The sequence below is a fragment of the Lycorma delicatula genome, chromosome 2 (assembly GCF_047948215.1).
Source record: "Lycorma delicatula isolate Av1 chromosome 2, ASM4794821v1, whole genome shotgun sequence".
In the NCBI taxonomy this organism is placed as follows: domain Eukaryota; kingdom Metazoa; phylum Arthropoda; class Insecta; order Hemiptera; family Fulgoridae; genus Lycorma; species Lycorma delicatula.
Window position 1 is genome coordinate 197,742,670 of NC_134456.1, and position 109,673 is coordinate 197,852,342.

Genomic DNA, 109,673 nt, shown 5'->3' on the forward strand with positions numbered 1-109,673 from the left:
CTTGAATACTCATTCAAGAATATTTTTTTGTATAGATTTTTTGTACATCTATAACAGGTATAAAATAATGAATTACAAACTACTGTAGCAGTTTAATTTACTAATCTACAAAAAGATTATTAAAATGAAGTATTAATTTTTCTTGCAATATCAACATTGCAATATTATTTTTCTCAGAAATAAAAATAAGAAATGGGAGAACAATAAGATAATGAAGAAAGATAAAAACAAGATTTATTTTAATAAAAATAACTTTATTTTATTTTTTTGTAGATTATAATAAACATTTTCTTTAGAGGTCAATTCCTTGCTTATGTATTTGTACTTTAAACCAATAAATTTATGTTTATTTAAACATTTTTTGAGCTTTTGTCTCCATCCTCACTTCAATTAAATTAACATCAAGTCATATTAAACCATAGTCATCAATAATCATCACATCTTATTAATGGGTGGCTTGTTATTTAAAAGAACTGAGTTAGACACAAGACCTCTAAAACTATATTTTTTGTACAAGTAAAAAAAGAGGTAAATTGCATATATACATACCACTTAAGTATATTTATCTTTTTATAATTAATTAATACAATCAAGATAACTAAACAGTAATAAATATAAATTTTTTGAAAAAATCATATATAAATATATATATATAAAGTAATAATACTCCTCAGCGTTTATTTTTATTATAACACTATCTGATATAACTAATATAACACATAAAAGCTTTATAAGAAAAATAATACTTAACAAATAATAACTTTTCTTATATGTAACAAGTAACTTATTTGTAATAACAAAAAAATCATTACATTAACAAAATAAGAACAATAAATAAAAAAGGTACTTAGGTGGGAGATATAAAGTGATGCAGCAAAGTGATAACTGAAGATACTTATCTAATGAGGCAGGTGACACAAAGTTTTGAAGGTCCAATGCAGTCATCATGACAAAATGCGCCACACTTCTTGCATACTATCATGGCCTTCAAACTACAGGCACAGTCATTATTTGTAGAACGGAGGGAGTGTTTATTAGGATAACAGCCAGGGGTTGGTGAAGGGTCACGAGGAGTAGCAGCACCTCCTTGCAGACCAACAGATGCTGGTCTCCCTCTACCTATTCCTCCACCACCGACCTCTGGGTTTGATGGAGGAGCACTACTTGATCTTCGTACCTGCTGTCCACTGGCTCGTTGGACCAAAATATACTGATTTTCTCCAACCTGTAAAAAATTTACATCAATAAATGAAAAATAACCTTTAAACATATATTTTTATTCATAGTGGCATGTAATAGGGTGATATTTAATTTTGGTGACAGCTTTATACTGCATATTCGAGAGGTATTTAAAGGTAAAAAGAAATGGGGTTTTACATAGTTAAAAATTATCTCATTATGGTGAATTTTTAAATTTTGTTTGTCATACTGAATCAATCTTAATTTGTTAAATACAGAGGTGTACATATGATACATGATTTCGATTAAAAATTTTACAAGAAAAACAATGGTAAAAAACCTGTTCTTTTATTAATGCCTTCGTTATAAAGTTATAATCATTCAAAGTTGCCATGATGGAAAAATCATGTTAACAATAAAACAAGGCAAAACGTGCTGAACGAACAATTTTATTGGATTTTATGTCTTTAGTGCAAACAATAACAAACTTTAAAAGAGTACTATAATATTGATGATAATAATAAACAACACATGAACAAATTAAACAGCTTTATCAACTGATATTATTTTCTAAATAAAAGTTAACTTCAAGTGTTAATATCAGCTGATATTAAGCTTATATTTCATTTACTTATTGTAAATGAAACAAATCAGCTGGAAATACTTATTTAGAAAATGAATTACAAATTTAGTATTAACTCCTCAGTTTGTTTACCTTTTTACTTCAACAAACTTGTAATGGTAAAATTTGCTAGTGCTAGTAAAAATTAAGTTGTAGGCCTAGAGGTTCAAATTTGTTATTTGGTGAAAGTTTTATTATTAGTTTCCTCATTCATTTATTTAATTTTACTGAATATTAAATCTTCAAATAACAATGTCTTCTTTAAGTGAAATCTCTGTTGATGATGTACAGGTGTGGTGACCGAGTTTGGCTTTTACACAAGGTATGTGATTTATTTAATAATAAATTTCCAAACAGAGAACCAATAAGTAAATTGACTGTGATCAAGACAGTACAGTGATTTGAAGAAACCGGTATTGTAAAAAATCATCCTCGACCAGAAGACCAAAAACTGTCACACCTGATGCAAAGTCATTAGAGTATTGCAGAACTTAGCTGAAGACCCTCATTCATTGATTCGGAAAGTTGTCCAACATGACATCAGTTATTTTTCAGTTCTAAAATTGCTTAAAACAAATAAATTTCACCCTTATAAGCTACAACTGGTGCAAGAACTTTCAGAAGATGATGTTGACCACTGAGTTGAATATTGTGATTTTATAATACAAAAATTAAACACAGATGCAAATTTTTATAATTCAATAATATTTACTAATGAAGCAACTTACTTTTATGTTAAATGGCCATGTGAATAAGCAAAACTGTCAATACTGGAGTGACAATAATCCCAGATAGATGGATGTTGGAAGCTTATACACAGCACCTTCAGAAAGTGAATGTTTGGGTGGGAATCAAACTTATCGAACAGCCTTTTTACTTTAGATGACATTTTTATACGAGATGTTTACTGCAACTTGTTAGTTGATAGATTATACAAATTGCTAGCTGATAGGTCAAATCACTGGATAGGTCATACAGAAGCCATAGAATGGCCTGCCAGGACCTCAGACCTGCCTCCTTTGGATTACTTTTTTTGGGGATACATAAAACATAATGTTCACAAAACAAAACCTTCACACTGATGAACTGAAAAGAATAATTGACGAATCTGCTCTGATACCACCAGACACGACACAAGTTATAAACAGATATTACTTGAGATTAGCACACTGCCATGCTGTAGAGGGGAAGCATTTTGAACATTTATTGTAGAATAGTATGGTTTCAAAATTTATTTCATTAGTAACATACGATCAAAAACAAATTTAACATTTTAAAATAAATATTGTAATGTGCAAATAAATAATATCAGTTAATAAAGACGTTTTATTTTTTGTGTTGTTAATTACTAGTTATTGTTTATTATCATCAATATTGTAGCACTGTTTAAAGTTCATTACTGTAAACCATTTTGAATGTAAAACACAATACAATTGTTCATGGGAGTGCATTTTACCTTGTTTTTATTGTTAACATGAGTTTTTGTCATTACAACTTTGAATGCTTATAACTCTAAAGTCATCAACAGAAAAATGGGTTTTATCATTGTTTTTCTTGTAAAAATTTAAATCGAAATCATATGTCATATGTTCACTTTCCTATTAAAAGAAATTAAGTTTGAGTCAATAAGGCAGAAAAAAATTTAAAATCCACAATAATGCAAATTTTTTTAACTATAAAGAATCCAATTTCTTTGTACCTCCAAATATGTCTGATATGCAGCAAAAAGCTGTTTCCATACTTAAACATCACTTGGTGTATATATTTCTTATTCATTGTTCTATTTGAAAGAATGCCTTAATTTGGGAAGCGCATGCTTGCTCACTCACTCCATTCCCACTCTCTTACAAGTATGAGATTCTTTTTTAAGTTTGATTTCCAATCTCCACAACAACAATAAAACAACTACTAAGATTGTACAGTTAACATTTATTAACAAATGTTACTCATTTTAAATAATTCATAACATTCTGTATATTACTGTATGAAATATAGGCATGTGACTATGAAAGTAACTTTTGATCCAACATGTGGATACAATATTTTTTTAAATCTTACCCTTTCCTAAATAATGGAAAAATGTGCATAAAATTTTTATAATAACACTTAAGGAAACAATCTTAAGCTGGTACATAAATTTTTCAATAGCTTTTTTTTAATATTATTAATTCAAACTTTTGCACTTTCTCTTAATAGCTAAACTATTTTACAGATTGATCAAAATGACTTATTAACTCCACTGAAGAAAAAAGGAATTGGTTTGTATAATAATAACTGTAAGAGCATATGACGACCACTTAATGTAAAACAGCAGAACAATGTACCCCTTTCTGTAGTAAAAAATGCATTGTACAGGTTACTTAAACTCAAAAAAATCACAAAATCAAAATGGCTTTAATAACATGATATAACTCTAAAACATAAATAAAATAAAAATTTCCTTATGTTATTTTAAAAAACCAAAAATAAATAAATAAAATTCTAAATATATTACTTTAAAAATTATTAATTTAATATAAGTAATGAAAACTGTAAGGACTAAATTTATAACAAATTCTTCTCTTAAAAAATACAGTAATAATATAAAAGTGGTTTTACTTGACTAAGTGTAAAATTCAATTTATTAAACATTCATATAAAATAATTTTTTAGTTACTAGTAAGTACTGAAAGCAGTATTTTGTCCTTAATGGAAAAATTTACAAAATAGCATTAGTGAATGAAATCCAGTAACTGTAAAGTAATGTAATAAAACACAATTATAAATAACACTAGTTGTAAAAAAAAAGAAGAGTATATCAATGAAGGAACCATAATGTGTTATAACACATTATGGTTATATATATATATATATATATATGTATACATGAGGTGTGTGAGAAAAGTAATGAGAAACACTGTGAGCAATCTGGCAACGCTGTGTCTACTGGTCTGTGCTAGACCAGTTTGTTCATACCTTCCTCATGCTCAGTACGAGTTTCAACTCCTTTTAGCCAACACATTATTTTTGACAGTGCCATCAGTGAAGTTGTGTTACGAAAATGGAGCATCGTAATTTAGAGCAACGTTGTGCAATCAAATCAAGTTTTGTATTAAACTTGGGGAATCTGTGAGTGTGACCTTTGAAAAGTTGAAACAGGCCTATGGGGAACATTGCTTATCAATAGCACAAGTTTTCCGCTGGGACAAATCATTTTTGGAAGGCCAAGAACACATTGAAGATCAACCTACCTCAGGGAGACCTTCAACTTCAAAATCTGATGAAAACGTTGAGCGTGTGAAGGTTTTGTGAGATCAGACCGTCGTTTAACAATAAGGATGATGAGTGAAAAGTTAAATTTAAACACTTTCACCAGATTTTGACAGACAATTTGGACATGCGAAAGGTTTGTGCGAAATTGGTGCCTACAAACCTCACAACGGAACAGAAGGGCAATCGAAGAAATGTGTGTGTTCATCTTCTTAAGAGGATTGACAATGATCAAGAATTCTTCAATCGTGTGATTACAGGTGATGAATCCTGGATATTTGAGTACGATCCTGAAACAAAGCGGCAAAGCAAAGAGTGGCACACTCCATCATTTCCTCAACCGAAAAAATGTCAAATGAGCAAATCAAAGATCAAAATCAGGCTGATTAGCTTTTTTGACAGTAGGGGTATCGTGCATAAAGAATTTGTTCCTCCAGGATAAACTGTCAACCAAGTGTTTTACAAAGGTGTCCTTGAAAGACTCAGGAAAAGAGTGATTCGCGAGACCAGCCATTGCAGACGTGGACGCTTCATCATAACAATGCCCTGTGTCACATGGCCATTTCCATGAGGGAATTTTTGACCTCATAACACATTCCTGCGGTTCCTCAACTCCCCTACTCACCTGATTTGAATTTTTGTGAGTTTTTCCTTTTCCTGAAATTGAAACATGTCTTAAAAGGACGTCATTTTGGAACTCTGGATAACATTCGAAAGACTCTGACCAACCAGTTAAAAGCCCTTCCAGCGCTGCTACCAGGAGTGGGAACAATGATTCAGCCGGTGTATAGCTGCCCAAGAGAACTACTTTGAAGGGGATGATATTGTTGTTTGAAAAAAATAAAAATTTTGGTAAGTAAAAAGTCAGTCTCATTACTTTTCTCACACACCTCGTGTGTATATAATATATACATATATAATATGTATATGTTATATATATATATAACTATTCTAACAGAGAACAAGTTATTTCATTTTAATTTTTTACATCATGCAGTGTAATCCTAATATTTTCATTGGAATAGTAACATATATTACCAAGCTTTGTGTTAATCTTAAAAGTATTAAACACAGAAGAGTTAGTATTTTAGCTAGATAAAATTGTAAATAAATGTTATCAATTTTCATCAAACTGACAGACTGATTTTCATCAAGAAAAAGGAAATTTTAATTCAAATCAAAACTATATCATCACTGAATGTACTGTTCTGTAGCTACAGCTCCTATGAAGAAGTAAAAATTTTACATACCTCAGAATTTGAAGTTGGTGGCAACACAGCCATTGTAACTGGGATGCCTTGGGAAGACGTGAATACATGTTTAACTAGTACAGGACTTTGATGTCTCTGCTGATATCCTCTTGCTGTTTTATTTACTGGAGTTTTTCCACCACGAGATGATGTAACTACACTATACTGAGTCTTATCAGATTTATTACTGGTGTTATTGTTTGCTGGAAAAAAAAATATATATATACATAAATATAACTTTCTGAAAATTTAAATAATTCATTAACATACTGACCACTTTGTAGTCAGTATGTTCATGGAAAAAAATTAATTTTTAATTCTTTTAAAAATAAATTTATTGACCAAATTAATTTTTTGGTCAGTATATTGATGAATTATTTGAATTTCCAGAAAGGTATTACAAATGCTAACCAGGCAAAAACTATATTCAAATTCTATAAATTGCATCTGAAGCTTTTAATACACAAAATTAAATTTAATAAGACGTGTTTGGAATGCAAAATAATATCTAATACACAATTATTAATACAAAAGTCGCAAAAACTATTTACATAATAAAATGACAAAAGAATTGTGCGAAAAATTTAGAACACGATATTAAACATGCTTATAAGGACAAGATCTTTGTTAATAATACATTATATTCATTACATTAACAAATACATTGTTAAAAAGAATAAAAAGAGTTGGAATTTTCAGTTTACATGAACATAAAAAATTTAATTGATTTGGAAAATGAGAAATATAAAGAGAAATTAAATAAAACTTTTGACAAAAAATAAATCAATTAAGTAATTATTACAAAAATAAGCGTCATAATGCAGTACAAAGTTTATACAATAGACTTTAAAATAAACCTACTTTTCATAACAGTAATTTTAATAGATTTCAAAAACAAGATACAGTTTTAAGAACTTTATTAATATATTTTTTGATGATAAAGAAAATTTTATAAATTCACACGTTTTCAAATTTAATTTAAATGATTGTAACATAAATAATATAATTAAAAATATCACAACTGATATGAAGTATAATATTGAAAGATTGGATTTTTTGAATAAGAATCAAATAAGAAATGTAATTTGCCTTAATACAAAAAAACATAATATAGTTAAGAAACAAATGAAAACAAAATTTGAGGTTATCAGACTAAAAAATAAGGTTATGAAAATGATCTAATATTATTAAAATTGGATAAAATACACACCAATCATTATGTATAAAAAATAAGCACAAATAACCAGGTTATCATTCAAGATTATATTCATAATCACTCCCAAAACTTACTGGATTACCAAAGTTACAAAAAAAAAATTATTCCTACAATACCATTACTAAATTTTAAAACAACTCCAGCATAGTTTATATTTATAGTTAAAATTCTTAGAATAAAAATGAATCTTGAATATAAGTATGGTGTTAAGAATGGTTATGAAGTCGTAAATAAGTTAAATTGTATTAAAGCTAATTCTAACATTAAAATAGTAAGTTATAATATCACCAACATGTACCCTAGTATACCAGTTGATACAGAAATAGAAATAATAAAAAAACAATTTGAAGGAAACCAGAGAGTATACAAGGGCTTTGATCGTTATTGCAAGAAATATTTGTCTCCAAAATTATTTCCAATATGAGAACAACTATTATTCACAAACAAAAGGTTTACCTATGGGTTCACCTATTTCTGCGATTGTCTGAGATTTTGTAAGTATTATAGTTCATGGTATATTGAGTACAAACAAAGTGCTATTATGGAGAAGATATGTAGATGATATTTTGGTCATATATAACCCAGTTATAAATAATGAACATTTGATCATTTTGAATAAACTTAATAATTATAATAATTTAAAATTTGTATGCAAAATGGAAAATTTTGCAAAAAAACAGAAAAATACATTTTTTTGATATTGGGATTGAAGTAAACAAAAGCAATGTTACAGAAACATCCATTTATATAGAACCTACAATGAGCAGCATTTACAATACATGTAAAGTCTAATCATCCATGGTTACAAAAAAAACTGAGACTTATAAAAACCTGATTTTTAGGCTTCACATTATACAAAGAACAATAACAAACAAACTTAGAAAGAAATAGACGTAATAAAACAAATAGCAGTGTTTAATGGTATTGATGTTGGAATTATAGAAAAGATAAATACAAAGCAGAAAATAAAGTGCCATGTAGTTTTACACAAATGTAACAAGAAAATAACACTGAGATTAATAGTTTTTTCTATTTATGGAAAATTTCAATTCTTACAGAAACAGAGAGATGTCTAATATGGACAACCATTTGTTGTTATGTAAGCATAATATTACGGATTATAAAAATAATTTATAAATTTTGGAAATTTGTAACAATAAAAGAATGGGTATACTTGAAAAATATTATATTTATAAATTTAAACAAAAGTATGAAATGATTATTTAAAATGATTTGTTGCTATGTAAGCATAGTATTACTGATTATAAAAATAATTTAGAAATTTTGGATGTTTGTAACAATAAAAGAATGGGTATACTTGAAAAATATATTTATAAACTTAAACAAAAGTATGAAATGATTAATCAACAGATCGTTTTTGAAGATGTTCTTTAATTACAGACATAGTGGGTTGTAGCAGTTGGCAGTTGTGTGACATTTTAAATTTATATCAGTCCAGTTGACAGTGAGCTGTGCTGTTCAAGTTTTGTGGTTGTTAGGGTTTATTTTTTCTAAATTTTTAAGTTTTTATTTCTTCTTTATTGTTTTTGTTCAATTTAATAATTGTGCAACTTTGTACATGCAGGATCCCACAAAAATCGACTTTTGGCATTAGTTTTTAAATTTTTTGTTACTGTGTTGGTAATTAATTTGTTGTTTTATATATATATATATATATATATATGGAGAATGCAATGCTAGCAGCTCAGATGTCAGCAAGAGTACAGTATACACAAACGCCTGCACAAGTATTACTCCCAAGCAGCTAACTGTTCTGCTTTCCCACCAGAGCGGTGCTGTGGCCCCACACTCACAAGCTCCAATACAATACCAAATACCAGAGGAGTTCGTATTCGATCACCGCCTAGCGAAGAAGAATTCCCTGGCTAGCTCAACATGGGATCTCTCGGCGGATGCCAACATCCCTGCCAGAGCAGCAGGCCTGGCTGGCCCACCAAAGGAGCCACTGGGCGTGGATGTTACCTTCCTTCCCTACCTCGCCAGGCATTTATCACCCTGGCTGGCAGGCCCAGCAGCAGGATCTGGCCCAGTTGGGTTCACTCAGGGAAAACCACCTCGGCCAAGCCGGTGGAAGATGACCAATGCCAACCCGACACTGCAGGACTCTGGGGGCCACCACTGCCACTGAGGGGAAGCTTGGTCTGATTCCAATGGACAGGCTGCAACTCCTTGACTACAGTCAAGCTGAAATCGCTGGAGACAGCTTCCAAACCCAACAGCCCTTCTCAGAGCTTCCTCAAAAAATACACAAATATTACTTTGCAGAGCCATCACTTCAAAAACCATAAACAGCCCTTTTCAGAGCTATCACAAAATTTTAAACTGCCACGAGCCACCGAAGTCATTCAGTGAAAAAAGAGCGCTTTTCAGGGCTACCACAAAGTTTTGAAATGCCATGTGCTGCCGAAGCCATTTGGCAACAATACACACATGCACGTGCGCGCGCACACACAAAGTGAACTTAATGCAAACTGATAATACAACAGAAAAGTTTAATTATGAGAGGTTATCTCTAAAGACAATTTCATTGTAAAAAAAATTATTCTGAAAACTGTATAAATATTTTTATTTGTCTTTAACTACATACCTTATACTACTTCTCTATATAATCGCTACATAAGATATTTATCGTAGAGATACAACCAGCTTCAATATACCCTTGTTGTATTCTTCTGATTTAGCCACTGATTAACAGCATTTTTAAGTTCATCATCACCAGCAAATTGCTTACCAGTCAAAAATTCTTTCAATTTCCCAAACAAATGGTACTCAGAAGGACCAGAAAAGTCCTATAAGTCTAGACTATATGGTGGGTGATTGTAAATTTCCCATCTAAATGTTGATGTACACTATCATGCAGCAGGACGATGCCATCGGTCAGCTGCCCACGTCACCGATTTTGAATGGCATGCCATAACTTACATAGAGTTTTGCAGTAGGCTTCTGCATTTATAATTATTCCGCATGGCATGAAATCAATCAGCAGTAAGCCAAACCGATCCCAAAAGACTATGGCTATCAGTCTGCGTCCAAATGCAGTGGCTTGAACTTTGTCGATCTGGTTGGTGATTGAAGATGATGCCATTCACTTGACTGCTGTTTTTATCTCTAGCATGAAATTCATGTTTCATCATTAGTAAGAATTGATTTAAGGGCCTCATCACCTTTTTCTGTGTAGCATATCAGAAATTCAAAAGCAGATCCCATTCGGATTTTAATGTGACATACTGTTAAGAAGTGTGGCAGCCAACATGCACAAACCTTTCTGAAGCCTAAATGTTCATGAACAATGCGACCAATAATCGTTCTTGAAACATTAGGAAAGAAAAGCCACGTCGGAAATTTCATCATAGACGCGTTTAAACAAGTCTTCGGTGATTATCGAGGTTCCCCAGAATGTTCTTCATCATGCACATTAATTCTGTTATTTCTAAACCTTTCACACCATTTTTGGATGTTTCTTTCATTTATTACATTATCACCTTACACAGTAACCAACTGCCAATGAATTTCAACCAGCTTAATGTTTTGATGGTTTAAAAAGATACGACTTCATGTATTTCACAGTTGGCAGCAACATCGATTTTCCTATCCATTTTATAACATAATAATCACACGTAGTCAAAGATACTACAATGCGACAACTTACAGACAACAATGCAGTGTGTAAATTACACTAGCATGGCCATGAACGACACAGATTCGCCATCCTTAAGGAGAGGAGAAATTTCCCAGCCGGTTTTACTTTAGAGATATTCCTAGCAAATATTAATAATAACGCTACTTGATTATTTAAAATGCAGTAGCCTCCTAAAAGTATTAAGTTAATAGCAGTGCTACTAGATTAGATCAGATCAGATACAACATAGTATAAAGTAAAACGTTTTCAATTAATTTTTTGGGTGGGGGCATTGACTCTAAAATTTTACTTTTGTTATTTAGTATTATTACTGTAATTAAGAGTATTTCTTCACAAGATTTACAAATCCATTCATTATCTACCATACTTTCCTTTTTAAACCATTAAATTAATTAAATTCAGTTTAATAAATAAGCAATAATAATAAAAGAAAACTTGAGCCTTCCACCTGTTGTTAAAAAATTTTTATTAATATACAGGATATAATTAAACACAGATATATTTAAACAGTAATGATCATTAAAAAACCAATACCAAATTGATAGCTAAATACTCAAAGTGTAATAAGCTACAGCAAAAACTATACGAAAGCAATTTGATTAATATGATACACGTGCATTACCTGCATGTTTTTACACAAAACATCTAACAAAAAAAAAAAAAAGAAAGAAATGATCACAACAAAAAGGAACTATCTTGAATTCTAAGAAATGGTGATATGCTGATATTATGTAGACACATTTTCAAAGTCAAACAAATATAACATTATCAGTTAAGTAAACAAAACAAAATTTTCATCTTCAATTCTCTTTATGTGAAGAACTAAGTATCAGATATTCTGTCAGAGAAAGCTTATTGTGAAACTGCTGCAAATATCTCCAAAAATACAGTCAACTTTCATAACGTGTAGTTTCAACGATTATTTATATATAAGAATGTCTTTCCCTACACAGCACTATTATCATTTAAAAAAATTATGTTACCACTTGTAACATGTTAATAATGTCTGTATTTATTCTACAGTAATTTGTTTTGTGGTTAAAGGTGATTTTCTTTATTAGATTTATTTTTCAGATTATATTTCATAGTTAATTTCTTCAAGAGTACCATACCTTTTCAAACAAATATCACCACGAATAGACTAGTTAGTTACATAGTATGTATATTGGTTACAAAAAAAATTTAATTTATAAACTACTGACTAGTTAAGATTTCTTAAAGGATCTACAAGTGCATAAATAGTAATATATTAACTTAAACATATTTATATACACTGAAACCCCAAATAAACAACTTTCAAGCGTATCATAAAAGAAATCTTTGTAGCAAGTAGTCTTTGATAATAAAAATACATTCTGGTACATCAAATATTTTTAATTACTTGTAATTTCTTTTATGGATTTCTTTTACAAAACAGTAAACTACTACTTTTTCTTTTATATGCATCATAATCTGCTTCATGGGTGGTGTGAGTAACAGGTAATAACTTTACAACTGGCTTCATCCCCTATCTCTCGAACAGAGGCAGAGGTGTGAGAAGAGAGCACAGCCAGGGCTATGTATAATTAATTTTAATTTATTTATATAATCTCCATATACAATTTTCAATTTTACAAATGGGGATAATTTTATTGGAATATAACATACACATATATATAAATATATTTTACTGAATTTAATCTTTTTAACATTCATATTATCCCTCTGCATCATCAATTATATTTAAATTTTATTAAATAAACCACCTAGTACAGAAAGAGATAAGACATACTTACCTTAACTTTTCATGAAAGTACTTTCTTGGGATCCCACAACCTTAGTCATGATTGAAATAATTCCATTATTTCATAAAAATATAAAAAAAAATTTCATAAATATTTTTAAATAAAAATAATGAGAATTGTGTATTAATTTATATGAGTAGTGCTCTCTGCTGTAGTTTTTTATAAGACTATCTCTCTCAAACACTGATGGTTTACTAAACTGAAATTTTGTTTGTATTTATAAATGTAATATTTATTTAATGGTTTTATTTTTATGCCATTTTTATTAATTTCTAAATATGTGTTAATATCAGAAATAGAATGATTATTGTTTATTAGAGGAACTGTCATATTAGATAAACCTTAAAATTTGTTTGCAAGATAAAGCCTACCCTATACCAATCAAAGGACACGGAAGTTATTCTAGTTAGATCAGGAGGTGTTTCCACATGTACCTTACTGTCCTGATCTTGCACCATCAGACGTTTTTGTTTGGTCCCCTCAATAAATTTTTATGCAGTAACAAGTTTGGAAACAGTGAGCAGGTCCAAAATTCAGCACAAGAATGATTCAGAAGTCAACAATTCTCTCAACAAGTGCCTAAATGTAGCCATGGATCATGTTAAAAAGTAGCATTAGTTTCACCATTGAATAAATAATCATTTTTCTATAGTAATTTGTCCCTTTAAATATTGAACTGCCATAGTGCAAAGAGTGTCCTTCTGGGTAATAAATAAATAAGACACTGGTAATTATAGATTAAGTAATTCTGCTTTTAGGTAATAAAAAGAAAAATTATTATTTTCTAACACTGATTTATTATAGAACTATTTTGTGCTTTGTATATAAAAACATGATGTCTAGGAATAAATTCAATACCAGACAACATTTTATACGTATACAGAAAGGTTTTGTTCCATAACATCCTAAATAAAATAATGATGCATAATGGTATAGTATAATTAGATCAACAAATGTTTAATTTTAGTAAAGATTCACTCCCTAACCACTTTCAAAAGCCTACAAAATACTCAAAATATTAAATATTTTATTCTTAGATACTAAATCTTATACCAGATATTTATAAAAAGAAAAAGGTTTTTAAATGGACTGAAATAACGCTTATGTTATTTGATTTATATTATATTAAGCATACTTGATTGTTAATAAAATTTTTTTACAAACAAATTAATAATTGGAATTTTTTAATGGTATATACCTTGTGCAAGCAATGATGGTGGTGGCTTCAGCTGACATCTGAGCTGATCCCGATTTGGACTGTTCTGTATCACAGCTTGACATATTTGATAACTGCGTTCTAAATTCACAGCTCCAGGTGGTGGCTTATTAGAAACATTCCTTGAACTCCTACCCCCAGTAGATGACCCTGTTGTTACCTTTAAACAGTACAATATAATTATGATCAATTTACATAATTATTAATTAATTATGATCAATTGACATTTACATAAAACAGAGTGAAGAATATAAAAATTGTTTATGCTAAAACTTGATAAAAATCTAGTTTACAATGTATCGCCCTAGCACTGTTTATTAATATTGAAGTTTTCATAGGTTATAATTGTATTTAGTTGTTTTAGATGTTACAGATTCATTGACATTTTCTTATAATTAGCATATGAACAAATAACCAAATTTAAAAACTGGAATTCTACAAAGTTTAATCACTCAAAGATACTAAATTATTATGGGTCAATCCATTCCAAGTGATTCAGCACTGGTTGCCACACCATCTTGGGAAAAATTCATATTTTGTAGGTGCATTCCCTTATGTTTTCATAGTCCAAAACTAATTTTTTTTTTAATGTTTATTCTATCCGGTTCAAAAATGGTGGCCATTTATGTTTTAAGCCTCAAGCTGTTTTTCGTGTTTGCAGACATCTATGATTTTCTCAATTACTCAACACTGTGTTGGCCTAAGTTTTTCAAATAAGCCACCAGGTTGGTCTACTGATGAACTCATCATCGCAAATCAGTTGATTTCAAAGTCGAGAATTCTAAGGTTCAAATTACAGTTAAATTACAAAGCACTGATAGTTCTTGTCTTTGAACCTTAGTATCACCACTTCTTTTCAATGAAATACAATCCTTTTTCCCAGGCATCAAACAACTATTTTCATCATATTCATAAAAACTTCTTTTTTTTATATTGTGTCTTTACTTATTACATTTGATGCTCTCCCTTTTTTGTAATTCAGATAAAATGCACTGTTCTTTTACTAGGGTTAAATTCATTGCTAACTTTTGCTCGACTACAAGAATACAAAAGTAAACTGAAAATTTTAATTTTATTCACTTTATTAGAAATATGACATTTAGTTTTTCTATCAGATCATCATATTCAGTTTGTATATTTTGAGATAGTCAACTGAATCAGAAGTAGGAATTAAATTTTTTCTGGTAATGGTAGACATTTTTTCCATTTTTTTTCCAAGGCTATAGGTCTTTTATCACTGAATTTTCTACTTTTACAAGCAAGCGATAAACCTAGAATAGAAGAAGCTGAAACTACCTTTATTGTAATTTCTAATTAGTCGTAAAATTCTTTATCTGAACTCTCACCACCCCTTTTGTTCATCCACAACAAATACTTTAGAATAACATGTTGGGCACAATGATTTTCCAGGTATAAGATTAACAGAAACACATATTTTTTACATAATGATCCAAAGATATTTCTCTTAAGAGTTTGGTTATAGGCTTTTTATGCTTTTTTTAAACCAAGCCAGTTGAATACTTAATGGATAATGAAACTTTTTCAAGTAATTTCTTTCATAATATTTACAAGTTGAAGTGAACTCTGAGTTCATTCTAAAAGAAGACAACACTTTTTCTTCTTCACCATAATCTTTAATTAATTTAATGTCTTTAGGAAAAATTCCATAGTTTTATGGCAAGCTTCAATAGTAAAAAAACCTATAGAATACTAACACTACATTTTGATAAAAGGTCACAACTGTACACTTTAGGATCACAGAGTAAAGCAATAAAAGTATTGGTGGATGGGAAAGACAACAGAGACTGCACACAGAGACTTGTACTACTTGACTACTTGATGCTTGAGTGAGCCTGTACAATCCTAAAAATCTATCCTCAGAGAATTGTGACTCATTAGCACAATTAACTAACAAATAACAGTGTAAATTGTGGATAAATATATATATATATTTTTTTTAAATTTAATCATTTCCATAATAACTGCCTTTCAAAATAATATTTATTCTCTTTTATAATTTATTTGGTTTTCAATTTATTTACAAATATAGAATAACTTAATAAGGACTAAATTAATTTAAGTTTCTTTTTAAAAATGAATTAATATATTATCTTTTATAAACATTTTTAACATTTAGCTGGAATAAGTCCAAATTTCAGGAAAATATTATTTTGATGAAGAGAAACTTTGTATTTAAAATAATTCAGAATTATATATTTGGCAGTCTAAATGCTTATTTATAAGGTACATAAGGTACCTCATTTATTTTTAAGAAATGTGGTTTTCTTAGTTTAAAATGCCTTACAAATAACAGAATAACTCCTCATGCTCACTTATCATAAATGTAGGAATCAAGCATTTCTTGCTTGAATTCACAATTTTTTTATACTTTAAGTTGGGAGCTAACCCTGAAGAAGATCCTGTTCTCATGGAGGGAATAGATCAAAGTCTCCCAAGTCACTAAAACAAGAGACCACGCTGAGACTGGCTGTGACAGGATACTACGGCGGCCTCGGCCAATGGATAGAGGCCCTTAGGTAGTGGCCAGTCCACTGATCAGGGAATGCCTGGCGCCATTATGACTGCTGCTTCCGGAGAGCCGTCTGTTAAACGTAGGCAGATACTTGGAAAAAAGTGGTGGTCCTCTGACCATAGCGTGCTACACGCAAGAGTTAGGTTCGCTAGAGCCTAAGCCCTGTTAGGAAGCAACCAGTGTTGCCCCCCCCATAATCATTGATGACATGCACACTGAGCATCTACAGATCTATCGGTGCACCCATAATAAGTATGTTCATGCCATCAAGGAAGCCACTCAAGTTATAGCAAGACTCCATGCGTGAGTTGCAACGCAGTCCCTGGTAGCTTACAAAATCATGTTACTGGCCAAAGTCATTGCACATCATGCTGTCCAGTGTTCAATGCGGGTTTGGTGGTTGTGACCACATTTTAACATTTGTGACGACTTATCAGGCATTCCTGGTGGCTCTGTTTCCAGATGATCCAAAAGGAGAAACAGAGGTTGTCATTAGGACGGGGGGCTACACCCTTCCCTGGCTGTGGATCCAGCAGATATAGACAGAGTGGTCTCTCATGGCACTGAAAAAGGCACCGGGGATTGACCAACTTGACCCGGATATATTCTACCATCTGCTGCCTGTCTAAGACAGTCACTTGGCTGTTCCAGCCTCTTACCTCTTATCTTCTAAGCCAAGTCTTAGGACTTGGGTGCCTCAGCTGGGGCTGCTTCCTGACTTGTTGGAAAGTGGCTTTGGTGAGGGTGCTCTTAAAACCAGTAAAGGATCCTAGTAGTGAGGTCGGCAGTTGTCAGCCCATCAGCCTCTTACCGGTAATTGGCAAGTTGCTTGAAAGGCTGGTTGTGGAACGGCTCTGGGAAAGTATTGAGGTGAACTGTTTTCTAAATCTTAGAGGTCAAGGAGAAAATTGGCCACCCACAACCAGCAAGAATGTGGTGAGAGCTGCATTCTCAGACCATGTGGAAGTTCCTTGATGCGGGTGATTTGTTCAACCGAAATCAGTAGTTTACTTAAGAGAAAGACTCCTACCGCACTGTTGTGGGAAGCTAACCTAGAGATATATGGCTAACCACCAGCCAATTAAGGCTCCAAGTGCTTTAATATGGTGGACAGGTACTTGCTGGCATTCAGTGACCTAGGCGTGGCAGGGAATTGCTGTCTAGACAAAGTAAATTTCAATTTATGGATGTCATATTTATTCTTATTAGTTGACGGGGTGCACCTACCCATTTTAGTAAATATATGACAAGTGAGCAGTTGGGAGACGTAAGACAGTTGTGTATGGTACCACGCTTAGTCCACTCCTCATGCTGTTAGGTAAGCTCTAGAGCTATTTAGGACACTGGTCGCTAAACTGTTTTGAGGCTCAATAGCCATTTGTGGCACAGACATTTGGTCTTATGCTTTAAAGTGACCAAATGGGGTGGTGGCAGAAGAAATGCCAAGCAAACCAATACTTTGAGTTGCATCTCAAATTTGAAATTTATACTGAATGTTTTTGATACCATAGAGAATTTTTGTGTGTACAATTTTCACATTTTTATCTGGTCCCCAAGAGATATAACAGCTGAAAAACAGAAAAAAAATTGAATTTTAAAAAGGGTATAAACTTTAAGCGTGGTAATTTTTAAACTTGGTGAGTAGCTTAAATTTTTTATTTAAGCAGTTTATTTTTGTGATTGTTAACGGTTTACAGAAAAAAATCATAAACTAAAAAAACTATTGGTCCTGGAAGGATGAAACAAAAAGAAATTTAATCGTATCTTCTCAAGGTAAAATATTGGTCCAATGGTTTATTTATCTATCTCTCTTCTCTCTATGAGAGAATCTTATATATTGTTACCACATATGTGCCTAATTTAATATTGGTGGGCGAACATGGTAGCAACGATGTGAGCTGGCGCACAGTATACGTATGTGGTGACACAAGCATCACTCCCACTGCGCTGTTATCCCACCATAGCGGCACTGCAGCCCCACCACTCTCAGGCTCGAATAAAAGAGTGTGCACAAGAGTGAATTTTCAATTTATCGTTGACCACCACCTGGATAAGACCAAGAAGAAGATGGAAGAAGGCAGAAGTCCCATGGCTGCCTCAACGTGGGACCTCGATGTTTGCCAACATCCCCACCAGAGCAGCAGGCCTGGCCAGTCTGCCGAGGGAGCCACTGGACATGGACTCAGCACCAGGGGCAGGCCCAGCATGGGATCGCTCAGGGAGAACCGCCTCTGTCACGCCGGCAAAGGATAATCGACACTGCGGGGGTCTGGAGGCCAAAACTACCACACTGTAGTGGGGACCCAACTGCCGCTGAGGGGAAGCCCAGTCAGATTTCAATGGATGTGCCGCAAATCCCAGACTTTGCCGGAGACCAGCTTCCAGACCCAACAGCTCTTCTCAGAGCTAACGCAAAACATGGCCCTTTTCAAGGCCACCAGAAGGTTATAAATTACGAGCCGTCGAAGCCATTCAATGACAACTGTGAACAACAATGAAAACTTCTGGACCGACTTGTGCGTGAGAAAAGGGGAAAAGGAAAACAGGGGAGAAGAAATAGGGAAAGGGAAATAGGGGAAAATAAGAAGAGTAAGAAGGGAAATAGGGAAAAAAGTAAAAAAAAAAATGGTAATAGGGAAAATGAGATAAAGTGAAAGGTTAAATTTTGTGAAGTTCTGTAATGTTTATTTTTTTTTATGTTTTAACAAACTTTCAATTGTGTTCATTTAATCTATATACATATATATATATACGCTCAAACACTGTGTATGCCGTCTCTGCTTCTTGAAAAAAATTACCAAAAGTGAAATTTCACAATTTTCTAGCAATAGCGAAGCAATATGGTTCCTAATTTAGAACTGAGTAACAAAATACAAAGTAAACTTCGGCATAAAGCTTACTTCGTAAACTGAAAAAATTAAAGTATGACTTTTTTCAGAAAACATATTCAGAAGTACTTTTTTTAAGAATCTAATGGTCTATAAACTAATTTTTTTGAAAGTGAAATTAAACTGAAATAATAAAATAAACCTATATTTTTTATTAAAGATTTAAAATATTTATAAAAAAGTCAAAAACCTCTTTTAAAGAACTAACTTTGAAAGAGTTTTAAACTATTCAGGACCTTCCATTAAGTTATATTTCTCCACACCCCTTTGAAGTTAACAGGAATCATGCACAAATTGTAATCTGGTTGTCTGAGGGACTGCTAAGGAAGGGGGTCACCAAAAATCAAAAATTAACTTTCTATGAATCAGAGTGTGGAATGTTACAAGTCTAAAAAAGGTTGGCAAGTTAAAAAATTTAAAGCGTAAAATGGGTAGGTAAAAAATGTAGTTATAGTATGAATTAGTGAGATGAATTGGAGAGATGAAACTAAACTTTTGGTTACGTGGTTTTAGAATTAACTCAGCATCAAATAAAGGGCCGGCAGGTATAGGTTTTGTAATGAACAAGAAAATAGGAAAGAGAGAAAAATATTTCAAAAAGCTTAGCAATAGAATCATTGTAATCAGGATAAAATCAAAACCTAAGCCAACAATGATTGTCAACGTATATACAAACAAGTGCCCATGATAATGATAAGGTAGTATGTATACAAAGAAATTAAACACATAAAAGGGAATGAAAATTTAATAATAGTTGAAGATTGGAATGTAATCATTGGAAAAGGCAAGGAAGGAAATATTGAGCGAGTATGGGCTGGGTAAAAGAAAGAGGGGTCTGATTTATTGAGTTTTGCACGAAGTATAATTTAGCAATTGCTAATACCCCGTTTAAATCATATTAGAAGAATATACACATGGAAAACGCCAAGTGACACTGCAAGGTATCAGATAAATTATCATGGTTAAGCAAAGATTTAGAAATCAACTTGTCGCCTGGAAAGCATACCAAGGAGCAGACATTGATAGCAACCACAATTTAGTGATAATGAAATGTAGATTGGGTTTTAAAAACCTGAGGAAAAAGTGTCAGATGAATTGGTGGAATTTACAGAAGCTTGAGGAAGAGGAAGTAAAGATTTTTAATGAGGACATCCCAAGAGGTCTGGGTAAAAGAGATAAGGTAGAAAATATAAAAGAATGGGAGAATGTTAAAAAGGGGAATTCTTAAATCAGAAGCGAACTTAGGTGGAACAAAGAGAACTGGTAGGAAACCTTCGATATTGGAGGATATACTGCAGTTGATGGATAAGTGTAGAAAGTATAAGAATGCTACTGATGAAGAAGGTAAAGAACGGAACCTATAGACAATTAAGAAATACTACAAAAAGGAAGTGCAAATAAGCAAAAGAAGAGTGGCTCAAAGAATAGTGTTCAGAACTGGAAAGAGAAATGATCATCGGTAAAATAGACTGAGAATACAGAAAACTTAAGGCAAATTTAGCATTATATAAGTTAAAGGAGGTAGCGTGGCAGAGTGGTCTAAGGCAGTGGTTTTAGTACATTAAGTTAATCCCATTAAAGCAACCAGACTGTCACAAGGCAGGTGTTCTTCTCCCTCGGGAAGGAGGGGAATTGAGTACATAAATATTACCATCAGGACCAGTAAGGGGGGGGGGGGACAGCGACCGAAGTACATAAGTTAAATCAGGTCTAGGAACAGGGAGCAGGGTGTGTGGCGACCGGAGTATATAAGTTAGATGAAGCTGGTGCAGCAAAATGGTGTAAGGCGACAGTCGGACGTGTGTTGTGCATAAGTTAAAATCTAATAATGTGTTAAATAAAGATGGTACACAGATTTATAATATGAAAGAAAAAGTTGATAATAGATGGGTGGAATACATTGAAGGGTTATACAGAGGAAATAACCGATGTTATAGAGGGACACCTCTACAACTGGTGTTATAGAGGAAGAAGAGAAAGTCAAAGAGGATGAAAAGGTACAAGGACTGTTCAAAAAGTAATGATAATAGTGACTCTAAGAGGAAATGTGTTGCAAAGGGTTATTGTACTGCATACCATTGCGTAAACAAGTTTCAAGCCGATCAGTGGAATGAGTGGATGTATGTGACAATTCGCCTAACGTGTGTTAGATATTCCCCTCCTATGTCCAGCATGGACAAAAAGTTAAAGCAGTAATGTGAAGTTAAAGTTGTAATGTGAAATTTTTAGTGAAACTCAGGAAGAACCGAAAAAGCATGTATGAATTATTAATTACAATGTATGGTGAAGATGTTATGGAACCAGGTGACCTTCTACAAATGGTATAAAGCATTCGAGGAGGATAAAGTATCGCCGACGAGCTACGCGAGGGGTGCCCTTCAACATCTTGCACCCAGGTTGTAAAGAATATAGATGCCACTATGGTCTGCGAAGAATAAAGAATTACTGTTAGGAAGTTTGCTGCATGTCTAGACATTTCAGTTGGCAGTGCATTTTCGATTTTGCATGATGACCTGGCCATGCAATGCGTGTCTTGCAAATGGGTACCACACCTGTTCACACCAGAGCAAATGCAACATCGTGTCTCCATGTGTCAAGACCTGTTATCACAGTTTGGTGCAGTCGTAATCTCTGAAAAAAGCAAAGATGAGTTGCAGCATCAGTAAGATTACGATAATCTTCTATGATTCCGACGGTTTTTTGTACCAACATGCTGTCCCTCAAGGCCAGACAGTAACGGCAGATTAAAACTTGGTTTTGATCACGATGTGTCATTTAAAAAAAAAAAAACGGCCGCCCAAGAACATCAATGAACTGCATCATGACAATGCACGGCCCCATATCACTCACACTATAGTTGATTTCTTGAACACTCACAGCATCACAACTGTACTCCACCAACCAAACAGTCCAGATTTGGCCCCTTGCAAGCTGTGGCTGTTCCCTGAAGTCAAGTTTCCACTCAGGGGATGGAAATTCAAGACCAATCACATGGTCATCAACGCTATGAACACTGCAAGGAGCTCGAGAAAGATGGTCTGGCGTTCATGTTTAAAGAGTGGAGGAACAGTGGGAAAGTGTATTCGAACTTTGAAAAAAAAGCATATAGATTTGGAAGACTGAGTAAATATTTTCTTTCTATAGAGCATTTTTATCATTACTTTTTGAACAGGCTTGATACAATACAGAGATTTAATTTAATAGAGCATTGAAGAATTTGAATGGGAGAAAGGATCCTGGGATAGATGTGATACCTGCAAAATTACTATGCAGTGCAGATGAGGAAGCAATAGATTATACAAACACTAGTGTGCAATATTTACAAAAAAAAGGGAAAGTTCCATCAGACTTCAAAAAGTGTTATTGTCATGATACCAAAAAAAAAGCAGGAGCAGATAAATGTGAAGAATACAAAACAATTAACTTAACTATCCATGCATCAAACATTTTAACTACAATTCTGTAAAGAAGAATTGAAAGGAGAATGGAAGAAGTATTAGGAAAAGACGAATTTCTAAAGTATAGGGACAAGGGAAGCAATTTTAGTGCTCAGATTAATATACGGAAGATTAAAGAAAAACAACCCAATCTACATAGCATTTATATTTAGAAAAGGCATTTGATAATGTAGATTGGAATAAAATGTTAAGCATTTTACAAAAATTAGGGTTCAAGTACAGAGAAAAGAACAATTTCAAACATTTACAGGAACACCAAACTTCAAAAGTAATAATAGAAGAGCATAAGAAAGAAGTAGTAACAAAAAAGGGAATCAGAAGAGGATGTTCCCTATCCTCGTTACTTTTTAATCTTTATGTAAAACTAGCAATTAATGACATTAAACAACAGTTTAGATCTGGAATAACAGTGCAAGGTGAAAAGACAGAGCTGCTACAATTTGGTGATATAGTTAATTCTAGCTGAGAGTAAAAATGATTTAGAAGAAACAATGAATGTCATGGATGAAGTCCTACCCAAGAACTACCACATGAAAATAAACCAGAAAAAAAAACCAAAGTAATAAGATAAGTATAAATAATATATGTAGATGGACCACTGAGTACGAGAAAAGACTATGGAGGTAGATGAATTTTGTTATTTGGTAAGTAGAATTACTAAAGATGGACAAAGTAGGAGTGATATAAAATGCCAAATAGCACAGGCAAAACAAGCCAGAAATATAATTTGCTTACATCAAAAATTAATTTAAACATCAGGAAAACATTTTTGAAAGTATATTTCTGGAGCACAGCTTTGTATGGAAGTGAAACTTGGACGATTGGAGTATCTGAAAAGAAAAGATTAGAAAGTTTGAAATGTGCTGTACAAGAATGTTAAAAATCAGATGGGTGGATTAAGTGACAAATGAAGAGTTGTTGCGGCAAATTGATGAAGAAAGAAGCATTTGAAAAAAATATAACTAAAAGAAGAGACAGACTTATAGGCCACACCTTAAGGCATCCTGGAATAGTCTCTGATATTGGAGGGACAGGTAGATGGGAAAAATTGTACAGACAGGCAACGTTTGGAATATGTAAAACAAATTGTTAGGGATGTAGGATGTAGTGGGTATACTGAAATGAAATGACTGGCACTAGATAGGGAATTTTGGAGAGCTGCATCAAACCAGTCAAATGACTGAAGGCAAAAAAAGGTAGAAAATTGAAAAGGGTGAAGGCAAGTATAAATATAAAAAAAGATTCCATTATATTGTGAAGATTACACATACCTGATTGAGTAATTTAAAATTCTGTAAAATACAAAAGCTGATAAGGTGACATACTGTTATAACCACAAAAAGTCTTAAAGATATAATGAAAGGCTAGTGTATCAAAGTTTATTTATTTTATTTATATGATGCATGTTTTAAACTAGAACCAAACTAGAATATGTGTTAAACTGTTAGAACCAAAACTGACACATATGAACAAACTTTATTTACACATAAAAACTAAAATTTATTTACTACTTTTCTTAATAGCTGCCTTCAACAACACATTTTTCATTGTTTCACTAGCTTCTTCATTCCCTCTCCCAGAAATTCTGCCACCAGTGATTTATACCACACAGTAACACCATTTTTCAATTTATCAATATCAAATCTTTGTGACACATGCCACTGTTTAACTGAAGAAAATAACCACTGGGAACTTAAATCAGGGCTATACAGTGGATGATTGAAGATTTTCCAATTATCTCATGTCTGATTTTCTGCATGTAGCAGGGCATTCTCATTTAAAAACAAAATCCCACAAGATAACATCCCACGTTTATTTTTTATAGCTCTTCAAAGATTTTTTAATGTATCACAATACATATCTGCATACACGGTAGAATTCAACAAGCAAGATACTTTTCGTCTCAAAAAAAAAAACCAATGCCCATTAGCTTCTTTATCAAATGTTCTTGTTTGAACTTCTTCAGCCTAGGAGAAGATGAATGCCGCCATTGTTCTGACTATGCTATTGCTTTGCCTCAAGTTTGGATAAAAAATTCATTTTCATCTCCCATAACAATGCAATCAATCAATTCATCACCTTCATTTTCATAAGGGCCACAAAAATTCATTCGCTGCCAACAAGATATTTTTCCTTCTCTGTATTTGTTTATATCTTTGGCACCCATACAGCACACAAACCTTTATAGCCCAATTTTTCAGTCAAAAACTTCATATACTGAAGATCATCAACATAACATCAAAGACAATTGTGACATGTTGAAGCACCAGTTTTTCTCAAATCATAAGTTATCGCCGATGGCCACAGTCGTTACATTCTTAATCTTGAATATTCATTCACACTTTTCTAAATGAATGGCACTAATGTTTTATTTTTGAGTTGCTCATAAAAATCGGTCTGTAAACATCACAAATTTTCCTGTCAATTTCAGTCACTTAATTCCATTAAAACTCAAGATTACTCCTTGCACTTCACACTTTGTGAGATCATGAAATGCATTCATTACGAATAGATGAATACAAACTAACAATAAAATGACTGAACTAGTTTTGCTAACAGCTGATTATTAACTGAAATAACTGAGCTCCTCAGTTTGTGTTATGTATATAGGGGGCTAATTTATAACGAACCTTAGTTTAAAAATACACTTTGTATAAATATATATTTTATATTGCTATTTCAAAAGTATTATTAATATATATTTTAATGTAGCATTTCTGGGCTAAAATATCGGTAATGTTATGTTACAATGGAATGAAAGTATATTGGTTAAATATCATTAACAAGATTTATGGACTGGATGATTGAGTTCTGTATTAAGACCATCTCATACATATAAAGATAGGATAAGTACATAACATAAAGCTGGTCTCAACAAGGTCTTGATAGTTAAACAATATATTAGTCGCAATATTAGTCTCAATGTTTTGTCACATGGATTGATGACAAACAGTCTGTTAGTTAGAAGTTAGTTTGAAATATATTAATTGTAATAAGCTAGTTGATGTAGGTAGTTAAGTGATAAAGAGTTAATGTAATGAATTTGAAATAAATGATCAAAATTTGTTAGTTAAGAGATAATTAAAGAAAGTTTAATTATTTTAAGAATTTGTTTTTGTGTTTTTTAAGAAAAAAGTGTATAATTTATTTATTTATTTTTTTGCCATTAAAAACATTTTGAGTAATAATATGATTGTTCAAACTTATTTAAAGTAATACATTCTTATTTCTTAACATTATTCTTATCTCTTTATGTCAAGACTCACCTATTATTTCCTCCTTATTAATGTAACCAAACTGCATTTAACAGTCTATTCTTCTTACTCATTAAAGGCATATAAATTTTTTATTCCAGCTGGCAAGTTCACCAGCTGATTTATATAATATATTATTTATTAATTGTATTTTTCAGTAAAAATTTACCTATTTACATATATACATATATACATATACAGAAAATTACTTATAATATTCAACAATGTATAAACAAATCAATCATTTATATAGTAATGTACACTAATATATAATCTTTGTATAAATCATTTATTAAAACATTAAAGAATCCTACATACATATAAGTCGACATTGTGTATATTTATTTACTGTTATGAACCAGCACCATATATACTCAATGATCATACATATTTTTTCAATATGTTGGAATGCTTTTATTGATTCTGGTGTCACTGATTCACTCTCACTACTAAATTGATTATGTTTTAATGTATCTTTTAATTAAGTGAAATGATCATTACACTGAATATCTGATTAACTTATAATAATATATTTTATATATTACAGTGTTGTAGATATAGAAGTATAAAAAATGTATTTACTGTATGTTATGTATCTATGTATGTAATGTACTGTACATCATATGAAATTATAATGAATAAAAAAAATATTATAAAACTATCACCTAATCTTACAAACCAACTGAATTAAATACTTCATACATTTTACATAAAGAAGAAAAAGGAGACGGGACAGTAACCTTATTTATAAGGAGGATGAAACTGAACATACTGCCCATCAAAATCAGAATGATTTTTCCTTTATAATAGACGATGAAACATAATCTATGATGCTGTAAATTAATATAACAAACAAAGATACTAATATAATATGGAATATAAACTTAAATTAAACAAAATTGTAACAATGATAAGTATGTAAATAATCAATGTAAATTACATTAAATTGTAATAACAATAAGTATGCAACTAATAAATTCAATCATTAGATAATGGTAATAAGCATAACTTATGCACAGGTCTTCGTAACTGACCATTAACTGTATTTTACTAATTGTTAAGCTTAGGTTCTAAACCTCTACCCGCCATGAAGAATCATAATAAGACAGACTGATAAGAATTTGTTTGCGGTAGTGGTAGTACATCACTATAATCGATGTAGCTTTGTTCTTCGTTTGAATGTTTTTGATTGTGGCCTTAAATCTTGATAAGGACTATGTTTTTATTACTATCAATATCATTTTAATACTATCATTTGTATTTTTAATACTATTTTCATAATCAGGATTCTGTTGTCCTTGTGAATAAGGTAACACATTTAAATTTATATTAATATTTAGATTCATTTTGAATACACGCAATTTCCTTTATCGTAAATTGAAAGTTTTCAGTGGCATCCGTAGGTCTTTTGTAAAATCAAATTGTTGTTTTTAGGGGTTATAAAAGAGTCTTCTTCCCTTTTCAGATACCATATATGTTTATGCTTTGATTGAGGAATACTCTCTTGAAATAACCTACGCAATCTATTTTGATAAATACTTTGTTGTGACAGATAGTTATGATTATCATCGATATTTGAATGATCTAGTTTATTCTTAAAATACTGTTTATTATTATTGTAAAATTATCTGATTGATGATATTGATACTATAGGTTGTGATTTCTCAGTAACAAATTGTCTTTTAACGTTCGACCTTTGTTGTCTCATCTGGATTTGTTGATGCCCAGAATAGCATGAATCATGTTCTTTTAACTTTTCTTCAATTATTTTTTTTGTCATTACAACGACAACACATGATATGTATGATTCAGCTCTACCAATTTTTCATTGTGACTGATTCTTAGATAAACAATAAGTATTAATTTGACTTATTACTTTCTAATTTAGAATCATTTTACATAGATTTTAGAATAGCATTGATTAATAGGATGGCCCTTACACAAACAGTTAAATGAAGTCCCATTGATTACTAACTATTATTAATATTCAATTTTTTATAAAACAACTATTATTTAAAACACAGTATGGAAAAAATTGACTTCAAAAGCAAAACCTGTTAAACAGTAACTGTTTATAGCATGTCATATAATTTATTGAAATTATTTACATTGAAAAAGTTATTGTGGAATACATAATCCTACAAATAATCTACACAGCTCCTAATGTGATGAATGTTTGTTTTAACCATTTGGAGATAATTAGAAGGCATGTTAAGTAGTGAAGATTTTTTTTTAACTGATGCAGAAGCTAAAAAAGGATTTTAATGAGAAAATTATGTAATAGGAAGTGACTGTAATGGGAATACATCCATTAGCAAAATAAGTTTTATACATATATTATTCATACATACATGATTTATACACAAATATAAACTTACATATCACACAAACGAATTAATTATCAATGAAATTCTTTACAAATAAATTCAGTAAATACTTTATGTGTAGTTGATTTTGACACCTTTTAGAATTATACTAAATTTTTGTTTAATATACTTCTTTGTTAAAACTTAGATAAGTGAACTTCTGAATAACAGCTCCAATCAAATTCCTTCATCTAAAGCACATAGTGCATATTACTGCACAATGATGATTGTTTGACCAGATTGTATTATCTGGAAAATCACTCTATTATAAGCCAATAGAATGACTTAGATTTAGAATCTAAAAAAAAAATATGCTTTGTCATGATAAAAAAACAAAGTAATCCATCCATAACTCTGTACTTGTGCAAGCACAATTATTAAAAAAAAAACATTGTAGAATTCTATAATCTAAGAAATCTTTCATAAAAAGTAAAGTAAAATTTTTAATTAATTCAATCAGAAGAACTTAAGAAATAGCTAGTTCAAATGAAACAAGATCTAAAACTTGTGATCTACAGTCTTGTGTATGATTTACTTAATTACCTTAGCAGGTGTTTTTGTGGGAAGTGCTCGAACCGGTGTACTGGTTGTCAGAGCCAGATAAGGTACAGCGCTAGAGCTAACTACACCTGCTTGACTTGTTGTCAGCTGTGTAGTTGTCAGTGGTGGTACTAGGGATATCGGAGGTGGTGGTGTAGCAGATGGTAGACAAACAATAGTTGTAGGTGGTATAACAGTTAAACTGGTCGATTTTGAAGCACTTATGACAGCAGCAGGTTGCCCTTCCTCACTACTACCTCCTGAGCTGTTACCACTAATCGACCCTCCAGCTCCTCCTTCCATTGTACTTGATACTTGACTATCAACTTCAGGTGTTAATGTGACTGTAAAAAAAAGAAGATATATTAGCTTTAAGTTAACAAATAAGAATTCAAAAAAAATATTTAAGACAGCTACACAGTAACCTAAGTAATCATCCAAAATTAAAAAATCCAAGAATAAGACCAGCAGACAGAAAAGAATATAGATTAATCAGAAAGGACTATTATACATATGTATGTGCATGTATTCATATGCACACGCACCCACACACACACACACACACATACAAAATATCCTTGTCACCTAAAGATTGAGTTTTTGTTATAATTCAGGAAAGCTGAATTCTTCCATAAGTTTTATTCTAAGAAAAATTTATTTAAAAAGATTTTTTGTCAAAGAATTCTGGGCAACTTCATTATCACTAACATAAAGTAATCAGTTAACAAAAACACTAATTACAATGGCCAATACATCAAACCCTTTGAAGTTTATGTTTTACATCTTTTACTTCACTGTCTTTAATTAATACCTACACAGCAAAACTTATACTAAAGGGGAAAACAACTAGTTAACCAAATCTTAAGTTAAAATCTTTTCTTTGATTACAAAATACCTTCTAATTCCAGCTTAACATGACCCGGATATGGCGAAGATTGCATTGGTTTATCAGTCTGTTGTTCAGGAGCTGCTAATACACTACCTAACTTTTCATACCCAGACCAATCTGGTACTGGAAGGCAACTTTCTTCTAATCTAACTTCTAATTCTTCTTGCATGGGTATGACAGCCACTTCAGCTTCTTGTTGAGTCTAGCACAACAAAAATATTCATTCAATTAAAACTGATTTAATTTAAAATAAAAAAAAAAGAGTGGAAATTTTAACACAATAAAAATTATTAATATGTAGTGCTGATATCTTAACATAATGTCACCCCTTTGGATCATAAACCGTACAAAGCAGATGAGTAATTATGAATTTTATATATGATAAATTTATAATACTATGTAGTTTAAGTTATATCCTGTTGCAAAGATTTACCTTCATTAACAGGCATACAGATGAGAGACTAATTTCAGTTAAATTTTTTGAAAATCTAATGTTTAGTATTTTTATCTTTTTTCTTGAGGATATTGGGTTCCTCATCATTGCACATCACACATTAGTTTTTTTAAATAAAAAATTGCTAAGTGCTACAGTAAATAATTTTATAAAATATAATGATAAATATTGTCGAAGAACCTGTAATAGAGAATGACAAAAGAAATTTGCCACTTCCTGTGGTTTTTTCCTGTAGTTTTGAATGGCTGTGGATAGAAAGAAGCAAAGCAATACTTGATTAAAAAGCACCATTTCAGTTACTTATGTGTCAACCAGAGATAAGCAATCAACCAAGGTATTGAAACAATAGGAAAAATCTGCAAATGCCAGAATAAATGCAATAATGAACATGAAACCACTTCTTCAGTTAACTACTGAACATAAACTATATCAGTAAATCAATATAAACTTGTCTGGTGACATTTCTTATGCATCATATTACTTATCTGTTATGAAGAATATACTATTTATATGGTGGACCAAATTAAGTAATGAAAAAGAGAAAAACATATAAAAGAAGTGCACAGGTTTCAAATTTAAAGATTATAACCAAAAATGTGAAAGCAAAAATATTCATTATTTTAGACAGCAAGATGCTCTCTGGCAAGAATCAGTTGATGAGATGCTATGCAAATCTGCAAAACTATAGTGAACCAGTAATCTGGATAACTGCTAAACAAGAAGATAAAAGATATGAAATAATAATGTGGAAAACAATTTTATCACCTTTTAAACAAGACCAACCATTAAAGGATATAGTTACAACACATCAGGAAAAACATGATTCTAGTAGAAAAAGGCATAATTGGAAGGAGTCTTATGATTAGATAAATAATTTTTATTTATTGAAAAAGAAATTACAAAAATCTATATTTATAAATGTTTTTTTCAGCATCCAGGTGAATAAAAACTGTTAGAAAAGTGTATGTGGATAAATCTCTCAAACTAATCTAGTCCTTGAATAATGCAGCACAATCTATAATACAAAAAGGACATTTGGAGGCTATCAAACAACCCACCAAAAAATATGCTAACATCTTTCTATCTGGTAAACAGATAAGTAATGAAAAAGAGAAAAACGCACAAAAGAAGTGCCACAGGTATCAGATTTAAAGACTATAACCAAAAAACCTTGCATTATAATTCAATAACAAATGAAACTATGTTGTAATTTAATTACATATAGTTTAAAAAAATTATTGAATGAATTTATTTTATTTTACATTAGCTAGAATTCTCTGAAAATTAACAAATGCTAAAAATATTCTTAGAGGTAGGGAGTAAAATCTTTCAAGTAACAACTCTGTTAATTAAGTTCTCCTCTGAATGGCTTAACAGAAATTTTCAGGATTCTATTTGAATTAACCTCTAGTACTGCTACCACTTATCTGAAATGATTATCAAACTTATCTGAAGGTTATTAAAATTTTCAGATGATGAATTATTCTTCTGACAAATTTAATAAGATACTGAGGTAGATTGTGAAAAATGCTTAATCCTTACTGAAAATCAAATCTGAGGCCTGCATCAGATTTGATTCATTCAACTCTAGCAAATCAAATTATTATTTTTTTTTAATAAATGAATTTTTCCTAGTTATGGAAACAAAAGAACCACTGACATTTAATTTTTTTTGTTAATGAACATCTGTTTAAAAAATTCATGATTTAACTTTTACTTAAGATAATTATTTAATAATCACTAATTACTATTATTGTTTAATAACAAAAAATTCACCTGAATTATCTTTCTTTATGTATCATCTAAATCACAGAAATTTCTTAATCATGAATTTCTTCTTGAAGTCTAATTGTAATTGGTTTTTACTTAAAAAATTAAAAATGTTTTGTTTTATTTTTAACTATTTATATTTGTTCCTAACAAACATACTATAATAGAACTATTATCATAACGTGCACAGTACTAGATATTCTAATATCGTATACCTAGTAAAATATGTAATGTATGAACTACACCATGAACAGAAAACTCACTGAACTATTAAAAACATTTTTTTGCTAATTCTTGTAATAAGTAATCTTTACACATATTTTGAATTCATAATTATATAATAAAATTAAAAAAAGATGTCTCAATATTTATTTCAGTTTCTTTATTTGATCTGTTTATTATTAAATAATATTTATGATATATTTAAACATCAGATTAATACAATAATTAAGCACTCCTTCGAGGTTAGAACCCTGTTGACAAATCCCTTTAAATGACATCTTCTGTAAAATTTACAGGCGTATTACTCTGATTAAAATAATAGGAAAGTTTATAAAAGTATGGGTCTGGAGAAATGTCTTGTTGCAAAATAATGTTGCATTAATTTAGACTCAATTTAAAAGGCTACATTTATGACCTAACATGTAATTCTTTATGATTTAAAAAAATACATCCCAATGGTGTTCATAGATTGTTTTTGAAAAATCCCAGTGAAATATAAAAAAATAACAAAAATGTAACTTTTTCATTTTTCTAAAAAAATGATAAACTGCAAAGAATAAAAAAACAAAAAAAGTTAATTATTAGAGGAATAAATATATTGTATTTTCTATAAAAATAATAATACAGAAAAATTGTGGCAAATATTTATTTGCTTGCAGTAATTGAATTTAATACAAATTTAGTAATGCATTAATTAGACATCAGGTAAATACTACATAGTATTAGTAACATATGTTCTACAGTTATCTCACAATGATACATTTTTTCATTACTGTGGTGTGATTTATAACATTGTATTCTTATACTGTAATGATTTTTATTGATGCTTTATCTATCAGTAAAAAACTACACCTGAAAAATAAATAATTTAACAGTGTATAATAATGACTTAAATCTAAGTAGTTCCTTAATTTCAAAACTCCTGACATATCAAAACTTATAAGTTGGAAATAATAAAAGAACAATGCCAAATCATTTCACAAGCAAGGAATACAGAAATTAATCTAATTATGGTTATTGTAATAGTACTACTACACAAGTTATGATGAATCTTCCTGACTGAAAGTTTCTTAATATACAAATATTTATAAACAACTATGGCAAGGAGAATCAGAACAGGCAAGAAATGATCATGAGCAAATTTTCTGTTTGGTAAGAGGGAAATCCAATCACTAAAACTCAAAAATCATCTACACGTTTGCAAATTCATATATTAATATGTAGTGAATTTTAGATAATGCAGAGTTCTATCCTCATGATCTAACTGTTCAATATTTTGAGGAAGGTGCTTATTATCACCAGCTGAATTACCATCAATGATCAACAGAAAGATACGTTACCAACACAATTATTCTTTACAGATGACGAAATCTTTATTCATGATTTATAAACTATAAAAAGAAACTAACTTGTTTGGAGTGATAAAAATCCTTATTTAATCATTGAAACTTAATTTTAAATGTAGTTTTTTTAAGAAATGCATAATTCGATATAAGACAATTTTCTTTGATCACATATTTTCAGTGGTAGACTCATAGTTAACAGTTACCAAAACTTACTCAAAATAAGATAATACAGCATAAGGCATTCCATTAATGGTACGAACATTTATTTATTTCCAACATGACAGACTACAGACTATCAGTTAATTCATTTTTGTTTGTCAATCATTATCTAAATAAAATATTACCTAACTAAAGTACAGTTGAGGTAGACATGACTTTTATCAAAAAGAAATCCTAATGAAAGAAAATCATCAAAACAACTTAAATTCATGATAACAATAAAAAAAAATTACACAACATATACAGGGCAGGTCAAAAATGATCTACATTTTTGCCATAACACATCTTCAAGGTTATCATACTGCCTTCTGCGCATGTGGCTTTGAGTTGGTAAGACTGTGGTCACGTATATAAAATTTGATCCCAATCATGTCATTTGCCTTCTGACTATTACAGTGTGAAGATGTACTCTCTGCTAGCGGTTAAAACCAAGGAGGAACAACAAGCATTCATCCGATTTTTCTAGTCAGAGGGTGTGAGAAGGCTGAAATTCAGTGAAGACTTTTAACACAACAAAGGGACAAAGTGTTTTTTTGTGGATCAAGAAGTTTAAAAAGTAACCAGACAAGTGTAACACACAAAGAAGGAGCAGGTTGCCCACGACACAGATCAGGATTCAGCAAGCTCAAGAGATGGTTCTGGCAAATAGGCGATTTACTATCACTGGGGTAGTAGCATCTTCTTTGAACAGTTATGATTCTGCCCTTAAATCATTCATGATGTAAAGTCTGTGCACAAGGGAAATGAAGGCAGCTTACTGCAGAACACTAGATCAAAAGTGTTGACAGCTGCCACACTTACTCGATTGCTTCAATAAGGAAAGAAACACATTTTTTAGCAGAACAGTCACCGGTAATGAAATGTGGGTCCATCACTATGAACTATAATTTAAACGCCAGAGTATGGAATAGAAACAACCAGGATCTCTAAGACAAAATTCAAGACAGCCATCACTGGGAAAGGTTATGTTAACTGATTTTTGGGGCGCAAAAGGGCCCAAATTGGAAGACTTCATGTAAAACGGAATAATGATGAGTTACAGTTAAATTTTGGAAAACAAACTAAAGCCAGCAATTGGCTTTAGCTTATAATAAACCTTGGCAACAAATGCCAAGGTTTATTGTTGAAGAAAGTGTTCTTGTACATCAACAAACACATGTAAATGGTTTGCCACACCATTCAAATCATCAACTAGTTGAATTCTGAGGTACTGGAGCACCCCCCCCCCCTACAGCCCAGATTTTGCTCCCTCCAACTTTCATCTGTTTGGGCTGCTCAAGGATGCTTTGTGAGGTCATCAATATTCTACAGACTTAAGATGTGCAAGAAATAGTACAAAAATGGCTTCTGAAAACCTTTTTCTTGAAAGGAATAGGCAAACCTGTGAACCACAGGACCAAGTGCATTGACAAAGAAAGTGACTAAAATACATTTATTTTTCATGATTTTTATAGAAAAAAGCCCATTCCTATCTTTGTATAAATAAATTGTAGAATGAAAAGTGTAGATCATTTTTGACTTGCCTTCATAAAATTATTCAAAAATTAAATTAATAACCTTAAAAATGTATATATTATACATCTTACAAACCAAATAACTTCATAAAAAAATTGTTTAATTAATCATTTAATAAAATTAAAACTATATAAACAACTATCATCTGCATAGAATATAAAAAATAATATATAATGACTGTAATAATAAACACACTAGTAAAATGAATTGACCTTTCAAACAATATTTCTCTGACATTTAAAGCAAACAAACATAGAAATTCAAAATTATCTAATATGGCAGAGCATCTCATTTTTAGCAAGTACAAAAAAACACAGAAAATTATTAATATTTGAAATTTTAATACTGACAGTAGGAACTACTAATTGATCAGAAAAATATAATACAAAATTTAAATTCAGATGAAAAATGGTATACTGTCAATTAATTTACAAACAGGAGAGAGTTTATTCATGTTGTCAATATAACAAAAATTTCAAACTATTATTTTGGCTATGCCTATTTAAAATTATCAAACCCACACATTTGAAAGACATAAAATTTAATCAAGTCATTCAGTCAACGTTTGATTATACAAGATCAAATGCAAAAAAATGTCTGTTTTTTTCAAAAATAATATTACTAACACATTAAAAATCACAATTATTAGTAAGTTTTTTAAAATGATTTACATGGTAATTAAAAATCAAGACATGATTGTCAAAGAAATGAAACTGGTTTCTCAATGGAGAAAGTTCTACTTTATTATTTGATAGATGGTTTATTTATTAAAAATATTGTTATAATAAAAAAAAAGAATGGATGCTACATTCAAATTATTTTTTAAATTTATCAAGATGCATATGATCCTCCAAATCAATAAACCTAAAAATAATATGTATTGTAAACACTACTTAAAATGAAATGAAATAGTTAAATGACTTTTTTTGTAATTTATAGATTACAATTAATTATTTTCTTCACTTAAGAAGCTATTTGATTTATTAATTCTTTCTAATTGCAATCACATTTCCATATTTTACATACACATGAAGAAAAAATCAAACTGAAGCTGACCATCAGCTAGAAATCACATGATGTGCAGTCTATCCCCATTACTGATCAATGTCAAGAGGAAACAAACACAGTCAAACCTTCAACACCAACCCTTATATGTACCTGATATATAAATCATACAAACACTGTGAATAAATATAATAATATTACTACTGAACTGAAACTTCTTTTTAAAAAAACTTGTTTCAGCAATGCAACACACACACACACACACACAATACTTTCTGACCAGAATATTAAATTTTTCAACAGAAAAAGTTAGGTTTCAGAACTGAAAAAACATTGTATACATTTTACTTTATTGTAAAATGTACTGTACTGAACATGTACTGTCTGCCATTACACAGAACATTAAGGCTAAACATCTCTGTAGTCAAATTGCTATGAGCAGTACTGATATAGCAGTAGAGAGAAATTTTCTTTTATAATTACATATTTAAAAAACAAAAATAATAAATATAAAGTGCAAACTTACATTTTGCAACGCCACTTCAGCAAGTAATTTTTCAGTACTTGTGGAGTCCACAGCATCCCAAGCAGCAGCTAATAATGCTGCCTGAACTTCAACTTCTTCCTCTTTTAATGTATCTTGATAAAGAATATCACCATACGAATAAGCAACATCATTACTACCAGAATCACTGGTAATAACTTCATTACACGAATCGCGTTTTACAATTAAGAACGGATGAGGAGATTCTGATGTTTTGGGTAGATGGATATTTTGCTGTACTTCATTACTAGTAACAATACTGTCACAATGTTGATGTATTAATAATTCTTTTGTTTCTGTATTATTGTTATTGTTATTAATATTTTGAATTAAATCACAAGAATCTGCACAATTATATTCTGGATTAGTAACTTCAGAGTCTGCTTCACAAACATCTTTCTGGGCAGAAACAGATACTTCAATATTATTAGACTCTTTACCTGATGAATTCTCCATAATAATATCATCATCCTTTTTATCATTATCATAAAGCAGTTCATCAAATTTCCCTCTAGATTCTTGATCGTGATCATTTGATGATAAGATTTCAGTCTTGATATCAATGTTATCTTTCACATCTGAATTACAATCTACTAAATTATCGTCATCATCTTCATCATCGTCATCATCATCATCATCATTATTATCATTACCACCATCATCTTCGACTGTATCCTGAGATAAGCTGCCTTGAACAGAAACATTAAAATGATCAGATGATTCATCGTTTATGGACGCTGCCACTGTAACACTACTTTCTAAATCACTAGGCCTATTTAATTTACTATTCTCTTGTGAAAGATCATCACAATTAGTTACTTTTGTAGTTTCTAAATCATTTGTTCTTACAGGTGATTTAGTACTTTCATCAATAACTGTGGTGGTCATCATATTTGCAGCATTATTATCACTAATATCAGATTGTTTTGAAATATTTTGTTCGACTTCACTTTCATTATTACATTCCATTTTATTATCGTTATCAGTCCTATCTACTATATCACTCGATTCTGGATTAACGAAAGATTTTAATGAGGGTGATAATGAGGAAGGGGAGGAGGACAAGGAACTGTCATTTCTTTGTAAACTTTCAAAAGCAACTTCACTGACAGAACTATCACAAATAACATTGTTGTTAATATTATTATTACTATTACTAATATTACTATTATTATTATTATTTTTATTACTATTAACAGATAACTTTGATTCAATATTTTCACATTCACTTCCCTGAGGACTATTGTTGTTATTGATATTGTTATTATTATTATTATTATTATTATTAACACTTTGTACTATAGGTTTGTCATTGTCGATATTATCATCACTGTTAATTGTTTTAGATTCACTAGAAGTAACATTATTATTTTCAACACTGATAAGTTCAACAACTCCATCCCAAACAGGTAATGAGTTCTGTTCTACACACTTTGGTTCAGCTAATGCCACATCTGACATGTCCTCAACACTGATATCATCTACAGCAACGTCTTGATTTTCTTCAGTAACTGATGATGCAGATAGTATTGATGAAGATGTAGATGTAGTTACAGATGTTTCAGTGACTGCTGTTGAAGTTTGAACAGATGCAGCAGATGATGCACTTACTGTGGTAATAACATTACTGCAAGTATTAGTAACAGTTACCACATTGCTGTCATTCCACTCATTTTTGGAAGGAATTTCATTAATTTCTGAAAAGAAAAGAAATTACATATGATAAAAAATATTTAATGCAATAAAATTTAAAAAAGAATCTACGTAAAGCACTTCATTTAACCAATTTCTCATACATATGCTAAAAAGATAAAACCAATAATTTAAAAGACTTATTACGAATACATCCTAACAGTATTTCATTTTTCATAGAAAATACAACCATAATATAACATAAAATAAACACAACATAAAAAAGTTGAAAATTGTAAAAGTTACCTTTATATATATATTATAAATATAAACATTTTTATACATTATATTTATATATATATATAATGTATAAAAGGAAAGTGTATGTAGCTAAGCATAAATCTGTATTTGTTAAGAAAAAATATGTGCCAGGTATATGAAAAAGAACTGGGGTTTCAAGGACGTGTAGGTTTTATTTTCAAGGATTCAATAGTATATTATGCATAAACAAAGTTTTAGCTTACACATTCTGTCATAGAGCACTAGACTGTTCCACAGGCCACACTCTTAACCCAGGGCTTTCAGTACCATGGCATCACCACAAAAGAAAGCAGAGAGTGTGTGTGTGTGTACTAATTCACAGAAGAGAATTGGTGACTATCATAAAGAGGTTACATGTTAGTCTCTTATAGAAATTCTACAAGTGGCAAAACCATACATAAGTGATGTGATCAGTTATTGGAAACTGGTAGCACCTTGAAAAGACACTCACTGGGTAGGGCTAAAACAAGTGCTGAAAACACAGGAAGACTTGACTATCTTTTCAACAAAGTCTAAAACATTCAGTTCATGGTATACTAACATTAAACATTCCAAAAAGCACGGTCCATGATCTTGTTCACAAGTGATTGACATTTTGTGCTTATAAACTCCAACTACTCCTACTGAAATTAAACCTGATAAGCCACAAAGAGTTCACTTTGTAACAACCATATTAATACTTCACTTCTGCTGATGAAAACTACCCGCAGCACATTTTATTTTCTGAAGAAGTAACATTTTATGTTTGTAAAGTTCTGAATCACAATAATTGTTGCGTGTGGGATTCAGAAAATCCACTTGAATTGGTGGAATTTTCTGCAACTGAATGAAAGTGAATGTCTATTGTGATATACATAATCAAATTTTTGGAAAACACAGATATATGTTTTTCAATTCTCTCTAATCAAACAATAAAATGGTCTTGTGTAAATCACTTAAAATTAATTTATTAAAAAGAAAAGCAATAAAATATGGCTTAATTTACTTGAAAAATGTTAACGATTCAAAGAAAAATGTTATTTTCTTTTTAACCAATACTGCACTTCAGTGACGCAAACATAAATACAAACTTTAATGACTGATTCAACCAAACCAAGGAATTATGTGTGCTTTTTCTATCTCCTCTACAGCCCAATGACCGATGCCATTTGTTCTTTGTTATGGGTCAGAAAGGATTACAAAACAGAAGAAAAGTTATCTGAACGGAGCACTCACAAATATTGCTACATGCTGGAAATTGTGACAAACTTTGCAGTTTTTTACCCCCTCAAACTCCACTTATTATTATAACTTATAGCCTGTATTTGATCACCAATGTTATAGTAAAATCATCTTAATAAATTCAGTTTAGTTTTGTGATATTAGTTCTATATATATTTGCAAACAAAATAAAACTATCACTATTAGCTCACTACTACACAAATAACACTGAATAGGATCTGGAAATAACAATGGGAACGTTGTTTAGAAGAGAAGCTTCCTATGAAAATTGACCATGTCTATTACACTGACTGACATGATTTTTATAACATTAATGAAAACAGTCATTTTGTGTTTCATTTTACTAGTTATTAAAATATTTATTCACAGAAATGTCCTACTAGTCCCATTCCCAAGTACCTGTTAACCTGTTTTGAATTACATGAAATTGTTTACAACTGGCTTTACTGGGTACTCCCATCATAATGTAAAAGCCTTTAAAGACTCTAATAGTTTCTTTAAAGTTTCATTTGATTCTGTCTCACATTCTGTGTCTTTTAGTGACTGTTATATTCTATATAAAATGGCAAGTTCTAGTCACGGATGTTGCAAAAATCCAGTGGATAAGTTTTGTTATAAGTGGAAAACTTACTTTACAGTCACAGGCTAGATCTATATCCCAGGAAATCAAAAAAGCCTACTTTTTATATTTTAAGGGCCAAATTGGAGTTCAAGATAAACATTTGGCTCCTCATGTTTGCTATGTAAGTTGTCACATAAATTTAATACAATGGATGCAGGGCAAGAAAATTCTATGCCATTTGTAGTTCTTAGAGTGTGGAAAGAACCTTCTGACTACGCAAGTGATTACTACTTCTGCATTTAAAACAGAGGGCTATTCAAAAAAGGAAAATGGCAAAACTAAGTATCCAAATTTCCTTTCAGCACTAAGACCCATTCCTCACAGCCTGGAATTACCAGTGCCAAGAGTGCCTTTTTTAAACTTTGACAAAGTTACAATTCTCAACGATTCGTATTCTTCATCAGGATCTGATTTGCAATTTCATGAGACCACTAGCAGTTATCCTATGTTTTTACCAAACAACAGTGGGCCTCATTTAATAATTCAAAACAAATCAGATGATTTGGTGTGTGATCTGGGTTCATCAAAACAGAAAGCTAGCTGATGGAACCTGTTAGATAAAAACACAAGTATTTCACTTCATCGAAAACGGAATAAACATTTTCAAGTTTTTATAAAATGGAAGGATCGCAATGTGTCAGATACAATATTGATGATTTAATGAATGAAATATGGAACACATACCTTCTGAGAGGCATATTTCATACATTAATCTAAATACGCCACAAAAGCAGTCTTGCTTCATAATGGAAATGGAAAACCATTTATTCCTTTAGCTCATTCTGTGACAATGAAAGAGAACAATGATAACTTGGCTATCATACTAAATGAAGTTAAATATGAACAGTATGAGTGGGATATTTGTGGAGATTAAAAGTGAAATATATTGCTAGGGCTTAAAGGGGGTTTTACAGCATACTGTTGATTTTTATGCCTATGGAACAGTCGAGCAACACAAAAACATTTCATTAAAAATTAATTGGCCCCATAGAACTCATAGAACTTCTGAATCAGGTACTTCAAATATAATGTATGCTGCCCTTGCTGAGAGAAAAAAAGGTGCTTCTTCCTCATCTCCATATTATGCTTGGACTAATGAAAAACTTTGTTAAAGCTATAGACAAAGAAGGTAATGGTTCAAGTACTTAAATCAGATATTCTCCAAGTTAAGTAATGCAAAACTAAAAGAAGGCATCTTTATTAGACCTCAAATAAGCAAACTTTTAAGTGATCCTCTTTTTAAAATAAAATTAAATGACAAAGAACTGGCAGCTTGGATCTGTTTTTTAAGTGTAATGAATGGATTTCCGGGTAATAAAAATGATGAGAACTATAAAACCCTCACAGATGAACTCTTTTAAGCCTATAAATTACTGGATGTTGCTTGTCCTTAAAAATGCACTCATTTGAATTTTTTAAGGGAAAAAAATGAAACATTTTGACACAGTATGATATCTTTATGTAGCATTTTATATTTTGTATTGCATGTGGTCCTTAATAAAATATCTTTAATTAGATTTAACATGTTTTAGATGTATTTTTTATTCAATATACATTACACAGCAAAAATATTTCGTCTTCTGTATTTAGCCAAAACCCCATCCTCGTAATCATATAGTTTTGCATATAATTTTTGAATTTAGGACCACAAAATACATTAAATACAGCTACTTCATCAATATTACTTAAAAAAAACAGTTTAAATTTGTTGACTAGTGTTATCAAGGATTTGATGAGCTCTGGCATCTATGCCTTTCTTTAAATGTATTTAATCATTATTTACTGCATCTTGTTTAAATAATGTTCATAATGTTTGAAAAAGCTGTTAATCCCCAATTTCTTTCTTTTCTTTTTAATCACTGTTCTACACACATACACTTTCCACTTACAAAATTTCTTTATAATTGTTCAAAATACACTAATATTCCATTTTAACAAACAGGTGTAAAACTCCACAGGCTTAAATATAACAAACACTAAAAGTTATTATAAGTTCAACATCAGTTAATTTTTTAAAAAAAGTTATCAAGAATAAAATTTACATGAAAGTCAAGGCTCTAGAGGTGCAATTTATTATTTTGTTTTTTATTACCCACGAGGTATATTCAAAAAAATATATAAATAAAATGTAAATCAGATAAATAAATACACATTAAATTTTCAAAAATAAATGTAAAAAGAGCAAAACAATGAATTATACAAGTTGAACACATGGTGTTCAACTCAAAACTATGAAGAAAGAAGATAATAACTAAGTCACTGCACAACAGAGTATTTAATCAGTAAAACAGTATATTAACACCACCAAATAATCAAATGAAGGCAAGAACAAATACTACACAAGGTAGCAATTTTGTCGTCTTGCTCTATTAAGTTATTTTTTTCTTTGTCAAGACAACGTAATTCTGTACACATCAAAATTGTAATTGTGAAGGCACATTAAGTGTACATAAAATAGTAAGTTGTACTGTTAAGGGTGTTTAGCATTTTTAAAACTTTTATGTTACTTTTCTTACAAGCACTTTCAAAGTTACGCCACCACTTTTTCATAAGAGAAAAATCAATTATAAGAAATTATTAAAACCCTAATCAATTTTTTAAATTTAAAAGCTTATCTGTTGTTATGTATTAAAACTAAAATATTCAATTATAATCTAGTGTAACTGAAATGAATATCTCCATTCTCTTTCAAAATTTAAAATACTAAAATTGTTTTTAGTAACTTTATTCAGAGATTTTGAATGAACAGTAACCATGCAGAAGTTCTGACAAGACAAAACAACCATAACAAAGTTCTAGATCAATTGATATGACTCACAATTTATTTAAAAAAACACAAAACTATTCTCAAGAGTTAAGTATCCCATTCATTATAAAAAAATAATGAGGAAGGAGTTAAGTGGTTTCCTAACATCTTCTTCGCAGAGTTGAATATACTGTTACAATTCAGCATGTCAAACTCATCAAAAGGCAGGCAATATTCAGCATTACAAGTGCCGAAGTTAATAGCTCTTCAACCATACGTTCTTTATATGTAACATAGCCATAATAAAGGGTTTGATAAAATAATATAAAGCAACAAATTATACCTTTGTAACATGAAATAATACATTATATACACTCAACTCACTAAGAAAACAGAGTATTTATAATGTGAAATAGTAGTCAAATTACAAATACAATTACATATGTGTACAAAAAATATTTTATAGTTTCATTAACATTCTTTGTACCAGATGTAATATTTTTACATAACAAATGTAAAAGTAACTTTGTTTTTTTTTTTAAATAATCAGATTTAGAGGATATTAGGGTTAATTAAGGTTTAATTTAAAACTGATAGAATATACCCTTTTGCAGGCAGGATGCTTGACTTACAGTATTGAAGCCAACTTGTTCTGTTCCACGTAACATTCAGTTCATGTTACATCCACCAGATAGTGTATTGTATACTGAAGCTGACTGTTAGTCACAGAATAAACCAATGCTGTCCCAGTCATGACTACATAACAGTATTTTTCAAAACTACATAACAGTATTTTTCAAAACTACATATTTAAAAATAGTATTTATAAATTACTAAATCTGCTTTAATTATTTTTACAAAATTGTAAAAAATACATTATTACATTTAGTTTTCCAAGCATTTGGCACTATTGGTGTTAATATAATTTATGTAAAATAATATTACCACTTACCAGCAATTTTTAATGTATCAAGAGGGCTTTCAGAGTCACTTCTCCATCATCAGGGATTATATGAAGTTATTAATTTAATATGCATATATATGTTTTTATGTTTAATTATAATTAAATTGAATTTAAAATTGTTATGTTCATAATAGTAGATTGTCAAAAAATAAAATAAGCATATGTTAATAAAAAATGTAACGTCACGTCTGTAAAAGGTTTAATACTATTACGAGCTATGAAATGAAATATTACCAACCTACTAATCAATAATTATTGTATAATTTGTTTATATAGAATGTCATTATCAAATTAAATATATATGATTTTTTTCAAATATGCTGGTTTTATAAAAATTGTTTATATGTGTATTCTAATATTTTAATAAACTCGTTAGGATTATATAATTATGTACAGTTTCTAAAATGTGTGTCTCTATTGGACATAAAATTTAATGAAAATTTTATTGCTAATAAAAACGTTATGAATAAATATAGAAAGTCAACAAAGTAAGACACTATATATAATACATTTCAAATCTTTTATCCTTGGAGTCAAAAAATGGCAACCTTTAACTCACTAATTTACAGAGCAATAAAATACTTACAATAATGTAAAATTAAATAATGAAATAAATAACAGGTTTAAATAATGGATATGATTCTAAATTAATAAATAAATTATATACCAGAATAAAAAATAAAATATACATAAAGGACAAAATAAGACTAACGAATAACAATACAATAAATAAATAAATGAATATGCTAAAATCAAATACAATATAAATTATAATAAATTTAATAAAATATTTAAAACATTTAAATTAAAAATAGCATATACAACAAATAATAAAATACATAAATAATGAAGAACCTTCTATAACAATAAATCATAACTTACAAAAAACAAGGAGTGTATAGTCTCAAGTACGAAAACTGTAACTTAAGATTTATCAGAAGGGCAAATTGTTCATTTTCTATAAGAATTAAAAAACACATTAATTGTATAATTAATAGTAATAAAGAAAGATCTAGTTTTGCTAGAAACATTTTAGAAACTGGACATAATTATAACCCTAACAAATTTATTGAAATATTAGAATACACTAACAATTATTATAAAACCAGCATATTAAAAAAAATTCATTTATATTTGAAAAATAATAAATTAATGAATGAACAAGTCAAATTTGATAATGACATCCTATATAAACACTATACAATAATTATTGATTAGTAGGTTGGTACTATTTCATTTCATAGCTCGTAATAGTTGTAAACATTTAAGGACATGATGTTACATTTTTATTAACGTATAACTTATTTTATTATTTGACCATTGACTATTATGAACATAAAAACTTTAAATTCAATTTAGTTATAATTATATATGAATATTAAATTAATAACTTCACATAATCCCTGATGATGAAGTGACTCCGAAGTGCTCAGATACTTACATTAAAAATTATTAGTGAGTGGAAATATTATTTTATATACATTATCTTATGTTTACCATTAAGTAAGAATGCATTAAAAGTTCATAACTATTAAAAACAGCTGAACCAACTCAACTATTCAGTTTTTTAATAAATTTTTAACCTCTAGTATTTCTATATTTCCAGGAATGCAATAGAATAGAGAGGAACCTACTTTAATGATAGAACTGTACCTTGCTTAATGGAAGATTTAAGTCGTTTGGCACTTTCTCCAAGTTCATTTTCTTCAGCCTCTCTCTTTTCACGATAGCTAGCAATAGCTCGAGTAACAGCACCTTCAGTACGCAGTCTTGGAGGAGGAGGCCGAGCCTGTGAATTGCGTAGTTTAATTGTTGTTCTTAAAGCTGGTCTTGAATTTGTTGAACTGGCTGCCACTGTAGGAGGACTGCCCCAGTCAACAGGAGCTGTTTTATTTGCTCCTTTACTTTCTCCCCAAATAGGTTCGAAGTGTTTAAGCTGAAAGTAGATTATCAACCCATTAAGAAAACATCAATACTACATTTACAGTTATGAACAATCATCAATCAAATCTTTATTAATCAGAATTTGTTAATTTCTTAAGAATGTCAGCCACATAAAATGACTAACTGCCAATATTGAATCAAGAGTACAGTGGGAGATTTATCATCAATGCAGAGTATTTAGTAACATTCATTTAAATAATGTAAAACTTATAGATAATTTCCTTACTATACAACTAATCCTAAGAAAAAACTGACACACACACACACACACAAATTTTTTTTCAACATTTTAAAATTGTTAAAAAAATTTAACCAACCTTTTTTTAAACATCAGTTAAAAAATTTCTTTTATCCAATAATTTAAATTTCTTTAGTTTTATAAAAGAGCTTTTAACATTTATTTTTATAGTAATTAAATGAGTTGAAAATTTAACAAGCTGAAAATCAACAATGCGAATTTGAGAGTGATTTAACTAAATGAAAACTTACTATCAAAGATGTAGGATATCTCAATACATCATAAAACACAATTACAATGTAATTTCTCTTTGTAATTTACGACACTAAATTCCTGTTTAAAATAATATATTGCAGCTTGGCAAAGCATGAGTAACAGACATATTATGTCACACATGCAAACAAACACTTTTTACACATTTTAACCTTTTCCCATCACAATGATCTGTGGTTGATTAGCGCTCCGCGAAAATATGTTGGTATCTGATTGCCTCCCTTCATAGTCTTATACTACCCTCTTGTGAAAAAAATTTCAAAAAATTACAGTATATTAAAGAGATTTAACAGATTTTGACAAAAAAAAACCATTGCGATTGGATATTTTTTATGCCTGTAACAAAAAAAAAATTGAAACCGTACAAAAATTACGATAATTTAATTGCAGAATTTTTTTGCACATTTCTACCGCGTTTTTTATTGGCGAATTTTTTTTTTTTTGCTTTTTGTTTATGAAACATAGTTTGCTGATTTTAAAAATAATACTTTCAAGCAAATCGGTTGAAAATTGGGCAAAATATGATGAAAAACCCATGTCATAAATCACAGATTAGTAACATATGTTACTATATAAGTGAACTGTACTTATAAGTGAACGTAGATTCAGAAACGTTTTATAAAAATTCCCACCACTCAAAAGGCTATTCAGATTGAAAAAAAAAAAACATTTTTACTGTATACTCTTAGTCATTACGAATCGATATGTGTTACATGTTTACCGATATCATTTGTCAGAAAAGATATTTATAGATAAATACGTCACTTTTACTCGAGGTCTAACGAGTAAAAGTGACGTATTTATGACCACAAATTCCTTCTTTTTTTTGTGTGCCGTATATCATAATTTATTATGTGTTTCAATACATCCATATGTTGCTAGTAAGATAAGCTACTTTTGTAAATAATAAATAAATCCGTAACCCTCATAGCAATTATAATACACAAGTCACGCACAAGCACATTTCTGAGAAAAAAATGGTCATATTCTTTCTAGACTAAATAAAACATTTTACAACGTATAAACGTCATTCAAATTGTGTAATAAAACTGATTCCTTTGTGAATACAAAACAAAATAACAGACTTAGATGCCATATAAAATGATTTTATAACAGCGTTTTAAAACTGACGCCGTACATAGCCAGTTTAATGGCTACATGATCTGAAAAGGTTAAGGATAGCATATCAAACAACAGATATTATAATAAATATAAATTCCAAATATACAATCGGATCAATTATAAGGTATTGGTGGAATTACAACTGCAGAATGAAAGTGGGCAACTGTAAAGCAGCATACAAATGAAAAAAATAAGACATATGATAAATCCACCCACCAGTTGAGATCTGGAATTAAATTTAAGTTCAGTTTAAAACTTCTACACAAAGCACAATTCTGCAGTTGAGTGCATTCCTTAAGGAACCTACGCTAGCTTATTCTCAGCCAAAAAATTGCTTCCTTCCAATTGCTGAAGAGCACCTATCTGTTTAGCAACTATTAGAGGAGAAGAATGTTGTTAACAACATTTGAATTTCAATGCAAAATCACTGACCAATTATGTGTTACTCTAATCCTATGAAAAATATGTTAATTTCCCAAGGAATTAGCAACAAGAGATATACACTGAATAAAAAAGAGCCTTAATCACTCCTTTGCATGTGTTTATTTTCTCATTTTGTTGTCCTCTATACTGTGTTCAGCAAAACATCTATACCGCAGCATGTGCAATTGTGTTAGTGTAGGAATGTACCAGATGATTCAATTTGTTAATCTTCACCAGTACTTATAATACTTTATTGTTGATCAAGTTTTTGTCAACAGTGATATAACTGCGATGTAATTAATCTGTAAATAACTCAATTTTGCCAGCGTCAAATGAAAACATCAAATAATAAAATGAATCATTCTTAGCATTATTAACTGTTATTTATTTATACATGTCAGTATTTGTATGGGACAATTTATTACAGTGCCATGCAGTCTGTTTACAACAGGACAGCTCTAAAAGTGAAACGAGTACTCATTCTAATAGTAATCATTCCTTTACAAATTACAAATGTTCAAAGATTTTTAATTTTTAATTATTTCTTTTAATTAATTATTCCCCTAATCCAATAATTTTGTGTTCATAAATTTATATTTACATTGTTTTTTTTTTATTATACTACTTTTAATTTTTTTTTACCTATTCTGAAGAAACAGAATTCTCTTTGAATGTGCTAAATTCCAATAAGAAAATCAAGAAGTATTAATTATTTTAAGAAAATAATTATATTCCGCTGTTAAAATGCAATTTGCTTAATTGTTTATAAACACTGAATTTCAAATAAATATACATATAAAGTATAATAAAAAAAATAATTTTAATTTTTACCAAAAAGGATTTATTTATTCTTCTATATTGATATGGTTCCCTTCAGAATAGTCCCAAAGAGATCCAACACACTTATGCCACTATTTCCTCCATTCCACAAAATAATAGTGGAAATGGTATATCTTTACGTTCACTAATCAATTTTTCCGTTATTTTATCTGTTGTTAGAAATCATTTTCCTTTATGAGAAGTCCCAAGGCAAAACAGAACCTTTAATGGGCCAGAATTTGGTATCTGCCGTAGCCATCCAGTTACCCTATCACTTTGTGCGAAGAGTGAGTTTCACATAATTAACAAAGTCAGATGCAGTAACATGGGAAGTGAAGGATGGTTGATTACGTGCCTCTTTACCAGCAGAATCTGCACGTTCATTACCCAAAATCCCCACGTGGTTAGGAATCCAGCAGAAAATCACTTGTGTGTTGCGATGGTTCAACTCGGCGATCCACTGTAAATGTCGGTAACAACATGATGTCTGAAATAATGTTTTTCTAAGGCTTGGAGAGCACTACACAACTCGCTACAAATAAGGATACGATGGTATTTAGGATTAATGATATTCAAAGCCTTATTTATAGTATACAGTTTAGCAGTAAAGACACTCGTAATACCAGGTAGACCAAACATACAGATTTGGCCATTAACAATAAACGTGCAGCCAATCGCATCATTCTGTTTTGATCACCTGTATATACCACTGCATCCAGGTTTGCCTTGAAAAGAATATGGTGAAACATTTGCTGAAAGAAAATAGGTGGTTGTTGGTTCTTTATTGTATTTCGTGAGTTCAAACATAAATGTATGTGGGTGATTGTCCACGGAGGATATAAACATGGATAAATAGGAAAAACAGTTGGCGCGGCCACATTCATAGGGCCTGGTTTCATCAATCCCAAAGTGATGGCTCACCGCAGTCAACAAGGATGCTAATGACAGGGCTTGATCTAAAGGCGCCAGTAGCAAGCCAAAGGAAAGCACAATATACAGGATCTAGCAACTTAAGCACTATATTACACGCTGAAGAGTAGGCGACACAACCATAATCCAAATGGAAACGAACCAAGGAATAGTAAAAGCGCAACATACACGAGTGATCAGCACCCCAATTGGAATTGCTAAGGACCCGCAGCATATTTAAAAGTCTGGATCACCTCGTTTTCAATTCTTTGATGTGTTTGACCCTAAAAATCTGATAGAAGAAGAGATAGTAATTAGCTCTCTACTGAGAAAGCCTTGCGGAATAAAGGGGTTCCACAGGCGAGAAAAAACTACACATCTTGTCTTCTCAGGTGAAAATGTGAAACCGGTAACCTTGGACCAAGCTTCAAGGTGAGTTACAGTGTTCTGTAGCAGTCTCTCTGCCGTAGCTGTTGAACAAGACGCCAACATATATAGCAAAATCATCAACAAACAAAGAATATGAAACAGGTGTCTGCACACATTTAGTAATACTGTTGATGGCTATAGAAAATAAGGTGGCACTTAATACACTTCCTTGAGGCACTCCATTCTCTAAGACAATGCTACTCGGGAGAGAATCTCCAACACGAACACAGAAACTTCAGTCATTTTAAAAAACCCTTAAGAAGAAAAGCCAGCATATTCCCTTGGACTCCCCATTTTTTGAGAATGCATAGAATATCATGCCACCAGGCCATGTCAAACACCTTGCTGATATCAAAGAGGATAGCGACGAGGCGCTGACATAATAGGAAAGCGTGTTGAATAACTGTCTCCAATGACACTAAATGGTCAGTGAAAAACCAGGACTGTCCTTGTCGGAAACCACACTGTTTTGGAGACAAAAGGTCATGTCTCTCCAAGTACCATGCAAGTCTGCAGTTCACCATTCTCTCCATTACTTTGCATAAGACGCTAGTCAAGGAGAGAGGGCAGTAGCTTGAGGGGTTTGATTTGTTCTTAACGGGTTTAAGAATCGGTATGACAACGGCTTCAGACCAGATGGGTAGAGGAAGACATGTGCAGAGAACAAATCATTATGAATGCTCAATAGACATTGTAACGCCGAATGAGAAAGGTGTGACAGCAAACAGAGACAATGTTAAGTTCAGTGGAGGTGCAACAGAGCATTTAATCCACCATTGTTGAACGATAATATTTCCATATATATCTTGCACCTCTGAAATTCATTACTATATGATAACGTGAGACACCGAGCGGAAAGAATTCACTAAGGTATTAGCCACTGCTGATGATGTGAGGACTTCTCCTTCATGAAGAACCTCGAGAACAGATTGAAATGGTGATCCGCAAATTGCATCAATCTTTTTTCACACAGTAAACAAGGGAGTAGTGCATGAGATGGTGTCCACATATTTCCTCCATGACTTCCTCCTAGAGTCCAAAAATAACCTACAACACACAGCTCTACCTTTATGATACAAATCTAGATTCTCATTCATGGGTCTGCGGTTAAATTTTTGTAGCGCCTGTCATCATGTGATAATAGCGGTTTTGCAAACATCAATTCAACAAGGAATAGAAGGACATCTAGGGTTTCCCGATGTTTATGGGATATACCTTTTAGCAGCCTCAAGCATCACGAATGTAAAAGAGGAGAGCTGATTGAGGATGCCCGCACCACCGTCATACTGTGATGGGAAGGCGTCATGGTAACCGTTCCAATCCGCCTTTTTAACAACCCATCTCTGTGGCCTTCTCAACACCTCTCAGTTGACATTAAAAGTAATAATAATTGGTCTATAATGACTGCTGTGAAAGTCATCACAAACCAACCAATTAAGACAAGGGAATAAATTCGGCGAGCACATGGAAAGGTCGATGATGGATAATGTACCAGATAAGGACATGAATGTGTGTGACCCATCATTCAGTAGACAAAGGCCAAATCTTGTCTCACCGAGTTTATTGTATTTCCTCAAGAAGGAGAAAGTCGAGACCCAGGAAATATGGTGGGCATTGAAGTCTCCTACTATTAACGACAGCGATGAGATTTGCACAAGGAGATTTGATATTTCTAGAGCATTGAACTCAGAGTTCGGCGAGAGATACAAATTACAGATGTGCAATTTAAAGGGTATACAGACCTTCACAGCAACAGCAGGAATAAGAGTAGCTGGTGATATCCTCATAGCCAACACCTCATTCCACAGGAAAATAGCAACTCCACCGCTCTCTCTACTGACTATTAAGACAGTCATACCTCTCAGAGAAATAGCCTCTGAGCATTATTGCATCCTGCTGTAACAGATGCATTTCTTGGAAGCACACGATTACTCAAAACAAGACTGAGGACCTTTAACGTTCCACTGAATAATGTTCATAAGTAGAGGTTCTAGACACAGGCATTCAGGAAGATATGTAAAGATTAGTTTTATGTAATCTGGTTTTTCTTCTTCATAGTTTTGATGGCAAGGAACTCCGATGTCCTGGCCTCGGGTGTTTACCATATCCTCCCTCTAGTATACGAGGTGATGGAGGAGGGGATTTTGACGAATGGGATATTGTAGATGACATCCTTGAGGGGGTGGTTGTGGGGGCTCCCTTAACAGGGAGCTTAGTAGATGGCTTACTGCCAACTACGACTATTCCCGCTCACATGGGCAAAACCTTGCGAACAGGGACCTTCAGAGGGATCCAACAATTGGATTCACTAACTGCAACTAGCGACTTCTTGTTCATTATTGCCAGCTCTGAAATAGTAAAGTGACCTGATCAGATAATTTCTGAACGTTTTTCAGTTCATTGCAGGATCCGCACTGCTAAATACCTAAATTCACGTGAACTTGTTTTGACGCAGCGGTGGCAATAGATACATCTAGTTTAACCAGGTTCTGTGAATTAAGTACTTTCCTGTACTCCCTGTGTGCAGCCAAAAAAGATAGCTTCTGCTCCATAGATTCTGAGAATCGCCTTTTCTTCTTGAAAAATCGGGCAATCTCGAGAGCAGGCTGCATGTGAACGATTACAGTTCACATATTTTTCATCCGCCTGACAGTCAGTGATATTGTGGCCTTCTTGAGCACAGATCTCCAACTTCCAAGCAAGATGTTGATGTGTGACCATAACCTTGGCATTTTAAACAGCGACACGAATTAGGTATAAATGGCCGAACCAGAACCAACAGGTGACCCACTTTACCTTGCTCTGGTGGTACTGGAAAATTAAATGTAAGTATAAGAGATGGCATTGTTTCTTCCGACCCGCTCTGCCATTTCATGATATGATTCACACCTATTACTTCTTGGGGGTCGAAGTTCATCAGCTATTTCTGTTACATCCAGCTCCAGAAGATCTTTGCTAAAAATTACTCCCAGACTAGTATTCAAAGTTTTGTGGCACATCGTACTTAAGTGTATACCGTCCATATTAGTATCACGTAAAAGAAATCTGTTCTGTTCATTGTTATGGGTTTCAATCAATATCAATTCGTCTCTTAATGTTTTGATGTTATTTAGTGAGCCAAACGATCCTGTTACAACCTTGTTGATCGGGAAGGGTGCGACCTTGTGAAGGGACCGGAGCCTTCCTGAATACTTTGCATAACAACAAATTAATATTTTTAACTTGTGGATGGCCTGCTTCACAATTCACATTGTTAACTTTTCACTACTGATATCCTCGTCAGACAAATCTGATCAAGGCCTTTTCACACTGGATTTGGTGGTTTTTTCAGATGGACCATCAACCATCATAGAAGTCTTTTGGAGGCCTGTAATTTTGGTCCCACGAGTACTGGTAACATAAAGGACCACTCATGGTTCATAAGTTGTCGTAACATCAGCAAATATATGTGTAAGAAGAAATAGTGCAGAATGTTGTAATGTAGTGGTGTAAGGATATACGTTGTCAACTGTGTAGTGTTCTTGGTATACAGTGTAAAGTGTTCTGCAACTCAGTGTGTAGTGGGAAGAAAAGCTGCAGAGGCTAGGCCCATGGGGACGCCAACCCCCAAAGTCTTAAAGAATTCCCTGTTGGGGAGTCTTATTTGATGGAACCCAATGCCCTTCTAGAGACCTCATAATGGCAATGTGAGAAACGCAACTGAATGCATTTCTCACATCTAAGGTATCAAGGACACACAATACCCGCTGGTTATGCCTCGTGGCCCTTCTTGCCACGTCATAAACAGCAGCTGCAGCATCCAAGGTGGACCTCCCCTTTCGGAAGCCATACTGATGTTGAGAAAGCCTGCCAACCTCTTCCACAACCTGTTATCCTGTGCTGGAGCATACGCTCCAGCACCTTGGCAAGCATATGTTTTTGTAGCCAGCAGCTAGTATGAGGAGGGAAGCGCCAGATACCTCCCCGGTTTAAGTCCAAGTACCAGCCACTGGCATCTCCAACTCTCAGGGAAGACCCCCTCTGAAAAACAGGTATTGTAGACATCAAGTATGATCTCTACCTCTGCCCAAACCACCATCTATATCACCATATTCAGCAACAGGTTCAGGCTCAGCGCCTTCTTCAAAGGCATGCGCAATGCTGCATCCATTAATTCACCTTGTGTGAAGGAGGCAGAGGGTCAACATCACCCTGTTCATCTGCAGGTAAACCTTGTTCGCAAGAGAAGAGTTTGTCTATTATACCCCAGACTTCCCAGGCATCCTGTGTAACAGGGACTCTGGGTCTAAACGTTCTTCTTAAGAGACACAACTGAGCAGCCGAGCACACGAAGCCAAATGTGCGCCAATCTGGCAGATACACTTAGTCTAACCTCAAATACAGCTAATTCCCACAATACAGCCTAGCCTACAATGAAGTATGGTTGTTTACCAAATCTTTGCTTAGAGTTACCCTCGCAGTGACGTCACTTTTTTGTTACAACCTGTCTTAGTGACTTATATCATAAAAAAACAAACAATCCATAACCCAAAACTCGAAAAAAAATAACACATGTCCACAAAACACTAAACCACAATATCCAATATCCGAAACCTACAAAAAATCACCAGAAAAACCTTTCGAAAAACACAATAATGTAGAGCGACTAATCAAAGATCTTCACCACTTGAGTTCATCAACTCGATTCACCACAGGATTCTTTCATTGGGATAATTAGATCTTTAATTCAATACTATAATTGTACATCAATGTCTTGCTACCTTGTTACCTTGTACCTTGTTGTCTTGTTATGACACATTTGAGTAATCTGTCATTAGTGATGTCAGCTAACAATTGTTTTACAACATTGCTTTAGTTGAAAATACATACTTTTCAAACAAATTTTTGCTGCTACTCAGTTTGGACCAAAAAGTAAAACTGTTTTAAATCTGAAAGAGATTCCCACCTCTTCAGCAACTTTTCAAATACTAATTCAATGATTATTAATCATAATGTTCTTTACTTTGTTGATATTTTCATCAGTTGTTGAAATGTTAGGACATCCAACACAAACCTTTGGTGATGACATAACCTCACCAAAAAGGCTTCACTAACATCTGTACCATTTCACTGCACTTATTTCATTTTTAATGAAAATCCTTTTATTCAATCATTTAAAATAAATAAATCACCACTCATAATAAAATATAACCTTACTTGGCTGCTAAATTTGAACTATCAAACTAATATTACTGAAAACAATGATATACATTGCTGCCATCACATGACAAAAAGATAAACCCTTTCAAAAAAGTAATTAACTTTTGTCCATACCTTCGATTAAATTTGAAGGTATAAAAAAAGAAAATACACTGCAGAAAAGTAATTTTTCTACAAGCTTTATCTTGAGTGGTTTGAAAAAAAAAATTTTGAGACACTTAAAAAACAAATAGTGTTATCTAACTTTCACCTCTCCCAACACTACAGACCATTCCATTTAGATCCTCCAGTATCTTAATAAGTGATTAAATCTAATTATGTCAACAAAAAATATTCTTTGTATATTTCCTATATTAAGCTTTATTAAAAATAAACAAGCAGTTAACAACAAATAATAAACAAGCACAATTATTTTATTTTTACTCAACACCAAACTTTCAGAAATTAATACACCACATAGCAAGTTCTGTAAAATCCCTATATAAGTGTTTCTTAAACTGTGTTCAACGGAACCCTGAGGTTCCATGGAGATCACTCAAGGGTTCTGATTTTTTTCATAACATTCAAGAAAACAACAATAAATATTAACGCCCCACAAAATTAAAAGATAGAATCCCAATCAACCATCACTTCCACTAGCTTAAGCAGTGGGATTTTTTTTGTAACATCGCGCCAAAATCCTGTCTTCACATCAGGCGTTTAAACATGCATGGCTGTCTGCCAACATTATCGAGGACATTATTTAGGTAAGGTAATTTACACAGTAATCTTTAAAATCCTTAAGTGTATCCATAAGTATATTAACATGTTAATGTAAGTATGGATACATTAAACCCATTTGTATTTTTAATATATGGTTATTAACATGGTTGTGAAAATAAATAAATAAAATCATAAGTGCTGTAAAAATAATCACAAATATCATCTTTGCACACTACACAAACTCAAAATGAAAACACCATTGCCAACACTGGAGTTGAGGTAATGTTTTCATTGACAAAGTATAGCCTGTGTAATAGAGCTAAAGATGATGAAATGATTTCACTTTCTGTTAATGTATTTTAACCCATGATAATAAATGTCATCTGTCATAAATCCAGTCAAATTCAATTACATTTATAATGAAATAGTCATTTGTCATATATTTTTTTTTTATTTTAAGTGTTTTAAAATTATTTTCAAAATTTTGCTGCAGGATGGAAAGTTGGCTTAAAAATTAAATTCCATTCACAAACGTCATTTCAGTGGCAACAGATGGAGCTCCTGCCATGGTCGGGCGATATCGTGGGTTTATAAGCCATCTTAAAAGAATTATACCAGAGGTTAACTGCAATTCACTGTGTCATCCACCGACAACACCTAGTAGCGAAAAATCTGAGTGATAGATTGCACCAATCGCTTCAACTTGTAATTAATGCTGTTAACAAGATAAGAAGCAATGCACTGAATACGCGTTTATTTGCCCAATTGTGCGATGAAAATGATGAAGACTTCCAACGATTGCTCTTACATACTGAAGTACGGTGGTTGTCGTAAGGTGCATGTTTAACAAAATTTTACTCACTTTTTGAATCAGTTTTAGAGTTTCTGGAAGGTAAAGATTCAGATTTAAAAGAAAACCTGATCACTTTGAAAGCTGACATCGTGTATTTGACAGATTTATTCAAAAAATTTAATGACATTAACTTACAATTACAAGAGGACAGTCTCAATTTAATAAAAACAAAGGGTGTAATTTCAGCTTTTCTTGGAAAATTGAAATTTATGAAGCAAAATATTAGTCGGCGCGTTTTTTCCCAGTTTTCAAACTTGTCACAGGTAGAATGCCTTGATGAGGATATTCAGACATACGTTCAACATTTAATTGCCCTGCATGATGACTTCAAAATCAGATTTGAAGATATTCTGACGATGGAAATACCACCATGGATCATAAATCCATTTGATGAAACAGAAGTGGAGAATATGATATTACAAGAGGAGCTACTCGAGCTTAGCACTAATGAGGAGCTGAAGGTGAAATTTAAAAGAGGGTATCAAACATTTTGGCTGCAGGCAGAAATACCAGAAAAATATCCTTGACTGTGGGGAATTGCAAGAAAGCTTTTGATAGAGTTTCCCTCATCATATCTTGTCGAAAAAAGTTTAGTGTCGTTACAAACCTTTTATAAAAAAAAAAAAAGGAGCAGATTCAGTATCACAGAACGGGGAGATTTGCGCTTATTCCTAACAAAACTGAAGCCAAATATTGATAATTTCCTGTCAATCCACCAAGTACATCCCTCCCATTAAAATTGTAACTATTTTGTGATTGTCATTGTAGAAGTTACATTATGTTATTAATGTTTAATTTTAATTATATTACGACAATTTTATATATTACATTGCAATATGATAATAATAATTAATAGTGTAATGATTACATATTTGAATAAATGCACACAAAAAATATACTATTTTTCTTTTGCTTTTTACCACTCTGAATGGGAAGTTTTCTAAATAAAATAAGTGAGAATTGATTGCTTTCTTGTGCTGTGAGTAGATGTCAAAAATGTAAAGTTGGATGGAAGCATTTTTTTTTATTGCCCAACTTTACTTTTTTGACATCCACTCACAGCACAGTCAATCAGAAATTAACCAATCAATTCTCACTTTTTTTCCGGAAGCTGTTAGTTCGTGGACTCAGCCGTAACGCAAATTTTCATAGTTAGATCTAATCTTCACATTTTCCGTCGACTGGAAATATGGTAGAAATGTAGCTGCAGGGGGTCCACCGGAACCAACAAAATTTTGAAAGTGGTCTATGAGAAAAATAAGTCTGGGAACCTCTGATCTAAATCATGTTTAAATACCTTATTTTTAAGTTATTTTAAGAACTTTTGGATTAATTTTAAAGTTATTATTTGAAGCAAATAAATATTGTTCAAAATATTTGTAATTTTTATTACAAATAATCCATTTACACAATGTTACACTAAAACCATACTATTGAAGCAAACCAGGGGTTGCATGAAAAAAGTGGACATTAAAAAGGGTTTCACTTATCAAAAAGTTTAAGAAACATTGCCCTACACAATAAGAATACAAAATGCACAGAAATAATTTTTAAATCCAATAAATTAAGAAAAAATGTGTAATTAAATATATGGTTTTAACATTTTTCACACTATAAGGTTACATAAACATACATACCTTCCAAGGATCAAGTTTACTTTTCTCCTTTTCAGCTTCAGCCTTTAATTTCTGCTGGTTCTCAGGAGTGAATTCACCTTCAGAAAGACGTTCTCTCCATTCAAGACATGCACGAGCAAAAAATTCGTTGTTCAAACCAGAGGCACTCAACCTAAAAATTATGAAAGAACACTTAAGTACATACATAGTCTTTTATCCAAAATCCCTTCGTTGGGGTAGCAATATTGTTTTTCAGTAATAATACATCAGAAACACTGAAGATCTCTGTTGTATCATACTGGTAATTGCCGATACACCACTTATATCACACAGCTAATAGAACTCAGTTTGAGTAACATTATATACTACTCCCTGTAGTTTAAATCTTCAGCACGTAACAAAAATTATGTTCTGATGAAGTTCTAGGAATTTCATTATTTCCTGTTATTAAACACAATTTATGCACTCCTTCCCTGTTCTATAATATTCCAATAACCATGTAAATTAATATACAAAACCATTTCCACTGATGAAAAAAAAGTTATAATTGAAACTCTTAATTTGTACTACACAACAAAATGATCACAGTCACAGGAATAAGTAAACATTCATTAAAAGTTTTTTTGAAAAATCTATCGGCCTGATACTGTCAAAACCAAAATTATAATGAAAACTATAATATCAGACATGTTTTTTCTTTTTGTTCATTTAAACATAAGATAAATAACTAACAGATTCATATTTTTGACTTGGGACTTAAACAATTACAACCAGCAATTTTTCTTCTAATGACTATACCTGTCATTAGTTAATCCATGAGTCACCAGGCTAGGATAGGTTGATAATAAGAATCCAACAACAGAGTGGTGATAATAAAGATAAAATAAATACAATCAACAAACAGCGCCATACCACTGTAAATTTTTAATCTGTCACTATGATATTACTGAATTACAATTAACTGAATAAATCTTAACAGGAATTTTTAATTAATTCTGAAAATGAATTAAAAATGGACAAAAAAATACAAAAATAATTATGCAATTTAATATATTATGCAATTCTACTTAATCTTCAAAAATTATTTATTAAATGAACAAATATTACCTGAACAATGAATCTGACTGACTGGTCGATCTATCAACATGAGGTAGAAGTTGAACCAATTTGTACTGGTACAGTGGAGGAAGAGATGAGAAAGTATGTTTATTAAGTAGTGATCGGAGATTAGTATTGACAAGTATAGAGTCAGGGGTTTCAAGATCAATGCAACCCTCCTTAGTTTGTTCCAACTGTGCTGCTGCTGACAACTTCTTGTTTGATCTCTTCCTTGGCTTGATACTAAAACCTGGGATTGATGACAACACTTCCAACATTGTTGGCGGACGGTAGTTTGCTGCTCTGTTTGAAGAAATCTCATCGACTACAATTTCAAAGGAAAAATAAAATTAGTGATCAATAATAAAAATTAAAAAATTAAATTAAATAAATACAAAAAAAAAATAATTAACAAAAACAAAGTATTTGATACTCAACACTTGAATTTTTTTTTAGTATTAAAGAAAAAATATACTAAAACTCTGAAACAAATAAATACGAATAAAACTTAAAGATAATTTTTGAACTTTTTGAATTTCTTGAAAAATTATTTCAAAAAATGTTTCACCTGCTATTTATTCAATTCAGCAATTTCTCAAGTTTTGATAGTGCATCTACATTCAATCATTGCAGCACAACATTATCACTATTATTAAACATTTTTAAATTTATTATAATTATATTCTAATATTAATGGCACCTTTAACCCAATAAATTAACATGCACAGATTGTATAATATTTTAAGATTGCTCCCAGTAGTATTATAACATTTAACCAAACCTCTAAGTTAAAATGCAGGGCATCAAGACAAGAATACTGAATATATAATAAATAATGCACAAGAACTTCCTAAAAAATAAGATTATAGCTGAATTTACAATATCATCCCTTAAAACAACACTGATAACCTTTACCGTTTTGTGAGAGCTTTTGTTGAACAAGAAATTTTATAAAATCTAATTCATTAAAGGAAAAAGAAAAGAAAAAGGAAAAACAAGAAATGAAAATAAGAGAAGGTAGGATAATAGGTACTATTTGATATATATTTCAAAGGGTAATATACCTCTGAACTGGATTAGGAGAGACATTTAATATTTTATCTGCTAGAGCGAACAACTAATACAAAATATGTTCATTAAAATAATTATGATATTTACCTCTGAAACTTTACCTCTCAAACTTAAAGCAAATTATGAAATCTTTTATTCCAGATACTTTTGTTTTTAATAAGAAACCGTAATTACAATAACCACATGATAATTATTTCCAAAAGTTAACATGGAAAATCATTTATTGCTAAGATTTTGACCCTACAATATTTTAAAACTCATTCACGTTAGTGGTTTTTAAATATATCAATTGTTGTGGAATATTTTTTTGTTAGTACAGTGCTTGTTGATAATAATCATTATAAGAAACAAATTACTTTTCTTTTTTTTTTGCAAAATTACTAGGATCTTCTGCAGAAGACACCCCAATTCCTCAAAAGTTTAAAAAGTTGAAACTATAGTTTGTGTACCTATGTTTCTGGCAGTGCATTAATAAACAAAACTGTCATATATTTTGATTAAGATTATTAAAATCAATAATAACTGATATCAGGAGTTGGTTGTTGCCTGTTCATTAAGATGAGAGAACTGGGGGTCTTACTGATAGATTAAGTTAAGATTAGGTAAGGTACAGTAGGGTAGGATAGGACTTTTTTTGATGATGGGGGTAATCTACTGCAATGATCCAACTACTATTATGGTAGAGTAGAAATCTATTACAAAAAGCTTTAAAAGGAATGTAACCAACACAAGGAATTATCAGATGGAATAATAACAATTCCAAATTGAATATAAAATTTATTTTCTTTTACTTTAGAACATTTCCATGGAAGATTTCCAAACATTAAAAAAAAACTTGTGACAGGAAAGAATAAACTAAGTGCAGCCATTAAATTGAATTGTAAGGACAAGAGAACAATAACAAAAAAAATTATTGAATAAAATTAAGTAATAATCTAAACAAGAGATTGTTGAAATCTAGAAAAAAAAGAGTAAGAAATTGAAGAATGTCAAAGACAGAAATCATAAATGTTCCTAGACAGAGCAATACGAGTAATAATAAAAATATCACCCAATAAAATGTTAATGCCAAGAACACAAAGTTAAAGGATAAAACAGAGAATAGACAGAACACTCACAAGACATTTGATTAGCACGTATGTAACATTTAATTAGCAGTCCAAGTAAAACTGTTCAAATGCTACTGAAGTCAGAAAGAAACGCAAAATTGTAAAACAATAAATTTCACTATCAACACTGCTTTGTAGAAAAACAATCATAACAATTTAGCAATGTTACACACATAAGAATTCAGTAATTTAAATATCTATTTTTTAAATAAAAACTCTCATGATTTAAATAACAGTAAACAGGGTTCTGGGCAAAATTGCAAACTACTCTATTTAAGTACTAAGGTAAGGTATTTAAGTATTAGGTAAGCTAATGATGACTTCAGTTTTATTAACAGTGATTAAAGAACTTTATATAGTTTAAGAATCATACAAAGCTTACACAAAATAAAATACATAACTGAACTACTGCAGTGATATACGAGTGGTTATAGAATCACTCAAAACACACATGGGTTTAATTTTACTGCTATCACGTACAGAATATGAAGAAATTTCTGTCAGATAAATGCTACAAGTATAATTTAAGTATAATTTTTTAATTGTAATATTAAAAATATTATATTTTTTTAATTGTTTAAGTTTAATTTTAATTAAGCGTAAACTACTTATTAGTATAATCTTTTTAAAGAATAATTTTTAAGTATAATTATAATTATACGTAAGTTTTTTTTGTTTTTTTTTAATATTAACACCCAATAGAATTACAAAACAATCTTATCAACAAATATGCATGCAGTTTATAATGTAAATAGTACATATAAGAAGCAACTTACTATCACACTGAGGTGGCATGAGAATCCTTGGCAAAGGAGCAGAGTTTCCAGCAGCGATTGTTGTATTTTTTCGTCGCCTCTTAGCTTGTTGGCGTAAAGCATGCTTGATTACTTTCTTTGAATGCGTATGAGAAATACGAAGAACTGATGACTGTACTTGAGAACTTAAACCAGTCCCAGCTCCCAGTTCCTCTTGTTTTGTTGCAATGCTCCAAACTCCTTCACCAATATTTTTTTGTGCCTCTCCTTCTGTCGATTCACCAGTGGTTTCAGTGACTCCAAATCCCCCTGCTACAAGTGTTGTTAAACTAACATTATCAAACATGTGATTAACTGTCTTACCAAAATTAAACACAAAATAAATTAACATTGGAAAACTTAAACAGATTGCAAAAACTAATCATTTATGTGGCTGCATAATCAGAAATATTCTATAAATTGACATCATCAATAGTCAAATATAATTTATTATAACCTACCAAACAAGATGTACTTATTATATGAACAAATACTAAAGAGACTTTCAGAATCTGGAACTCCAGGATAAATAAACATAAAAAAATTCTTTTAATTTAAAGGAAACAAGAATATATATTTTTATTCTCTTAAATGATTTTCAGAGTTAGACAATTACACAACTCAAAATGATTGCAGAAGGAAATAAGGCATTATCTTTAGAAAAAAAATTGTTATACACCTCAAAATATTTTTTTTTTGTCTTCAGTCATTTGACTGGTTTGATGCAGCTCTCCAAGATTCCCTATCTAGTACTAGTCGTTTCATTTCAGTATACCCTCTACATCCTACATCCCCAACAATTTGTTTTACATAATCCAAACGTGGCCTGCCTACACAATTTTTCCCTTCTACCTGTCCTTCCAATATTAAAGCGACTATTCCAGGATGCCTTAGTATGTGGCCTATAAGTCTGTCTCTTCTTTTAACTATATTTTTCCAAATGCTTCTTTCTTCATCTATTTGCCGCAATACCTCTTCATTTGTCACTTTATCCACCCATCCGATTTTTAACATTCTCCTATAGCACCACATTTCAAAAGCTTCTAATCTTTTCTTCTCAGATACTCCGATTGTCCAAGTTTCACTTCCATATAAAGCGACACTCCAAACATACACTTACAAAAATCTTTTCCTGACATTTAAATTAATTTTTGATGTAAACAAATTATATTTCTTACTGAAGGCTCGTTTAGCTTGTGCTATTCGGCATTTTATATCGCTCCTGCTTCGTCCATCTTTAGTAATTCTACTTCCCAAATAACAAAATTCTTCTACCTCCTATTTTCACATTCAGTGGTCCATCTTTGTTATTTCTACTACATTTCATTACTTTTGTTTTGTTCTTGTTTATTTTCATGCGATAGTTCTTGCGTAGGACTTCATCTATGCCGTTCATTGTTTCTTCTAGTTTCTTCTAAATCCTTTTTACTCTTGGCTAGAATTACTATATCATCAGCAAATCGTAGCATCTTTATCTTTTCACCTTGTACTGTTACTCCGAATATAAATTGTTCTTTAACATCATTAACTGCTAGTTCCATGTAAAGATTAAAAAGTAACGGAGATAGGGAACATCCCTGTCGGACTCCCTTTCTTATTAGGGCTTCTTTCTTATGTTCTTCAATTATTACTGTTGCTGTTTGGTTCCTGTAAATGTTAGGACTCATTCTTCTATCTCTGTATTTGAACCCTAATTTTTTTAAAATGCTGAACATTTTATTCCAGTCTACGTTATCAAAAGCCTTTTCTAGGTCTATAAACGCCAAGTATGTTGATTTGTTTTTCTTTAATCTTCCTTCTACTATTAATCTGAGGCCTAAAATTGCTTCCCTTGTCCCTATACTTTTCCTGAAACCAAATTGGTCTTCTTCTAACACTTCTTCCACTCTCCTCTCAATTCTTCTGTATAAAATTCTAGTTAAGATTTTTGATGCATGACTAGTTAAACTAATTGTTCTGTATTCTTCACATTTATCTGCCCCTGCTTTCTTTGGTATCATAACTATAACACTTTTTTTGAAGTCTGATGGAAATTCCCCATTTTCATAAATATTACACACCAGTTTGTATAATCTATCAATCGCTTCCTCACCTGCACTGCGCAGTAATTCTACAGGTATTCCGTCTATTCCAGGAGCCTTTCTGCCATTTAAATCTTTTAATGCTCTCTTAAATTCAGATCTCAGTATTGTTTCTCCTATTTCATCCTCCTCAACTTCCTCTTCTTCCTCTATAACACCATTTTCTAATTCATTTCCTCCGTATAACTCTTCAATATATTCCACCCATCTATCGACTTTACCTTTTGTATTATATATTGGTGTACCATCTTTGTTTAACACATTATTAGATTTTAATTTATGTACCCCAAAATTTTCCTTAACTTTCCTGCATGCTCCGTCTATTTTACCAATGTTCATTTCTCTTTCCACTTCTGAACACTTTTCTTTAATCCACTCTTCTTTCACCAGTTTGCACTTCCTGTTTATAGCATTTCTTAATTTCCGATAGTTCCTTTTACTTTCTTCATCACTAGCATTCTTATATTTTCTACGTTCATCCATCAGCTGCAATATATCGTCTGAAACCCAAGGTTTTCTACCGGTTCTCTTTATTCCGCCTAAGTTTGCTTCTGCTGATTTAAGAATTTCCTTTTTAACATTCTCCCATTCTTCTTCTACATTTTCTACCTTATCTGTTTTACTCAGACCTCTTGCGATGTCCTCCTCAAAAATCTTCTTTACCTCCTCTTCCTCAAGCTTCTCTAAATTCCACCGATTCATCTGACACCTTTTCTTCAGGTTTTTAAACCCCAATCTACATTTCATTATCACCAAATTATGGTCGCTATCAATGTCTGCTCCAGGGTAAGTTTTGCAGTCAACGAGTTGATTTCTAAATCTTTGCTTAACCATGATATAATCTATCTGATACCTTCCAGTATCGCCTGGCTTTTTCCAAGTGTATATTCTTCTATTATGATTTTTAAATTGGGTGTTGGCAATTACTAAATTATACTTCGTGTAAAATTCTATAAGTCGGTCCCCTCTTTCATTCCTTTTGCCCAGCCCGTATTCACCCACTATATTTCCTTCCTTGCCTTTTCCAATGCTTGCATTCCAATCTCCAACTATTATTAAATTTTCATCTCCTTTTACGTGTTTAATTGCTTCATCAATCTCTTCGTATACACACTCTACCTCATCATCATCATGGGCGCTTGTAGGCATATAGACGTTAACAATCGTTGTTGGTTTAGGTTTTGATTTTATCCTTATTACAATGATTCTATCGCTATGCGTTTTGAAATACTCCACTCTCCTCCCTATCTTCTTGTTCATCACGAAACCTACTCCTGCCTGCCCATTATTTGACGCTGAGTTAATTACTCTAAAATCACCTGACCAAAAGTCGCCTTCCTCTTCCCACCGAACCTCACTAATTCCTACTATATCCACATTTGTCCTACCCATTTCCCTTTTTAAATTTTCTAGCCTACCAACCTTTTTCAAGCTTCTAACATTCCACGCTCCGACTCGTAGAATTTTATTTTTTAATTTTCTGGTGACCCCTTCCTTAGTAGTCCCCACCCGGAGATCCGAACGGGGGACTATTTTACCTCCGGAATATTTTACCAAGGAAGGCGCCTCCATTATTGCTATGTGAAAATGCAGAGAGCCACATTTTTTTGGAAAAAAAGCAGCTGTAGTTTTCCATTGCTTTCAGCTGCGCAGTACTCAGAGGACTGAGTGATGTTGATACGGCCGTTTAAGTCGCCCTGACTCACGCCCCTAACAACTACTGAAAGAGCTGCTGCCCTCTTTCAGGAATCATTCCTTAGTCTGGCTCTCAACAGATACCTCTCCGATATGGTTGCACCTTCGGTCCAGCTACTCTGTATCCCTGAGCACTCAAGCCCCCTCACCAACGGCAAGGTCTCATGATTCATAGAGGAGGCCTCAAAATATATGATTTAATAAAAAATACGAATTTCTTTTACTTGAATACATACTATCCATAATCAGATAAAGATTTAATTTAGATTTATTATTCTCACTTCTTATGCTACCCTAACTTAAAAACCTCTTTAACAAGACTAAAGAATTTCATCTCTGCTGTCTAAATAAATTTCTTATCTCTGCCAGAACTCGCTGTTCCTAGACAATTGTCATAATCCTGAGAGTTTCCTTTCAGGTGTCATTCCACCAGTGAAAACTGTAGTTCTAATATTCTACAGACTGCAGTTTGGGTCATTCCGGGTCAAATTAACAAGCCTCACAAAATTGATCATATCGATAAAATGATGCAAAAATTATTTTTTTCAGATTTTTAAGTCACTCATTTTTTTGTGTAGAACCCTGTAAGAGTGAAAAAATTGCAAAAGCAAGGTTCAGGTAATAAAAAAAAATTCTCAGCTCCTATAAAAGCTAGAAAGCTCAATTTGGTGTTATTTTAAAGCTCATGGAATGAATAAGCTTCTTGTGATATATCAGTTGGCATGATTTTCTGACATTAATAGTTCACGGTAATCAACAAATTTATTTGACCTTGAATATATCCCATTGTATTTTTACAAAATTTTAATAAAGTATATTTTTTACTTCCTGTGTTGTATATTTGGTAAACATTTCATAAATGCAATGTATTCATGATGAAATAAAAGAATTAACTTGTTCATACTCACCACTTAACTACAGTTCATATAACCTCCAAAGATATTTACAGAAGAATTACGTAGTGTACACTTTTACAGCTTCTGGTTAGCATTGTCCACGTCTTGCTTTGAGAGATTAAAAACTGTTGGATTTACCCTGGGATCTACTTTTGAAATAACATTACTCCTAAGTGCATTAAGAACATCCTCAAAGTCTGGGTAGTGAAAGGAAGGTTAAGGTCCATGTGGATATAAGAACTTCATCTTCACTGTTTGATTTTCCTCATTTTAGTCTAGAATACACCCTAATCACAAATATCCATTATATCTGCAGATCAAGAATCCAATCATTTCTGTGAATTCAAGATCATCCTCAATATTTGTTGTGCTTGCTACTGTTGAGTTGTTAGAAAATGTTAACGCCCTCACTTGCATCTGGTTCTTGTTCAGTGGAACAAAAGAGTGGTTTCTGAGTACCTGGTGTAGTTCTTGCTATCATTGTCGTACTGTTCAAAGCTTCTTCTTCTCCTTTATGCTGTTCAATTATACTGCAATGGAAATGTATCGATCCAATGTGTCTATTTGCCCAGTCATACAACTGTCGTGGAGTCATGATCATTTGCCATTCTACTTTGATCCCATAGTCTGACTCATAGTAACAGAGGTTGAGAAAATTGAATATGGTTTTGTACTGAAAGGCATCACCACCACTGTAGTAATAGATCAGGCTTGGTTTTGTAGTAAAATGAGACTGAATAAAACCAAATAAATATTTCCGAAAAACATGCACTGCTATTGTGTCATGTGACAGTCAAAAATTATGAAAAGAGATGTATACATCAATGTTTTTGTTGTTCAATCTTAGAAATAGATTGTGAAGGGGTGAACTGTTGCCTGTGCATTGTTCCAATGGTGGAAAACCTTAACTGCATCCTGGAAAATGAGTGAATAGTGAATAGTTCTCAGCGAAGTCAAAGATTACAAGATATTCATCTTCTTTCAGAGATTGCTTCAGATGGATGAGGTAACTGGACTGTTGACTAGCAAGAAATGAGCGTTGAAGAAGTTTGTAAGTTTTTCAAAAAGATACAGATGAATTCTTCAGTAGGTTTGACTAATGTCTCAGGAGATTTTTTTTTCAACTTGTACCCACTGTTTGTAGGTGATGTTTTCAATGTAGTTGAGCTCAAAAGCTTCCTCAATCATACCCTTGACTTCTTCAAACCCAGGTTTTTGCAATTTCCAAAGTAGCAAGCTTCAGTTGGATTAGCACACACTACATACATCATAATATCTTTATGAGACTTAATTGGTCTATCACATTTCTATCAGTTCTTTCAATGCATAACCATAAGTTTTGCATTTTGGTGCGTTGTACATACACAAACATGTGGGTTCCACTTGCACCTGCAAGAACACAGTACTTAGCCCTGAGTTCACAGAACTTTGAAAATCCTATTTTCAGCAATCAATACCTCTGTTTAAACAATGCAAAAACTTCACAGAGATTACACAGAATTAATTTTTTTGTGAACATGTTCTCGTCTTCCACTTATCTTAAGAGAAATAAATTTTTTTTTTCGGGCATCATTCGACTTATTTCCTCATTCTCATATAGATAGATCAGTTACTTTTTCTACTGTTTCAAAATCTAAAGTTCTACCAGATTTAGGATCAGGACATGAGATGACACCTTTTTCTTTAACCAAGCTTTTAACTTTCCTTACAGTATAGTCTGATACCCCAAATTCCTCCTGAATGTCTTTTAAGTCAGCTTTTAGGGTGCGTTTTCAATATTTGCATCCTGATGCTCTTACCTGTAGTATTAAATTTTTGCTTCAATTAGTTGATAATTTCACAGTTCAGAGGACAGAGGAATAGAATCTTGTTCAGAATCTAAATCCATATTCAATATTTTGTTTTTGAACACATTGCTGTTTTCTTAGCTTTTCCTGAGGGTATTTTCTCTCACATAGTTGGTTTTTCTGAATAGGTAATTCATTTAAAACAATCAAACTTTTGTTCAGAGTTTTTACATCTTCATCTTTTTCTGGGGAACACAAAGGATCTAATTGTTGAAATTCTTCAGCATCATGTTTAGCAGATGCTTCTAACTGTTTGCAGAAAGTACACAAATTTAATAGCCTTGTTTAAGAAAAGTAAATGTTTGCTACAAGTTCTTGCTTACATTTCTCAGGTGTTTCTTACAAGAATTATGACTTGACTTTCCACATTGATTGCAACAGTATATTTTACTTCAAGCTGCAGAAATTGATGGTTCCATGCTGATAATTGTATTCTGGTCCAAGGCTATAATGAATTAGTCATAAACCTACAAATCTGTAGAGAAAGGCAAGTTCAGTTAATAAAGAGTGACTGAAAAATCTGAAAAAAAAATATTTTTTTGCATCACTTTATAGATATGATCAATCCTCTTGGGGAGTACACTACTGAACCTTCTGTTCAAAGAGATGATCCAAACTGAATATTACTTTGCTTGTCTCTACAGGATGAAACATGTACATTCTTTTGCTGACACCAGGGAGTGCATATCATGACACGCTACTCTTCTGCCTCATCAATTGACCCAGTCTGGAAGTAGAGGGTTTTCATTGATTGAATCTCAATTAGCAATTGCCACATAGGGAGAACAATTGGAATATTCTGCTGTACCTAATTATTTTTTAACATGATCCCATTGCAATCCCATTATGAAATGTTTACCACAAGTACATAAGCAAGCAAAAAATATACTTTTATCAAATTTAAAAACAATAAACTTTTGAATATATTCAAGGTAAAATATGTAAAAAATAATGTTATAATTTCATTTCAGGCAAATTAATGATGCAATCTTATACAAATTCAATACGACAGGACTGAAAAATCAATTCTGAAATTGTTTTACTCTTAAAAAACCCCCTACAAATCTATTAAATTGCAATTTACTTCACTTCAATCATTTATTAAATGTTTACAAGTAAAAATAAGTAGTTGTAGTAAAATAGTCTACATAAAAATATGTAGTTTTCCAAGAAATTGCAACTGACATATCTGTTGTTTTGATAAACCTCAATAAATTAAACAACAAAACTAGGCTCGTTATATTTAGAAAGTACCACCATTTCTTTGTCTGAAGAATTAAAATATTCATTACTGAAACTTACAATAAAGATCAGCCAACAAAATAACATATAAACATTAAAATAAAGGTGTTCTCAAAATCCTTTCAAAGTTTGTAAATTCAACAATACATGATCACAATATGATCACTGAATGCAACTGTAATACTACTTAAGTTTAAATTTCTACAATTCTATATAGGAAATAATTACGACTATGTAACTGCAGCAGCAGTTTGTTCCTTGAGTACAAACAACATCAACATAATATGAGTGGCATCACATCACTGCCAACCATTTTTATGTAGCCATGGTCTATAGATAGAAATGTTAATTTTTTTCTCATTAACACAATCATTATTACAAACAACTGAAAATTGTGTTTTAAATGATTTTAAACAAAAAGAATGGTATTTTATCTGAAAGTAAACATATTTCTACCCAATTATAAAATGAAATAAAATACATTACAACTGAAATAACATACCTTTTACTTTTTGCAATTTTACTGGTGATAATGCCTGAGACTGTTTATTAATTTTATTGCTGGAGAGGTGGTTTTTGGTGTCCTCCATCACCATGATCCACAGCTTAGTCACCACAAAACATTATGTGGTAACAACAATCTCATAATAACCACTGAAATGAAACTGAATTAATAAATAATTGAAAAAATACTAATAAACACTGTATATTGTAAGATTCTATCAGCTGACGTATAGAAGTTTTAACACCAAAGTAAATACCATTGACAAATTAGAATAATACTGATGTTCAGTTTATGAATCAAAACTTACTTAAGGTAAAATGAATTAATGAGAGGTAAATAAAACAAATATCACTTCATTACAATAATGGACCAGCTCACTCAGTACATATGGAAGATAGTAATTAGTAGAACTGTACTCATTTGTTACCTGGCTACTAATGCTAATCTAACAAAGCAAAATATTTCTTTGGCTCAAAACATTTCTTCTGAACTGATAATATACATATTAAGAGAAACCTTTAAAGTCCACTACAATACCAACAACTCACAGTTGGCTAGTACATATTCTTAAGATGAATATGTTACGTTAAAAACTATTAACACTATAAAATAAAATAAAATTAACTAATAATTATATCATAACAATGATACAAGTGAAAAATCAAAAAAATTTATAAAACCCACAAAGCTATTTTGAAGAAACATTTCTACTGTAGCACTCCCTGGAGGCTTATAATCTTAAAGTAACCTAAGAAACCTGCTCTGAAGTAATACATATGTAATGCAAAAAATCACATCGAAATCAGTCCAGTAGTTTTTGAGGAAAATAGTAACAGACACACACACAAAACCACTTAACCCAAATGCATATACCGCCTCTGTTCCATCATGGGTAAAAACTTACGTGTTACGGTACAAAGGTACTGCAACACATAATTGGGACTGCACTCACAATTGTTCATAATGGATGTAAAGGAATAAATCGCAAGACTCTAGGAAGAAATATGTTTGATATTTGGGCTGAAAGTTTTAGTGGAATAAAAGTAAATACAAAAACTAAGAGGAAAGCTAAATCTATAAGACAAGGTTCTTGATGTAGTAAGGATTCCAATATTTGGGTTGTGCATTAACAGATGGGAAGACTGGTGGAGATAGGAAGAAGAGTACAGAACTTATAAATTTTTACTCAAGTTTAACAGAACAAGAAAGGAGGTAAATAAATGCCAAGGAAATGTAGACACATAAAATGTGCTTCATGCAAATTCTGGTAAATGGTCCAAAGGAAACTATGGTAAATTGGTTGGGAAACTATAGTTATGTAATCAAATAATGTATTTTATCTACATTCTGTCTGTTTAATGGTTGTTCTTGTGAAATTTATTATGTAAATTTGAGATCAAGTTTTTATGAAATTTAAAAAAAAATTAATAAAATAAATAAAAATGGGACATTCATATAACATGAATGACCATTTTTACATGAGATGTCAATTAGAAAACTTTTCTGAGACTCAATATGGTGGAATTTTCATACGTGAAAAACATCTGATAAAAAGATATATAGTTTCATTTATTTTAAGTTAATACTTTCCACAATAAATGCTTATAATGATACTACTACAACAACTGGTTAAAAAAATATTACACAAGAAAATAAAGTAAGGATATAACTGTCAATTAATTCTGTTTCTGGTCTAACCCCTTCTTTTCACAAAAATTTACATCAATCTGGGATGAAAATTGTATAAATGAGTAGATTTTAAACTTAAAAAAAGTAAAGGGAATACAAAAATTAAAATATAAAAAACATACACCCATATTAATGCTTTTAATACAAAACTTTATCGGATCTAGATTTGGAATGTAAGACAAGTCTAGTACTAACAAAAATATTTATTTCACAATAAAACAATGCACTAGTGGAATGCAAAGAGAGATACTTTTTAACTAGTTATTTGCTGAAACTAAAGTGGCTAATAAATAACCAGTATAAAATAATGTTAATAAACCAAAAGAACTTAAGAGGAGACATGAACTACATGATCTGTGCACGAAATAAGAATTTAGGTAAAGTAGAAGTATACATGAATAGTAAAACAGATATCTGTATTATAATTTTAAATTATTTTTTATACACTCACTATTTTAAGTCTGTAATATATTTTTCATTATTAAAAAAAAGAAAAATTATTCATACAAACTAGAAACAAAACAATATATACTTGTTGGTTAGCACCCCACCTAACATATCAACATAACCTAATACTTGTAACCTTATTTTTACTGACAATATTACCTTAAATTATTATTTCTTCAACAATAAACATCTTAAATCTTCTTTTATGTTTTCTGTATTATTACAATAGCATGATTTTTAATTATTACTTGAAAACTTACATTTTCTTGTTTCACTATTATGTCATAATACTTCATGTTACTCTCCCGGCATTTAATATTTAAGGTTAATTAGACGAGGTTATTAAGCATTAGGTTATATTATGTTGATATCATGTAAGGTGGGACACTAACCAATAACATCAACTAGACACCACTAATTCAACTTGCTCATGCATTACCATTAACCATAAATCTACTAATTACATCATACAACTCCATTCAATGTCAAAAATTTCATCTAATGACATCTGAAAATATATTGTTTGGGAAGGATGCTTACATTTTAATAAAAAAAATCTAAAGCATTTTCAGTAGGGGTACAACATTTTTATTTTGAAAAATCTAACAAAGTAATAACATAAAAAAGCAGAATAGATAAACTGAATACATTAGTAGTGTACATGAAGTAACACTTATTAAAATATCATCCTTCAAACACTAAAATTATCAAACACTGCAGTAACTAAATGCATTTTCAAGTAGAAGATACTTTAGGTATAACAAAAAACATCAATAAATACCTAGAGAAATCTTAAAGCTGACACTAATAAATCCTACCAGTTAATGTGCAAAAGAAATTCTATAAAAGTTCATAAAATCTTGGCAGCAATAATAAATTAAAACAAAAATCTTCAATATTTCATTGATTATTAATGAAATATAGGTAAAATATGAGATTTAAGCAAAGTAATAATTGAAAACCTATTTACACAGAAGCCCATTTTAACAGGCTGTAGTCTTCAATGCAATAAAAATAATTAATAATGAATTACCTAGCTTGAAGATACATATTTATTCATTGAGATTGCTGCATATTTATATAACACCAGACTTAATGATCTTACAAAATGTAAACTATTCACATCATTCCACTGAAAATATGCACTTTTCTTCCACTTCATATTATAAATGTAATGTATAGTTATAATAATTACAGAACTTTTGTTTACATAACAATATGCAAGTATTTTAAAATCAATAATTCCACAAAACCTGGGCAAAATTTTAAAACACCTTCACTTTATTAAACAGTAAAGAGTACCTCCGAACCAATTAATCATTAACGAAAATTAATAATCTAATGTATCAACAAATTCCTAAAGTTTATTTATCATAGCAAGAAATATAAAACGTACCAAACCAAAAGAATAAATTAAGGGATGGTAAAATAAACATGTACACATCAAAAAAGAGTATTGTAATCTTCTTCATGTAGGCTATAAAAAAGCAGGTTTTAAATAAAAACTAACAACGTAGCCTAGGCCGAGGGTGGATCTTTGACTGCGGTATGTCATATAGACCAAGTTAAATAATTAACTTACTATAAGAAACTTTCGCTTGGCTTCATAAAATTTCAGAATATAATCTTAAAAATAAGTAAGAAACTGCTCGTAATCATATAAATTAAAAAACACTATTCAGCAATAGTAACCCAACTTCTTCAAACACAAAAGAAATCAAACAGTCGCCATTTTACAATATTTTCAGGGCCAAACCAAAGAAGTTGTAATAATACCTTTCAATGAAAGTGCTAGTGAGAATACACACGCTCGTGCACACATACACATATGCGACTTGTGTGGTTCTTTCATTTTTCATTTTTATTTTTGAATTTAATATGCAGAATGATATAAAAATATTATTTTAAACGCAAAAATATTTTTAAATCCTTATTAATACAAATTTAGAAGACATAAAAATGAAATTATTATTAGATATTTTAATTGTAGAAAAATACTGCGGCGGATTATTATCACTCTGGGGGGGGAGTAGTTTTAGAAAAAACTAATTACGTTTGCAAAAATTAATTTTATAAACTACATAAATTTTTCAATAAAAATAAATATAAATGAAGAAAGTAATTATCCAAAGTTGAGTATATTTTAACTAGATATTTAATAATAAGAAAATTGTGTTTACGGAGGTTGAGTAACTGAGTTCATCTTTTTTTTAATTGTTCTTGCTAAATCAATTAATGTATTGATTTTTGTCGACTTCAAAAAGAAAGTGGTTGGGCAACCTGTTAACTTTTAAATTTACGAAATTTTTGATGAATTTCTAGGTTAGTTGTTTATTTGGTTTTTGTCACATTCCGGTTATCTTATTAACAACACAGTAGCTCAGAAGACACATCTGTTTTAAAATACTAACTGAAAGACACTAAAATGATTCCTTGGAAATATACAAAACCTTTCGTTTCTCGAATTTTGCGTATTTCGTATAAAAATGACATCGCATATGTTTCGTACGTTCAGGGGCAGTCTCCTGAGCCAAAAGTTCGAGAATATTTTTATTACATTGATCATCAGGGAATGGTAAAGTTATGTTTACTTTTAGTTTTCGCCCTCCAAATTTTTAACTTGTGTATTTTTCTAATTGTTATGCTGTAGTAATACACAACATTAAATTATGTCGTAACAATAGTCGTTTATAACAAATGAGAAATTATTTTCCCCAACCTTGTACCCAACTTACTTTCAAAGATTATTTTACCTACGGATGTTTTTATTGATGAATACAGTACAAAGATTTATTTTTAAGTAAATAAATAGAATATAGCAATTTTTATGAAATTAAATGATAACTTCACCACATATTTATATCAAATACAAAATTGCTACAGTTCCTGTTACTGATTTAAGAATTTAATTATTGCCTCATTAATTTTTAAATATAAGAAGTGTTTTCTAAACAATGATGTTTAATTAGTAAATTAGTGTAGGTTAAGAATATATGTCAACAAATTATAATACAATATTATAAGAATTAAATTGTTTTAAAGTTAATGCAAAAAAAACTATGGTAAAAGTTATATGGTGAAAAAGGTTTGCAGTATTCGATCACTTTATTTTAGAAAAGGTAGTATAGTCAGTTTGTTATGTTGAGGCAAATGCAAAGCTTTAAGTTATCTATTACCTTTTTAAAGATTATCCTAAAAATATTAATATCTAATATAAATCAGCTGTTCATATAACCATATGTTTACTAGTAACTTTACAGTGTTGCCACTTTGGCTGCCAAAAAAAACTAGTATCATTACTTTAGTTACAGACATCATCATTGTTATTTTTGCATTTCTAATTGTGTAGTTTACTTGAAAAGTAATGTCAAAATTAAGTTTTTGACACATTGGGTATGAATTTCAATGTTCTTCTGAAACCATTGTAATTACTGAACTATCAGTATAAAAAAAATTCTTATATATATTGAAAAGAAGGTAAATTAGTGCATGGAGCGATTGAACTTTTGTATACATGTATGAATGACAGACATTGCCCAAAGCAGGGACCATTGGAAAACATAGCTTAGTTTGATATGCTTAAGAAAATAAAGGTGGTCATAGATAACAGTGGACAGGATATGTAGGGCACAGTTTCATTTTACATATTTAAGATTAAGAAAAGATTTGGGAGATAAGGGTTATATTAATAATAAGTATAAAGGAAATTGTATTAGTTAAATTTAAGGTAGCATTGTTGCCACTTAATTGGGATTCATATAAAGATGAAACTCTCTTTTTAGTTTGTCTAATGGTGAAAAAGATGATGTATTTTATTTTGTAGGTAATGTTCTGTTTTAGGTGAGATGTATGTATGCTTAGTGCTTAAGCCATTAGAGCAGAATCAGTTTATTACATACTTAATGAAAGATTTTAATTATATATTATTTATGAGAAGTAATAGTATACAGAAAATTATTTAAACAATGGGATAAGTTTAATTATTGTGTTTTCATTTAATGTATGTACTTTTACTATATTTATGAACAGTTTTTATTTTGGATCACAAATTTACATATGTTTTGATATGGTGACCTTCAGAGTAGCTGTTTTCTTTGTAAGTGGGTTTGCTGTCTTTCTCAAATAACATAATGTACTGACTTATGAACTATTTTTTATCATGTAATTTGTTTAATATTATTATTTTCATCTGATTTTTTTTTTCTAGTTACCATGAGTCACTAAGGCTTATTAACCGGACACCTAGCCATTGTTCAAACTAATGTTAATATAAATTTAAAAGAACTAGAAATTAAAATTTATTTTTTTGAATATTTAATTGTTTATATTTTTAAGTTTTAAATGGTTTCAGTAAATTGATTTCTATAAATATCTACCAATTTTGCTACAAAATTTGTCACATTTTATCACTGAAGCAAATATCAAGGTGAAATTTTTCACAAGCTATAACCCAAAAACAAAGCATTTCCAGAGCTTGTATGTTTATATAAATATTTATCTTTACTTTCACCAGTAGAACATATCCTAAAAACATTTATTTTATCATAAGACACTGTTTAAACATTATTTTTTTTTACAAATGAATTTTCAATGTTGAATCATTGAATAATAATACTTGTAGTGAAAACATTACCTCATGAGGAGCAAAACAATTTAAGTACACAGTTTCAAGAAGAAAGATTTCTGGGTACTACATTTCAAAAGAGATTTGACATTCTTCTAGCAGAGTCCTTGTCTCAAGGCCTGGTAATAAATTTAACTATTTTTTTTAAATACTGAAAAACGATTGATTAGCCATCTAGAACAAAAGGGGTGGGATGTTGCTTTTTGTCTTTCTTTTTTATTGTGTGGTTGTAGCTATCAAGTTTACCTCTTTGTTGAGATAATGGCTTAGTCGAATCATGGAGAGGCTTTTTATAAACTGCAAACATTACTTATCATACCTCGCATATAAGCTTCAGTTTAATTGGTGATTTTTCATTTTGAAATGTAAAAACTCCATTTGGATGAAAAATATATGATCAACATCTCTATAGTCCTGACTTTCCATCTAGTAACTTATACCTTAAGGTCCTTAGTAATCAACTTTTTGGATATGGCAGACTGAAAAATGAAGTTTTAATTATCACAAGGCTAACAACATAAGTTGCTGTTTCACAGTATAAAAAAGCTCTTGTCTTACTTCAATAAATGCCTGAATAACACTGTATATTGTCTTGAAAAATAGTTAAATACACTCACTGCTATTACATGATTATGTAAAATAGATGAAACTTTCTTCTTGCTATGCTTGAAACAATACTATAATCACAAACATTAGAAATTTTATTGGCTGTAGAGGAGTGTAGCAAGTTATGAGTTTTTTTGTCATTACTTAACTGGATACATTTTAAAATTAGTTGGTTTATTTATTTTGATATTTTTTATATATTCATATTTGCCCATTTCTTCTTTAAATTATCAAAACCTCATAAATAAAACAAGTATAGCACCAAGCATTGTTAGAACTTAGATATTCTCTTACAAAAAAATTCTTTCACTTGACATAAATTTGTACAGTATGAATTAAATGCCAATTGAAAAATATAAATGTCTACTATGTATACAAGAATATCTCCATATCACATAAATGTAGTTAGCCTGTATGAATTTATAAATATTTGTGGTTATGTAGGTAGGGTGATAAACAGTAGAAAATAAATGTGCAGTTAAAAATGATATAAATAAAAGGGAGTGTGAGAGTGGTTTTATAACAAAATAAATATGTATTTGCTTATTTAGAAAAGAGTCTCTGCTTTTTTTTAGATATCTTGTACTTATTTAGTTTATAACATTTTTATTTTTTTATGCATTAACATATTATTATTAAATATATATATTTAAATGTTGACCAGTACAATAAAAAATTATAATTAATCTTTGGTCTGCCTCTTCTTGAAGAATATTTTTATTCTTTACTTTACCAAATAGAAATCATTTCTGATAATTTTATTTACTGAAAAGCCAAAAGGTAATAAAAAACTTTTTTATAATACGGGTTTTTAATATCAGGAAAGAATCTAAATGTCTGTTGGTCTTACAGATAGTTATTAGAAAAAAATAAATACAGCTTATATTTTCTTAATCAGAAATATTTTGCACACATACATATATATATATATATATATATATATATATATATATATATATATATATATATATATATATATATAAATATATGTTATATTGATAAAAATAATTACATACATACTGAAAACTAAAAAATTATATACATCATACGGATAAAAGTATAATTTGTTTGTCTTTCTAAAACACTTTACAGACTTTATTACCTAACCTAACCTAACCTTGTGTACATTCTCTTCTCTTGTTTACCATATACACTTATGAGTTAATTAAGCAAAGCACAATTTTATGAAAATTAAAACTGTACATCAGAAATGTAATTTATTAGGTCACATTTTATAAGCTGAATATGAACAATCATTATAAGTGCACTCTTAGTTAGGTTTGCACAATTAAATTATTACATTATGACATGAAACAAGTAACAAAGTTAAGGAAAAATAGTCAATATTGGTGGCTGATTTAAACAAGATGTTGGGTTGGGATGAAATAGAAGACTAGGCAGTGAAAAACCCTCCAGGTTGTTCTAGTGGTGAACGCAAATCAGCTGATTTCGAAATCGAGAGTTCCAATGTTCAAATCTTAAAAAAGGCAGTTACTTTTATATGGATTTGAATACTAGATTGTGGATACCAGTGTTCTTTGGTGATTGGGTTTCAATTAACCACACATCTCAGAAATGGTCGACCTGAGACTGTACAAGACTACACTTCACTTACACTTATACACATCATACTCATTCATCCTCTAGAGTAATACCTGACAGTGATTCCTGGAGGGTAAACAACAAAAAAAGGAAATGAAAAAAAATAAAAGATGAAAAATATTTGAGAACAAAAATTAGATGGGGTTGATCAAATATTACTTGTACCTTGATACAACTAATTATATAATTTTTAAAAATCATTTCATAGCTATCTTGAAAGTGAATAAATAATGTAAATCATCAAGGTTCTATTGTACTTTCTTTGTAATGAGAAAAACACAAAATAAATCACAAAATTATGACAAGAGTTCTGTTTTCAATTAAAATAAGATGTTTTGTTGCAGTTATTTCTGGATGATGCAAAGATGAAAAATTTTACTTCATGTTTCAAAGGTAATGACAATAAATTAAGATTAATAATATTAATTAGGTGCCAAACCATTCTTAAATTTTAACCTTATATTTTTTTCTTTTGCTTTTTTTTAACTAACAAATGAGCAATTGGGTGATATCAGGTTTTATCTTGACTGATCTACAAAGCCTCAAAATATATTTATTTAAACATTTAAAATGATAACCATTTCAAATATTCAACATACATATATTTCTTCTAGATATTCTTTATTTGACCTTATCCAAAATGGCAGTACAGTTAATAGTTGATGTTTTATACATATTATAATTGTTCAACAAATTTAAACATATTTAATTAATTACCAGTGTCAGTAATACAAAACTCATTACTACCAATACATAACATACCTACCAACAAATATAATTTTAAGGGATAGAATTCATTGACTTATTTATATCAGTGTTAAGTTTTAATTTCAATTTGCATACCCATTCCATGATTTTTATTTCAGTAATAATATTAAATTATTAAAAGAAAAATTATATTCAGATGCAGAAATTCTTACTGCACTAATACTCAGCTATGTATGTGTAAATTTGAATAAAAAAACTCAAGACAAGATAATCTAATGATTGGAAATTGTTTTTCAGTTTGTGATTTGTATTCATTTACTACTATACTTTGTGGTTCATTTATTATTATTTATATGTACAATTGTGAATTCATTCTGCCAGAATACTGCAGTTAGTTTATTTGACCAATAACCAGTGAAGAAACAAAATTTCACATTTCTATATCTGTTCCAGGTGTGTAAGAAAGTTTTAACTATGTTCTTAGTTCAACCTCATTCTTAAGAACTGATTCAAAAAGTTCTGCCATATTTAAAGTGGGAAGCCATTCAGTATTCTAATATTGCAAAAGTCTTCAAACAAAAAGCCTTTTTATGGACTGAACTTGATGTTGATTTGAATCCCCTTGCTTTCGTTGACCATAACAACATTATTCACTTCCACATAACAACTGCTGCTTCATTTCAGTTTGTAGCCATACACCAATACTTTATCACAGTATGATGTTGGAAACGTTCTGATTAGTTTTTAGGTAAATTAGATCTTTCATTGGTAGTTGTTTCAGGCTTGGAACAAATTTTGTGGTGACTTGTTGCATGTTGAGCTTCTGTGACAGAATTCACTAAGAACATCATACAGTAAACCTACAATCTCATAAATGTGAATTTCTGTCCCAATCAATCAAAAAGAGCAAGACCAAATATCATGTAATTTTTACAATTCAGCTTCATTTTTAGGTATGTTTTCAGTTGAAGGTTGACTGATCAACACATCGTGACCAACTGCTGCTCTTTTTTAAAATGCTTGTACCAACTGTATGCTTTTATTTTGTCTAAAGCATATTCACCAAACATTCTTGAACATCTAGCTGAGTTTGAAGTAGAATGTGATGGAAATTCATTATTGTTTAAAATAAATAATTTTAAAGAAATTCTTCACCAGAGATCTACTCTTGATTCCATTTGGCTTACTGACTACTAAGAAGTGCAGCTTGCTTCCACAATAGTAATTCAACTTGCTCATTCACCATATTCAAATTTCATGAACTTTCAGGTAGTACCCTTTTTATAATTTTTTAAAAATGACCAATTTTTACAAATGTCCAAACCACATTTCACTATTTTCATTTTAGCGTAGTATTATCAGTGTTTTAGTAAATATTTACTATTTTTAAGCTCATTAACTTGATCAGCTCAATGTACCATACTGATATATTTACAATATAAGTATTTATATCTTCAATGGGTTGTAAATTATAACTAGTTAATGTTAACTATAATGACTTTATAAAACCAATTTTTTTTGTAATTATAAACTAATCAATCTGTTTTTACAATTATAATTGCAAAAAAATTCAGCAAGTTTTATAATAAATTAACGTTTAATTTTTTTTACTATAAAAATGCATACAACAGATAAATGGTTCTGGGTAGGGAGTAAACTGCATCCTTAATATTTTCAGGGACATTAAGGTAACATCTAGAATGTCTCAGGGTGTAGCATCCTAAAAATGGAAGGGCGCAGTTCCAAGTTTTTCTTGATGCAGTTTCCTCTATTTATATAATGCCTGTTAAAATTAACAAAATAATGATGATAGTTCCTTCATTTTTATAAATTCAAATATGAAGATCTTATTACTGCAGTCATAATTAACTTTTCATTACAAGTAAAAATATATGATCTAATTTTTTTTTTTGAGATTATGTAACCTTACAACAAACTGTAAACCCAACTGCAATTTAATAGTTTATCTTGACAACCAGTTCTAAAGGTAGAAGAACACTGTAATGGTGATGTGTAGGTCCTACAAGATCTAACTCTAAATCCTGGTTACAAACATAAGTCCTTCATAGAGTAGAATGAAGCTTCATAGAATAAGATGTTTAACCTGATAAATGAAAATAATATCTACTTACAAAACAAATAAAATGAAAGTACATTTATATTTTAAATGTACTTTAGGTTATTACATGTATTCTTAATGGACTAAAATAAATTATCCTTTTTTTTTTTATTTACAGAAAAGAAATTCTTAACATTCTTCTTTAAGAGAATAAAACCAAATGACACTGGACGTTATGAAGCGGAATTTCCATATGTCTCATTGTGTGGACGTGAAAGGAATTATGTAAGATGTGATGACCAGCCTATTGTTTTTACACAGTTAGTGAAGAATCCAGAGGGAAAAGACTTATTGAATTATGGTTATGCTGGTGATGCTTTAAGTGTTGAATTTCTACCTGATAAATTATGTATGGTACCTAAAACGGGCCGTGTTTATCATCCTGCTCCAGAAAAAATTCATCCAGTAGGTTTAGTTCAGTCAAAATTAGCTATTGAATTAAGTCAATATTTTAAATTTGACAACGGGGAACATCAGTGTCCAACACATTTTGTCTGGAATAACATAACATACACAACTGATAATAACTGGTATACAAGTTTTTTATCCTAATAGAAATTATTTTTTTTTTACATGAGGAGTTCAGCAAAATGAAGTCCTGTTTAATGAAATAAAATTGATATGTTTATGAATTATAAAGTAATGGTCAGATATGTGTGCGTTCTATTCTTATTATATACATTATTTATAGGTACAATTATTAAAATATATAATTTCAAAAAACATCTCTTCATTGGAGTAACTACTATTTGATGTAATAAATTCTGTTACATAAGTAATTTAAGTAAGTAATATTTAATGAATCTCTTTTTCTTGTAAACACATAATTTTGTAAATTAATACTTTTGTTCTATAGTGAAAAACTTCATTTCTCATTATGGCAACTAACTGAGAAATTTGTACACACTGGTTCCTGGTTTGTTTTTGAAATGCTGGATATGAGTGCGAAAAACTAAAATTCCATTTATATATATGGCCCATCACGTCTGTTTCCTCATTAGCTGTGAATATACTTAGTTTTAATTCCCTTAATTAAATAAAGAAACGTGTCTGTGATAAATTCCTATATTTATAATGTAGGGGTTGATATAGCCATCAGCAGGGATGATATTATTATGAACATGTTATTAAGTTGTTCATGAATGTAATTAAATATATAAATAAATATTTATTTTTTAACCTGATTTCTCTTTTATTTGAAATAAATGTAATTAGTTTATATTTTAAATTCCAAATTCCTTTCAAAAATGCTAGTGAGCTAAATATGTTATTTAATAAAGTAAATTATTTAAAAGATCTATCTTAAGGGTAGTCTATTGATGATTGGTATGACCTTTATCTCAAAAACTAAATATTGCTAGGTTTTGAGTTATGGACAGCAAAAATTAGTGGAACATACTTGTGATATTTCATGCCCTTCATTTAAATTTTAAAAAATCTCAAAGGAAAAAACAAGAATACTTTCTGGATTTTCTACAAAGTATAAACTAGAAAAATTTTATTTTAGTCTGTAAAACAGTAATGAAAGAATAGAAATAATGGTTAGGAAAGATTTCGAAAGTAGAGGTATTATGGATTATAAAATATATCCTAAAGAAGCAGATTTTTATTACTGGCCATTTATACTATGATGAACTATATAACTTGAAGTTTATGAAACTAAAGAAAACCAAGAAAAATGACATGAGTTAAAGACACACTAAATCGAAATAATATGAAGTTAGTCTGAACAGACCATAACAACATAACTTTGTTATTGTAAAAATTATTTTCAAAAAAAAGGTAATAAAGCCTGAAAGGATATTTCAGGTAGAAAAATATATTGAAACAATGAGAAGAAAAAAAAATGAAGACAGAGGTTTTATATTAAAGTGAAAAAAATTATTAATAGAATGTGCAGAAGTGAAAAGGTCAATTGGTTGGACTAAGGATATAGCTTGATGTAGTTACAAGAGAACAATAATGAAAACTTTTCTGCAAGGGCAATGTAATAGTACAAGTAGTCTAAACAAACTGGTATGCAAAATTTACAAGAAGAATTATAAGATTTGAATAAAAGCATATATTACCATATGAAGTAACATCACATACATGCAAAACTTCATACAAAATATAAAAAAACAAAATTAACAATAAAATACCTATTTTGTACTTAAGTAAAAGTAGCAAATAGTTGTTAAATAAGAGTTAAACTGTTCTTTGTAACATAGCATCTAGTTTCATGATAAGTAGACAGGTTGAACCCACACATAGTAAAACACAGTAAGATTATTAGTAAAATATGTTTTGGATGATTGCTCTAAATAAAAAACCTCCTCTAATGTTTTGTATAATTTGGGATATAGGAACCACTTTTAAGGCAATAAATTGTTAAATCATGCAGAGTGAAGAGAATGTGCTAGACTTCAGTTATATTGCTTGATGCCAAGAAAGTAAGTGCATTATGTTAAAAGGTAAGATGTACAATATCATGAGTGTATACATTAACTTGTACAGCTAGGTAATAATTATAAAGATGCTTGTTCTTAAATAAAAGTAATAAATATATTTTAAGTGAATAATAGAAATTTTAAATGAGTAATATTAATGTAAGACAACAGCTTTTAGGGATAAAATCTCTTTTAAAAAACATTATGAATGAAGCAAGAACAAAGTTATGCAAAACAGAATTCTCAATATTTTTTTAATTACACTTAAATGAAAATAAATCATTAATGTTTGTACTCTTTTGTGTATGTTTTTTTATTTAATTCGCAGTTATAAACATTTTATTAACTATATAATTGTTTGAAAGAATTGTCTCATGCATTAATATACATATGTATTATAAATATAACATTAGCATAAATCCCAGATATATTTGTTTGTTTTCTCCAACCAGTTTTCCAGCTACTGCCAGGTCTGGGTGTGTGTATACGCAAATGCAATTATCACTGTCGGTTTGTCAGGTCTGACACAGTTGCAGATGTAGTGCAGTGTAAGTGTAAATGTACTGGTAAACATGCAGTCTGGAACAGACTAGATCAACCACTCCTGAGACAGGTGGTTAATTGAAACCCAACCACCATAGATCACCAGTATCCAATTCTTACATTCAAATCCATATAAAAGCAATTGCCTTTACAAGGACTCAAACCTTAAAACTATCAAAATCAAAAATTAGCTGATTTTGCAATGACGAGCTTAACCACTATACTAACCCAGCAGGTTAAATTCCACATAAATGATAATCATTTATTTGTGGGTGATAATAATATAAGGAAAATAAAACATTTCCTCATCAGGATTTAAATTTATGGTGGGAAAGGTGAAATTAAGTGATACAATGGTAATGGATATACCCATAGGGCTTGTGTTATACAATACAACACATAGATTAGGGGATCTGAATAAAATTTAAGCTTACAGGAAGGTTTCTATTACTCATCAAATAAACAGATTATTATAAGGAACGAAAACAACAGGGACAAGTTAGAGAAATATTCAAACTCTAAAACTTGAAAAAATATGTACTGTTTCAGATTCTACAGTTAAAACTGAGGTGAAAAGTATTGTCATAGTATATTTCATTTTTTAATATTTTCCAACTGGCTTAAAAATAAAAAGGTTTATCTGTACAACTTGAATGTGTATGTCGCCATATTATTTATAGTAGTACTAAACTTTGTGAGAATTCCTTCCAAACTAAACATTTAGAAAAGATTTAAGCTGTATTATTTTTGAAATACAATAAGAAAATGTACATTACAAAAAAAAGGAAAACGTGAAAGCTTCAGGTTTTATTAAATTTAAGTTAATGCAAATTAATTTACAGTTTTACATTTAAAATCAATTGCTAACGGATACATGATTAAAAATATCTGAACATTTTAAGATCGTTTTAAAACTACAATTTATTATAAATAGCTTTTCATTATAAAAGTAATGTGAAAAATATGAATGATGCTACGTAACAGAGTATTTGTTCATAAATGTTCACACTTATGTTTGCTGACATCATGTGAATTTGCACAAGTTTGAATTAAACATTCATCTTCCCATAAGCCAGAGCTTTTTCTTATAATGTTTTGTCTGCCATCAGGTACTCTTGATATCTTATATGTAAACCTTGGTTCATAGATCTACAAAATGTTATAAATGTATAGCCATAAGGTGACAGATAGTTTTGTGAATATTATAAACTACATTCTATGCTAGTAAGTTATTCAATTATAGAATGGGGAATAATATTTGCATCTTTTATGTACAATTTAAAGATATAATTTTTCACTGGTAGACAGTTGAAGAAAACATCTGATTTGTTTAAAAGAGCTGAGATTAATTGTTAAAAAAAACTTCATTTATAAATGCAGTTCTTTTACAACAATTTTTATTTTATTTTATTTTACAAGTCTACTATCTTTCTAATTCCCAAAACATTTTTATCAGATAACTTCTTATATTATTCCAACTGTACAGAAGAATTGAGAGGAGAGTAGAAGAAGTGTTAGGAAAATACCAGTTTGGTTTCAGGAAAAGTATAGGGACAAGGGAAGCAATTTTAGGGCTAAGATTAATAATAGAAGGAAGATTAAAGAAAGGCAAACCAACATACTTGGCATTTATAGACCTAGAAAAAGCATTTGATAACATAGACTGGATAAAATGTTCAGCATTTTAAAAAAATTAGGGTTCAAATACAGAGATAGAAGAATGAGTCCTAACATTTACAGGAACCAAACAGCAACAGTAATAATTAAAGAACATAAGAAAGAAGCTGTAATAAGAAAGGGAATCTAACAAGGATGTTACCTATCCCCATTATCTTTTAATCTTTACATAGAACTAGCAGTTAATGATGTTAAAGAACAATTTAGATCTGGAGTAACACTACAACGTGAAAAGACAAAGATGCTACAATTTGCTGATGATATAGTAATTCTAGCTGAGTAAAAAAGATTTAGAAGCAACAATGAACGGCATAGATGAAGTCCTACGCAAGAACTATCGCATGAAAATAAGAACAAATTGGAAGTAATGAAATGTAGTAGAAATAATGAAGATGGACCACTGAATGTAAAAATAGGAAGAGAAAAGATTATGGAGGTAGAAGAATTTTGTTATTTGTGAAGTAGAATTACTAAAGATGAACGAAGCAGGAGCAATACAAAATGCCAAATAGCACAGGTGAAACAAGCCTTCAGTCAGAAATATAATTTGTTTACATCAAAAATTAATTTAACATCAGAAAAAGATTTTTAAAGTATATGTTTTGAGCATAGCTTTATATGGAAGTGAAACTTGGATGATTGGAGTAACTGAGATTTGGAGAAGATAAGATTATAGAAGCTTTTGAAATATGGTGCTATAGGAGAATGTTAAAAATCAGATAAAGTGGCAAATAAAGAGGTGTTGTGGCAAATCAATGAAGATCAAGCATTTGGAAAAATATAGTTAAAAGAAGAGATAGATTTATAGGCCACATAAGTCCTCGAATAGTCGCTTTAATATTGGAGGGACAGGTAGAAGGGGAAAATTGTGCAGGCAGACAACGTTTGGAATATAAAACAAATTTTTAGGTATGTAGGATGTAGGGGGTATACCGAAATGAAATTACTAGCACTAGATAGGCAGCAATCTTGGAGAGCTGCATCAAACCAGTCAAATGACTGAAGACAAAAAAAAATCATTCCAAAATAAAAATATATTCAAACATAAGCAAAAATATGCTTAAATTTAGAATTTTGGCAAAAAACCATTTTGTGGGATGCTGCTGAAGTCTTGGAAGGTATCTTGCAAACATTGAGTACAGGGCTTGAAGACTGGAAGATTTCATCTTTCTAGAACAGGAAGCACCTTTTTAGTACACTCAGAAAAAAAGAGCAATTATTTGTAAGATTATTTTTTGTCTGAAATCTTTATGAAATTATAACTGATTAGTACTTAGTGGAATCGACTTTAATAGGATCAAAGCCTTGTCCCATGTACAGAATTCCCAAAGTCAAATTTTAAAATCTTTGTTTGGCCAATTTCACATTATTAACCTAAGTAGATGCCTAAACATACACACGATCAGAATTCACCCACCTTTTTTTTGCATTTTTTTACATTTAATGATTTTCTGAATCTAAAATACTAAAAAAGTTGAAAAGAAGATTTATAATAACCTATATTTCCTTAGTAAAGGCAAGTTAGTCTTTGTTATGATAAATAGATTATTAAAACAATTTTTTAACTTTTATTATTCTACTTTATAGAAAACAAATATATATTCTACTTTGTGGAAGATATATATTTGTGAAGTATGTATGTTTATTTATTTCATAAGCCTAACAATGAACTTACATAGAATGTAGATGAAATATAAAAAAAATAACATTGTAATATACATAAAAGTTCACAACATTCTTGATATAAGTATTAACTTCTTTCATAGTAAACAGATACTGCTATCTGAATTTAACTTGCAGTAGTAGCTGTTCGTTTATTGAGAATGCAGTAATTAATCAGTCAGTAATTTTAATATATTCAGATATTACGATAACTAAATATTACAATATATGCAACATTCCATTTTTTTTCCATTAGGCAATAAATATACATTGATCAGAGCAATACTTCTAATAATAAAAAAAAGGAAAAACATTCTATTTTACAGTATTTCAATTCTTTATAACATTTCATTTTTTTAAGCAATCAGAGGTTACTAGATATGCAGCAATTACATTATATGACATAGCGTACAAAATCATGACGAAATATAAAAATCATGACTGATTCAAACCAATAATAAATTTAAATAATTTTGACCAACCACGGCACAACAAATTTTTATAGATCATACATACAAACAGTATGGAGGGCACTTATAGAAATGAATCAATAGTTAAACAGAAAATAATAAATCTGAACCGATCAGAACATAATATCCTCAAACCAAGCAGATCTTTCAAGATTAAGAAAGTCACAATAGTGAATTATAATAAATCTGAAACTGCAATTTATGTGTGATAGCACATATGAATAACATCTTTAAAATAAAACTTGCAACTTTATTAAAAAAAGAAAGTACTACTAAAAACAGAATATGCAACTATGTCTAACTGTATAGACTTTCTAAAAAGTTTATATATAATGAGTACACAATTAGTACTTTAATTGTGTGACCTGTAGAATATTCTTGAGAAATTAGTTATTTACTCAAATTATTAGCAATACATATTCAATCAAGTACATGTAATATAGAATATGCTTATGCTCCTCATATGCTGACTTAATATGCAGCATTATATAATTTTAAATTAAATAAACCAATTTTGTTAACTGCAATCACCTTTAATTTTATACAAAAAGCTACTTTATTGAAAAATGAATTTTTATTTCAGAACAGTACAGATTGAAAGGTTGAAAACCTTTTTATTAGTTTTCTGAAAATTAGATAATTAAAACAATACACATTAGCATTATTATAACCACAAAAAACCTAATAGCTCTAAACACTCAAAGTTGTGGATTACAAGCCACATTTTCTAACTCCATTTGATCTGGTGAGCTTTCATTCATTGAATTCTGTTCAGTCTAAAAAAAGGAACAAAAATTATCATTTAATCAATAAAACTAAAACAGGCATGAAATGGAATAAACACAATAGTCAATTAAACAACAGATATTTCATTAAATAATTACTGCAGAATAAAATGGATGCAGTTCACTTCCATTTTGAAACAACTACGACATTAAATATGCTAAAACAAAACTCAGTCCAGACAAGATTGTATTATAATTTTGTGACTGATTGTAGGTAAAACACTGTTTTAAAAAACTTAAATAATAAAATTACTTCGAAAAACAAATGTTGTAGTTCTACGATCTCCCAGCTTGAATTCAATGCAACAACTTACAAATGGCATTTGTTATTTGTAACTTTATACCCTTGCAATGACACTGTGTAGACTCAGGTTTCATTCATGTTATTTAAAATTCACTATTAATGAGAAACATTAATTTTCATTTAAAATAGGTCTTTTAAAATTTAAAGATCTTTCGGATAGCTTCATTCGACTGTACTTGGCTACAGTCAGATTCACATAGCTCTTGACAAATCACTGATCTCTACATAACTGGATAGAGGATCCTTATAGTGTAAAATACAATTAAGTCTTCAATATTGAAGCATACTCCAGCGTTGCAGAATGAGTGTCTGGGAACTACATAAAACCATTGTACACTTGCACAACTATAATCATGATGGTAGGAATGTTTATTTTATTCAAGTCAGATAACGAAAAGAACAGTCATTTTCACAACACAAGCATAAGTTTACGACAGTTCTAGAAAATTTATATAGAGTTCAGTGTTCAAAATAGAATATCACTTCTACTGCATCGGTTTAAAACGTGATTTTATCCCTACTCTTACACTTACCTCTGCGCATGCACCGTATCATTTTATTTAGTTCTAGCCACTCATTTGGTGGTGCTAATTTTTACCAATTGCAGTACATGGGATCCTCTATCCAGTTATATAGAGATCGTGAGACGAATATTTGGCTCTGTACGGCTCTATACTACTATATAAGTAAGTCATGCTCTGTGGTCAGACCAGTCTCCAAGGACTCAATATGCACTAATTACATGATGTTACATATAAACTTACTTAATTTTAATAATGTTACATAACATTAATTACAGATAAAATGAATTTACATATAGATTTACAAGTTTAATAATGTTATATATGTACTGATGACTAACTAACTGTAAAAGGTTAAAATTCCAAGCAGAAGTTAGTAAATTAGATGACTGATATTTTTTATCAATTCCAGTACAAAATTCAGTAGTTTTTTTTATCTTGAGTAATTCTTTCTTATTATTTTATATTTGATTTCTAAAATAAGTGTTTTGCTGCAAAAAAAAATACGCAAGAAATTTTAACTTACAAATGGTGCAGCAAAATTTTACAATGAAATTTGTTGTAACTGCAAGTTAACTCAAGGTAGATTATTATCATATTTTCTTTCACTTAAATTATGAATAATAGTGCAAAAAAAATATTTGCACGCAAATATAAAAAAAAAGACTAGTAAAACAGAAAATAATCACTAATAGTAATTGCCAAATAAAAAAACTAAAAAAAAAAACAGTATATATGTTCAGTAATTGTACTATCTAAATAAGTAAAAAAAGAAAGACTTGATAATGGCAAAAATAAATTTCTTTATTGTGGTTTCATAAAAGGTGAAAAAAAATACAGAAAGTTTTTTTCTATCAAGTGGCAAAATAAATAACGAAACAGACCATTGGCCAAATACCAAAAATAAAATAAACAATACTTCAGGTCAAATTTCATAGAAAAGGAAGGAAAAATAAAAAACCTGATTATATGTATTTTGAAGAGGAAGATGGCAGTGAAAAGTTCAAAATGAGTTTTTTTATAAATTTAGGGCAGTCTAAAAAAAATATAGTAAAAATGGAAGTGAGCTGAATTCAAACTAGAAGATATCATGGACATTAATGCAATTGAATTGCGGTTGTAAAATGAGCACTGCATATGGAGTAGAGGTACACCAAGCTGCTGATAATAAAAGTACTTCAGTGAAATGACCATTTTAAGGATTGTGGGTTGAATCAAAGTAGGTAGATTAAAATAACAAATGACAAGATAGAAGAATTGAAAATATAACAAAAAGTATAATGTAAACATTGGTTAAACTAGGTTTTAGAAAATATAACATCCAAAATAAATACTGTCAAGGAGGGAGCAAACAGCTAATAACAAAGTGGCTGAACTTTCAATGAAAATGTGTTCAAGAAATGGATGGAAAAGGAAATGATGAAAGTTAAAACAATAGAGAATGGAATCTGCATAAAATATCTTGTATAAGAGGAACCATGCACCAGAATAAAAGAACCTATGGGAGAAATGTAAAAAATATATTTTTGAATTATCATCCAGAATCAGATATCTTTCACTTATCTGATACTCTCAAAACTGCAAACACAAAAAAATGTTTAAGAATTATAATTCTTAGCAGTTTGTAATAGAATGTTAACACTGGCTGAAACATATAGCCTCATTTTAATATTCAATATCGTTAACAGTAGTGTTAAACAAAACCTTTACTAATGGGAGAACATAAAATAAAATACTGATATACTTACTTTTTGTTGTAATTGTTTTAATTTAAGAACTGTATAAACAACTTCCAATTTATGAACTGTTATTATCTTTAAATCAGTCACAGGTTTAATAGAAAATGTTAAAATAACTTTTTTGTCATTCTGCATTCCCATTTTACCAAATACTTTGTAATATTTATCTTTAAAAACTTTTTCACCAGCACCCTGTAAATGAAATATCACAATAATGTACAATTACAAATTACTCGAAAACAAATTAGTATGAGAAACTATAGAAGTATAATAAATCATCTAATAGAGTTTTATAGACAAATCAGTATTATTTATTTCAGTGATCCAAAAGAAGTGCTGTATTATATGTGGTTTGGACAGTATTTCTCTTACTTTGTATCGTTTTAATTTTTGAGATCTACTACATACTACTTCTAATCTTAAGGTTGCAGTTCATAATTTGTTTGTTTTGGATGTTTAATATTTCAGTAGTTTTAGTTTTCTTTTAGTTCTCATGAAGGAAAATGTTCATGTTAAATAAATGTATTCAAACCTCAAAAAATTGAGAAGATTTAAACTCTTACTGTTTTCAAACCTTAAAACTCACTACTATGAGTACGGAAAGCTGCTCAATCTAACCACTTTCAAATACAGAATTTCAAATATTACTCTATTGTGAGTTTCTAACATCACCACATGTGAATTGAAACACAAGTTTAATTTTCTTTATAATCTTAAAACAGTTTTGCCAATTTTGTTAATCTAAGGCATTAAACAGTGGCAGCTCGTAGCTAAAATTAGTTGAGTTGCTGCTCTAGAAAAAAGTTTTCTGTAAAAAACTTAAAGTTTTCAGTAAAATAAAAGAACTGAAAAAAATGAATCAAATAGAATAGCCAGAAGCAGGATAATAATCTATTTCTACACGATCACATTCAAGAATATGGTACACGATTTTTAATCACATTGTGCTTAAAAAACCATATTCAGTTTAACTGAATAAATTATAACATTTCTATACAAATAATATTTTTTGGTATTATTAGATTAGTTAATAAAATGTCCACTTAAAAACACTATAGTCCAGTGGAGCTTGATTTAAATTTCTATGTACACAGAAACAAATACATAATTAGTTTTTACTAAGTACTTTCTTTTTCACCCTTCCAGCATGTTTTTGGGCAGATTTGGCAATCAAAGAGCCCTTGCTTTCTGCCATCTGATTACTACTGAAAAACAACTAAACCGCTTTCATATTCCTTCCACAACAGTCAAACACCACGCCCTAGAACTGTGAAGCAAACAGTTCCATACAAAGATTTTTGTATCTTTTTCATAAACTGGGGGATGGCTACTGACATTAAGCTTAAGGATTATATATTATACAAGTTCAAAGAAAGAATTAAAGAAAAAAGGACTGATTATATTAAATGTTATTGATAATATCAAGTGGAAATAGGGGGTTCTGTAGTTCCACAGTGCCTATACGCCAGCCACCACTGGTAAGTATTTTACAATTTTCCTTATTATTGATGCTAAACCATTTCTCCTCCTAAAGCATAAACTAACTGAATATGATTTGATATTTGATTTAAAAGCTTTATAGAAGTGTCTTGATTTATTTTGTTTAAACTCACCTTCCATTACTGTAACCTGATTCCTAAATAATTCTCTCCTTTTTCTTTTCAGGATCGTAAGCGATTCTTTTTTTCCACGTTTCATTCCACTAAGCACTTCACTCTCCATTCCGGTAAGCATGTTTTATTGCAATGTTGTGAGGAGTTTCTTGGCCATTTCCACAATACTCTTTGTTGTTTATTCCCAAATCATGGCTCCTTCAATTTTGGATGAAATTTTTGTTGTTTATTCCCAAATCATGGCTCCTTCAATTTTGGCTGAAATTTTTGTTGTGTTTCTTTTAGTACAATTTCTAAGTTTAGTATCAGCTCTAAGTTTATTTTCAGGATTTTGGTTTTAGTCCTGCGTTCTCTTGTTGGTATGAAGTTCATTTTGATCAGAAATATAAAAGATAATCTGATGTCACGTTTATCGTTTTTAAACTTTGAAGTTTTGGATTTCTTACAATGTCATCTAGATACGGCCACATGGTCCTTTCTTATTTCTGTTTAGCCTCTGGAAATTACCGTTCAGGTATTACTATAGAGGATAAATGAGGATGACATGTATGAGTGTAAATGAAGTGTAGTCTTGTACAGTCGCAGTTTGACCATTCCTGAGATGTGTGGTTAATTGAAGCCCAGCCACCAAATAACATTGGCATCCATGATATAGTATTCAAATCCGTATAAAAGTAACTGTCGTTACTAGGACTTGAACGCTGGAACTCTCAACTTCCAAATCAGCTGATTTGGGAAAACATGTTCACGACTAGACCAACGCAGTGGGTACTGCTACATGGTCCAGATGAATTTCACCCAACATTGGAATTGGGGATATCCAGGTTTTTCTTGCTTGGTTTTGCTTTGAAATTTGTGGAAATTATATTCAATTTTAATTGTTAGAGTAACCTCACCATTCTTCCTTCGTTCTTGTTTGTTCTTTTAAGTGCTGGATATCTCCCTATAATAGCCACAAATTTCTTTTCATCCTAGTCATTATAGGGAGATGAAAAGAAGTGTATGCCATTATTTTATACAATTTCTGCCATTTATTATATTTACAAGAAAAACACTTCCAAGGATGAGGGATTACTAACTGGTGAAACTTGTTAGTTGTCAACAAAAGAATTGATGAACAATTTTGCTAGTATTTAATGAATAAAATGTTTATGTGAACATCTCCCAGTGCTCTTTTGGAACTGAAAAAACATGTTAATAATGAACAGTTTCGGGGTATATCTAACAGATGATGTAAAAAAAAAACTGTTTAGAAGGTAAAAAAGAGCAAGTTTGTATTCTTGGTGGAATATGTAATCGAGTTTTTTGAAATAGAAATCGAGCTTTCAAAAGTCTTTTAAAGCATTTTTCTTTACAGTGGATAGCATCTGCCATCCTAGTCCATGAAATTACTCTGAAGATATCCCTTCTGAAATCCATGAAATCATTTACCTCTTCTGATGAAGGTGAAAAACAGGTAAAACATCCTTCTTCAGATATATTACATTTTTAATTACATTTAATGATCGTATGATGTTGCTGCAGTAGGTTCATGTTTTTTCATAAAACATTTAGTTTCAGATTTCCATAAAATATTTTGTATCACTCTATTTAACAAGGTTTCTGTGTGTTACAAATTTAAACTTTTACACAGATATACTCACATAAACGCTATCAGTCAATAAAATCTATTGTATTAATAAAAATGTAGTATTTAAATACAGTCTTCATTTTTACTGTAAGCAAGATAAACTAGCATTAACAAAAACATTTATGTGAATTTTTTTCAAAAATATTAAAATTGTATTTTCAGTCATGAGTCTTATACAAGCAAATGTGGCAGGTTTTAAAACTTACTTCATCTTCATTGAGCCATTGAATTACTTCTATTTCACCTGTGTTATCTTCCACTGAATAAACTATTTTCTTTTCTAATTCATTGACATTTCTGACAATCCCAACAATACATACCTATAAAATATCAAACAAAATCTAAATGATATTCACTACGGTATGAATAAAACCATATCACTAATGAATAAAATTGCACTATGGTATTGGAGTATTAATAATTAAAAAAAAAATGATCCTACAAGTACTTACCTCCAGATTAGTGTATGTTAAAAAAACTATTTTTTCAATGAACATTTTTGCAATTCTTTTCCCTCATTTATTACACCTTGGTTTCAACCTCACTGCTCTATTAACTCATGTCTTATCTACCATTATTTTGTTTTTCATGAAGTTTTCATTAAATTTTCTTTTTTGCAAAACACCACCCTCAAATTTCTTCCATTTTTGGAATGTTTCCTTAACATGTTTTTCAGGAAGACAAGCAGCTCCCTTATCATATTTTCCTTAAACTTCTTTGTGATTTGAAAAGTCATCATCCTTTCAAGGTTGAATTAAACTTAGAAAAAGAGAAAATTCTACATGGCTCTAGTCCAGAGAGTAGGATAGTTGTCTGTTTGTTTTTTCTGATAATAATTACACATAAGGAGTGATGTATGAAATGGCATGTAAGTTTTTCACAGCTCAGGCCTCTTTCCGTTCATAAAGTTCTTCTAGATGGTTCTTATTTACTGTCTGATCATTTGGAATGGATCCATAATGAATAACATTTTTCCAATCAAAAAAAAAAAAAAATTAATAGCACACTGATGTTTGACAGACTCAACTGAGCTTTTTTTTATCTGAGCAATTCCTTTCCCCCCATCCATTGCACCTTGATTTCAATCTCATTGCTATTAACTCATCTTCCATTAATATGTTTTTCATGAAGTTTTCATCAACATTAAAACAGACAAGCAGTTCTTTGCTGATATTAATTCAGTTTTCTTTCTAATCATTAGTCAACAAAAACAAGTATAAATTTTATGCCAATGCAGTTTGTGTGCAGCTTTTCTCTTAAAATGACATGGTATGATCCTATACTGATGTCTACAACAGAAGACAGTTAAACAGCTATCTTCATGAATCATAACATAAACATCTTTGAAATAATCGCCATCTATTGATGTGAAAGATTGACAAGGTTTGTGATTTTCATTGGCTGATGTTCTGCTAGTTTTAAAAATGAGCGTACCACTTGTAGCACTGCATTCAGGTTAAGAATTATCTTAACTTCCCTGTTAAGAATTGTATGCTTACTGAAGCATTTAAAATTATCATATTCACTATGTTAAAAATCTGATACACAGTCATTAGACGTTTACTCCAGCTATAGTAACTCAATGGCTAACAATGGTAGTGTGACAACAAAATAGGTAGCTGCTTGTTTGCTAGCACGCACCATTTTACACCATTAGGTATGTAGAATAAACTTCCCTTTTGAACACATCTCTATTATAACCGTTCGTTGTAATGTCTGAACGTGATAGATTAATGTCTTTGTCTAATTAAACAGCTGCCCAAATGCCAAAACAAAGGTTTAATTTGCTAGGGTTTAATTTAGCAGCCCAAACTTAAGTAGAAAAAAAACATAAATAAAACACTATTTATAAATCATATTCTGTAGTTTACGGGTCCAGCAAAATATCAAGATTCATCAAAATAATATTTGTAATTACAATTTTTCTTCTTTACACTTATGAATGAGAAAGTAAAAAAAGGCCAGAGCCAAAGACTCATTCATTGTTCTAAAACTATATACACTTGATTTCATCAAAATCCTGATTTCAACCAGAAAAACAAAATTTTGTAAAATATGCTAATAAGTCAAACCCCTATGCTACTTTCACAAAGCCCGACTTCATGATAATGTTCAACTGTCTCAGGCATAGTAAGATCCTCAACATTCATTCTAAGACTAACTTGAAATATTAAAAATTATCATTAATATTTTAATGAAATAACAAACAAAAAGTACATATTTAAACAGGTTTATCCTTGATCAACATTATGCAGAAATTAAAACCAAAAACTCCTTTGACTCATTGCTCATTAAGGCCAGTCAATTTTCCAATAATTCTTAATAAAAAAATATGATTATGCCATGAAATATTATTTAAAAGAGCTTGCCATAATAGTTAATTTTTTTTTAATACTTTTATTTATAGTCCCATCAACAATTAAAGTCATTAGCAACTTATCAGTGTAATGTAACTGTAGTGGTAAATTTGTAGTCTTGAACAAACTCAGGTTGACTGCTCCTGAGATGTCTGGTTAATTGAAATCCAACCACCAAAGAAAACCGGTGTCCACAATCTAGTTTTCAAATCCGAATAAAAGTAACTACTACCTTCATTAGGATCTGGACCTGAGAACTTTAACTTCAAAATCAGCTGATTACAATAACGAGTTTACTTACCACTAGACCAACCCGTTTAATGACACACTCAACAGACAGAATGATTGAAATTTTTGCTATTTTTAACAAATTAAATATATAACTAAAAAATACCATTTTATCTGAGTAAAGTTGTATTAAAAATATACATGACATAAATTTCTCATTTAAAATCAATTAAATTTTAAATCCTGATAAAATAAAAACAAACAAAATGAATGATAATTTTATTCAGGCATTTATTCATTCCCAATCATGAATGAATGAATGTCTGATAAAAACGGAAGATAAACCATATAGTGTATAATGAATACTGTAATGATGCAATTCACACTACTGATAAAAAAATATACATAAATAAATGACAAGTTCAACTCAGATCTATAGTATGTCTATAGTCTACATATGTATGAGTACAAAATGTATTTTACCATAATAATAAATAACTTAGGAAGAAGAAAACAAAACAAAACATATAATATAATATTGTTATCAAACATGTAAATGTTACTTCTTGTGTATTTTACCCATTTTATCCATTTATGTTAATAAAAAGAACAGTATTATCAATTTTATTTTTATTCAGTTTACACTTACGCAACTAATTTCAGTATTTCCTATTTTTAAAGAATCATCTTGGCAATCCATAATCTGCTTTATTGTAACATGAGCAACAGGATCCACAGCCTTCTGAAAATGAAAAACACACTTATACAAATAATGATAAAAAAGAGAATCAGAGACTAACAATTTATTTATGATTCAAATTAAGAAATTCTATTTTTTTTAAATAATTATTTAAAAGCATTTTCCTTAAATATTAGCTCTAACCTAATCCAATTACACACCTAAGTTTCAAAAAACAGACATTCAGATCATACATATATGACATCAGAAAATTTTCTCTAACAGAAAGTTTCTCTAACAGTTGCTGTTGTTACAATATATAATTTTTAAAAATGCTTTTGAATTTTTGTAAAACAAATTAAAAATTCATAAAATTATTCAGTACATACAATACTCCAAAAACCGCCAGATACCTTGTGTCGCTTTCATGATTTGAATGTATGTAATGCATGTAATGAGAATGTATATGTGTAGTTTATGATATCAATAGATTATAAGTCACATTGTTATTTGGATCCCAACAATGGGGCAGCATTGAGGAGCTATTAACTTTAGAATATAATTGGTTACATACACACCATTTTCCAATACAGAAGAAGGTTAGCTTAATTAGTGAATTAAACAGGTAAAAAGGAGCTAAATCATACGAATCACTTCAAGCAAGTAATAGCATTAAACCAAATTAAACCTTGTTAATTTTCTGCATTATTGCTATAAGTTTAACTATAAATTTAACTGAAGAAAGCCTGAAGGAATTATAAAAAAATTACAATATAAGATTGTTTTTTTTTATCATTTTTTCAATAGTGCCATTTCAGCATTGCATAACTTTAATACAACAAACTAGTGCTTGAATCACAAATTCAGCTGATTTTGAATTGAAGAGTTATACGCTTCAAATCCCAGTAGAAGCAGTTACTTTTATTCAGATTTGAATACTAGATTGTGGATTCTGGTGTTTTTGGTGGTTGGGTTTCAATTAACCACACATCTCAGGAATGGTCGACCTGAGACTGTACAAGACTACACTTCATTTACATTCATACATATCATCCTCATTCATCCTCTGAAGTAATGCCTTACGGTGATTTCAGAGGCTAAACAGAAAAACAAAAGTTGGGACATTTTAAAAATTATACTCCTAGCATTGAAATCCTGCAAATGAAAAAATTTGTCTAATAGCTACTTTAACTACTAAATCAGTATCTGTGTTGTTAATGTGGTGTGTTTTTTATTTACTACCACATGTTATCTGTTCAATAAAACCACAATATGTTTGGTGGTATGCTGAACTGACTGAAGTAAAAAATTTTAGTTGAATGTGCATATGTTAAGCCATTTGGCGACACGCTGACCAATAAAGACTGGTTTCTATGAACTCCAGGCTTTCATCCACTGGGTGTGGTCCAGGGCCAGATAATCTCTCAGGTGATCAGCATCTATTGTCCCGCAACCAAACAGCGGACACTTGGGAGTTGGCAGCACATGTATGAGGCGAAGGTGAAAGGCAAAATAGTCATGGCCAGTTTTTAGTCAAAAAGCAACTTCACTGACTGCACATGGGAGGCTGGTGTTGATAGGGCCATCAGTGACCAAGGTCTCCCACCTCCTACCAGGAGCCGTCTTGGAGAGGCATTGTTGACCGCCGCGTCGACCACTGTCCTGGATGAATGCAAGGACGCAGGGCAACTAGGTTGGGGTAGAGTCATTCCTAACTTAGCCAGTTTATCGGCTTTCTCATTTCTATGTAAGTTAACATGTCTGGGTATCCACTGAAACATCAGTGTCCACCTGCAATTTCCCAGGCTTTTCAATCTTCTATATTCAACCGTCCTCTGGCAGTCTGTTTGGGTGTTGCGCAATATATTATGTATAGCAGCTTGGGAGTCAACCAAAAACACTACTTTCAAAGGAGAAGCTAGCTTTTCCAGTTCGGCCACAGCGGTGTGCACTGCTTCAACTTTGCCATCATAGTTACTGAGGGGCACATACAACTATATGTCCCTGAAAATGACGGCAGTAGTACCCAGTTCCAGTTTCTCCACTGTCTGAAATTGACGATCCATCAGTGTAGATGTGAATCCATTCGTCCTCTGAAAATTCCTCATGAATGGTTTGTAGGGCTAGCTGCTTCAATTCGTGTTGTGTGGAGGTGTGTTTTAGTGTCGAATGGTTCTTGAGTTTGTAGCAAGCTCGAGGTAAGTGGTTGAAGAAGTCCCAGCTCGTGCACTGAGATGCAGTGTCCACGGGTGGAATATCATATTTCCTTATAAGTTTTTCATATGCACTGAGTGAAGCCGTCCTCAGCCTAAAAGTAGCTTGCTGGTAGTTGGTCCACTGATGCTTATAGACTCGGATAAAATGCTCCCAGAATCTCAATGCCACCCTTTCTCGGTATAATTGTAGGGGCTCAATCTGAGTCTGCGCTTCCATGGCTGTAATAGGGTGGACTTAGCAGCACCTGTGATTACCCTTAAGGCTGTATTTTGTACAAGGTCAAGCTTGCTTTGCACAAGCTGTGACTATCAGTTCACTCCCATATAACAGCACAGGTCTTATGTACGAATTGTAGGCATCCTGATTTGCATCCCACACTGTGGCTGTCGGTCTTCTTAATAGGCGAGTTCTTTTTACCACCTTTTTCACACAGTGGTCCACATGGGGCCTCTACATTAAATGTCTGTCCAGTTGAACCCCTAAATATTTGGATATATTGCTTTCCTCCACTATTCCACTGTACTGGAGGTGAATCTGTGGTATTTTTGTTGACAGAGAGAAAAGTTGAAAGGTGGTTTTTTATGCATTCACTGTCATTGCGTTTTGCTTTGCCCATTGTTCTAGTTTTATCAGAGCCTTGTTTAAACAGACCTTGAGTGAAAAGATGGATCCACTGGTTCCCCAGAAAAGTAGGTCGTCTGCATAAAGGAGTGCCTGAACACCAGACACCACTTCTTATTGCATCCAGGATATCATTTATCAAGATATTAAATAGCCAATAGCTCAAGACAGCTCCCTTGGCTAGTCCTTGCTATTGAATGCAAAATCCCAATGTGCAGTTGGAATACCTTACCCATCTATCCCTTACCCTATCTTTGGGATAGGAATGGCTTTACCCACCTAGGTTTCCAGAGATTCCCTGTCTGCCAAGTTTATGTATGAGCATGAGCCTCCAGATGGTGTCATAAGCAGCCTACAGGTCCACCAGTACTGTCAATGTTGATATTTTCCTGTGGAATCTGTCTTTAACATGTTGCATAAAATTGGTTACCTGGTCCATTGTGCTACCGTGCTCGCACAATCCCACCTGAGCATTGTGAATGAGATTTCGTGCTTCAACCAATTGATTTAGAAAGTTTGCAATATCATTTCTGCCACTTTACAGAAAGTACTGACCAACAATATAACTCTGCACCTCATTAACTTCTTTCAGTATAGGAACGATTTTGGCCTTTCTACATTGCTGAGGCATGTGCTTTTTCCAAGTCAAATTTATGGCGGCTAGAACTGTTTTCTTGGCAGCATCACAAATGTGGATTAAAAGCTTAGGTAAAATACCATCAATTCCTGCAGATTCTTTTATTTAGTCTGCAATAGAGCACTCTCCAGCTTAGCAATAGTGAAGGGAGCACCAGACAGCTTCTGACCTCTTGTCAAGCACGAGGTCAATGGGCACTTGGACAGTGTCCTAATGATGGCATTATCTCCATGAACACGGCTCAAATCCATATAGTACTTACGTAAGATATTGGCTATATCTATTGGATCGGCAAAAGATTGATTGGCACACTGCAAGAGTTGCTGCAGCATTGGAGGGTTGTCATTGTTAAGCCAAGAGATAAATTTGTTAGCTTGGGTACCATTCTTCCTGAAATCCAATGTAGCAATAAAAACCCTGAAAGCAGAGCACCAGGCTTTTTTGATTTCAGTGTGAAGCTCAACTTGGTGTTTCCTAAGTGACCTGAGGTCTTCAGGCACTTTGGTTCTTACGGCTGTTGTCTTGCCTTTTCTTCAGGTAGGATAATGTGGAGTTCCATATAAGTTTGAAGTTTCTCACCTGTTCATGGGGTACACACTGTTGGGCACAGTCTAGTAAGCTTCATTACTTGTGTTGATAGTTTTTTCAGGGGATTCAGACAGAAGTGCCTCAGAGAGAGCCGCATCCGCCCACATTTTGAACTTATCCCAATCCTTCTTGCCTTCTTGAAATTCCATCACAGAGCAGGGCAGATGCAACATGTCTTGTCTGTAAGTGAAGTGATGAGAATGGCTCTACGGCTGCATTCACCGGCATCATCAAGAAATTTAACTTTTGTTTTGCGAGAAATATGAAGGTAGGTGACAACTAGATCTGGACTTGACATTTGACCTGAGAATGAAAAGAAAGTTGGGGATGTTTCCAAAACCACTAATTGGTTACTATCAATCATTTTCTCCAGTCTTCCCAGGCATGGTGAGTCTCGAATAGCCCCATCTTGGTGAAGGAATGCTGAAATCTCCAACAAGAAAGCTGTTTGCCTGGATTGATGTTTCAACTGCTTCAAAAGAGGAGACGCTACCAGGAGGGTTGTACAGTCACACTAGAGTGTTGTCCATTTTCCATACCTCAACCTGAACGGCTTCAAGCTTCTCATCATCTTCCATTTCATGAAACACTCAGAGCTTCTTTGTTACATTTTTTTAACTCCAATGAATACACCAGAAGTGATATGTCAAGATCTTTTCATAGTTGTAATGGCATAACCGTTTGACTGATAAAACTCAGCAGTTTCTATAGTTTCTGCTTCGACGACAAAGAATAAATCAACATCTAAATAGTATATGTTTCATTTGATTCTAAAAATTTAGTTTGTTAAGGCCTCCTGCATTCCAATAAAGGATACAAAGGCTAGAGTCAGAGCTCTTAAAAGAACTGGTTTGTGGAAAGTTTTTTGAAACCATCTTAATGTAATCAGTGTGTTAAAGGTGAACCTTGTGTTGATCATTAAGATTACGCAGGGGGCACCACAAGTAGATGATCAACTTCACCCCCCCGCCGACTTAAAACTCCTATAGTATTACTATACTACACTCCTATAGTAAACTCTTCCCCTATAGTATTCTTTTCATTCCAGTAACTATTATCTCTTTTATATCTGTTTGGAATAGACCGAATTGACCTTGAATAGTTCATTTACTGAATTCTTCCATTTTTGCATTCAGTATCGGATCTATTTACAGGGGCTGTTTGGAGATTTCTCAAAATGACAATGAAAAAACTTTTCTGACTTTCCTGAAAACATTTTTTTGACTTCAGGCACCTTGCGATTCAATACATCAAGACCAACAACATTCCAACTTTTTACTACCTTCAGTGTAATGTGATTTGTCCAGCTCCACAAATTGTGGCATTGTCTCAGCTTTGAAGTCATCATTTGAAGTGAATCTACATCCAGCAGGCCATTTCTTCCTCTATGGAAGAGGAAGTAATTGCTAGGAGGCAAATTTGGCTTGGTGCATTTGGAAGCACTTCAAAGCGTAGGTAGGTCATTTGAAGTGCAACAACCCGAGAAGAGCTTGCAGGTGCATTATTGTGATAAAATAACACTTTCTTTTGGCCAGAGGTGGCATTTTTGATCTCTGGCATATAATGGAGAATTTGTGTTACAAATATTGTTATAAAATGTGGTAGAAACTCTAAATATCTTTGAGGAGTGTTCAGTCAACTGTATATTTGGTCCACATAACAAATATGGCACCCAATGAGCAAAAATCTTTTTCATACCAAAAATATCATGTAAAATTTAGTGGTGGCATATTATCGAGGTGTTTGTATTGTCAGCAAGGTTGTGTACCTTCAGTGTGCAATCATTCAATATGGCATTGTGGATTTTGGAGACAATTTCGATTGACCCAACTGTTTATCTTGAATGGATGTATGACTATGTTTAATCAGCACCTCACTTTTTTCTTCAAAAAGAATTGGAAGAATCCTTTAAAGTGGATTTGAAATTTTGTATATCTTTAGGCGTTAAACCTTTACAAACAAAGTGATTTATAATAGCTTGAACTTCAATTCTATACATTTTTTCAGAATAATCAAACCTTGCTTGCTTTATACTCAATCACCATAAACAAGCAAACTAAACAAACGCGACTGAAACTTGGCAACACATAATTTAAAGGATCATAGTTGACATATATCACTAGAGACCGGATTATATGAAACATAAAAAACTTGAAATATGCATGAAAAGTGTCAAAATATGCAAATTTAAATAATAAAAAAAAGTAATTTTTAGTTTTTAATTTCAAAATCAGCATACAATTAGTAAGTAGTTGAATAACATATCGATAAATTTGATAATTAACAACTATTTAATATTTTGTTATTTTTGTAAACATAAACAGTCAGATGTACTGTTCCATGGCTGCTAAGTGCGTTCTAAGAGCCATGCAGCAAATAGATTTGGCCGGCTGCAATGTAAGATTTTATTTATTAACAAGGTGCCCTACCGAAAATATGCTTCATCACTAAATTTTAAGGAAAATACGCAATAACCGGAGAGAATGGGCTTAATATGCATATGCATATAATCCGATCTCTATGATTCAAATTCATTTTGTGATACTTGTGCAATTCCTGTATCAGGCCAAAAACTTTATCAACCTAGTGGTTGATAATCGGTAGAACATATTTGAACAAGCGAAAATTGCTTTTAGAGGATAGAGTAAATTTATGTATGTTATTCAGTTGCTCCCCAGTTTACAAAAAATCTAATTGCAAAAAATATAGAATCTTATTATTTCTAAATCCTGCATGATCTAACTTTCATAAAATTAAGACTGAAAAAATATTTTAACATTCACCAGTATTATTCATTCCAGCATAAAATTATTATTACATTAAAATAATGGAATGATGCCAAAATTACAGTTAAAAATAGTTATATAGAACTTTGGAAAAGTCAACATTAGCATAAAATTTATCTCATTGTGTTCTGTAATTAAAACACTTCCTGTAGAGATACAAGTACAGTTTTTTTATTTAATATAAACTTATGAATTGCACATCAAAGCATCAAATTGTGTTATTAAAATAATTCATGATAAATATCTCTTTTTACTTACTTTTGAGTACATACTATAATGATATTGTTCCATGTCTATTAAATATACCACTAACAACTAACAAAAAATATAAATTTAATATGACTAACACATTAATGTGATATATCTACTTCAAATTCAGAAACCTTGCTACTTCTTTTCTAACAATGTATTTATATACTGAAAAAAAATCCCACTTCAGTATTCCAAGGTCATTTTCTTACATCAGAAAACTATTACTTCAATTCATTTATTAGTTTATTTATCTTCATTTAACACTTTTATTTATTGATCTTCACTTATTACTTTACTTTTTTTATGACTTTCAATTCTATGCTAATTCTTAAAATCTAATATATGCTATGTTATACATAATTCATTATTTGCTTTATATTCTGAATGTTGTCATCACACTACATGTTTTACTTTTTATACTTTCTTCCACTAAAGTTAACTAAGCACTATGTCTCAATATACTATGGAATAGTTCATGGGTGTCTCAAAATATATACTAACCAAATTTTTCTTCTATTAAGAATTTCCTAGTCTTCTTTTTTCTAATTTGAATGGAACCTCCTCACACATTTTATCATCTAATTTTCAAAATTCTTTGACAATAAAATCAGTAAATGAGAATACAATGAACTGTTTTTCTTTCAATAAAAATCTAGACCTGAAACTTAAAACAAAAATATTCTGAGAGTATGAATGTTGAAATGTCAGAAATATCTCCAATGTTAAATACATTTTAGAAAGAATAAATATCCTTGAAAAAAAATTTCCCTCTCCAAACACACATTAACATAATATAAGGCTATTTTAATGTTGATCACTTGTCAGTGATTGACAATGAATTTAATATTTATAAATAAAAAATCATAAATGAATGTGTAGGGTTTAAGACATGAATTAAATAAAAAATAGAATAATGTAGTCATGACCAGTAGCTGAAATGTAATGCAGTCGCTCACATTTCAAAGATGAAAAGTGATTTCAAATGAAACAAATATGTTAAAAATACATTCTATTTACTAAAAAGTTTATTTTTCTAGTTACCATTATTAGCTACACATTTCTACCAGTAGTGAACAATTTTCCTCATTCCATCAATTAAATTTGATGGAGGTCTTTTCTGAATCCATGACCTCATTGTGTCCTTCAGGTTATCATCTGTGATGACATGAATACCCACTCTTATCTCCATCTTTAATAGTAGAAACATGTAAAAAACACAAGTTACCAAATCTACTGAGTGTGGAATAAGTTCAGACTTCAACTTCACAAGAGCTTCACTGGTTGCACACGGTACGTGTGACTGAAGATTTTTATTAAAATACCAAATTTTGGATTGGATGGCTCTGGATTGAACTCTAGTAACTGGATAATGTTATACATCAATATCAGAATATAAAAACACTGCATTAAGTTGTACTCTTGTACAACTGCTGTATAATCATCACCGACAAATAATTATATTGATTTTTTGATATTATGCTACAGAATTTTTTTTCTACAACTTATTGCTTTATAATACATTACATTAGCTTACAAAAGTCTAAAATTAAATAATCTTGTAAAGAATGCTCTCATCCTCTTTATTCTAAATGGCTTATGGTTTATTTAGCAATATTTACTAAAACAAACAGTAATATTTACTGTCGTGTGGATTGGCTTAATTATCTTTCAAGTACATGCTGTGGAATTAAATCTGGGAATAAACTTATTTACTCAAGTGCACAATGCAAGCTAGGTCTTCCTCTTCATATTACTTTAACTTCAATGCTGATATCTCAAGTATTATAAGATAGTAAATTTATCACATGGTATTTATCAGAAATACCATGTGATAAATTTACTATCTTATAATACTTGAGATAAATAATTGTTTTTATTATTACCAAGAAAAAACACAAATCACAATTTATTTACAGATTATCAAATATATACATTATGTTTAGCGGACAAATAAGATTCAAAGTTCGTAGTAATGTCACAGATATTGTTTGTCGACATTAATATAACATTAAATCCTTCCTTGTCTGTCCGATAAATATCCTTTACAATTGATTTAACCTTTGAGTTTAAATTAAACTTATTATCTAAAATGTATTTGAGTCTATATCTGGCGTTTTGTTTGTCAATGAAATGACCCGATATGCAACTTGCAACAGTATCTGACGTTGATCATCACTTGCAACAGTATCTCATGATCATATATACAATCAATGAATAAAATGTAACTTTACTTGATATGGCTAAAAATCATTAAGCCAAAATTTTTAATTTAAAAATGAAACTGAATATTATTAATATAAAATAATTACAGGGATTCCTTTATAATTAGTTATTATAACATTAATTATGCAATAATATTAATGAATTAACAAAAATGAAATTTGTTACTTGTTAATATTGAAGAAAATTTTAATTTTTTAAATAATACTATTAATTTACATTCCTATAAAAATGCTTTAATAACTACTTACCTTTTACATGTTCCAGAAATTTAATTGTAAAATTTAGAATAAACAAATCTGCATTATTTATGGAAGCAAATCCAAAATTTAAATTGTATGAAATTTAAAAAATTAAGTGCTTGTGCAT

The 109,673-nt window shown here is 30.9% G+C and overlaps 3 protein-coding genes across 6 annotated transcripts; 1 reads left to right on the forward strand and 2 right to left on the reverse strand.

Annotated features, from left to right (window-relative positions):
- Positions 1–233: 233 nt before the first annotated feature.
- On the reverse strand, positions 234–75,428 carry Asx (transcriptional regulator additional sex combs). 2 transcript variants are annotated; one of them, XM_075356956.1, is made up of 12 exons: positions 75,270–75,428; positions 71,549–71,700; positions 63,268–63,558; positions 60,321–60,636; positions 59,235–59,385; positions 46,340–46,622; positions 37,163–38,877; positions 30,112–30,307; positions 29,220–29,560; positions 14,160–14,337; positions 6,301–6,503; positions 234–1,225 (listed from the first exon to the last, which is right to left on the reverse strand). In XM_075356956.1, exons 2-12 carry the CDS (start codon positions 71,640–71,642, stop codon positions 896–898), a joined length of 4,098 nt encoding a protein of 1,365 aa, XP_075213071.1. In that variant the 5' UTR covers positions 71,643–71,700; positions 75,270–75,428; the 3' UTR covers positions 234–895. The 2 variants fall into 2 exon arrangements, with proteins under 2 accessions (XP_075213071.1, XP_075213072.1); XM_075356957.1 differs by having other exon boundaries at positions 74,721–75,428.
- A 557-nt stretch (positions 75,429–75,985) lies between these two features.
- On the forward strand, positions 75,986–84,525 carry LOC142319558 (UPF0598 protein CG30010). Its single transcript, XM_075356959.1, has 3 exons — positions 75,986–76,262; positions 80,864–80,912; positions 83,465–84,525. The coding sequence occupies exons 1-3, from the start codon at positions 76,113–76,115 to the stop codon at positions 83,896–83,898; spliced, it is 633 nt and encodes a 210-aa protein (XP_075213074.1). The 5' UTR covers positions 75,986–76,112; the 3' UTR covers positions 83,899–84,525.
- Positions 84,526–87,167: 2,642 nt separating this feature from the next.
- On the reverse strand, positions 87,168–107,223 carry LOC142320346 (replication protein A 32 kDa subunit-like). Of its 3 annotated transcripts, none has more exons than XM_075358050.1 (5): positions 107,091–107,223; positions 99,954–100,046; positions 96,926–97,039; positions 93,486–93,668; positions 87,168–87,467 (listed from the first exon to the last, which is right to left on the reverse strand). In XM_075358050.1, exons 1-5 carry the CDS (start codon positions 107,121–107,123, stop codon positions 87,312–87,314), a joined length of 579 nt encoding a protein of 192 aa, XP_075214165.1. In that variant the 5' UTR covers positions 107,124–107,223; the 3' UTR covers positions 87,168–87,311. The 3 variants fall into 3 exon arrangements, with proteins under 3 accessions (XP_075214165.1, XP_075214166.1, XP_075214167.1); XM_075358052.1 differs by lacking the exon at positions 87,168–87,467 and adding an exon at positions 90,640–90,903; XM_075358051.1 differs by lacking the exons at positions 99,954–100,046; positions 107,091–107,223 and adding an exon at positions 99,378–99,477.
- Between the last annotated feature and the right edge of the window lie 2,450 nt (positions 107,224–109,673).

Bases quoted from the DNA above. Each gene is read 5' to 3' on its own strand.
- Asx (XM_075356956.1), bottom strand. From the start codon at position 71,642: ATGGTGATGGAGGACACCAAAAACCACCTCTCCAGCAATAAAATTAAT. The intron at 60,637-63,267 runs GTAAGTTGCTTC...TTGAAATTGTAG, and splicing joins CATGCCACCTCAGTGTGATA to TCGATGAGATTTCTTCAAAC. The intron at 6,504-14,159 runs GTATATACCATT...TTTTTTTTCCAG, and splicing joins ACCATCATTGCTTGCACAAG to CAAACAATAACACCAGTAAT.
- LOC142320346 (XM_075358050.1), bottom strand. From the start codon at position 107,123: ATGGAACAATATCATTATAGTATGTACTCAAAA. The intron at 100,047-107,090 runs GTAAGTAAAAAG...TTTCATTTTCAG, and splicing joins ATTATAGTATGTACTCAAAA to AAGGCTGTGGATCCTGTTGC. The intron at 93,669-96,925 runs GTAAGTTTTAAA...TTTCATTTACAG, and splicing joins AATGGCTCAATGAAGATGAA to GGTGCTGGTGAAAAAGTTTT.
- LOC142319558 (XM_075356959.1), top strand. From the start codon at position 76,113: ATGATTCCTTGGAAATATACAAAACCTTTCGTTTCTCGAATTTTGCGT. The intron at 76,263-80,863 runs GTAAAGTTATGT...GTTTTGTTGCAG, and splicing joins ACATTGATCATCAGGGAATG to TTATTTCTGGATGATGCAAA. The intron at 80,913-83,464 runs GTAATGACAATA...TTTTATTTACAG, and splicing joins TTTTACTTCATGTTTCAAAG to AAAAGAAATTCTTAACATTC.